Source organism: Choloepus didactylus, chromosome 10 (assembly GCF_015220235.1).
Source record: "Choloepus didactylus isolate mChoDid1 chromosome 10, mChoDid1.pri, whole genome shotgun sequence".
In the NCBI taxonomy this organism is placed as follows: Eukaryota; Metazoa; Chordata; class Mammalia; order Pilosa; family Megalonychidae; genus Choloepus; species Choloepus didactylus.
The window spans coordinates 8,291,385-8,435,563 of record NC_051316.1 but is presented as its reverse complement, the minus strand read 5'-3'; the positions used below and the strand labels follow the sequence as shown (position 1 = coordinate 8,435,563).

The 144,179-nt window shown below is 38.4% G+C and overlaps 1 protein-coding gene across 1 annotated transcript; it reads right to left on the bottom strand.

Annotated features, from left to right (window-relative positions):
* Positions 1-26,537: 26,537 nt before the first annotated feature.
* Positions 26,538-143,044, bottom strand: LOC119505210 (zinc finger protein 596-like). The gene is made up of 5 exons (XM_037797863.1): positions 142,392-143,044; positions 64,951-65,043; positions 60,228-60,274; positions 29,457-29,539; positions 26,538-29,023 (listed from the first exon to the last, which is right to left on the bottom strand). The coding sequence occupies exons 1-5, from the start codon at positions 143,042-143,044 to the stop codon at positions 27,908-27,910; spliced, it is 1,992 nt and encodes a 663-aa protein (XP_037653791.1). The 3' UTR covers positions 26,538-27,907.
* Between the last annotated feature and the right edge of the window lie 1,135 nt (positions 143,045-144,179).

The window sequence follows — 144,179 nt, the reverse complement described above, 5'->3', positions numbered from 1 at the left end:
TTCCCACATTTCTTTCTCCCATAGGGGGTGACTAACTACCATCCATTGCTCTTGCTTCCATGTTGCCATTCATACCATCAGGCCTTGGTATACAGCTTAATTATATGTGCAAACAGTTAAAACATCTGGCTGATGGACAATTACCATCCATACAGCCCACAGCTTGGCCCACTGGCTGCTTTGCAGAGACCCAGTCTCCTACCAGATGGTGTCAGTATTAGGCTGGATGGTCACCACCATCCAGGTAGTGGGATGCCCATGTGCCAATCCATCAGTATACCAGGTAGAGTCAGGTATACTTCCCTGGCCATCATTGGTGGGAATTGGAGGGGGAGCCACCTCAGAAGGGTGAGAGAGTAGTGGAACAAACTGTTCTTCCACATAGGAGACTGGTCCCAGGATTTCATGCATCACTGCACACACTTTAAGGGATGCTGTTGATGATGCTGCACTGTAAGAGGTAAACTTTCCATTTTGTTAATGTGCTCAGCTGAGAAATTCCTGATTGGGGTTTGTTTATGGTGTCATGGATCCAACCCTGTATGGGTATGGCCATTGGTAAAGTCACCAGATACTTTGGGAGGTAGCTCTTCTACCTGTAATAGGGCATTATAATCTGCACACAATTGTTTTCCTAGAAGGCTATATTGAAGTTCTGATTCTTTCCATAACTGTGACCAAATCACAGTTCCATAAACCCCACCAGAAGCCAAGTGGTACTGGCCACACCTAAGTCACAGGGTATATGAGGTCCAAGCCCCTTAGAGCTTGCACTTGTGCCACAGTACATTTAGATCTTTCAAAGGTAGCCTGTTGGGGGACATCCCACTCCCATGTCTCCCTTTCATACCAGTAAAATCAAAAGTTTTAGGATTTGTGCCAAATGGGATATGAGAGGTCTCTAATAACCCAACAAACTTAGGTAGGCCATTAGTTGCTTGGGGTACATGAGGTAGGGTAATTTTCCACTTTACCAATAATAGCAGAAGGAATAATTCTTGTCTTACTGGACCAGACAACACTCAAATATTTGAGAAAACATCCAGGCCCTTATAATTTGCATCAATTTATCACCCCTCCCCAACATTCAAGGTTGGTCACCACTGTTTTAGCTACCTCTTCTATGTCTGGAAGAAAATGACTGGTTAGCATAATGTCACAAAAACAGTGAAACACAATGACAGTATCCAGTGGCATCAATTTCATCAGGCCCTATGCCACTAAGCCAAAACAAATAGTAGAACTATGAATGCACAGTTGTGGCAGCACAGTAAAAGTCTATTGCCACCCTTCCCACATGAAAGAAAGCACAGGTTAACTAGAACTCTGAAGGGAGTACTAAAGAAAGCATTAGCAAGATCTAGAACAAAATGAAACAGACCTAATCATATGATGATGTCCTATAACAACATAGCAATATTTTACAGAGCTGCAAACAAGGAAGGAGTTAATTTATTCAGTTCTCTATAGTCAATGGTCATTCTCCAAGATCCATCAGACTTTTTAACTGGCCAAACTGGTCTGTTAAAAGGGCTATGAGTAGGGAGGATGATACTCAATTTTTCCAACTCCTTTATAGTAACAATATTTTCTTGGTGGCCCCCAGGTAGTTTATACTGGTGTATAACTACTGTATGCTGAAGGGGAGGCATTTTCACTGGTGACCACTTGACATGTCCTCTCAGGATGACTTTTACTACTTGAAACCAGAAACAGAATTCCTCTATGGTGGTTTGCAGGGTGATATTCAGTAGAATATCAATCCCCAGTATATATTCCAAAATAGAGGATATATAGCTTTGGGGAGGTAGCCAACCAAGTTGCATTAAATCCAGATTTTGTGTTACCTTAAACCTTTGGCCCCCATAGCCAGCAATGGCTAGTGTGGGGTCTCTGATTTGTGGCTTCCTCCCATACATTAAGATGCATTTGATTTCAGGGTCCACCAGCACCAAAACCCAATGTTCAGGGGGTGGGGCAAGATGGTGGCATAGAAAGGAGAGGAATTTAGTTAGTCCTCTAGAGAAACTAGCATATAAACTAGTAAACAGTTTGGAGAAACTGTTGAGGGACATCTGTGACTGGATATATACCATACACCAGCCAGGAGTGGGTGGGACAGCTGAGATCACAGCATATAACTGTAAATAAATCTCCCCAAACTTCAGAGCTTGGTGCCCCTCTCCCACCAGCATGGCAGGCTGAGCTGAGACACTTCCCTGTAGAAAAAGTTTACCTGTAGAAAAGGGAAGTAACTCAACTAAGCTCAAATTGCAGTTTTGATTAACAAATTCAGAGGCTGATTACAATCTACAAGCACCGATAAACCCAGAGCAAGCAGGAAAGAAACATGAGGTTCTTCCCAACAGAGAGGAGGCAGGGCTGAAGGAAAATATACATAAATAAATAAAAAAACAAATAGTCTTGGAGATGGCTGAGCTCAGAATACTGGAAAATGGCTGTGTCCCAAGAAGTGGGGCTCAGAGAACCAGGTAAAAACACTAGTTGAACAACAAAACTAGTAGACTGGGGACTGGCTCTGAAAAGGGGTTTTCTCTTCTTTTCCTTTTTTTCTCCTATTCCAAGCAGCTCATTAGAGACAGTCTCAGGCATTTCCAATTATCAGGACTGATCCAGGCAAGGGTGGGTTTAACAGAGTCAGAGAGACAAAGAAGGAATTCAAATGTAGAAGATAACTCCTTAAAGGGTGTATCTTCCCTAAGAAAAGGGGGAAGGGCCCAGCTCAAGTAGCTACCCTCCCTCAGATAATTCAGACCCAGGGCCTTTGGAGGGCAGAAATGAATTAAGTTTGGCTTCTGACAACCTCATATCCTGAACAGGGCAGGGTCCACTGAGAATTAATGGGACCTCACTCTTTACAACAGTGGGGAGCTGCAGGCTGACAAATGTCACATCTGGGCAGGATAGGAAAAGTTCAGAGTCTAGCAGCCTCTTAGGCAAGGCTTTCAATCTTCTTAATCTCACCCTCAGGGAAACTTGATACTGAATCAGCCTCCTCCTGAGACCTGGGCCTGTCGGGTTTGAAAAAGCTGATTGGGGTAATGAAGGAAACCAGATGCCAAGACATTAAAAAATTATAAATCACAATAGGAAAAATGAAGACAGGACTCAGTCAAAGGAAAAAATGTACAGTTCAAGTGAGATACAGTAGAAACAACTAATTGTTAAACAATTCTCCTAAACAAATTCAAAAATCAATTCAATTGGTTGAGGGAAGATATGGCAAAAGAGATAAAGGATATAAAGAAGACATTGGGTGAACATAAGGAAGAATTGAAAGTTCAAAAAAACAATTGGCAGAACTTATGGGAATGAAAGACACAATACAAGAGATTGAAAACACAATGGAGAAATACACAGCAGATTTGAAGAGGCAGAAGAAAAGATTCATGAACTGGAAAATGGGAGATATGGAATCCTACACATAAAAGAACAAATAGGGAAAAGAATAGAAAACTATAAGCAGCATCTCAGGGAACTGAATGGCAACACAAAGTGTATGAATGTATGTGTCATAGGTGTCCCAGAAGAAGAGAAGGGAAGAGGGGCTGTGCTAGTTTGTAGGTATTATGTCCCCCAAAACACCATGCTCTTTAACACAATCTTGTGGGGACAGATGTATTAGTGTTGATTAGGTTAGAATCTTTGGATAAGATTATTTCCATGGAGATGTGACCAATCCAACCATGGGAATATCCTTCATTAGGTTATTTCCATGGAGGTATGGCCCCACCCATTTAGGGTGGGTCTTGATGTATTTCCTGGAGTACTTCAAAAAGAGCCATGCTGGCCCAGGTGCTAGTTGCTGCCAAGAGACACCTTTTGAAGATGGCCATTGAAAGTAGACTTTTGCTACTCCAGAGTTTGCCTTTAAGAAACTAAGAGAATACCCCCAGACACCTAGAGAGAAACATCCCGGGAGAAAGCCCTTTTGAAACACAACATGGGAGCAAAGGAAGAATAATGCCAGCCATATGACTTCCCAGACAACAAAGGTGTTCCAGACAACATTGACCATTGTTCTGTGAAGTTACCCCATTATTGATGCCTTACCTAGGACACTTTATGTCCTTAAGACTGTAACTTTGTAATCAAATAAACCCCCTTTATAAAATCCAATACATTTCTGGTATTTTGCATAATGGGCAGCATTAGCAAACCAGAACAGGAGCAGAAAGAATAGTGGATGAAATAATCTAAAAATTTCCCATCTCTTATGAAAGATAATAAAATTATAAGTCCAAGTAGTGCAGTTTACCACAAACAGAATAGATCTGAATAGACCTCTGCCAAGACACTTAATAACCAGATTATCAAATATCAAAGACAAAGAGAGAATTCTGAAAGTGGCAAGAGGAAATTGATCAATCACATAGAAGCTCGATCAGTAGAAACCAAGGAGATGAGGGAGCAGTGGTATGATATATTTAAGCTACTGAATGAGAAAAACTGTCAACAAAGAATTCTTTATCTTGCAAATTATCCTTGAAAAATGAGAGAGCATATAAAATATTCTCAGAAAAACAGACACTGAGATAGTTTACAAACAAGATATCTGCTCTACAGGAATTACTAAAAGGAGCACTACAGACATAGAAAAAGACAGAAGAGAGAGTTCTGGGGCACAATTTTGGCTGATGGTAGCACAATAATGTATATGAAACAAAGAAAACTGAATACAGTTGAAAGAGAAAGTTTATGGGCATATAGGACACAGAAGGAAAGTTAGAAGATAAAGACTGGAACTTTATAACTTAGAGAAACTCAGAGAGGTCAATGACTATGAATAAATGTACAAATGTGTTTTTACATAAGAGGAAATGAATGTCAACTTTGCAAGGTTTTAACATAGGATGGTATTAGGGACAAGACAATCAATGCAAACTGGAGTGTATACTTAACAGTAATGCTGTAATATGGTTACATTAATTCTAACAAAGGGAACACACCTAACCAAAATGTTTATAAGAGGGAAAATATAAGGGAGGGCTATGAGATTCCTGGTAATGTTTTTGTTGTCTGACTTTTTTATTGTATTTTATTTTAATTTTATTTTTTCTTTTGCTTTTTAGTTGTCATTTTTTCTTTCTTTTTCATTTTTCTTTTAATTTTTTCTACTCTTCCTCTTACTTTGTGAAAGAAATGGAAATGTTCTTATACAGATAGCAGTGGTGAATTCACAGCTATGTGATTATACAGGGAACCATTGATTGTTTACTTTGGATGGAATGCATGGTGTGTGAAAAAACTATCTAAAAATAAACAGAGGATGTGAATAAAATGATATAAAAATAAACAGAAGGATACAACTGGTGAAGAAAATGTAAAGAATGGGACATACCTAATCTTTGTTGGGGAAGAGGGGTGCAACCCATTTGAAAGGTAGTGTGGTGGTTCCACAAGAAGCTAGCCATTGGGTTGCCATATTGTCCTGCAAATTGGTTACTGGGTATAAACTTTTGTTCTAGTTTGCTAGTGCTGCTGGAATGCAAAACACCAGAAATGGATTGGTTTTTCTAAAAGGGGGGTTATTTAGTTACACAGTGTTCTAGTTTGCTAATGCTGCAGAATGCAAAACACCAGAGATGGATTGGCTTTTATAAAAAGGGGGTTTATTTGGCTACACAGTTACAGTCTTAAGGCCATAAGGCATCCAAGGTAACACATCACTAATTGGGTACCTTCACTGGAGGATGGCCAATGACATCTGGAAAACCTCTGTTAGCTGGGAAGGCACGTGGCTGGCTTCTGCTCCAAAGTTCTGGTTTCAAAATGGCTTTCTCCTCTCTAGCAAGCTTGCTCCTCTTCAAAACGTCACTCACAGCTGCACTGAGTTCCTTCTCTTTGAGTCAGCTCATTTATATGGCTCCACTGATCAAGTCCCACCCTGAATGGGTGGGGCCATGCCTCCATGGGAATATCTTATCAGAGTCATCACCCACAGCTGGGTGGGGCACATTCCAAGCAAATCTAATCAGCACCAAAACATCTACACCACAAGACTACATCAAAGATAATGACATTTGGGGGACACAATGCATTCAAACTGACACACACAGCTACAGTCTTAAGGCCATAAAGTGTCCAAGGTAATGAATCTACAATTGAGTATCTTCACTGGAGGATGGCCAATGGTGTCTGGAAAACCTCTGTTAGCTGGGAAGTCTTGTGGCTGACGTCTGCTCCAGAGTTCTGGTTATAAAATGGCTTTCTTCCAGGACATTCCTCTCTAGGCTACAGTTCTTCAAAAATATTACTCTTAGTTGCTCTTTGGGTGTTTGTCCTCCCTTAGCTTCTCTGGAGTAAGAGACTGCTTTCAACAGCTATCTTCAAACTGTCTCTCATCTACAGCTCCTCTCTTCTCAGCTCCTGTACATTCTTCAAAGTGTCCCTCTTGGCTGTAGCAAGCTTGCTTCTCTCTGAGTTTATGTAGTGCTTCAGTGAACTAATTCAGACCCACCCTGAATGAGTGGAGTCACACTTTGATGGAAATTATCCAATCAGGATGATCACCCACAGTTGGGTTGGTGACATCTCCATGGAAACAAAGAATTACAATCTAATCAACACTGATACATCTGCCCACACAAGATTACATCAAAGGTAATGGTGTTTGAGGGGACATAATACATTCAAACCAGCACATTCCACACCCTGGGCCCCAAAATGACATGATCTTTCCATATACAAAATACATTAATCACATCACAGTATCACAGAAACTTAAATCATTTTAGAAACAATAGGTAAGTACAAGATCCCATCAAAATCAGTTACAAGCATGGTCTGTCTAAAAGCAAAATTCCCCTCTGGTGGTGGATCTGAGAAACTTAGAACAAGTTATCCGCTTCCAATATGCAAAGGAGGGACATTCATAGGATAAACATTCCCATTGCCATAAGGAGAAACTGAAAGGAAAACAGGGTTTAAGGGACCAAAACAATTCCTAAAATCTGCAGGGCAAACTTCATTAAACTTCAAAGTCTGTGAGTTATTCACAGAACAACGTTGTATACTTGGGGCTTAAGAGAGCAGGAGTCCAACCCTTTCCAAAGGCTTTCATGGAAGCCCATTTCTCTCCAAATGCTGGGATGAGGGTTCCAACATGTCCACACATTGGGGAGACCACTTTTTTGGCCCCACCTGAAGTGGGGTCCCTTTTCCCTTAATCCTAGAGCATCTGCAAAGCAACAGTGTTGTGTAAACGGCATTAGACCATGAGGAAGGGCGAGTGAGACTGTGCCCATACTAGTTAAAGGAAGAAAAACTTTACCATTTAGGGGAGGCAAAGCAGCGGTTGCACGCATCAGCCAAGCATAACCCTTTTAACAATAACTGCTCGAGGTCCAAGTGAAACTTTTTGTAACCCTTTAATAATCAATAGCTGCTCCAGTTCCAAGTGAAACTCTTTGTAAAATTGTTTTTGTGAAATTGTTTTTGTGATCAAGAGCTAACTGCCAACTCTGCTTCTGTTAGAATAGCTTGCTTGCTTGCGTTTCTAGGATATGGTTTCTGTCTATATAAGGCACCAGCTCACACAGGTGGGGGCTGCTTACTGAACTCCCTGCACAGAGTGACAGGCAGCAGCCGCTGGCTGGCTGGCTAATAAAGGCTCTTTTAAATTCTGTTTGGCTGTCTCATACTTTAACTCGAGGGCACCATAACACCACCCTCCTCAAACATCAGGGCATCACTCAGATTCTCTTCTATCTCTGGGGCACATGCTGAAACCCTTCAGAATAGTGGGGTGGTGGTCAGGCTCTCCCCAATCTCCTGGGAATGGGCTCTACCCTCCTTGGGGCCTGAGATGGCAGAACTCTTCCTGAGCATCAAGGTGGAAGGCCCTCCCTCGACCACTGGGGCAAACTCACCCTTTCCATACATGTGGGCATCTCCACTCTCCCAGCCTGAGACCTCTTGAATCCAGACCTCAACCTCCATGTCTCTGTCTTTGAAGACATTTTTCCTTCAATTTTTTCCTCCAGTCCAGACTGGTAGCAGCTCCATCTATAAAGATCTCACAAAAATTCTGTAGGCTTGTCATGAAGCTTGCAGGGGTCAAAGCCATCAGACAATAAGACTTTCCACAAATCATTTCTGGATAACTCCATCTCTAATCCTGGCTTGTACTGAAATGGCTGTTGGGTTCCATGTTTGGTTAAATCCTCACATTGGGCTGTAGCTTCTGGGGTTCCACCCACTGGAGACCCAGAGGTTTTCAGGCCATCAATTTCTGGTTTCTTTGAAACCAAGAGTTCAGTTCTCAGCTTATCTTTCACTCACACTTTACTATAAGCTGCAAGGAGAAGCCATGCTCTCTGTACAACTTTTAGTTTCAAAATCTCATTAGCCAAGTATCCCAGTTCTTTGCTTTCAAATTTTTCCTTCCATCCAACACCAGGAATCAATTTTGCCAAATTCTCTGCCACATAAATAAAAAGGATCACCTTTCTTCTGGTTCACAACAACACATTCATCATTTCTGCTCAAGGTCTCATCAGAAGTATTTTTAGAGTCCATATTTCCACAGTCTCCAAAGAAGGTTAGGCCTTTTCTATCAAGGTCCTCACAATTCTTCCACAATCTTCCCCTTATCCATTTAAAAAGCTGTTACAACATGTTTGGTATTTGCAAACACAGCAGCACTAGCACCCCACTTCCAGTACCAAAATCTGTTCTAGTTTGCTAAAGCTGCTGAAATGCAAAATGCCAGAAATGGATTGGCTTTTATAAAAGGGGTTTATTTAGTTACATGGTTACAGTCTTAAGCCCATAAAGTGTCCAAGGAAATGCATTAACAATTGAGTACCTTCACAGGCAAGATAATGCATCAACAATCTAATACCTTCACTGGAGGATGGCCAATGGTGTTTGGAAAACCTCTGTTAGCTGGGAAGACACATTGCTGTCATCTACTCCAGAGTTCTGGTTATAAAATGGATTTCTCCCAGGATGTTCCTCTCTAGGCTACAGTTCCTCAAAAATGTCATTCTTAGTTGCTCTTGGGGTGTTTGTCCTCTCTTAGCTTCTCCAGAGCCAGAGTCTGCTTTCAATGGCCATATTCAAACTTTCTCTCATCTGCAGCTCCTCTCTTCTCAGCTCCTGTGCATTCTTCAAACTGTCCCTCTTGTCTGTAGCAAGCTCACTCATTCTGTCTGAGCTCATGTAATGTTTCAGTGAACAAAGTCATACTCACCCTGAATGAGTGGGTTTACACCTCCTTGGAAATTATCTAATCAGGTTGATCACCCACAGTTGGGTTGGTGACATCTCCATGGAATCACTCATAGAATTACATCTAATCAACACTGATACATCTGCCTACACAAGATTACATCAAAGATAATGGTGTTTTGGGGGACATAATATATTCAAACCAGCACAACTTGGAAGAACTGAAAACAGGGACATGAATGGACACTTACACAGTGGGGTTTATGGTGTCAGTATTCATCAATTACAGTGGAAGCAGGTGGCCTTAGGATACCCAAACTGATGAGTGGAATGGTGAACTGTGGTGCATACATACAATGGAGTAGTGAGCTGCTACAAGAAGGAATGAAGTTGTGAGGTGAATGGACATTGAGTATAGTGTGTTGAGTGAAATAAACCAGAAATGTAAAGAAAAAACTTTATAATGCTTGACTAATATGGATTAACTATAATTTGTAAACTCTGAGAATTGAGTCTGAGAGCATATGTTATCAGGGAAGGCTTATTGTAAAGTTTCCCATATTGTAAGCTCTTACAGAAGTTACATCTTTTCCTGAGTTCTAATGGTTTTTGTACAGTCTGAGATACTGTTGCAGTTTGCTGATGCTGCCTTTATGCAAAATACCAGAAATGGATTGGCTTTTAAAAGGGGGGGTTACTTGGTTAGAAAGTTACAGTCTTAAGGCCATAAAGCATCCAAAATAAAGTGTCAACAATTGGGTACCTTCACTGGAAGATGGCCAATGATGTCTGGAAAACCTGTTAACTGGGAAGGCATGTGGCTGGCATCTGCTCCAGAGTTCTGGTTTCAAAATGGCTTTCTCCAAAGAATGTTCCTTTCTAGGCTGCAGTTCCTCAAAAATGTCACTCTTAGCTGCTTTGGGGGTGTTTGTCCTCTCTAACCTGCTCAGGAGCAAAAGTCTGCCTTCAAAGCCCATCAGGAAAACATCTCTGTAAGACTCAGCTCCTCTCTCAGCTCCAGTGCAATCTTCAAAGAGTCCCTCTTGGTTGTAGCAAGCTTGCTCCTTCTGCCAGAGAGCTTATATAGTGCTCTAGTAAACTAATCAAGGACCCACTGGATGGGCAAGGCCACACCACTATGGAAGTTATCTAATCAGAGTTATCAACTACAGTTCGGTGAGTTGTATCTCCATGGAAGCACTCAAAGAATTACAATCTAATCAACACTAATAGATCTGCCCACACAAGAGTGGATCAAAGGTAATGGCATTTGGAGGACATAATACATCCAAATCAGCACATTCCATCCCCTGGACCACAAAATGACATGATCTTTCCACATACAAAATATGTTCATCCCATCACAATATTCCAAAAACTTAAATCATTTCAGTAACAATAGATAAGTACAAGACCTCATTAAAATCAGTTACAGGCATGGTCTGTCCTAAGGCAAAATTCCCCTTTGGCTCTGGACATGTGAAACTGAGGACCAGTTATTTGCTTCCAATATACAAAGGAGGGGCAGTCACAGGATAAACATTCCCATTGCCATAAGGAGAAACTGAAAGGAAAACAGGGTTGAAGGGACCAAAACAGTTCCTAATACCTGCAGGTCAAACTCCATTAGATTTCAAAGGCTGAGAGTCATTTATAGAACAATGTTATATCCTTGAGGCTTGAGACAGAGCGAGTCTCATACTTTCCAAAGGCTTTGGAGACCTTTTCTATCCAAATGCTGGGGTGACTGCTCCAACATGTCCACACATTGAGGAGACCACTTTATTCTCAGCTCCACTCTCCTCAACATCAGGGTGCCACCCAGACTCTGCCTCTCTGAGGCAAAGTTGTCCCCTCTCTGAACAGTGACATCCAGGATCTCCCCAATCCCCATGGAATGTGCTCCACACTCCCTTGGGCCTTGGGTGGCAGCACTCTTCCTGAGCATCGAGGTATAAGGCCTACACTCTGCCTCTGGGGCAACCTCACCCTTTCCACATGTGTATGCTGCTACATTCTCCCTGTCTGAAACCTCTTGACTCCTAACCTCAATCTCCATGGCTCTGTCTCTGAAGAAACTTTTCCTTCCATTTGTTCCTTCTCCATCTCATCCAGTCCAGATGGGTAGTGGCTCCATTTAAACAGATTTTGCCAAAATCTCATTGGCTTGACATGAAGTTTTCAGTGGTCAAAACCTTCAGACAATAGGACTTTCCACAAATCCTTTCTGGATAACTCCATCTCCAATCTTGGCTTGTTCTAAAATGGCAGTTAGGTTCCATATTTGGTTAAATACTCAGGTGGGGCTGTAGCTTCTGAAGTTTCACTTTCTGGAAGCCCATAATTTTCCAAACTATCAGTTACTGGTTTCTTTTTACCAAAGAATTCATTTCTCAGCTTATCCCTTTCCACTCCCATTTTACTATAAGCTAAAAGGAGAAGTCAGGCTTGTTTTGAAATCTCCTCAGCCAAGAATCCCAGCTCATCGTTCTCAAATGCTTCCTTCCATCCACCACCCAGGACTCAATTTTGCCAAATTCCTGGCTACTTTAAAACAATGATCACCTTTCTTCCAGTTTGCAATGACACATTCATTGTTTCTGTTTAAGTCCTCAGAAGCATCTTTAGAGTGGATATATCCACAGTCTCTTCAAAGCAGTTTAGGACTTTTCTATGAAGCTCATCACACTTTTTCCAGAATTTCCCCCTTATTCATTTAAAAAGCCATTCCAACATATTTGATATTTGCAAATGCAGCAGCACCCCACTCCTGGTACCAAAATCTGTTCCAGTTTGCTGATGCTGCCATTAAGCAAAACACCAGAAATGGATCAGCTTTTATAAAGGGGATTTATTTGGTTACAAAATTAGTCTTAAGGCCATAAAGCAGATAAAGCATCAACAATTGGTTACTTTCACTGGAGTATGGCCAATGGTGTCCAGAAAACCTTTGTTAGCTGGGAAGGCACATGGCTAGTGTCTGCTCCAGAGTTCTGGTTTCAAAATGGCTTTCTCCCAGGACATTCCCCTTTAGTCTACAGTTCCTCAAAAATGTCACTCTTAGTTGCTATTGTGTCATTTGTCCTCTCTCAGCTTCTCTGGAGCAAAAGTCTGCTTTCAAAGGTCATCTCCATAATGTCTGTGTAAGCAGCAGCTCCTCTCTCAGCTCCTGTGCATTCTTCAAAGTGTCCCTCTTGGCTGTAGCAAGCTTTCTCCTTCTGTCTGAGCTTATATAGTGCTTTAGTAAACTAATCAAAGTCAATTCTGAATGGGCATGGCCACATCTCTATGGAAATTATCTAATAAGAGTTATTACCTACAGTTAGGTGGGTTACATCTCCATGGAAACACTCAATCCAAGAATTACAATCTAATCAACACTAATATGTCTGCCCACACAAGATTTCATCCAAGAAAATGGCATTTTGGGGGACATAATACATCCAAACCAGCACAGATGCTGAGCTCTTTGTGTGTAACCTTGTTGATCTCTGGAACTTTGGATATCTGTGTGACACCTGAAACTCATATCCAGATTCTGGAAGCTATGATATCTGTGTGACACCTGAAACTCATATCCAGATTCTGGAAGCTATGAAACTCATATCCAGATTCTGGAAGCACTACCCCTTACAGCAAATGTTAAGGGGTCTGAAAAAGAGATGAGACTTCAATTTGAGATAACAACAAATTGACCATGGTTAGGATTAAGGTAAATCAGACTAAAAGGACAATATTGGCGGTGTTTTTAAGACTTCAACTTCAGTGTGAGACCAAAGGAAGATATATTTATTAGGTGCAAAACCTATATTTTTTTGTAACACATTATATAATTTAACTTGTATGGTCAGTTTATTCAAACAACATAACTGTATTGAACATTGAATAGGGAATGAAATCTGGTTGGTTTGTACAGGTTACTGTGAAGCCCTGATACAGCCCAGAGTAATTTGGGCAAAGAATAAAAATGTATTTGCAAAGCCCCCTTAAGGGACTGGGGGAAAATGTGGAAACATTAAGTTTCTCCACCTTGGGAATTACTGATTTTCTTGCAAGCATTGGGGGCTACCAATTTAGAAGGCTGAGCCCTTGATCTTGGGATTTGCCCTTATGAAGTTTGTTACTGCAAAAGAGAGTCTATGCCTGCTTAAAATTGTGCCTGAGTGTTACCCACAGAGAACCTCTTTTGTTGCTCAGATGTGGTCTCTCTCTCTAAGCCAACTCTGCAGGTAAACTCAATGCCCTCCCCTCTGTGTGGGACATAACTTCCATTGATGTAAATCTCCCTGGAAATGTGGGACATGACTCATGTGGATGAGCTTGGCCTTGGCATTTTGGGTTTGAGAAAGCATTCTTGGACCCAATCAGGGAAGAGAAATGAAACAAAATATAGTTTCAGTGGCTGAGAGGTTTCAAATAGTGTTGAGAGGTCATTCTGGAGGTTATTCTCATGCATTATAGATATCCCTTTTTCATTTTTAGTGTATTGGAATAGCTATAAGAAAATACCTGAAACTGTTGAAGTGCAGCCCTGTAGCCTTTATTCTTGAAGAAGATTGTATAGCTATATAGCTTACACATTGTGGCTGTTCAAATGTGAAAACTTTGTACTTCCCACTCCATTTATCCAGTATATAGACAGATGAATAGAAAAATGAGGACAAAAGGTTAATGAATAATAGGGAGAGGTGGGGGTATGGGATGATTTGGGTATTCATTTTTACTTTAACTGGTACTCTTATTCTTTTTTTGTGTCATAATGAAAATGTTAAAGAATTGATTGTGGTGATAAGTGCACAACTATATAATGGCACTGTGAACAACTGATTGTACACCATGGATGACTGTATAGTATGTGAATATATCTCTATAAAATTGAATTAAAATTACCTATGTTCATTAGTTGGGGACCATAAAAGAGTTAATTCAGTGTGTGGCTTCTGAACTCCAGCATCCCCATAAATTGCTCTTCTTTGGGGATCTTGGCCCCATCCCTAGTCCCATGGAAATGAGGCCTCCCAGACTTCTACTGTCGATGGGGCAGAAAGCTCCTTGCATGAATTGTGCACTAGATAGCCTGCTGCTTTATCTCTTTCTAACACCCTAATTCCTAGTTGTGATGGTTATGTTCATGTGTCAACTTGGCCAGTTGATAGTGCCCAGCTGTCTAGTCAAGCAAGCACTGGCCTAATAATTGCCGTGAAGGTATCTGTGGTTGGTTAATAAACCAACACTCTGGTTTATTACATTATCAGTCAGTTGGCTGCAGCTGTGACTGATGACTCACTGAAGGGCATGTCTTCCACAATGAGAGAATGCAGTTGGCTAGATTTAATCCAATTACTCAGTTGAAGACTTTTAAGTAAGACAAATAGAGGACCTTCACTTCTTCTTTGGCTGACCAGCAAATTTTTCCTGAGGAGTTTGTTGAAATTGCCAGTTCATTTCCTGAGGAGTTCATTGAACACATTCATCAAAGATCCCAGTTCATTTCCTGAGGGGTTCATCAAAGTTGTTAGTTTGTTTCCTGAGGAGTTCATCAGACATCTTCATTGGAGTTGACAGTTTGCTGACTGCCCTATGGAATTTGGACTTATGCATGCCCATAGTTGCAAGGGTCACTTTTATAAATATTATATTCATAGATGCCTCTCATTAATTCTGTTTTGCCAGAGAACACTAATACTACTTGGTACTGGGAAAAGTTCTTGAGAAACAGAATCTTAAATGGGCTTTTACAATTTGTTTTCTACTCTGACTAGATTCAAAGGCACTAATGACTCTATTTACATTAATCAGGAGGACACTAACAGTCTATGGCATGAGTTGGCAAAGGAGATATGCAAAATAGCACCGTTTGATTCTCCTAATACTCTTGTATGAAGCAAGGCTCTGGGTGAAAGTGTTTTTGACACCTTCACAGAGTTTTGCAGAATTAAGAGGTATAATGATGTTGGCTAGCTGTTCTTAGATACACTGGATAAAGTTGTAAGGAAAGGGATGGGCTAAAGGCTTCAAATTTAAAACTTAAACATCATATGACAGATGTAAATGTTTCTATGTGTTCCCTGAAAGAAAATCTTAATTCTTGTGCCTGCATACTTGAGATTTCTGAAAGCCAGATGCAGACTCTTATTGTGTGAGTAGCAGATTTACAACATAAACTAAAATCTCAACCTCTCAGGGTGTCTGCTGTTAAAGTAAAGTCATTGATTGGAAAAGAATGGGATCCTGAAATTTGGGATGGGGACATATGAATTGATAATAATGGCAGTGAGAACATTGGAACCCTGGATTCTGCTGAGTCATTGTTAGATTTACCTGTAGAGGGCTGTCCTGAGGAAACATCTCCAGTCTGCCTGAAGGAGCTTGCCATCCAACCTTCACCTAATGAGATTAACCCTTCTGTTCCTGCTAATCCTGTAATCACCTCCCCTGAGGAAGCAGCCCTCATTCCTCTGTCTGGAGAGATTAATCCTGTTTAAGAGATGAAAATGCAACAGAATGTCCTGAGGTAAATGGCTTGAGGGATAATTCTAAGTCTTGTTATGACCCATCCCCACCACCAGTCTTTGCTTCAAGACCTATAACTAGGCTAAAGTCCCAACAGGCCCCAAAAGGTGAGGTATAAAGTGTGACCCATGAAGATGTATGCTATATTCCCAAAGAACTGTATAAGTTTTCCAACTTATATAGACATAAAGCAGGGGAATATGTGTGGGAATGGATATTAAGGGTGTGGGTTAATGGTGGGAGGAATATAAGGTTGGATCAGGCTGAATTTACTGATATGGGCCCACTAAGAGATTCTGCATTCAATGTTGTAGCTTGAGGGGATAGAAAAGGCATTAACAGTCTGGGTGTTTGGGTGAAACATGGATCAAAAGGTGGCTGGCATTACCAGAGTTTGAAATGCCAAAACTGTCCTGGTACAATGTGGAGGAGGGGATTCAAAGGCATAGAGAGATTGGAATGTTAGAGCAGATTTATCATGGAAGACCTGCTCACACAACCCTGGAAAGTCCAGGGGACATACCTTTTACCAGGAATGTGAGGATTAAATTTGTGAGACTAGCTCCGTCATCCCTGAAGGTCAGATATTACTGTAGGAACTGACTGCAGTTAATCACCACAGGCAAGGTGGGCATGTCTACCATAGTGGAAAACAGGCTCAAAGCAGCAATCAAAATAATATGACTCACAGAGACTTATGGCGTTGGCTAGTGGATCATGGAGTACCAAGTAGTAAAATAGATGGGAAATTGACTAAATTCTTGTTTGAACTATATAGGCAGAAGAGTTCTAGGTCATGTGAACAAAAGTCTCCTTTGAATTACAAAAACAGAAAGTCACAGCCCCTTAATCAATTCCCAGACTTGAGACAGTTTACAGATCCAGAGCCTCTTAAATGAAGGCCAGGTACCATTGGGGAAGGACTCTGTTACACTGCCAAAAATTTATACTCTTAATCTTCCTCCCAGCCTTCCCCAGGGGGACCTACAGACTTTTACCAGTGTAACTATGCATTGGGGAAAAGGAAATGATCAGATATTTTGTGGATTATTAGACACTGGTTCAGAAGTGACATTAATTCCAGGAGACCCAAAATATCACTCTGGTCCACCAGTCAGAGTTGGGGCTTATGGAAGTCAGGTGATTGATGGAGTTATAGCTCAGGTCTGTCTTACAGTGGGTCCACTGTGTCCCCAGACCCATTCTGTGGTTATTTCCCCAGTGCCGGAATGCATAATTGGAATAGACATAATCAGCAACTGGCAGAATCCTCACATTGGTTCCCCGACTCATGGAGTGAGGGCTATTATGGTGAGTAAGGCCAAATGGAAGCCACTAGAACTGCCCCTGCCTAGCAAAATAGTAAACCAGAAGCAATACCAGATTTCTGGAGGGATTGCAGAGATTAATGCCACTCTTAAGGACTTGAAGGATGCAGGGGAGGTGATTCCCACCACATCCCCATTCAACTCTCTTATTTGGCCTGTGCAGAAAACAGATGGGTCTTGGAGAATGACACTGGATTACCATATGTTTAACCAGGTGGTGACTCCAATTGCAGCTGCTGTTCCACATGTGGTATCATTGCTTGAGCAAATCAACACATCCCCTGGTACCTGGTATGCAGCAATTGGTCTGACAAATGTTTCTTCTCAATTGCTGTCATTAAAGACCACCAGAAACAATTTACATTCAGCTGGCAAGGCCAGCAGTTTACATTCACTGTGCTACCTCCGGGTTATATCAACTCTCCAGTCCTATGTCATAATATTGTCTGCAGGGATCTTGATCATTTCTCCCTCTCATGAGACACCACACTGGTCCATTATATTGATGATATCATGTTGATTGGACCTAGTGAGCAAGAAGTAACAACTACTCTAGATTTGTTGGTAAGCTGCTTGCATGGCAGAGGATACAAGATAAATCCAACAAAAATACAAGGGCCTTCCACCTCAGTAAAATTTCTAGGTGTCCAGTGGTGTGGGGACTCTCAAGATATTCCTTCTAAGGTGACAGATAAGCTATTGCATCTGACCCCACCTAAACAAAAAAAGAGGCACAATGCTTAGTTGGCCTCTTTGGATTTGGAAGACAACATATTCCTCATTTGAGTGAGCTATTCTGGCCCATTTATTGAGTGATCAGAAAAACTTCTAGTTTTGTGTGGGGACCAGAACAAGATGAGTCTCTGTGACAGGTACAGGCTGCTCTGCAAGCCGCTCTGCCACTTGGACCATATGATCTAGATCACCCAATGGTACTGCAAGTGTCAGTGGCTAATAGAGATGCTGTTTGGAGACTTTGGCAGGCTCCTATAGGAGAATCACAATGCAGACCCTTAGGATTTTGGAGTAAAGTTTTACCATCCTCTGCAGATAACAACTCTCCATTTGAGAAACAGTTGTTGGCTACAACCAGGCCTTAGTAGAGACAGAATGCTTAACCATGGGCCACCAAGTTACCATGAGACCTGAGTTATCTATCATGAGCTGGGTATTGTCTGACCCACCAAGCCATAAAGTTGGGCTTGCAAAGTAGCACTCCATCATAAACTGGAAATGGTACATATGTGATAGATCTTGAGTGGGTCCTGAAGGTACAAGTAAGTTACATGAGAAAGTGGCCCAAATGCCCATGGTCACCACTTCTTCACCTTACCTTCTCTTTCCCAGCCCATAGCTATGGTATCTTGGGGAGTTCCTTAACAATCAGTTGACTGAGGAAGAGAAAACTTGGGCCTGGTTTAGAGATGGTGCTGCATGATATGCAGGCAACACCCAAAAGTAGACAGCTGGAGCACTACAGCCCCTTTCTGGGATTTCCCTGAAGGACAGTGGTGAGGGGAAATCCTCCCAGTGGGCAGAAGTTCTAGCAGTGCACCTGGTTGTTCACTTTGCTTGGAAGGAGAACTTGCCAGAGGTGCATTTGTATACTGACTCATGGGCTGTTGCTAGTGGTTTGGCTGGAAAGTCAGGAACTTGGAAGGAACATGATTGGAAGATGGGTGACAAAGAAGTCTGGGGAAAGGGTATGTGGTTAGACCTTTCTGACAAATCAGCCTTTTGCCCAGTAACTCCTTTCATTGCTCAATGGGCTCATGAAGAAAGTGGTCATGGTGGTAGGGATAGAGGTTATGCATGGACTCAGCAATATGGATTTACTCTCACCAAGGCTGACCTGGCCACAGCCACAGCTGAGTGCCCAATCTACCAGCAGCAGAGACCCACATACAGTTCCCAATATGGCACCATTCCCCAAGGTGATCAGCCTGCTACCTGGTGACAGGTTGATTACATTGGACCGCTTCCATCATGGAAGGGGCAGTGATTTGTTCTTACCAGATTAGAAACACACTCCAGATATGGGTTTGCCTTCCCTGCATGACATGGGTCTGCCAAAACTACCATCCATGGACTTACAGAATGCCTTGTCCACTGTCATGATATTCCACAAAGCATTGCTTCTGACCAAGGAACCCACTTCACAGCAAATGAAGTGAGGGAATGGGCACATGCTCATGGAATTCTCTGGTCTTACCATGTTCCCTATCCTCCAGAAGCAGCTGGGTGGATAGAAGAGTGGAATGGCCTGTTGAATACTCAATTATGGCACCAACTAAGTAGCAATACATTGCAAGATTGGGGCAGTGTTCTCCAGGAGGCTGTGTATGCTCTGAATCAATGTCCACTCTATGGTGCTGTTCCTCCCATAGCGAAGATTCATGGGTCCATTAATCAAGGGGTGGAAACAGGAGTGGCACCACTCACTATCATTCCTAGTGATCCACTAGGAAATTTTTTGCTTCCTGTCCCTGAAAGCTTAAGCTCTGCTGGTCTACAAGTCTTTGTTCCAAAAGGAGGACTGCTTCCACAAGGGAACACAGCAATAATCCCATTGAACTGGAAGTTAAGACTGCCACCTGGCCACTTTGGGTTTTGTATGCCTCTGAATCAACAGGCAAGGAAGGGAATTACTGTACTGGCTGGGTGATTGATCCTGACTGCCAAGGGGAAATAGCACTGCAACTACATAATGGAAGTAAAGAAGAATTTTCCTGGAATATAGGAGATCCCCTAGGGTGTCTCTAAATACTATCATGCCCTGTGATTAATTCAATGGAAAAATGCAACAACCCAATCCAGGTAGGACTATCAGTGGCCAAGAAACTTCAGGAATGAAGGTCTGGGTCACCCCACCAGGCAAGGAACAACAGCCAGTTGAAGTGCTTGCTGAGGATAAAGGGAACATGGAATGGGTAGGGGAAGAATGTAGTGATAAATATGAACTATGTCCACATGACTAGTTATAGAAATGAGGACTATGATGGCATTAATATTTCCTCATTTTTTATGTTTACATTTGTCTGTAAAGCAAATATCTTTGCCTTCTTCACTGTCTTATCCCCTTATCAAATGACATAAGCTGTACTGCTCTTTTTGCTGTATTTAAGCTAAAGGAAATCAATTTTAAGAGCTAATGTCACCCAAAGACTTGCACCCTATTCTGGAGAGATTTAGTGTTTCCAGTTGTATGCTGCACAGCAGAGTATTTTTAGGCTATATAGATATATATATATATCTGTTATTGTTCTCTACATAGAGATAAAGTATGGTTTTAGGTGATGTGTATTGCTGCCAAGTTGACAAGGGGTGGAGAGTGATGGTTAGGTTCATGTGTCAACTTGGCCAGGTGATAGTGCCCAGCTGTCTGGTCAAGCAAGCACTGGCCCAACAATTACTGTGAGGATGTTTGTGGCTGGTTAATAAACCAAAAGGCTGGTTTATTAAATCATCAGTCAATTGGCTGCAGCCATGACTGATGACTCACTGAAGGGCATGTCTTCCACAATGAGAGAATGCAGTTGGCTGGGTTTAATCCAATTAATCATTTGAAGACTTTTAAGCAAGACAGAGAGAGAACTTTCATTTCTTCTTCAGCTGACCAGCAAAGCATTTCCTGAAGAGTTCACTGAAGTTGCCAGTTCATTTCCTCAGGAGTTCATCAGATATCTTCATTGGAGTTGACAGTTTGCTGACTGTCATATGAAATTTGGACTCATGCATACCTGCAGTTGCATGAGCCACTTTTATAAATCTTATATTCATAGACACCTCTCATTGATTCTGTTTCCCTAGAGAACCCTAACTAATAGAGTAGCTTTGTAAACCTTTGCTCCTTGGGCAATTTGCTCCATAAGTTAACCAATACTGCATTTTCCTGCCCATCAATTCTTTACACTTTTGTTCCAGGTGCCACTAGGTCTGCCCACATCTGCTACTGTGACACCCTGTTTGGTCCATAATGCTCTTTGGAGATACACCCTGAAGCTGTAACTCTGGCTTTATTTTGCTGCAAGCAATCTATTTCTCCCAGCTTAGCAATTTCCTGAGCTACCTCAACTAGAGGACTTCCCATTAGTTGCTTGAAGTTTGGCATTTATGTCCCATACCATTGGTTAAGGGCTGTGTGTAAAATTATTTCACACAGTCCCAAAGTAAAGGTTACATCTATGTCTGACCCCACAATATTAACTGCATAAATGGAATATCTCATATGTAACCCCCAAAGTACATTTTGGAGTTCACCTATACTGTTCTACTGTGAAGGCAGATGGGGCAAATCCTCATCCTCAGTCCATGCTTCTTTACACCATTAGACCAGTCTGTCAAAAAGTGACTGTTTCTTCTGGTTGGACCCAAGAGAATACAGGTGCTGGTACAGAGAGGGATAGTGGAAAGCAAGGCCAGTTTACTCATTTCATGTCCAATGAATAATGTACCATTGGCACTGCTGCCCCACAGCTACAGCAACCAATTTGCTAAAGTCTCCCTAAACTTCTGTTGGTATTGATTTCCAATATCATGAAATTCAGCTTCATGAAATTCCTGCAATGAGTTGAGCAACTTTGGCACAGCAGGTGCAGCTAGGGCTAACTCCACACCACCTCTCTCTCTGCCAATGGGAACTACATGTTCTGACTTGATTTTTCTTTAGACTAGGAGACAGACAAGCTTACAGTCCTCCTCCATGTTGCAATCTGACTGTGACTCCTAATCTGAAGAGAAATCCACTGGATCCCATACCTCAGGATCCCAACCAGGCAAAATTAGAATTTGCCTGTCTCACATCTTATGCAGCTTGTGCCTTTACTCTAGCATACTGGCATGCAAACATCTCTAAATATCTACTTGCTTCAGTCTCTCATTTACAACATCCTTTAGTTCTGCCTGTGCCAGCCTCATATTCCTTTCTGACTTCAATTCATCCTCTAGGTGGTGCACAGCCACCTTAGCCACTAAAGCCTCTCCAGTTGTAGCAAGTACATCCTCTAACAACAGCAATCTGGCAACTCTTCATCTCTTTCTAAATCCCCAAGACTTTTGTGGCCTGCTGCAGGATGGCTATTAATCCTGCTGGAGAGGAGTAAGAACTTCCATACTTCCTCAGCAGACCTAATTTATCCAGGAAGCTAGCCACTCCTCCCCACATAGGAGTCCCAGGTCACCCTGGTATCCCTCCCAGGGTATCTCCCTTCTCAGGTTTCATATCTCCAGAAAAGGGGTTTCTTTGGTCTTCTGGCTGGTTCACCAATTGTCCATACCCATGGAGGCTTTTCCAGTCAAAAGGCAAGGAAGATACAGGGCATTGTCTGAGACAGAAACCTTTACTGGAAGTTACTTATAGGAGTGCAAAAAGAAACAGCAGAAATCAAGAAGCTTTCTCTCATCAGGCAGGTACAGCATACAGCAGGGAAGCAGAGTGTGCAACTAAGGGGACTGGTCAAGCCAGTTTTAAGGGCTACAGATAAACATATTCCTAAGGGTCTAAGAATGGGTATCAGGTCTTGTGACTTAATGGATGACTGAATATGTTTCTGCAGGAAAGCAGGGAGAATTTTATGTTCCTTTATAGATAACAAGAGTGATAGCATCTTAGCTCAGAAAGGAGGTAAGTTATAGATCAACATCTGAAACAGGAGACCTAGTTTCTACACTTCCATAGTCCAGTTGCACATTCCTGCTGATTCACAAAAAGGGTAGATTAAACATTAATTGACCCAGGTCTTGCAGGCAACTGTGCACCAATCTCCACAGGCTCTTTAACCTATACCAGGGACTCATACATTAGTTAAATTCTCCAGTCTTCTTTAAATTTAAAGAATAAAGACATGGAACCTGACATTAAGGAAGTACTCTATTCCATCTATTCCCCTTGTCTGTATGTAATTAGGTCAGTTTCAAGTTGCTACACTTTATCTAAGTGATTGCTCATAAAGCTTTTGCCTGCCATGTTTAATAAAGGCACATAAACTCTTATTAAGTAATTGTTCCCCAGGACAAATCATGAAGGCTTACTAGGAAAGACATTGAAGAAAGACAGCTGGTGAGGTATACAAATAACAAACAGAGGTAGATATAGGGAGTCTAACTACTTTAAAACTTTTGAAGAGCCCTTTGACAAACAGTTTCTAAGGAGGACATAACCAGCAAAAGTGCATTCCAATTTCAAAAAACCTTTCTTGACACTATGGCCCTTTCAACGTCTTCCTCTTTTCAGTCATCAACATGATTTGCTTAAAACTAGTCTCCAAAAATTAAATAAGAAAAAAAAAATATATATATATATACATATATATCTTGGAGTCCCAAAGAAAAAAGGAAAAAAAAAAATGCTCTCTTTACAGCAGAGTTCAAAGCTTTAGTTCTGTAATTACTGTGAACAAACCTGGATATTAAAAGTAAACCACCCCTGGAATTTCCCTAAGGCAGCAAAAGGCTGCCTGTGCCAGTTTGAATGTATTATGTCCCCCCAAACACCATGATCTTTGATGTAACCTTCTGTGGGCAGAGGTTATCAGTGTTGATTAGACTGTAATTCTTTAAGTGTTTCTTTGGAATGCATCCCACCCAGCTGTGGGTGATGACTCTGATAGGATAATTTCCATGGAGTTGTTGCTCTGCCCATTTGGGATGCGTCTAAGTTGAGTCACTGCAGCTGTGTAAATGAGCTGATGGGCAGAGGGAACTCAGTGCAGCTGTGAGTGACATTTTGAAGAGGAGCTACAGCCAAGAGAGACACTTTGAAGAAAGCACAGGAGCTGCAGGTGAGAGACATTTTGAAGATGGTCACTGAAAGCAGACTCTTGCTCTGGAGAAGCTAAGAGAGGACAAATACCCCAAGTGCAACTAAGAGTGATGTTTTTGAGGAACTGCAGCCTAGAGAGGAACATCCTGGGAGAAAGCCATTTTAAAACCAGAACTTTGTAGCAGACACTGGCCATGTGCCTTCTGAGCTAACAGAGGTTTTCTGGACACCATTTGCCATCCTCCAGTGAAGGTACCCAATTGCTGATGTGTTACCTTGGACACTTTATGGCCTTAAGATTGTAACTGTGTAACCAAATAAACCCCCTTTTGTAAAAGCCAATTCATTTCTGGTGTTTTGCATTCCAGCAGCATTAGCAAACTATAACAGATTTTGGTACCAGAGAAGTGGGGTGTTTTTGCTGCTGAGTTTGCAAATACCAAACATGTTGGAATAGCTTTTTAAATGGATAAGGGGAAGATTCTGGAAGAACTGTGAGGAGCTTGATAGAAAAGGCCTAAACTGCTTTGAATAGACTGTTTGTGGAAATATGAACTCTAAAGATACTTCTGACGAGGTCTTGAACAGAAACGATCAATGTGTTGTTGCAAACTGGAAGAAAGGTGATCCCTGTTTTAAAGTGGCAGAGAAATTCTAAAAGCCTTAGTACATAAATTAACCAAGATCTAAAAACCTTAGAAGAGAGTGTTACTAAATTTAAAATTTCCTTAAGCTCTTTAGCAAAAGTAATGCTCCAGAATCAGAGGGGACTCAACCTTGTATTCTTAAAACAGGGAGGGCTTTGTCTAGCCTTAGGCAAAGCATGCTGTTTTTCTACTAACCATTCAGGTGTAATTTAAAAAAAAAGTTTAAGCCAACTCCAAAAAAGACTACAGGATAGAGAAGAGCAAAAGAAAAAGGAGACAAAATGGTTTAAAAGTAATATCAGCAATTGCTGGACCCCTGGCTCTTCTCATGTTAGCCTTAATCATAGGCCCCTGTGTTTTAATAAACAGTTTAGTTAAATTTGTCCAAAGGCATATTCAAAGCGTAAAACTCTTGGTTTGCAGTCTCAATATCAACACTTACCCTCAAAAAAAAAAAAAAAAATGATTTGATTCTCCCTAAAAACCAGTGGGGAATGAAGTGGGCTCCCTCCCCTTAATTTGTAACAGGAGGGTCCCCTCCCCCTCAACTGGCAACGACTGCAAAGTAAAAAATGTTGTGTAAGCATCAAGCCTTGAGAAGAAGGAACTGAAACTGTACCATTTTAGGGAGTGAAACTTGGAGTTGTACGCATCAGCCAAGCATAACTGTTATAACAATCAACAATTGCACCATTTCCAAGTGAAACTTTTTGTAACCAAGTGAAACTTTTTGTAAGATTTCTAAATGCCAACCTTGTTAAATTGTCTTTTGTAACCAATAGCTAACTGCCAACTCTGCTTCTGTTAAAATAGTTTGCTTGTGTTTCCAGGACGTGGTTTCTGTCTATATAAGGCACCAGCAAACACAGGTCAGGGCTGCTTACTGAACTCCCTGCATGGAGTGACAGTGAGCAGTCACTGGCCGGCTAATAAAGGCTCTTTAAATTCTGTTTGGCTGTCTCATACTTTAACTCACCTAACAAGGCACTGGAACACATGACAGGAAATATTGGACTTTGAGGGAGTGCAGGACCAGGGAACTCTCTATTTAGGCCACAAGTTCAAAATTCCAATCTCAATACACCTGTTCTATTTTCTCACTGGAATGCACTCTCCATGGGTAGGCTGCAGTGGTATTAGCAGAAAGGCACCCTGATTCTAAATTGGATGTGATGCAGATATCTCCCTCAAGAAAATTAGATCCTCTGATTATTGGCATTCTGTAAATTGAACACTCCCTATGACTACGAAATACATTCTGTTCTTGTTTGGTGTGATCTCTGTGTTGTTGGCAAAAGCCTTTCTGCAATAAAATACTAATGTATGGAATGACACTGGCAAGTTTTGAACTTGGAATTTTCTGGCCAATGAAACCACAAGTCCCCATGACATGTTTTGTGTTATTTAAAAAGTTTTGTTTTTAATTTCTTACAAAATTATGAAAACATTAAGTATTTTAAAAGAGGAGTATTTACATATCATAAAACCCTATGTTCTGGTTTGCTAAATCCAATGTCATGCAAAAGAACAGAAATGGATTAGCTTTCATAAGGGGGATTTATTACAAGTTTAGAGTTCTAAGGCCATAAAAGTGTCCAAACTAAGACATCAACAAGAGGATACTATCACTGAAGAAAGGCCTGGGAAATGGAACATCTCTGTCAGCTGGATAGGCATTTTTTGCTGGTCATTTGCTTTGTGGTTCTGGTTTCAAAGTGGATTTCTCCAAAATGTCTCTGGGCTTGTCTCTCTTAATTCTCTCTCTCAGCTCCTCTGTGTCCATGCTTATTCTCTCTGGGCATTTCTAAGTGTCTGGGGGTCTTCTTAGCTTCTTCAGGGCAAACTCTAGGCTTCATCTCTTAGCTTAGCATCTCCAAAAGGCTTTCTGTCTGCATCTCCAAGTGTCTGACATCTACAGCTGCCTCTTAGGTCTCTTAAGGAATCCAGTAAACTAATCAAGACCCACCTTGAATGGGCAGGGTCACCACTCAAAGGAAAAATCCTAATCAAAAGTTCCTACCCACAAGTCTGCCCCAAGATTGCATTACAAACATGGCTTTTTATGGGGTGCATAAGAGACTCAAAGCAGCACACTCGAGTTGTAAACTGTTTTTATTTATCAATGTTTGCATTCATCCTTGCCATGAACATATATATTGTAATACCAAGACAATAGTAAAGAGTAATAATGCTGTGTTCCAGATTTTTGAGTTATCATTCCAAGTTACTTTCTGAGTGATTCAAATCTTTGTGATTGGAACTGCTTAAAAAGAAAATTAGAATATGGCAAACATCAGATTTTCAGCAACAATATTTGTTGCATATATATATATATATATATGAACTGATCAATGAATTAACCTCACTTCACAATACTTTTTACAAATTCAAAACTCAGTATACCCATTTCACTTCACAATTTGTACTGTTATCCTACATAATATCAACAGTAAGTCTTGTTCAAAACCTTGAGTTTCTGCTCAATTTTGTTCTAATGGGCAACTTAAAGTATTTCATTTTCCACTATGAATTATCTGATGTGAAATCAAGTTGCAGATGTTTCCAAATGGATTTTAGGATTTTTCTTTCCTCTGCATATGAAAATTAATACTAAAGTAATGAGCAATCACTGATTTCATGCCTGCATTCATGACACTGATAAGAGATTTATAAAGTGTGAATTCTCAATTGCCCTACAAGTGTGGGTATACAATTAAAGAATTTTGTGATTTTTCATGAATAACATCTCCAGCATGAAGTGCCTGGAAATTCCTCAAGAAGCTCCTTCATTTGGTAAAGATTTGTCTATCAACAGGAGCAGAGGATGAAGACTCTTGAACTTTCATTAAATGTATAACATGAGTTCTCTAAAATTGTATATCATCAGACCTTACTAAATTCTTTGCCATGAAGGTGACATGATGTTGATTCTTTCCAATATGAACTGGCTTACACTGATGTAGAAAGAATTATTTAAAACTCTATCAGATTGATTACAAATGGTGTTTCCTCAGTGTATGAGTTGTCTTGTATGTTTAAAGGATAACTGAAGGGCTGAAGTCCCTTCAATATTCAAATCATTTATGGTATGTGTTCTCTCACATAATCTAATAAATGAACATTGGCTGAAGCCTTTCATATATAAAACTCATAAGGTTTCACTCAATTCAAATTCTCTCATGCTGTCTAAGTTTACAAAACTAAACTAAGTTTCCCATGTAGATAATATTCTTATGGTATCTTTCCCCTGGACATTTTGTCATGTTTTCTAAAACCAGAAGTGTGGGTGAAGGCTTTCCAACATTGATGAGATTCATAAGGTTTCTCTTTAGTGTCAGTTCTCTCATGTTGTCTCAGATGAACATATTGTGACAGCTTTCCCATACAGAAGACATTCATAGTGTTTCTCTTACATGTGAGTGTTATCATGTACTCTAAGTCTAGAATAACAGGTGAAGGCCTTCTCACATAGATGACATACATAAGGTTTCTCTCCAGTGGGTTCGTTCATGTTTTCTAAGGGAAGAACAGTGAGTGAAGACTTTCCCACATAGATGGCATTCATATGGTTTCTCTCCAGTGTGAGTTCTCTCATGTCGTCTCAGGTAACTATATAGAGTGAAGGCTTTCCCACATTGAGGACATCCATATGGTTTCTCACCAGTGTGAGTTCTCTCATGTCGTTTCAGGGAAGAGAGATAAGTAAAGTCTTTCCCACACAGAAGACAATCATGTTTTTCTCCAGTGTGAATTCTCTCATGAGCTCTAAGGTAACAACACTGAGAGAAGGCTTTCCCACAAAGATGGCATTTATATGGTTTCTTTCCAGTGTGAGATGTCTCATGTTTTCTCAAGCTAGAGAAACGATTGAAGGCTTTCCCACATAGATGACATTCATAAGGTTTCTCTCCAGTGTGAATTCTCTCATGAGCTCTAAGGTAACAACACTGAGAGAAGGCTTTCTCACATAGATGGCATTTATATGGTTTCTTTCCAGTGTGTATTCTCTCATGCCGTCTCAAGTTAGATAAATGACTGAAAGCTTTCTCACATACATGGCATTCATAAGGCTTCTCTCCAGTGTGAGTTCTCTCATGATCTCTAAGGGCAGAACATCGAGTGAAGACTTTCCCACAGAGATGACATTCATAGGGTTTCTTTCCAATGTGAGTTCTCTCATGTTGTCTCAAGGTAGAGAAATGAGTTAAGGCTTTTTCATGTAGGTGACATTCATAAGGATTCTCTCCAGTATTAGGTCTCTCATGTACTCTGATGCCAGAATTATGAGAGGAGGCTTTCTCACACAGATGATATTCACAGGGTTTCTCTCCAATGTAACTTTCATTGTAATGTGTAAGGACAGAGCTTTCAACAAAGGATTTACCAATTAGAAGACATTCATATGATTTACTTCTACTGTGAAAATGCTTTTGTTGATTAAAAGATAACTGATCATTGAGGGGTTTTCCAAATAGATTGCTGAAGTAGGATTTCTTTCTCTTGTGATTTAATACAGGTTGAGTAAAGTCTTCTGGCAATTCACTACACATTCCATTCTCTTGAGTATTAAAATTTGGCTTCTGGGAAGTAGATGAGAGACTATAAAAGGTTTGTTCATAAAAACCAATTTATACACTTATGAATTCTACAATAATCATTCAGTGCCAGTCTCCAATTAATATCTTTACTATATTAGTTACATACCATGTTATTCTCCTGCATGCAGAGATCTTCTCTTTTGTATCATCTAAACTGCACTCTTCATCAGTTTTGAAGACATTATAATGTTTCAAATATTTGGTATATGAGCCATGATTATACAATTATATTTTTATTAAAATGCAGGTTATCCTTTTTTATTGAAATTAATTTTCCCTAAATTCAAACTATCACAGACTTTTTCTGGATTAGCACTTAAACCAACCTACAGTTAAGTGATTGCATTGAATTACTAATTTATTCCACTTCCAGGTACACATTTAGAAGACCAGGGCTCACCACCATGATGCTTACCAATGCTGTGATTGTAAATGTGTCTTTCCTGCAGACATGTTGCATGGAGAGCATTCCTTGTTTTTTAAAGCCAACTTCACTGCCTGAAACAATTGAAAAGAGAATTAAATGCTAGACTAGCATTAGGGAAATAAAAATGCAGAAAAGACCCACATGACCCTATAATTATTTCAAATATGACACATTATTGTAGGGGGTAAAAAACTTCATGTGAAATTGACAATTAGAAGACATGTTCAAGATAGAAGCACAAGAAAAATTACTTTTAAAATAGTATGATGGAAAGCTAAAGGAAGGAAAAAATACTGAAGAGGAGTACCAGGAAAAGGGCCATTAAGTGAAAGTTTTAAATTCAACAGTACATAAACATCCATTTCCCCAAAGTCACAGACACTTGAATAAAGATTATTAAAGAAGCCAAAAAACTGACTACACCTGTGGAAAATTTCCCCTATATTTCAGAATATGTAGTTTACTTAAGGAAATCTGCAGGTGATATTTCAAGAACCTACTCAGTCACTGACAAGGCTCTACCTTGTCATGAATGACAGGTTCCTAGAGCTCACCTGAATTCTGGCTTTGGAAAAATCCAATTCCTTCTTTTATCAGTTTCTCTACTTGATTGCACTTGGAGGCTACATCAGATTTGCAGATCTGATTTCCTGGTTTTGGGACAGAATTCTGAGTTCTGTGCATTTAGTGTATTATCATCAAGTCCAGGAAAGATGTTTGCTGTAGTTTCCTATGCTGCTCAAGCAAATACCATGAAAGTTGTTAAACAATGGAAATTTATTAGCTTATGGTTTTGAGGTCAAGAAAATGTCCAAATCAAGGCATAATTGAGGCAATGTTATCTCCACAGCACTGCAGCATTCTGGGCTGGGAGCTGGTGACCATGGTTCCTTAGCCTGCCACATGGGATGGCACATGGCAGCATCTCCTGGTCTCTTGCTTCCCTTCTGGGTTTCATTGATTTCAGCGTCTTACTTCTGATGGGTTTCTGTGTTTCTGAAATTTATTCTCTTATAAAGGACAACAGTAATTGGATTAAAACCCATCCTGATTTAGGTGGGACACAGCTTAACCCAAGGATCCTTATCCCAAGGTCATACATAGAGTCAGTATACAAAGGAATGGATTAGAGTTAAGAAAATGTTTTTCAGAGGTACATACAACCCCAAACCATACTCCAACCTCTGGTCCCCTAAAAGACTCATTCTTTCTATAGGCAAAATGCATTCATTCCATCATAATATCCCAAAAGACTTAAGTCATTTCAGAAGCAAAGCTTAGTACAAAGACTAAAATCAGTTATGGGAGTGGTCTGTCCTGGAGCACAATTTTCCTCTGTGGATCTGTGAAATCTAAAGAAGTTATCTGCTTCCAATGTCCAATGGAGGAACAGGTATTGAATAAACATTTCCATTCCAATAGGGAGAAATTGACAGGAAAACAAAGTTCATGGTTCCAAACCCTGCAAGGCATATTCCATTAAATTTGGAGGTCTGTCACATATGGAATATCTTGACCTCTGAATCTGATGAAATGGCAGCCTGTTCTGGTTTGCTAATACTATTTTCCAAACACCAGAAATGAGCTGGCTTTAATAAAGGGGGTTTATTTGGTTACAAAGTTATAGAATTAAGTCCATAAAAGCATCCAAGTTAAGGCATCAACAGGGTACCTTCCCATAATGGCCAATGGCATTTGGAACACCCTGTTGTCTGGGAAGGCTCATGGTTGGCATCTTCTTCCTTTGTTCCCAGTTTGTTTTTTCAAAAGGCTTTCTTCTAGGACATTTCTCTCTAGGCATCTGGGGGTATTCTCTTTGTTTCTCCCAGGCAAACTGGAGAAGCTGCTTTCAATGGCAATCTCCAAAATGTCTATTTTGGCTACAGCAGCACTGAGTTCCTTCTGTTTGTCAGCCCTTTTATATAGCTCCAGTGATTTAATTAAGACACATTCTGAATGGATGGGGTAACATCTCCATGGAAATTATACAAAGTCTTGCCCACAGTTGATTCAGTCACATCTCCATGGAAACAATCAATAGGTTCCAACCTAATCAACACATACACTACCCCCAACAGATTGCATGAAAGAACATGATTTTTTTCTGAGGGACCTAATATATCCAAACTGGCACACAGTCCTACCACTTCCAAGTTCTTGTGCAGGATTCATGCTCTCTATAAATAGGGTGAAGCCTCCATCCTATTAGAACAGTAGGGTGGCAGCCAGAGATTCTGCACCCACACAGGTACATATTCTACCCTCTGAATACAGTGGTGTCACAGCAATCTTCCTCACAATAGGTGGAGACGCCAAACAACCCAAAGCCCTAGAGCAGACATACCCTTTGCACTCACAAGGGTGGGACCACCTTCTTGCCTGAGAAGACATCTTCAGTCCAGGCCTCAGCTTTCCATGGTTCTGCCCCTTTTCCCACAATCTGCCCCCTTCTCTATCTCTTTTAATCCAGACTGGCAATGGTTCCATTCATGCTGATCTTGCAAAATAGAGGTCAAAACCATCTGACAGAGGAATGTGCCACAGACTACTTCTGGATACCACCTCCAATCCTGGTTTGAACAGAAATTGCTGACTGTTTCCATGTTTAATTAAACACTCACATGGACTTGCTTTCCAGAAGCTCAGAATTTTCCTAACCATCAATTTCAGGTTTCTTTATGCCCAGGATTTCTGTTCTCAGCTTATTCCAGTTCTCTTGCATTTTACTATGAGCTGCAGGGAGAAATTAGTCTGCACATTCCACACTTACCTTGGAAACTGCCTCAAATATTGAAGTCCATCTCTGAAGTTCTGCCTTTCATACAGCATAAGGATTCAATTTTGCCTAGTTTTCTGCCATGTATAAAACAAGGATTGCCTTTCCTCCTGTTTCCAATAATACATCATTTTCTCCTAAGGCTTTACTTGAAGTACCTTTAAAATCCATATTTCTACAGCTTCTTCAAAGCAATCTAGGCCTTTCTTATAAAGCACCTCACAATTCTTCCAGCTTCAACTAAATTACCCCATTCCAAGGCCATTTCCACATTTTTGATATAAGCAACAGAAGAACTCCACTCACCTGGGTCCAAATTCATTTTAGTTTCTGAGACTGCTTAACAAATGTCATGAAATAGGTTGGTAGAAACAATGGAAATTTATTAGCTTATGGTTTTTTTTTTTTTTTTGAGGGAGAGAACATTATTGAATCAAAATCAATAATTTCTTTTTAATATCTACAAGCCAATACTGAACTTACTTTACTCAAAAAATGAACACAATGTACAAAAAAAGCATGCTTATATTATAAAAATATGTCAATTTTTCTTCCAGGCACTGAGCAAAGATCATTTTAAAAAAATCAAGGCAAACTTGCTCTCTATGATGACACTTCTATAATTTAATAACAAAAGTGAAAGCTAATATACTCACAAAGTATTTTTAAAAGCCCACTGGTAATGCTGCTTTACACTCATTGGCAACACTTCACACTTGCATCATGGCAAAGTACCTCTTTTATAGAATATATATCACTGTTTTAACAGAATACATGTGATTAGTTAAATCTTTACATTTTCTGACTTAACAGCTGTTAACATGTATTTCAGCAAAGTATTAAAAGCTTAATGAATTTTGAGTAGGATAATCCTTTTTATATTAGCTTTCATTTAAAAACAAGTTATATTGCTTTGGTGAAAAATGACCTCCTAAGATTTACAATACAATTTATGAATGGGGGAAAGCTGCATCACCCTCTACCATTTCACACTCAAATATCCTCAATCCTCCCTAAAAATGTATGTCCAAGTTTATATTGTCTCTTTTTTGTTGTCATTTTCTTCTTTCTTGCATTGATTGGCACTTTCCCAGGAGCCCTTAACAGGTGCTCTTCTATAGAGTGTGGCTTCTGTGCCTGTACAGTTAGTGGCAGCTGCAGAACAGTTACAGGCTGAAGAGTCCAGCTTTGGCTTAGCATGGAGATAACACTCCAAAGCTCATGGGAATATTTGGTCCTTGGATAAACAGAAAAGACAGCAGAATGGACATAATAAAACCATGAGCTGGGAAAAACAGGCCATAGCACCTTCACTATTGCTCCAGGATTTATGTGACAAGTTCAAAACATTGTACTAATTTTAAAAATCAAAATAGAAATAAACTAAATAGCATCAGAACTGACAGTGCCAACAAAATGTAACCTGTCCTTTTAAGATCATATACACAGCACTGTCACTGGCAGGAAATGATTCTGGCTCAGCAGAATGACCTGAGTACTCAGAGAAATCCCAGAGTACAATGGTCACACAGTGAATTAGTGACAACAAATGAATCCAATTTTATGAGTTACTGAACAAACTACAAAATACCTATTTTGATTAAGTATGTTACTCCTAAGATCCAAAACTTTTTTCTAGGCCAATTCTTTCTGTGCTTGGTTTTCACACCTCTGAAGGGTTAAAATTGTAGAAATACAAGGAAAGAGTAATCTGGAGCCCTGCTATACTGGGTAAGTTGATTTCAAAAGAACTGGGGGAGAAATACTTCATGTTTTGCCTACATAAAAACTAATATTTGTTCAGTTATCTGTTTCACAATATTCTGGGACTAAGGTGAGAAGAATAGGATAAAAGAAAACAGAAGGGAAAATGATTGCTGTTTCTTTAGTCAATTACCTAATTCCTTACAGCTTTCTAAGTTCTCAACTAAGCCCACTTTGCACATGAAATTAATCCTGTCAAATGTAGTTAGATATGGCTGAATTACACATATGATCTAAGCCAACTTAAGCATTTTAATGAGAACACAATCACTGGCTGTGGTTATAGGGAAGGAGGAACACTTACATAAATATTTGGACTGGTGTAATATTAAAAGAAACATTTGTGAAAGGATGAACATATTTTGGAACCTGAGCAAAGGCTTACCAATATTTAAAAAGTGACCATCCAGGTTGTTTACAGTGGCAATGATTCAGCCAGATCAGTGTGTTGTTCTTGGAAACTTCCATGGCCCCCAAAATATTCAGGACACAGAAAGTCCAACACCTCTGGAGGTCTACAGTTAGTAACAGAGGCCTGAAGTTCAACACTGCCACTGCAAACAACTGGATACCATAATATTAAATAAAAATAAAAATAAAAAGAATGAGTACACAAAGAAATTAAACAGCTAATAAGATGATGCTATTCAGAATCAGACTGGATGAGAGGATTACCACACCTGTTCACAATCACAGGTCCTTGCTCTCAAAATAAATATAAAGAACATTTACAGCAGAATGAAGCTTTATGAATGCAAGTTTTTATTTTATTGCAATTGTAATCAAACAGCCCAAAAGTCATACTTCTAAAATAAACTAGTTATCCTTTTCTGTAAAACTAATGTGACTTGGTAACACAGGTAAACTTTCTCTAATAGCAGCAGTATCATCAGCCCATGGCAGCAAAGAAATTTTAATTTCTAGCCCCCCATGGGCTCCCATACAAAGTAACTTCATAAAGCATGCAGATATCTACTCTGCTGAAGTTTCAAATGAAAAAAAGATCATTGAGCTTGTGGGTCTCATAACTTACAAAATATACATAAATGGTGACAAGTTAACAAATAGTAGACCCTTGCTTACCAATAAAATCATATAAGATGGAGGGTGGGTGGTGGAGAGAGAAATGTTTAAAATGAAAAAAATATTTTAAATGATGCTAGCCTTCAAAAATAAGTCATGCTAAGATCAGATCCATATCGACTCAAAAACTGAAAATTAAGCCATAATCCAAAGAACTCTGTCCATGAGTTCAAATGCATACATGCCAGCTGAAGAAAATGCAGTATTCATCTGACAATAGCTTCTTCAGAGCAGAACAGTAACATCTCACTGGAGTAATCACAAGAGGATGAATAAGACACCATCACACTTCTTTTTTGTCATTTAAAAAAAGGGAAGAAAAGAAAAAATCACAAGACAAAAAAATTAAAAAGAAAATTCACAATAACTGGAGAAGGCTATCCTGCCTTAGTGTCCATCAGCTGTATCTCCACATTAGCAGACATCCCACCTCCATAGCCTCCTTTGGACTGCATTTGGTTCTGAATGGAGCTAACTGAATTCATTCCACTGAACAGGTCTCCTGATCCTAGGTGAGCTGTGTGTACTAAGTTTGTTAGCTCTCCAATCATACTTTGGTCAATCCACCATTGCCTTTTCACTCCATGTCAACACAGCAACCCATTCAGCTATCCCTGGGCTGAGAACATTCCATATTATGCATACAGATGACTCTGCAGATTCACTGTTGTAGAAATTGTTCCTTGAAGATTTCTTTTCATTTGGGTTGGAGATTTCACTCAAAAATCCACACTCATAACTGGTGCTATTGTTGCTTTTGTCTCTGCCACCTGCTCTAGCTGCAGCTGCTCTCAGTACCTGCTCAATGGCTCTTGCCACCCCCACCCCCACAGCTGTGCTCCCCAATGTGCACACTGCTTCCTGGACCCCTCCTTCCCTGCACAGGCTCATGCTCAGGTGGCACAAGAGCTAGCTTATGGTTTTGAGGCTGGGAAAAGGTCCAAATGTAGGAATCATAAAGACAACACTTTCTTCCCAAGACTGTGGCATTTGGGGGCTTGGAGCTCACAACCTTGCTCCTTAGCTTGCCATATAGCAAGGCACATAATGGTGTCTCCTGGTCTCTTCTCTTCCAGGTTTCACTGATTTCAGCTTATTGCTTTTGGCTTTCACTTTCTCTCTTCCCTTAATTTTATTCTTTAAAAAGTACTCCCATACTAGGATGAAGCCCCATCCTGATTGATGTGGGACACACCAAAACTGAAGTAACCACATTAAAATTTCCAATGTAAAATGGTTTAACATGTGCAGGAATAAATTAGATTTAAGAACATGTTTATTCTGCTGTATATATAGCTTCAAACCACTATAGTGATCAAAGAAGAATAAAGTATATACATTGAAGATCAGTCAATGAAAAAGTACCTGGAACACAGAATAGTAACATTTTTTTCAACATCAAAGAGTCATGTTGACCTTGGGCCCAAATACAGTGAAAGCCTTTGGTTTCTGATGTCCAAGTTCAAAGACAGACTGCAGAACCCTCTGTATTTCCACACAAAAAGAAATTATATTTCCACAATAATTCATTATCTTGAAAAGAATGCAATACCAAGGTTGTCCAGAACAGTCTAAGTTTATAAGCCTATAAGCCTATTATTTTTATGACTATAGTTTATAAGCAGTCTTAAGTTTATAAACCTATTGTTTTTATGAATATAGTCTGAATCTACAACCAATGTCCATGGTGCAATAACTATTTAGGACACATTTAATCCATTATTTATCCTTTGAGAAAATACTCATTGGATTCCCAGAACTGCTTTTTGTGCTAGACATTAAGTAAAATAAGAACAAAATTTGTGTTCATGAAGATTACATTCTAGTGGGGTGAAAAACTAGATGTAAGTAGTAAGTACAGAAAGAAATTTCTTTTAGGTAGATTTTCATGTTATGTAATAAAATATGTATATAAGGTATAAAAATAAAATATCAAACAATATAGATAAGTTGTTCTAGACACTTCTTGAGAGGATTAGATAGGTAAGTTTGGGAGACTCACCCACTAAAAGCAGATGACTGATATTCTCCACCATCACATCTCTGAAGAGTGTTTTCTGGGATGCATCCAGCAGAGCCCACTCTTCCTGGGTGAAGTCTATAACTACATCTTTCAAGTTCACTAACTCCTAAAAACATGAGAGACATTCATGTTCAGAAAGGACCTTCTGCCAATGTCCAACATAGAATGTTTGACAGAACAGCACTGAGAGTGGTGATTATTGCCAGAAAGCTCAAATTGCATTTGACTTTTAAGTCAGATGATTCTCAATGCTGAACAGTCATCTGCCTTTCACACAAATGGATATATACACATGCATGCACTGATTATTTAAGACTCTATTATGAAAGAATCTCAAAAGACATGAGGTATAATGTAACCTGGACATTTCCTAACAAACTGATCATTATGACTTACAGATGGTGGGGTACAATTTATAATTAAGCATTCATAACTGTAACACCCCTTTCCACCAATTTAAAGTAAATTAACAGACTCATGACAGGACAATGAATATCCAGGATTTGCCACTTTTATATAATAGCTATAGTAAGATTACTGTCCCAGGTGACTTTGGTTTCCTCTCATCTATGATATCACTTCACAAGTTGTTACAAAAGTTGAAAGATATAATGAGATTATGTGTTAAGTACTTCCTATCTGAACATAATGTATAGGTATATTACTCATTAGAATGGCAGAGAATCTTGCAGCAAAATATAGCATTCTGCAGAACTAAACAGAGATCATGGATAACTTGGATCACTACATGCTTCCTGGCTCAACTCTCCATAACTCTGGTGTTCATCATAACATACAAGTACAGAGAGTTCACAAGCATACACAACAGATCCCTGAGACTGCTGTACTGAAGGATGATCCTGGCTGGCCATCCCAGGGATAGGAGATCTTCCAACTTCAACTTTCCTTGGGACATGCAAAACTGTGTTCATCATCTCTCTTCTATTTTCACCTCTTCTGTATGTTCAAAAGCATAAGTCTCTTGATCCATTCTGGTCTCTCCAATTGTTCAAACATTTTTACAAGCCATAAATTTTACTCTATCCACTACACTCCATCTCCTGAAGGCACAATAAAATTAAACACTTCTTTTCATTACTAACATTTATAAAATTTGAATAAAGATTATTAATAACAAGGAAAAATGGGCAATAAGGACAAAAGGAGAGAAAGAAATTTAGTATCTTTTAAAAATTTTTTAAAATGTACCAATATAAAATATTGATATTTTAAGAAATTAGGGAAGATGGCAGTTAGGAGATGCAGGGCAAAAAAAAAAAAAAATACCTCTGTGAAAAATGCTAGATAAAAGACAAAAAGTGACCCAGAACACCATTTCCAGTGACGCACCAGCTGGACAACGTCTGCTGAATCCACAGGGACCATGCACTTGGTGAAACTGGGAATCTGTGTTCTGAAATAAGTGAGTGAGCCCACTAGATAGCTGGCAGCCATGTGGTGGTCTGCAGAAAATGAGGTTTGGTGTTTGAAGACGGACTAGTTTTAAAAACCAAAAGAGGCTGCAAGAACCACAGAGTGAAGTGTGGTGGGAACTGCATCCCCACAACCTGTGGGCATGCCTCAATATCTGGCATGGATGACAGCCTTTCATGCACCTGCTACTAACTATCTCAAAGCTAGAAAGGCAGATGTTAGCAAAAAGGTGAAAATTATGGAGCCTCATACAATCGTCTTCCTGGTGGGCTGGAAACACTCCTGCCTGGCACTGGCACCACAGCCCAAAGCTGTGCCAAACAACCTGGCATAATGGGAAGTGTTTCCAACAACAAGTGCACATGCCACAATATCTGGCATGGATGATAGCCTTTCACACACATGTGCTAACTGTCCCAGAGCTAGGAAGGCAGAGGTGTGCAAAAAGGGGGAAATTAACATGCCCTATGCAGCCATTCTTTCAGCAGTCTGGGAAAACCCCTACACTGCCCTGTGGCCCAAAGAGAATCACTTGGAAGAGGGACATACTTGGAAGTCCCAGGCACCATATGCCAATACAAAGGACTTGTAGGTCAGTGGCCGAGACAAACTGTGGTGAGACTGAACTGAAGGTATAGACTCTGGCAACAGCTTTAAAACTCCAGGAACACCTGGGGGTTATTAAAGCTGCCTTCCATCCCTAACCACTAAGACACATGCCCCACATTCAGGGGAGGAAGCATGAACTAAACATGCAAACATGGTGCACCAATTGGACTCCCACAGGATTCAGATCCACACTCACCACAAACACAAAGCTGGGGAGAACTGGCTTGAGAGGAATAGGCGGCTCATGGATGTCACATGCTGGAAAGAGAAAGGGTATGCCACCAAGCTGTAGATCTGACAAATTAGATGTAAGTGTTTGAATCAGCCTACACATCCTAAAAGAACCCTATCAAGTTAAGCAAATGCCAAGAGTCCAAAAACAACAGAAAATTTTAAAGCATATGAAGAAACCAGAGGATATGGATAATCCATACCCTAACATTCAAATCAAAACATTAGAGGAGACACAGTACTTGGAGCAAATAATCAAAGAAAAAAAGACAAACAACAAGAGCATGGCACATGATATAAAGGACATGAAGAAGATCCTAGGAGAGCACAGAGAAGAAACTGCAAGAGTAAATAAAAAAAGAGATGATCTTATGGAAAGTAGAAGAAAAGAAATAACAAGGATTAAATCAGAAATAAATGACATAGAGAACAAAACACAATAGAATAAATAACACCAAAAGTTGGTTCTTTGAGAAGATCAACAAGATTGGCAAGCCCCTACCTAGACTGACAAAATCAAAAAGAGGGAAGACCCATATAAACAAAATAATGAATGAGAAAGGTGACATTACTGTGGATCCTGAAGAAATTTAAAAATTTCTAAGAGGATACTATGAACAACTGTATGCCAACAACCAGGATAACGTAGAGGAAATGGACAATTTCTTGGAAAAATATGAACAAATTAGACTGACCAGAGAAGAAATAGAAGACCACAAACAACCAATCACAAGAAAAGAGATCCAATCTGTCATCAAAAAACTTTCCACAAATAAATGCCCAGGGTCAGATGGCTTCAGAGGTGAATTCTACCAAACTTTCCAAAAAGAACTGACATCAATCTTACTTAAATTCAAAACCCTGAAGAAAATTGTACACTACCTAACACATTTTATGAAGCAAACATCAATCTAACACCAAAACCAGGCAAAGAGGTTACAAAAAAGGAAAACTACAGGCCAGTCACCCTTATAAATACAGATGCAAAAATTATCAACAAAATACTTGCAAGTTGAATCCAAAGTTTTTTTTTAAGACTAATATGTTACAAAAACACACCATGACAAAGTGGGTTTCATTCCAGGCATGCAAGGATGGTTCAACATAAGAAAATCAAAAAACATATTACAACACATTAACAAATCAAAAGAGAAAAATCAATCATCTCAATAGATGCTGAAAAAGCATTCAACAAAACCCAACATCCGTTTTTGATAAAAACACTTCAAAAGGCAGGAATTGTAGAAAACTTCCTCAATATGATAAAGAGCATATATGAAAACCCCACAGCCAGAATAGTACTCTGATTGAAAGCCTTCCTCTAAGATCAGAAATGAGACAAGGATGTCTGCCATTACCTCTGTTATTCAACATTGTGCTAAAAGTGCTATCCAGGGCAATCTGGCAAGACAAGAAAAATAAAAGGCATCAAAATTGGAAAGGAAGAAGTAAAACTGCCATTATTTGCAGATAATATGATCTTATATCTGGAAAACCCTGAGAAATTGATGAAACAGTTAGTAGAGCTAATAAACAAATTTAGTAAAGTAGCAGGATACAAGATTAATGCACATAAATCAGTAATGTTTCTATACACTAGAAATGAATGAAGTGAAGAGACATTCAAGAAAAAGATACCATTTTCAATAGCAACAAAAACAACCAAGTACCTGGGAATAAATTTAACCAAAGATGTAAAAGATCTATACAAAGAAAACTACATAACACTACTAAAAGAAATAGAAAGGAACCTTAAAAGATGGAAAAAATATTCCATGTTCATGGATAGGAAGGCTAAATGTCATTATGATGTCAATTCTACCCAAACTCATCTACAGATTCAATGAAATCCCAATTAAAATTTCAACCTACTTTGCAGACTTGGAAAAACTAGTTACCAAATTTATTCAAAGGGAAGATGCCTCAAATTGCTAAAAACACTCTAAAAAAAGTAAAAGTGGTCGGACTTTCACTCCATGACTTTGAAGCTTATTCCAAAGCCACAGTAGTCAAAACAGCATGGTACTGGCACAAAGATAGATATATTGATCAATGGAATTTAATTGAGAATTCAGAGATAGATCCCCAGATCTATGGCAGACTGATCTTTGATAAGGCCCCCAAAGCCACTGAACTGGAACATAATAGTCTTTTTAATAAATGGGGCTGGAAGAGTTGGATATCTGTATCTGAAAGAATTAAAGAGGACCCCTACCTCACACTCTACACAAAAATTAACTCAAAATGTATCAAAGACCTCAATATAAAAGACAGTACTCTAAAAGTCCTAGAAGAAAATGTAGGGAAACATCTTCAAGGCCTTGTATTAGGCAGCTCACTTCCTAGACCTTTCATCCAAAGCACACGCAGCAAAAGCAAAACTAGATAAATTGGAACTTCTCAAACTTAGAAGTTTCTGTACCTCAAAGGAATTTGTCAAGAAGGTGAAGAGGCAGCCAACTCAATGAGAAAATTTTTTGGAAACCATGTACCTGACAAAAGACTAATATCTTACATATATAAAAAATCCTACAACTCAATGACAATAGTACAGACAGCCTGATTATAAAATGGGCAAAAGATATGAAAAGTCAGTTCTCTGAAGAGGAAAAACCAATGGCCAAAAAACACATGAAAAAATGTTCAGCTTCACTAGCTATTAGACAGGTACAAATTAAGATCACAAGATACCATCTCACACCAATTACAATGGCTGCCATTAAACAAACAGGATATGGAGATATTGAAACTCTTATCCATTATTGGTGGGACTATATAATGGTTCAGACACTCTGGAGGACAGTCTGGCAGTTCCTCAGAAAACTAGATATATATTTACCCTTTCATCCAGCAATGGAACTTCTTGGTATATACCCTGAAGATGTGAAAGCAGTGACATGAACAGATATCTGCATGCCAGTGTTCACAGCAGCAATATTCACAATTTCCAAGAGACAGAAACAACTCAAATGTCCTTCAACAGATGTGAGGATAAATAAAATGTGGTATATATACATGACGGACTACTATACAGCAGTAAGAAGGAATGATGTCATGAAACATATGACAACATGGATGAACCCTGAAGACATAATACTGAGCAAAAAAAGACAGGCACAAAAAGAGAAATACTATATGCTACCACTAATGTGAATATTGAAAAATGTAAAATAAATTGTTTATAATGTAGAATGTTGGGGACCGAATGATACAGAGCAATGAGTGAAGGGGTAATGATAACATAATAAGAACAGATAAGCTATCATGGGTGAATTTAGTGTTCTGGGAATGCCCAGGAATGACTATGGTTTGTTAATTTCTGGTGAGTATGGTAGGAAGAAGTTCACAGAAATGTTGCTATATTAGGTTATTTTCTTTGGGTAGAGTAGGAACATGTTGGAGTAAAGTAGTTATTTTAGGTTCGCTGTTTTTTTCTTATCCCCTTGTTTTGTTTGAAAAGTTTTTTATTGTATTTTTTAAAAAAACTGTGATATAGTTAATCATTACTTTAATAAACAAACAATGAAAAAATATGCAGAACCCCTTTGAGGAGCTGGGGGAGAAAGCAGGGGTGTTCAAATATAGTCCCAAAAATCCCTACAACAAAAAGTATCAGAAGTGCATGAGTGATAATGCCTCACAATCCCCATAGGTTCAGGAGGCTCATATAATGTAGATGAAACAATTTGGAAGAAAACCCATTTTGTCAATCTGATATTTTAGTAAAGTGGCAGCTGAAATCTTAGCTTATATTAATCCTTTTCAGCTATAGCATCCTTTCATTTAATAAATTATTTATGTGGAAGGTCTTCTGTATTCTAAATTCTCCTCTATAACATTGTTTAAAATTACATAATAATTTCCTGGACAAATGATATTGTCAGAAGTCACATTAATTTACCCATTTGAACCTCAGTCCACATAAACAATGTATTAAATATGCTTGGAGACTGACATTTATTTAATCCTCAAATTAACCTAACTTATTAAGGCTAATTTATCAATTAAAAACTGAAATGAACAGAGGTGCAGAAATCTTTAGTAACCTTAGAAAATCACATGTGTAGAAAAGAAAGCCAGAGTTTGGATTTTTCCTCCCTGCCTTCCCAGTTAAATTTCCTTAAGCTTTACACTTAAGTTTTGCCCGGAATGTCACTTCTCATTTCAATAATCAGAATTGGCACCTTATTGTGAAAATCTCCTTTTCATATGGTTTGTTCAAACAATTATGCCCCTTGCCCAGGTTCTCCTACCACATGAGAACCTTCATAGAATTGAATCCTCTACTCAAATATCAACCTCTGTCTCATCTGATGTTTAATGTACAGCATAAGCCACACTTACTTATGTCACCAAATACTTACTGAGAACAATATTTCTCTTGCTCTGCCTGCTCCATGACTCCACAGAGAACATGACTAAGATGTTGAGCCAGGTCTAAACACATATTTCCTTTCCTCAGGTCACTCATAAATTTTTTTTTATTATACATTTGTTTGTGCTCCCTACTGGTCTAACTGCATAAAACATTCTTTCAATGATTTTAGGCAAGTTTCCCTGTGAAAAGTACTAATGAATTAGTTTGGTAGAGCTAACAGAGGTTTTCCAGATGCCATTGGCCATCCTCCAGTGAAGGTACCCAATTGTTGATGACTTACCTTGAACACTTTATTGCCTTAAGACTGTAACTTTCTAACCAAATAACCCCCCTTCATAAAAGCCAATCCATTTCTGGTGTTTTGCATTCCACCAGTATTAGCAAACTGGAAAAGGTTTTTGTACCAGAGAAGTGGGGTGCTGGTGTTGCTCTGTTTACAAAAACCAAACATGTTGGAATGGCTTCTTAAATGGATAAGGGGAAGATTAATGAAGAATTGTGAGGAGCTTGATAGAAAAGGCCTAAACTGCTTTGAAGAGACTGTGGATATATGGACTCTAAAGATACTTCTGATGACGCTTGAGCAGAAATGATGAATATGTTGCCAACTGAAGAAAGGTGATCCTTGTTTTATAGTGGCACAGAATATGGTAAAATTGAATCCTGGTATTGGATGGAAGGAAGAATTTGAAAGTGATGAGCTGGGATATTTGAGTGATGAGATTTTGAAACTAAAATTTGTGGATACAGCATGGCTTCTCCTTGCATTTATAGTAAATAGTAAAATGTGAGCAGAGGGAGATAAACTTAGAACTGAACTCTTGGGTTCAAAGAAACCAGAAACTGGTGATTTGAAAAATTCTGGGCTTCCAGTGGGTGGAGCCCCAGAAGCTATAGCCCAATGTGAGGATTTAACCAAACATGGAACCCAGCCACCATTTCAGTACAAGACAGGATTGGAAATGGAGTTATCCAGAAAGGATTTGTGGAAACTCCTGCTGTCTAATGGCTTTGATCCCTGTGTGCTTCATGCAAACCAACAGAATTTTTGTGAGATCTTTATAGATGGAGCTGCTGCCAGTCTGGACTGGAGGAAACAGACAAGGAACAATTTGAAGGAAAAATTTCTTCAAAGACAGCCATGGAGGTTGAGGTCTGGAGTCAAGAGGTCTTGGGCTGGGAGAGTGAGGTGTCCCACATGCATGGAAAGGGTGAATTTGCCCTGGAGGTCAAGGGTGAGCCTTCTGCCTCAGTGCTTTGGAAGAGTTTTGCCACCAAAGGCCCCAAAGAGGGTGGAGCACATTTGCAGGAGACTGGGGAGAGCTTGGCTGCCACCCTACCATTCTGAAGGGTTTGAGCATGTGCCCTGGAGATGGATGAGAATGTGGGTACTGCCCCAATGTATGAGGAGGATGGAGACAAGAAGGTGGTCTCCCCAATGTGTGGATATGTTGAAGCACTCACCCCAGTGTTTGGAGAGGAAAGGGCTGCTGCAAAGGCCCCTAGAAATGGTTAGACTCCCACTCTCTCATGCCCCATGGATGCAATGTCATTCTGTGAATGACATTCAGACTTTGAAATCTAATGGAGTTTGCCCTGTGGGTTTTAGTAACTGTTTTGCTCCCCTAAACCCTGTTTTCCTTTCAATTTCTCCTTATGGTAATGGGAATGTTTACCCTTTGACTGTTCCTCCTTTGAGTATTGGAAGCAGGTAAGCTGTTCTAAGTTTCACAGGTACAGAGCCAGAGGGGAATTCTAATTTTGTACAGACCATGCTTATAACTAATTCTGATGGGATCTTGTACTTAACTATTGCTACTGAAATGATGTAAGTTTTTGTGATATTGAGATGGGATAACGTAATTTTGTATATGGAAAGAACATGTTATTTTTGGGGTCCAGGAGGTGGTATGTGCTGGTTTGGATGTATTATATCACCCAAAATGCCATTATCTTTGATGTAGTCTTGTGTCAGCAGGAAACATATTGGCATTGATTGGGTTGGAGGCTTTTGATTGGATGTTTCTGTGGAGATGTGATCACTCAATTGTGGGCAAGATCTTTCATTGGATAATTTCCATGGTTGTGTGGCCCCACATATTCAGCATGGGCCTGGATTAGTTCACTGGTGCACAACATAAACTCAGACAGGAGCAAGCTTGCTACAGCCAATAGGGACACTTTGAAGAATGCACAGAAGCTGAGAGTAGCTGCATTTGAGAGACAGTTTGAAGGTGGCCACTGAAAGCAGACTCAATCCAGAGAAGCTAAGAGAGGACAACCATCCCAAGAGCAACTAATAGTGATATTTTTGAGGAACTGCAGCCTAGAGATGAATGTCCTGGGAGAAAGCAATTTTGAAGCCAGAACTTTGGAGCAGACATGTGACTTCCCAGCTAACAGAGGTTTTCCAGACACCAGTGGCCATCCTCTAGTGAAGGGATCTGATTGTTGATGACTTACCTTGGTCAATTTATGGCCTTAAGACTGTAACTTTGTAACCAAATAAAACCCTTTTATAAAAGGTGATCCATCTCTGGTGCTCTGCATCCCAGCAGCATTAGCAAACAAGAACAATGATGTTTGTAGCAGCATTGTTCACAATTACCAAGAGATGGAAACAATCCAAATGTCCTTCAACAGATGAGTGGATTAAAAAATGTGGTATATACACATGATGGAATGCTATGCAGCAGTAAGAAGGAATGAGGTCATGAAACAGGACAACATGGATGAAACTTGAAGACTTAATGCTGAGTGAAATAATACACAAAAAGAGATTGTATATTACCACTGTTGTGAACTGTGTGAAAAATGTAAAATAAGTGTACCATAGAATATAGGGGACCTAGAGATAAACAACAACTAGTGAAGGGGGAGTGATAATGTAATAAGAACAGGTAAGATATTGAGGGTAATCTTAATGATATGGGAATGCTCAGGAATGATTATAGTTTGTTAATTTTCTTGGGGTTGAGAAGAAACATTGGAAGCAATGTAGTTATTTTATTTTTTTTGTTTTTCTTATTCTTTTGTTTGAATTTTTAAAATTTTTTCATAAATGAAGTTTAAGAGAAAGAATCAAGGCTCAATCAATAATCAAGGGTTGCAGTTCAAGAGTTTCAGGTATTTCCTTCCAATTATTTCAATACACTACAAAATACAAAGGGATATCTATATAGCACATAAAATAGCCTCCAGAATGACCTCTCGACTCCATTTGAAATCTCAGCCACGGAAGCTATATTTTGGTTCATTTCTCTTCCCTCTTTTGGTCAAGAAAGTTTTCTCAATCACATGATCAGGCTCCTTTTTAAGGAAGCCAATTATGGTAGCTTCTCTCAGCTCTGATTCCATGATTCCTTGAGTGGACCTAATTTTTACTGGCCAGGAGAAGCAGAAAAAAACATGTTTCCTCTGACACCCATCCATGACCACAATGTTTTATTCTGCCTGAGGGAGGAATCACAGAATCTTCACTGCTGCCTAACATGGATATCAGCTACAGTGAATGACATACAGTAACTGTGAATAGTCAGGACCCAGGAGAAGCTCTTGGCCATGAAAGAGCTTCTTGCCACAGTTTTAGTATCAATGTTGTTTAGCATTAATTCATATATTCAAATATGTTTGGGGAGATTCTGAAGGATGGAAGCCCCAGGGTAGATATCCAGAGATTACGTGGCACAAACTCATTAGCCTTAATGAGTTTCAAATAACAGAGCAGATTTTCTTTCTATGGTTTCTAGGAGATAATATGATGCATAACTCAACCAGGAGACATCACGGAAAGGAGGGTCTTCCAGTTCTCTAAAGTTGCCATTATGTAAAATACCAGAAAGGAATTGGCTTTTATAAAAGGCATTTACTTCTTTGCACATTTACAGTTCTATGCCATAAAAGCATCCAACAATGTGCCTTCCCAGCTGACAGAGGTGTTCTGGACACGACTGGCCTCTCTTCAGTTGGCATCTGCTGGTTCTTTGCTCCCAGGTTGAACTTCAAAATGGCTTTCCGCAAAATGTCTCTGGGCTTCTGTCTCTGTTACCTTCTCTCAGCTCCCTGCTTGGTTCTCCTGGGGCATTTTTCTCTAAGCATCTGGGAGTCTTCTCTTAGCTTCTCCAGGGCAAACTCTGGGCTTCATCTCTTAGTTTAGCATCTCCAAACATCCTTCTGTCTGCATCTCCCAGCATCTCCAAGCATCTCTGTCAACTAGTTTCCATCTCTCTTCCTGAGTCTCTTAAAGGACTCCAGTGATCTAATTAAGACACACCTTGAATGGACAAGGCCACACCTCCATGGAAATAGTCTAATCAAAAGGTCTTACCCACAGTTGGGTGGGTCACATCTCCATGGAAATAACCTAATCAAAAAGTTCCATCCATTCAAAAGACTAGTAAGTCTTATTAATACACATTACCAAATCAAAGGTGAAAATACACATGCTTATATTGACACAGGAAAAGCAGTTGACAAAATCCAGCATCCTTAAAAGAAACACATCCAAATATAGGAATAGAAAGAAACATCGTCAAAATGATAAAAGGGATATATGATAAACCTATGGCTAACATCATACCCTGGTGAAAGACTGAAAGCTTTCCCTGTAAGATTTGGAAAAAGGCAAGGATGGCCACATTCACCACTGTTATTCATCATCATGCCAGAAGTTCTACTTAGAGGAATTAGGAAATAAAAAGTATCCAAATTGGAAGAGGAGAAGTCAAATGTTCACTATTTGAAGATGATATGATCCTATATATATAGAACATTCCCAAAAATCAACAAAGGTAATAGAGCTAATAAACAAGTTTAGCAATACAGGGGGATAAAAGATCACCACACAAAAATCAGTAGTGTTTCTATGCAGTAGTAATGAGCAATCTGAGGGGGAATCAAGAAGAAAAATGTAACTGAAACAATCAAATATCTAGGAATAAATTTAACCAAATATATGAAGGACCTGTATACAGACAACTACAAACATTACTAAAGGAAATCAAAGAAGATCCAAATAAATTGAAGGACATTCCATGTTTATGGATAGTAAGACTAAATATCATCAAGATGTCACTCTACCCAAATTGATTTACACAATCAATGCAATCATGATCAAAATACAGTTTACTTTGAAGAAATGGAAAAGGAAATTACCAAATTTATTTGAATGGTATGAGACCCCAAATAGCCAAAAATATCTTGAAAAAGAAGAAAGAAGTTGGAGGAATCACACTTCCTGACTTTACAGCACATTACAAATCTACAGAGGTCAAAACAGCCTGGAACAAACATAAAGATAAACATACTGATCAATGGTAACCACAAAGAAAATATGCAAAAAATCTACAAAAGAAATGAGAATTGATTCTAACTGGTCCACTAAAAATGATCAACTAAATACAAAAGGAGGCAGTAGTGAAAGAATTCAGTAACAAAAATGTGTAAAACTTACAGAAACCAAATAGCAAAATGGCAGAAGTCCTGAATTATCAGAAACTATTTAAAGGTAAATATCTTAAACTTCCCAAATAGCATAAATTTGCAGAATGTATAAAAAAGCATGACCCAATTATACAATTATACCTTCCACATCATGACTTTCTCTAATGCAGTTTTGATATATCACCATCAGCATAAGAAATTAAATTGGAATTCTGGGGTAGTTTTGTGGAAGCTACAGATGAAACATGAAGGCCACCAGAAAACAAAGACAATGCTTAGAAACTCAGAAATGTATAAGATATGTGCATAGAATTCTATATCAATATGTTTTATCTTTTAATATCAATAAGTTTCTGTAAACATAAAAGAAAAAAATTCAGACTCCTTCTCTAGTATGAAGGGAGGGCCAAAAAATTTTATGTGGGTTTCCAGATTGTGGGGACACCACACCCCCAACCCTGTGATATGGAACAGATAACTGTATTCTGCCTACAAGAGACACAAGTAGGTTAAAAGTGGAAGGATGATGCAGATGGAAGAAGATGGTGGCACACAGAAAAGTGGAAGTTAGTCCCCCTGGAGCAACTAATAAACAACCAGGAACAACTCATGAATGATCTGGAATAACTGCCTGGGGACAACCATGACTGTCCACACACTGTGCACCAACCTGGGTTGGGAGGAATGCCTGAGATCACAGCATGAAATCTGTGAGTAGAAACTGTGAACCCCAGCTGGGAGCCTCCTCCCCCATGGCAGCCAAAACTGCAAAGCCTTGCTGTGATAGACAGCAGCACTGTCTGAACAAGGGAATATACCTCAGTTCAGCTCCAACTGGGGTTTTAATTGGCAAAGGTTGACTGCCCAATGCAAGCTGCAACTCCCCAAAAGCAGACAGAGGCTTTTAGTGATGACTGACCTTGAAGAGCCAGGGGACCTCCCTTTCCCTGGAGGGGGAGGCCAGAAGACCAGGTGCTATCTCTGACTTATGGGTGTAACTGGGGGCCATGGACTGACCTTGAAATGGGGCTCTCTGTCCCCTTTTCTCTCCACCTGAGTGGCTCAGCAGAGAAAGCCTCAGCCATTTTCAGTATGCAGTGCTTTGCAGTGGAGAAAACCTCAGCCATTTTCAGTATGCAATACTTGGCAGTGGAGAAAGCCTCACCCATTTTCAGTTCCCAGCACTCAGAACCAGAAAAGGGTGGAGAAAGCATACTCAGAGAGACAAATAACCTATTTAAATACAAATGAAAACTCCATGGGGTTGTATCTCTGAAAGAGGTGGTGCCCAGCTCTACTACCAGTCTTCTACTCAGAACCAGACCCCAGGGCCTTGGGGAAAACAATCAAACCAGAAACAACTTAAGCTGAGAAATAAGTGGGGCACACCTCCTTATACCAGTTGGGAGTGACAGGGTGATAGGTGCTAGCTGCTAGGCAGGTTAGGAAAATCACAGCAACTTGAGGGATCACAAGGTGTGTCAACCATCTAAGACACACTTCAGGGAAATCTGGTGCTGAATACTTCCTCCTCTGGGACCTGAGCCAGTTCTGGTTTGGGATAACTTGATTAGGGTAACCAAGGAAACCAGATGCCTGGACAACAGAAAACTGCAACACATACTAAGAAAAATGAGGTTATGGCCCAATCAAAGGAACAAACTTCCACTTCAGCTAAGATACAGGAATTGAAATAATCAATGCTAGATCAAAAACTTTAAGGAAGTTATGGCAAAAGAGATGAAGCATATAATGAAAACACAGGGCATACATAAGGTAGAAATCAAAAGTTCAAAAAAACAACAGGCAGGATCTATGGAAATGAAAGGCACAACACAAGAAATGAAGGAAATGATGTAGATGTACAACATCAGATCTAAAGAGGCTGAAGAAAACACTCAGGAACTGGAGAACAAGACACCTGAAATCCTACACAGAAAAGAGCAGATAGGGAAAAGAATGGAAAAATATGAGCAATGTCTCAAGGAACTGAATGACAAAATGAAAAGTCTGAATGTACATGTCATGGGTGTCCCAGAAGAAAAGAAGGGAAAAGGGGCAGAAGTAATAGAGGAAATAATCAATGAAAATTTCCCATCTCTTATGAAAGACATAAAATTATAGATCCAAGAAGTGCAGTGTACCCCAAACAGAAGGGATCTGAATAAGCCTACACCAAGACACTTAATAATCAGATTACCAAATGTCAAAGATAAAGAGAGAATCCTGAAAGCAGCAAGAGAAAAGAGATCCATCACATATGAACAAGCTTGATAAGGTTATGTGTGGATTTCTCAGCAGAAAGCATGGAGGCAAGAAGGACATGATGTGATATATTTAAGATACTGAAAGAGAAAAACTGCCAACCAAGAATCCTGTATCTGGCAAAACTGTCCTTCAATTATAATGGAGAGTTTAAAATATTCTCTGACAAACAGACAATGACAGTTTGTGAACAAGATACTTGCTCTATAGGAAATACTAAAGGGAGCACTACAGACAGATAAGAAAAGACAGGAATGAGAGGTTTGGAATGCAAATTTGGGTGATAGTAGCACAGCAATGTAAGTACACTGAACAAAGATGACTATGAATATGGTTGAAAGAGGAAAGTTAGGAGCATGTGGGACACCAGAAGGAAAGAGGAAAGATAAAGACTTAGACTGTATACCTCAGTGAAAACTAGAGAGCTCAACAATTGTGATAAAATGTACAAATAGTTTTTTTCATGAGGGAGAACAAATGAATGTCAACCTTGCAAAGTATTAAAAATAGGGAGGTACTGGGGGAAATACAATAAATGCAAACTAGAGACTATAATTAACAAAAAACAGTGTATTATGCTTCCTTTAATGTAACAAAGGCAATGTACCAAAGATAAATGCATATAATAGAGGGACATAAGGCAGGGGTATGGGACTCTTGGCATTGGTAATGTCTCTTTATTCGACTTTAGTTTAATGTTATCTTTCCTTTTGTTGCTTCCCAGCTGTCATTTTTTTCTTTCTTTTTTCTTTTTCTTTTGTCTACCTTCTTTGACTCTTCCTCTAGCTTTGTGGAAATGGAGATGTCCTTATATAGACAGTGGTAATGGTGGTGAATACATAAATATGTGACTATAGAGCGAAACATCAATTGTTTACTTAGGGATGTATGGTGTGTGAACAAAACTGTCTTAAAAAACGGGTTGATGAAGAAACCTTGAGGGCACTATATCAAGTGATGAAGAAACCTTGAGGGCACTATATCAAGTGAAATAAGTCAGACACATAAGGAAAAATATTGTATGGTCTCACTGATACGAATTATAATATGTAAACTCATAGACACAAAATATAACTCACCAGACTAAAGAATGGGGAGCTGTTGCTTATTATGAGCAGAATGTTCAACTAGGTTGAACTTAAATGTTTAGAAATGGACAGAGATGATGGTAGCACATTGTTAGAATAAGAGTGCTGAATGGTGTGCAAATGTGTTGGAAAGAGTAAGCTAGAGTCACATATGTCACCAGAAAGAAAGTTGGATGTTTAAAGATGGGAATGTATAAAACAGTGAACTTTGTGGTGGTCAATGATCATGATTAACTTCACAAATACTAGAAATCTCTTTCATGAACCAAACAAATGTATAACACTATAACTAGAAGTTAATAATAGAGAGGCATATAGGGAAAAATTTACCTACTGCAATATGCTACAGTATTTTAATGTTCTTTTATCAATAGTGACAAATGTACCATATCAATACTATGAGTCAACAATGGAGGGGGGATGGTTAGGATGGGAAGATTTGAGTTTCCTTTTATTGTCTTTATTTCTTTTCTGGAGTAATGAAAATGTTCTAAAAACTGGAAAAAATTGTGATGGATGTACAGCTGTATGATGGTACCGTGAGCAACTGATTGTACACTTTGGATCCTTGGATAATTGTGTGGTATGTGAACAACCTCAATAAATATAATAATAATATATACAAAGTGGAAGGATGGAAAAATATTCCATGAATACAATAAACAAAAGAGTGGTGAAGACTAAATTATCAGCAGACAAAAGAGACTTAAAGTCAAATATCCCTAGGCATAAAGGGGTAATTACAAAATCTAAATAGAATAGTAAACTCAGAGTGTTAAAATGTGGAATAAAGAGTACCTAGAGATAGAGGGAAGCTAGAGGAGGGGGAGCAGTATCTAATATGTACAGAATTTTTAATGAGCTTGAACTTAAATGTTTGGAAGTAGAGGTGAGGGTAGCTTGTTACTGGGATTATACATAATTGTGCTGTATTGTAGGTCAATTTGGTTGAAAGGGATTGTTTAGAATCACATAATTCACTGATTAACACTACAAATATAAACAAATTCTTGCATGAACTAGTACAAATGTATGACATACAAAGATAAATAATAGAGTGGCTTATGGGGAAAAATTACTGATTGAAAGCCACAGACTATAGTTAACAGTAATACTTTAATACTCCTTCATCAACAGTAACAGGTATACCAAATCAATACTAGGGGACAATAATGAGGGGGGATGAGTATAAGGGATATGGGATGTTTGAGGTTTTCTTTTTTTATATCTATCTGATATTTTTTTCCTTTTGGAGCATTGAAAATAGTCTAAAATTGAGTGTGATGATTGCACAACTAGGTGATGATATTGTAGCATTCACAGATTTTTGGGAGAAATAGATGGCTCTATATTAATAGAAGTCTTCAGTATACCACTTTCAATGTTGGCTAGCACATTAATACTGAAGGCTAACAAGAAAGAGAGGATGTGAATAATACTATGTACCAACTAGATGCAGAAGACATTATATATATATATATATATTATATATAACATATATAGAGTGTGAGAAATATGTAACATAAATCTGTTTGAAAATGACAGAGAAAATACACCTCTTAAGTGCACAAGGATCATTCTCCATGATAGACTATATGTTATATCATGAAATAAGGCTCAATAAATTTTAAAACATTGAAATCATATAAAGTATTTTAACTGATCACAATGAAATACTACTAAAAGTCAATAAGAGAGAACTTGAAGTTTCACAAATATGTGGAAATTAAACAATACACTCTTAAGGAACAAATGGGTTAAAGAAGAAATCACCAGAACATTCAGAAATATCTGGAGATTAATGAAATGAAAATACAAAATACCAAACTATGACAAAGAAACAAAAAGAGAGGATACAAATAACAAAAATCATTTGTACTTAAAGGGGGAATATTACTGCTGACTTTACAGAAAGAAAAGGGACTGTAAGAGAATATTAAGAAATACTGTACACTAACAAATTTGATAACTTAGATGAAATGGACAAATTTCCAGAAACACACAGATTGAGTAAACTGACTCAAGAAGAAATAGATCTCAAAAGACCAAGAACAATTAAGTATTATATCAGTTATCAAAAATTTCCTGATGAAGCAAAGTCTAGGACAATATGGCTTCATTCGTGATTTAAGTAGAATTTCTCCAAAGAAAATACTAATAGCCAACAGCACATGAAGAAAATATTCAACATTATTGGTTATCAGAGAAATTCAAATCAAAACCACAATGAAATACCACTTCACATCCACTAGATGGCTATTACTAACCAAGTGAAAAACAGTAAGTGATGAAGATACAGAGAAAAAGTAATTCTGATATTATTGCTAGTGGCATTGTAAAATGGTACAGACACTGTGTAAACCAGCTTGGCAGTTCCATAGAAAGTTGAAAATAGAAGTCCCATATGACCCTGCAATCCCACTTCTTGGTATATACTCAAAAGAATTGAAAGCAGGGACTCAGATAGATATTTTACACCAATGTTTACAGCAGCATTGTTCAAAGTAGACAAAAATTAGAAGCAACCCAAGTGTCCATTGTTACAGTTTGCTAATGTTGCCATTGTGCAAAATACCAGAAATGGATTGGCTTTTATAAAGGGCATTCATTTGGTTACAAATTTACAGTCTGAAGGCCATGAAAATTTCCAAATTAAGACATCAATGTGAGTATACCTTCACCAAAGGAAGGCCAATGACATCTGGAAAACCTCTTATAGCTGGCAAGGCACATGGCTAGAATCTGCTGATCTGGGTTTTGTTCCAGCTCCTCTCTCAGCTCCTGTGCATTCTTCAAAATGATGCTCTTGGGGCATTTTGTCCTCTCTTAGCTTCTCTGGAGCAAACACTGGGCTAATATCTCCAAAGTGTCAGTGAAAGTCTGCTTTCAGTGGCCATCTTCAAAATGTCTCTCTCAGCTGGTCTACAGTCTTCTGTTTGTTGGCTTTTTTATAGGTCTCCAGTGACTGACTCAAGACCCATCCTGAAAGGATGGGGCCCATTTCTCCATGGAAATAATTTAATCAAATGTTTCACCTATAGTTGATTGTGTCACATCTCCATGGAAAAACTCAATCAGAGGTTTCCAACCTAACAACAGTAAGTTTACCCCACAGGATCAGATTAAAGAACATGGCTTTTTCTGGGGGACATAATATATCCAAACTGACACATCCATTAACAGATGAATGAGTAAACAAAAAGTGATACACACACAATGGAATATTATTCATCCAAAAAGTAAATGAAGTTCTGAGACATACCACAACATGGATGAACCATGAAGAAAACATGTCATGTAAAATAAGCTGGACACAAAATGACAAATATTGTATGAACTTTTTTATATGAAATAACTAAACAAAGGAAATTTCATAAAGAAAAAAGGCTGTTATGTTACCAAATTATGTATGTTAACAAAGGCTAGATGGGAGAAGAAGGAGAAGGAGTTATCATTTAATGGGTACAGAGTTTCTGCTGGATGTGATGAAAATTTGGGCTAATGGATATTGGTGATGGTAGCACAATATCATGAATGTAATTGATCAAATTGAAATGTCCACTTGAACGTGGTTAAATGGGAAATTTTGAGAAGAGTAAACAATAACATAAGAACAATTCTTTTTAAAACTCAGTAACATATAGCACCTCACACTCATGTGAATGGCTACTATTTAAAAGAAACAATAAATATTGGGAAAGGTGCAGAGAAGTGGAAACCCTTGTACACTGTTGGGAACATACAACGATACAACCACTACGGAAAACATTTTGGAGGTTCCTCAAAAAGTTAATCATAGAACTATCATATGAGCTGGCATTCTATTTCCCAAAAGAATGGAAGAGCAGGAACTTGAACAGATAGTTGTACAGAGTAGTATCCATAGCAATGTTTTCATAATAGTAAAAAGATGGAAGAAACCCAAGTATCCATCAACTGAGAAGTAGATAAAAAATGTGGTAATACATGCAATGGATTATTATTCAGCCGTAAAAGAATGAGGTCCTGGCACATGCTACAACATGGATGAACTACAAGACATTACATTGAAGGAAATGTCAGGCACATAGACATACTGCATGATTTCACTCATTTGAAATGTCTGGAATAAGCAAGTTCACAGACAGTAGAATACAGCTTACCTGGTGTAGGATAGAGGGGCAATGGGGAGTTAATGAATGATGGGTACAAGTTTTCTGTTTAGGATGATGGGAAAGTTCTGGTAATAGATGGTGGTGAGCATAGCCCAAACTTGTCAATGTAATTAATCCCAGTGAATGGTATTCTTCTTAGTGGTTGAGATGGTAATGTATGTGTTGTATATATGTTTCTACAATTTAAAAAAAGAGCAACAAAATAATCAATATTTAAATGCATTACATGAAACTAGATGGGATCAAATAATGGAGAAAAGACTCAAAAGTCCTTATTGGGACATAAGAAAAATTGGAATACAGAATATGCCTCATAATATTAAATGTGTTTATCTGGTTGACTGTACATAAGGCAGTTACATAAGTGAATATCCTCATTCCTAGGACATGCACATGCAAGAATTGTGTTCAAGGAGTGTGGTATATCCAACCTATTCTCAAATATTTAGGAGGAAGGGAGGAAGAAAGGAAGAAAGAATGAATTCCAAATGTAAAAAATGGTGGCTCAGGATATGAGAGGCAGGGGCATATGTTAGTATTCTTTATTTGTGCAATTCTCCCATAAGTTGTAACTTTCAATAATGTTAAAGAAAAAAGTGAAATGAGAAGGGAATTAAAATGGTACACTACAAAATATCAATTAAAACATTAATGGATGAAATTACCAAATACATATATAGAAAACAAACAGAATGGAAGTATAAAGTCTTTCATTATATGTAATTTTTTCCATTATGCCAAGCTCTCCTCTAGTTATTTATTTTAGTACTTTTATACTTTTTCATTTAAAGTAATTACTTTGTAGAACAGAGCTTCACATAATGGATAAAACATGATGCCAAATTTATTACCCATAAGAGACCCACTTCAGATTCAAAGGCCCTGAGAGATTGAAAGTGAAAGAATGGAAAACAACACTGAGATACTACATGCAAATCATAACCAAAAAATAAGTTAGGCTTGCTAGAGTAATAGATAAAATTAAAACAGACATAGTTACAAAAGATAAAGATCTATATTATATATATATATAAAAGGATCAATCTACCAAGAACAAATAAAAATTATAAACATATGTAAGGAACAACAAAGCACCAAAATATACGGAGGAAAAAAATGACAGATTTGAAGGGAGAAATAGTTCTACCATAATACTAGGAGAGTTCAATTTACCACTTTCACAAATGAATAGAAAAACAAGACCTATTATTAATAAGGGAATAAAGGACTTGAACATCACTATAAACCTACTAGTTCCAGTAGAATATTCATTCTTCTCAAGTGCATGTGGAACATTCCCAGAATAGACCATATGTTACCCATATCTAAAAACACTGAATTCATAAGTATCTTTTTTGACCAAAGTAGAATAAAACTAGAAATTAATAACAGAAGGGAAATTGGAAAGTTCCACAAATATGTGGAAATTGAACTATACATTCAATCAACCAAAGGGTCACAGATGAAATCATGAGGGAAATTAGAAAACACTTTGAGGTATACAGAAATGAAAACATAACTTATAGAATTCATGGAAAACATTGCTTACAGAGAAATTTATAGCCATAATCACCTAATTAAAAAAGAATAACCATTCCAAATCAATAATAGAACTTTATCTTAAGGAAAAACAAAAAGAAGACCAAAATAAACTCAAAGCTGGTAAAAGAAACTAAAAAGAGTTTAGAGCAAAGATGAATTAGAGAATAGAAAAGCAACAGACTCAATACAACTGAAAGTTGGTCTTTTGAAAAGATCAACAAAATTAAGCTAGACTGCTTAAGAATAAGGAAAGAAGAATCAATTCACTAAAGTTAGTAATGGAAATGGTGACATTTCTAACAACCTTACAAACATAAAATGTGTTTTAAGAGAACACTATAAGCAATTGTGCCTCAACACATTAGGTATCTTTGACAAGATGGACCAATTCCTACAAACATACCTTGCCTTTTTATAAACTTTACTCTTAAAAATTCACTGTTCTGAAAAAAAAACTTTCAGTGCACATTTTTTAAAAGCAGGTATTTTAGGTAATCATGCATTCTATTTTTTATGTTACTCATACTTTAATGTTACTCTTTGTCTTTCTTGTCTAGCCACTATGCAACATTCTTAAGGGAAGTCATGATCAAAGTCAAGGCTATGTCAGGGAACATAATTACACATGTAAACAAAACAATCAATTGTCTGCCCTGTTGTTTTACATTTAGATTCGAAGAGATAATTTAAAGTAAAAATGACAATGTCAACTTGTCTACATAATATCAAAGGACTTCTTTTGCTGAGGTGGGAAAAACCTCTTGGAAAGAAGAGGTATCTTAGCTAAAACCTTAAGATCTAGCTGGGAAAAATCTAAGAAAATATGCTTGGGAAACAAATTGATTTAATGGAAAAATGTACAAAATCCCAGCAACAACCAACTGCTCTTTGCAGAAACTGAGAGAGGAATGGGCTACAGGCAATTGGGTTGAAATGGAGTGCAGAGAGTGGCAGAAAGAAGCTGTTCTAGTTTGCTAATTCTGTCAGAATGCAAAACACCAGAGAGGGATTGGCTTTCCTAAAAAGGGGTTTATTTGGTTACACAGCTACAGTCTTAAGGCCATAAAGTGTCCAAAGTAACACATCAGCAATCAGCACCTTCACTGGAGGATGGCCAATGGTGTCTGGAAAACCTCTGTTAGCTGGGAAGGCTCATGGCTAACATCTGCTCCAAGCTTTTGGTTTCAAAATGGCTTTCTCCCAGGTTGTTCTTCTCTAGGCTGCAGTTCCTCAAGAATGCCACTCTTAGTTGTACTTGGGATATTTGTCCTCTCTTAGCTTCTCCAAAGCAAGAGTCTGCTTTCAATGGTCATCTTCAAAATGACTTTCATCTGCAGCTCCTGTGCTTTCTTCAAAATGTCCCTCTTGGCTGTAGCTCCTCTTCAAAATGTCACTTACAGCTGCTCTGCACTGAGTTCCCTCTGCCCATCAGCTCATTTAGATGGCTCCACTTATCAAGGCCCACCCTGAATGGGTGGGGCCATGCCTCCATGGAAATATCTCATCAGAGTTATCACCTACAGTTGGGTGGGGTGCATTTCCATGCAAATCTAATCAGCACCAAAACGTCTGCCCCACAAGACTACATCAAAGAATATGGCTTTTTCTGGGGGACATAATACATTCAAACCAGCACAGAAGCATTCAGGGCCTGAAAACCATTGTAAGCCCTACACTTCTTGTTCTAAGGACAGTTTGAACCTATCAACAAAATTAAAGGAAAATGTCACAAAGAGATATCTGTGTCCAAGAGAGCCCTTTAGATTTCAGATGCATTGATGTAAGGACTAGAAAGTTACATCATGAAAAAATTTAGGAAGGTATTGGGGAATGTTAAATATTCAAAGATGGTTACCCACAAGAATTGAAAGAAATGAGACCTGTGGCATAGATGTAATTAGAAAATGAAGTTAAGAATAATCTAATCCTTTCTCCTTAAATCCCATGTAGATCAAGTACAGATGACTTACTTGGTGCTGGATTTGAATCATGTTGCAGGGGATCCCACCAGTGCAATCTGGAAGAAGTTGACCATTAAAATAAAGAATAACAGATGAAAACACATTGAATAAAATTAATACATGCTATAACATAAACAGAGAGCAAGCAGGCCCTTTGAAAGGCAGAAAGGCAAATAAAATATATGAGCAGTGTTGGAAATGGAAAAAATAACCATTTGGCAACCATTAGAGTATTGGTTGATTCAGGAGAGAGGAAGGCAGGTGGAGGATGGATGGAGACCACCATATTGATATATTCTCAGATTGTCTTCATAAAATGTCATTCATTACAAAGTGAAAGCATATTTTTGCATGTGGAGTGATCTGACAGAAATTTCTTCAGGTTATCAACTTCACATCACCAGTGGGTGAGGGCAGTGGATATCCTATCTCTCCTATTGGGCTGCACTGCAAAAAGCACAGCTTCAAGCTGGGTTCCTACTGGGAAGGTAGGGTCTAAATCTCAAAAGGAAACACTGGGGCAGATCAAGGGTCATTTATGCTCTTAAATTTGTCAAAGATATGAAAATGAAAGGACTTATCAGGAGGTGCACCATATTGAAGTTGACTCAAAAATGGATATTTTTGAGACAGTCTGTGAAGAGTGGAACAATGGGAAAAAGTTGAAGGGGACTGTGAGTGGGATTACAGCATTGAAGTAAAGTTGACTTTCTGATTTGGAGTTTTCTAAGAAGTCTCCTTGTTCTATAGATAAATTCACTGCATTACTTTTATGAAATGTTTGTTAGTGGCCAAATTTGGTAAAATTAACAATTGAAGAATTTTAGTGAAGAGATCAGGAATTCTTTGTACCAACTCTTGCAATTTTTATAGGTTTGCTATTATTTCAAAATAAATTAGTTTTAAAAAGGCCCATGTTACTACCATGCCACTAAAGTATTCAGAGTTCAAATTTACTTAAATGCAATTTCCAAAATTTTGAAAGCAATTGACCTTTTAAGTGTCTGGATGTTATTAAGGAGGAAATGTGTCATTATCATATTAATAGTACTATGTTTTTGGTGGCCTGAATGATTTGGGCTGTTTGTGGAAACAGTGAGGTGTTTGTATTTCACTTCCTAATAGAAACTCCTTCCTCTGCTGCATGTTTTTTATACTGACTGCCCTTTACTCTAGGTTGAGAGCCATGGAGAAGGGCATGTATTATATAACTCCCTTCTCCAAGCCAGGAGCATAGTACTCCAGAATTTCTTGTGCTCACTATGGCTTCAAGAGCTGGCTCAGACCTTAGTTCAGATTTTTTGTACTTGGTTTTCTTTTGTCTGTCTGTGCACGTGTGTTTCAGAAGTAATTTATCTTTTCCCTTCAGGAATCTTTTGGGAGATATTAGTTAATATTAGAAATTAGCAAATATTATAAATTAATATTGGAAATATTAGTAATTAGTGACATTAGTGAATATCAAGTTTCCTGCTAAAAATAGATTACATTAAAAACATGTGACTTATTAGTGAGATAATATACTAAACCAAGAGAAAGTAGTTAATAAATATCAACAAAAAATCCTCGCAATATATAAAGGTGGATGGTTATTAGGTCTTGCTCCCTGCTTCAGTGCGTTTCATTAATGCAAAATTTAACTAGACATATGAATACATTTTCAAATTAGAAAATAAGAGAAAAGCAAGGAAAGTGAAAATGGTTCATCATCATCTGAAATATTGTTACAGGAATAGGCATATACAAAATGATGAAATTGTAGACCTACTTATTTCACCTTCCCATGGAAATATACAAAATTAAACAAGGTGCTGTCAGAGTTTGAATATTCTGTGGGAGAAATTTATTTTCAATGAATACATCTGATTTAAAAAAAACAGCCTCTATACAGCTCCTCAATAAACTGATAATTTAAGTCCTGCACAAATTTCATCTTAAGTAGTTTTAAGCAGTATGCAATACTAGTTATTGAAAATCACAATCCTGATTTGAACATCAAAACTGACTTCTGTCCATGCATGATTTTACTTGGTGCAAACTTATCTTAACTTGGAGGTAGCATATCTTGTAATATTCACATAGCAAACAACTAACCCATTTCAAGTGTACAATTAAGGGGCATTTATGACATTCTCATGCTGTGCAAGTTTCATCTCTTTTGATCAACCTATCTACATAAGTAATATAGTATCAGCCACAATAAAACAAAAGATATTTCAGCAAGCTAAACTTAAAAGTAATTTAAGAAATTGCACGTGACAATTTTTTCATTTGAAAACAAGAAAAATTTTAAAAGTATATTTCAAAAACTACTCAAAAGTTTGCTTTTATTAAAACCAGGAAAAGTAAAATTATTATAAATGTTGGAATTTGGGGTAAATAACATTTAAAACTAATGTAGGGAGTTCTATTACCCATACTTGTAAACTTCAACATTTTTTTCAACTATGTAAGTGGTCCAGAAAAAATGAACCAATAAAATACATAATAAAGGCGTATACTTTTAAGAGCACCATTTACCTTTTTACCTCAGGCTCTGATATGGCTCAGCCAGGACTGGCCTGCCCCACAACTGCACCACTGGAAGACTGAAATATTTTGCATATCCCTTTCAGTATTGTAGATGCTTTCCCCCTCTCTCGGAATCTCTACCTGGATTGTCTCCAATAACAATTCTGATTCCTTGAAAAGTAGCACAGCATGCCAGATTTCAACTTGGCAAAGCCCTCAATGAGCAGATACTTTGGTAAAACACCTCCCACTAAAATATTACCTGGAAGTAGAGAATGAACTACATGGGAACAGGGCAGAAAATGAAGGTTCCGTGCTCGCTATTTAGGGAAAAAAACAAAAACAAAAACAAACTACAAACACTTGGAAGAACTGCAACAAATTTCCCTCCTCAGCGTCAAGCTCAGATAGGGAGCTATTTACTCACGTGGACGTGGCTCGAGTACACCCAGAGCCCTAGGGTCCTCCTCCGTGGGTTCTACACCAGTGTAGTGCTTGCCCCGCCTGCCAAGGCGGCAGCATGAAAATGAACAAGGAGGCGTTTCCGGCCCATGTTAGTCAGCAAATGCGGTTTCGCGCGCCCTCTGCTGGCAGGCGGTCCACAGCTCAGGAAGCTTCTGACGCTGCTTGGTAGAAAAAATGCGCCCCCTCCCCCAATGACTGAATCACTGAGATTGTGTTCAGACTGTTCAGTGTCAGTATACTGAGCATGGTATTTGCTTGAGCAGTGAAAGAAATCAAAATGCTCCTCAAGTAATATTATTGAAACATTTTGATGATCAATACTATACTCTCTTCTCTCTTCATTCCATCACTGTACTATGATCTGACAAATTTTTCAGATTTATGACATTTCTTTCATTTCTGTCCCTAATGACAGTGGACATACTATCATCTGGATTTTATTTCTGAGATTTTACATTTATATACTTGTGTGTTACGTAAGGACAAATACAAATTTTAAAATGAGAAAGCCTTTATACTTTCTGTTGAATTTAAGGGAAGAGACTGCCTTCTCCTTCCCAGCTCTCTGAGAATTTACTTTAGAAAATTCATAGTTGTAAGTTATACCACTTTATTTGTCCTTTTGAAATGCATGTACTTTTGTGATGTGTGTAAAAGTTTAAATAAGCCTCTTGAAAATTTTTCCATACAAGTTCTACACAAGAAAGGAAGCCATGTTTTTGAAATATAATCAAAGAAAATTTATCCTAATTTCTGATATGGGATGAGAATAACATCTGGGATTTAAGGGTGGGGTTGGGGGTTGGGGTTCTGGCTCCAAATTGTAAACCTATCTCTGGTTCTGAAGGTATGAGAAATAAGTTGAGAATATGTAAGAACTGAGTTGTATCTGCTTAGTCCCATAAAAAGCATCAGCTATCTTTCAGTCTTTGAATCTCTTTGTGGATTGCCTGTGATGTATCACATTCTCCTTTAATGCTTATTCAATACTAAGATTGTTTTTCTTTCTCTTCTCACTTTGAAGAGAGGTTTGGGGTGTTGGGAAATGATTTTGTTTTTATTTATCTTTCCCCAACTGTTACCTTTCCCCCTAAATTAAAATATATCTCAAATTGAAGACATTACCCTCCACTAAACAAGTGAAAGTTATGTCTCCTCTCATTCCAAATCTTAGTTAATGGCTCCATTATGCATCCAGGAATTAATTCCTGAAAACCCCTTTCAGCACCACAGGAAGAAAATAGAAAACATTTTCTCTGCACCGAGCACTTTGTCATCCTTTGTCCCCTTCCAACCCAAAACACACATATTCCCTCTCCTTATTCATTTTCTGTCATTGCAAGTTTAAGTGTCAATCCCTCTGAATTCCTCCCCTTTCTGAACACTTACCCATGTTAGCCTTTCCCTCATCTTGCCAAGTTCTCTTGAAAAGAACATTACTTCATCTTCAAGCAAAGCCTGAATTTTGTCACTATATGATTATTTACTTGTTCATTTCTTTGTCTCCCATCACCTTCATGGGACTAATTGCAGAAAAATAGACCCAGAATCTTAAAATAAGGCATGTTCCTCTCTGACCATTATTTATGAATTACATCCCAGAGGAATTCCTTCTCAACAGGAACCAAACTTAACCTGAGATAGCATGCCACTAAATGTCTGCAGTTAAGATCACACAATTATCTTCATTATTACAATTCATTTACAAAATGAAGGAGACCCATTTCTCCTGGGGAAAATTCTCTCCAGTACTCACCTGAACTGAAAAAGATGAAAAATCCAGGGGATACTGGTCATTATTGAGGATGCTGTCACCACATTCCAGAGCTCAATGTCTCTTTTTATTGCTCTAGAAAAAATCAGTTTTGACTGTGCCTGTTATGTTGTTAATAACTTCATCAGCTGTGTATGAAAGGATACACTCTGTTTAACTTGAAAGCCAAAGAAGAGAAATCTCATCAAAGTATGATAAGGAAAATCTTTCACTCTAATTGTATAAATCATATATACACTGATAATGAAAATAGATTATATGTTGTCATTCTGTAATTCTTCTAAAATATACCAAAGCAAATTTCATGCCTTTCCACAGAGGACTCACTCTTCTGTGGGTTCTGGTTTTGGGGAGCAGTACTGTGGAGAACTTTCAGAAAGAGGATCAGTCCTGCCGAAGTCTGTAAAACTATTAACATTCTCTCAGGTTGGGAGCATTAATGTTGCTTTGTAGAAGTACAAATAGGCTGCCAATATGTATTTAATAGAGCTGTTTTTATGCATCAAGTATGCACATATTTTATGCCAAAGAAGAAAAATATCCTAGAACATATGTCTCTTCAATTCAGACTTGCGTGATGTTAAATCCTACAAGCCTTAAATATTAGGCATTCAAAGGTATGCATTGTCCCATTTCATTACTGGTATGATTTTGAATATGATGTGTTTCAACTATTGTTTTTCCTTTTTTATATTCATTTTATTGAGATATATTCACATACCATGCAGTCATACAAAACAAATCGTACATTCGATTGTTCAAAGTACCATTACACAGTTGTACATTCATCACTAAAATCAATCCCTGACACCCTCATTACCACACACACAAAAATAACCAGAATAATAATTAAAGTCAAAAAGAGCAACTAAACTAAAAAAGAACACTGGGCACCCTTGTCTGTTTCCTTCCCCCACCTTTCCACTCATCCATCCACAAACTAGACAAAGGGGAGTGTGATCCCCATGGCCACCCCCACTCCCACTGTCCCACCTCATAAGCCAAATTTTTATACAATTGTCTTCAAGATTCATGGGTTCTGGGTTGTAGTTTGATAGTTTCAAGTATCCACCACCAGCTATCCCAATTCATTAGACGTAAAAAGGGTTGTCTATGTTGTGCATAAGAGTGCCCACCAGAGTGACCTCTAGGCTCCTTTTGGAATCTCTCTGCCACTGAAGCTTACTTCATTTCCTTTCACATCTCCCTTTTGGTAAAGAAGATGTTCTCTATCCCACGATGCTGGGCCTACATTCCTCCTTGGGAGTCATATTCCACATTACCAGGGAGATTCACTCCCCTGGGTGTCTGATCCCACATAGGGGGGCGGGCAGTGATTTCACCTTTCAAGTTGGCTTAGCTAGAGAGAGAGGGCCACATCTGAGCAACAAAGAGGCATTTGGGAGGAGGCTCTTAGGCACAATTATAGGGAAGCCTAGCCTCTTCTTTGCAGCAACAGTCTTCCCAAGGGCAAATCCTGTGGTAGAGGGCTCAATCCATCAAACCACCAGTCCCCTATGTCTGTGGGCATGTTAGCAACCATTGAGGAAGGGCAGGCCGATACCCCTGCATTCTCCACCAGCTCCTCAATGGGGCGCTGCATATTTTTTTCCTTGTGTTTTTTTAACTGTTTTTTTTCCTAAATAAACTCTATGAAAAATAAAAAAATAAAAAAAAATGCCATAAAAGAACATTTCAAAGAGACCATAACAAGGGGCTAAGAAAAAGTCAACTAACCTAAGATAACTACTTTACTTCCAACATGTTCCTACTCTACCCCGAGAAAGTAACCTAATACAGCAACATTTCTGTGAACTTGTTCCTACTATACCCATCAGAAATTAACAAACCATAGTTATTCCTGGACATTCCCAGAACATTAAATTTACCCATGATAGCTTATATGTTCTTCTTGGATTATTGTTCCCCCTTCCTTAATTGCTCTCTATTGCTAGTTCCCCTACATTCTACAGTAAAAACCATTTGTTTTACATTTTTCAAAGTTCACGTTAGTGGTAGCATATAATATTTCTCTTTTCGTGCCTGGCTTATTTTGCTCAGCATTATGTCTTCAAGGTTCATCCATGTTGTCACATGTTTCACGAGATCGTTCCTTCTTACTGCTGTGTAGTATTCCATCATGTGTATATATCACATTTTATTTATCCACTCATCTGTTGAAGGACATTTGGGTTGTTTCCATCTCTTGGCAATTGTGAATAATGCTGCTATGAACATTGGCATGCAGATATCTGTTCGTGTCACTGCTTTCCAATCTTCTGGGTATATACCAAGAAGTGCAATTGCTGGATCGAAGGGTATCTCTATATCAAGTTTTCTAAGGAATGGCCAGACTGAATTCCAAAGTGGCTGAACCATTATACAATCCCACCAACAATGAATAAGAGTTCTAATTTCAACACATCCTCTCCAGCATTTGTAGTTTCCTGTTTGTTTAATGGCAGCCATTCTAATTGGTGTGAGATGAAATCTCATGTGGTATGAATTTGCATCTCTCGAATAGCTAGTGAAGCTGAACATTTTTTCATGTGTTTCTTGGCCATTTGTATTTCCTCTTCAGAGAACTGTCTTTTCATATCTTTCACCCATTTTACAATTGGGCTGCCTGTACTATTGTCATTGAGTTGTAGGATTTCTTTATATATGCAAGATATCAGTCTTTTGTCAGATACATGGTTTCCAAAAATTTTTTCCCATTGAGTTGGCTGCCTCTTTACCTTTTTGAGAAATTCCTTTGAGGTGCAGAAACTTCTAAGCTTGAGGAGTTCCCATTTATCTATTTTTCCTTTTGTTGTTTGTTCTTTGGGTGTAAAGTCTAGGAAGTGGCCGCCTAATACAAGGTCTTGAAGATGTTTTCCTACATTATCTTCTAGGAGTTTTATGGTACTTTCTTTTCTATTGAGATCTTTGGTCCATTTTGAGTTAATTTTTGTGTAGGGTGTGAGGTAGGGGTCCTCTTTCATTCTTTTGGATATGGATATCCAACTCTCCCAGCCCTATTTGTTGAAAAGACTGTTATTTCCCAGTTCAGTGGCTTTGAGGGCCATATCAAAGATCAGTCAGCCACAGATCTGGGAATGTATCTCTGAATTGTCAATTTGACTCCATTGATCAATATGTCTATCTTTGTGCCAGTACCATGCTGTTTTGACAACTGTGGCTTTATAATAAGTTTCAAAGTCAGGGAGTGTAAGTTCTCCCACTTCGTTTTTCTTTTTCAGAATGTCTTTAGCAATTCAAGGCATCTTCCCTTTCCAAATAAATTTGATAACTAGCTTTTCCAAGTCTGCAAAGTAGGTTGTTGGAATTTTGATTGGGATTGCATTGAATCCATAGAAGAGTTTGGGTAGAATTGACATCTTGATGACATTTAGCCTTCCTATCCATGAACATGGAATATTTTTCAATCTTTTAAGGTCCCTTCTATTTCTTTTAATAGAGTTACGTAGTTTTCTTTGTATAGGTCTTTTACAATTTTGGTTAAGTTTATTCCTAGGTACTTGATTTTTTAGTAGCTATTGAAAATGGTACCTTTTTCTTGAGTGTTCAGTTTGTTCATTTCTAGCATATAGAAACATTACTGACTTATGTGCATTAATCTTGTATCCCGCAACTTTGCTGAATTTGTTTGTTAGCTCTAGTAGCTGTATCGTCAATTTCTCAGGGTTTTCCAGATATAAGACCATATCATCTGCAAACAATGACAGTTTTACTTCTTCCTTTCCAATTTGGATGCCTTTTAAGTCTTTGTCTTGCTGGATTGCCCTGGCTAGCACTTCCAGCACAATGTTGAATAACAGTGGTGACAGCGGGCATCCTTGTCTTGTTCCTGATCTTAGAGGGAAGGCTTTCAGTCTCTCACCATTGACTACTATGCTGGCTGTGGGTTTTTCATATATTCTGTTTAACATATTGAGGAAGTTTCCTTCAATTCCTACCTTTTGAAGTGTTTTTATCAAAAAGGGATGTTGGATTTTGTTGAATGCTTTTTCAGCATCTATTGTGATGATCATTTGATTTTTCCCTTTTGATTTGTTAATGTGTTGTAATACATTGATTGATTTTTTTATGTTGAACCATCATTGCATGCCTGGAATGAACCCCACTTGGTCATGGTGTATGATTTTTTTAATGTGTCTTTGGATTCAATTTGCAAGTATTTTGTTGAGAATTTTTGCATCTATATTCATTAGGGAGATTGGCAAGTAGTTTTCCTTTTTTGTAACATCTTTGCCTGGTTTTGGTATGACATTGATGTTAGCTTCATAAAATGAGTTAGGTAGTGTTCTATTTTCTTCGATGTTTTGCAAGAGTTTAAGTAAGATTGGTGTCAGTTCTTTTAGGAAAGTTTGGTAGAATTCCCCTGTGAAGTTATGTGGCCCTGGGCATTTATTTGTGGGAAGCTTTTTGATGACTTATTGGATCTCTTTGCTTGTGATTGGTTGGTTGAGGTCTTCTGTTTCTTCTCTGGTCAGTCTAGGTTGTTCATGTTTCCAGGAAATTGTCCATTTCCTCTACATTATCCAGTTTGTTGGCACACAGTTGTTCATAATATCCTAATTTTTTATTTTCCTCAGGATCTGCAGTAATGTCACCTTTCTCATTCATTACATTGTTTATATGTGTCTTCCCTCCTTTTGATTTTGTCAGTCTAGCTAGGGGCTTGTCAATCTTGTTGATCTTCTCAAAGAACCAACTTCTGGTGTTATTTATCCTCTCTATTGTTTTTTTGTTCTCTATGTCATTTATTTCTGCTTTAATCCTTGTTATTTCTTTTCTTCTACTTGGTTTAGGATTGGTTTGCTATTCATTTTCTAGCTTCTTCAGTTGATCCATTAGTTCTTTGATTTGGGCTCTTTCTTCCTTTTTAATATATGCATTTAGTGCTATAAATTTCCACTTCAGTACCACTTTGCTGCATCCCATAGGTTTTAGTATGTTGTGTTCTCATTTTCATTCATCTCTATATATTTAGCACTTTCTCTTGCTACTTCTTCTTTAACCCACTGATTGTTTAGGAGTGTGTTGTTTAACCTCCAGGTAATTGTGAATTTTCTAAGTCTCTTAGGGTTATTGACTTCTAATTGTATTCCATTGTCATCAGAGAATGTGCTTTGAATAATTTCAATCTTTTTAAATTTATTGGGCCTTGTTTTATGTCCCAGCATATGATCTAATCTGGAGAAAGTTCTGTGAGCACTAGAGAAGTATGTGTATCCTGGTGATTTGGGATGTAATGTTCTATATATGTCTGTTAAATCCAATTCATTTATCAGATGGTTTAGGTTTTCAATTTCCTTATTGGTCTTCTGTCTGGTTGATCTATCTATAGGAGAGAGTGATGTGTTGAAGTCTCCCACAATTATTGTGGAAACAATTGCTTCCTTTAGTTTTGCCAGTGTTTCTCTCATGTATTTTGTGGCACCTTGATTGGGTGCATACACATTTATGACTGTTATTTCTTCTTGTTGAATTGCCCCTTTTATTAGTATGTAGTGACCTTTTTTGTCTCTCAAAACATCCCTGCGTTTAAAGTCTATTTTATCTGAGATTAATATTGCTAAACCTGTTTTCTTTTGGCTGTAGCTTGCATGAAATATTTTTTTCTATCCTTTCACTTCCAATTTCTTTGTGTCCCTGTGTCTAAGATGCATCTCTTGTATGCAGCATATTGATGGTTCATTTTTTTGATCCATTCTGTCAATCTATATCTTTTAATTGGTGAATTTAATCCATTTACATTCAACATTATAACCATAAGGCATTTCTTGAATCAGCCATCTTATCCTTTAGTTTATTTTTGTCATATATATTTTCCCCTCTATTAATATCCTTTAATGTACCCATACTGAATCTCTTTAGTACTGAACCTTTCTCCATGTCTCTCTCTCCTTTCTTTGTTTCTCTGTTGGTAGGGCTCCCTTTAGTATCTCAAGTAGCGCAGGTCTCTTGTTAGCAAATTCTCTCAGCATTTGTTTGTCTGTGAAAAATTTAAGCTCTCCCTCAAATTTGAAGGAGAGGTTTTGTGGATAAAGTATTCTTGATTGGAAATTTTTCTCACTCAGAATTTTAAATATGTCATGCCACTGCCTTCTTGACTCCATGGTGGCTGCTGAGTAGTCACTACTTAGTCTTATGCTGTTTCCTTTGTATGTAGTGAATTTCTTTTCTCTTCCTGCTTTCAGAACTTGCTCCTTCTCTTCTATATTTGACACTGTGATCAGAATATGTCTCGGAGTGGGTTTATTTGGATTTATTCTATTTGGAGTTCACTGGGCATTTATGATTTGTGTATTTATGGTGTTTAGAACATTTGGGAAATTTTCCCCAACAATTTCTTTGAATACTCTTCCTAGATCTTTACCCTTTTTTTCTCCTTCTGGAACACCAATGAGTCTTATATTTGGACATTTTATATTATCTATCATATCCCTGAGGTCCATTTTGATTTTTTTGATTTTTTTCCCCATTCTATCTTTTGAGCTTTCATTTTCCATTCTGTCATCTTCTAGGTCACTGATTTGTTGTTCAACTTCCTCTAGTCTTGTACTGTGAGTATCCAGAATCTTTATAATTTGGTCAACAGTTTCTTTAATTTCCATAAGATCATTTAGTTTTTTATTTAGTCTTGCAATGTCTTCTTTATGCTCTTCTAGGGTCCTCTTGATGTCCTTTATATCCTGTGCAATGCTCTTCTTGATGTCCTTTATATCCTGTGCCATGGTCTTGTCATTCACCTTTAGTTCTTTGATTAATTGCTCCAGGTAATGTGTCTCTTCTAATCTTATGATTTGGGTGCTTGGGCTTGGGTTATCCATAACATCTGGTTTTTTCATAGGCTTTAAAATTTTCTGTTTTTTTTTGGCCCCTTGGCATTTGCTTAACTTGATAGGGCTCTTTTAGGATTTGTAGACCAATTGAAATCCTTATCTCTAATTTGTCAGATCTACAGCTTCATGGAGTACACTTCCTCTAACCAGCAGGTGGTGTCCATGACCCACCTGTTCCCCTCAAGCCAGTTCTCCCCTGCTTTGCCTCTGTGGTGAGTGGGGGAGTAAGTCTTGTGGGGTCCAATTGGTGTACCAAGCTTGCGTGTTTAGTTGGTGTTGCCCACCCTGTATAAGGGGCATGTGTCTGGGCTGTCAGGGAGGCAGGGTGGCTATAACAATCAAATCTCCCTTGTGTTCCTGGAGTTTGAAAGCCGTTGCAATGGTCTAATCCTTCAGTTCAGTCCTGCCACAGTTTGTCTCTGCCACTGACCCACAAGTCCTTGGTATTGGTGTGTGGTCCCTGAGACTTGCTAGTGGGTCCCTCTTCCAGGACTTGCACCCCCTGGTCCTCTGTTGAGGGATGACTGTGCTATGTCACAGGTGAGTGCCATCCCCCCAGGGTGGTTCTGAGCTGCCAGTCTGTGTAGGGAGTCTCCCAGACTGCTGAAATTATGTCTGAATGGAGCTTGTTAATTCACACTGCTCCACCTTCCCAACTCTGGGACAACCAGCTGAGGGTGCATAGAAGGCTAATGTCCATGCCCAATTTTGTGGTGTATGCATGTTATTGGAAGCACTTCCATCACCCTCGGTTGTCTGGGGCAGCTCTGGGCTATGGGGCCAGTGATGCACAGGAGTGTTTCCTGTCCACCAGGATGATGGCTGTGAGTGGATGCCCCACTTTCCTTAGGGAAATTGTGGTGTTTAGTGAATTTTCTCAGCCACTGGATTATTGCCTTTTGTCTCAGAGCTCTCTTAGTTCTGCTTTTGTCTTGATCTGCCCAAACTGCAAGTCTTTGAGGCTTTCCCTATTGGGCTTCTTAGAGTAATTGTTTTAGAAAAAGAAAAAATGATTTAAAAAAAAGGGCCCTCCTGGCAAATCTAATGGGTTATTGAAATGCTAAGAGACAAAGCAATTAGGGCTATTAAGGAAAGATCCAGGGGGCAGAGAGATCAATTTTTCTTCAGGATTTGCAAATGAGCCTCAGGGCCTTAGCTCTGCCCTTCCCCTTTCTATGTTCACCAGAACTCCAAAAAGCCTCTGCTTTTATTTTTGAGTTTTTCTTGCTGTTTTTTGCCATGTCTATCTCCTCTCTGCTGGGCTGGCTGCTCTCAGATTCTCTGGCATCTGGTCTCAGTCTATCTATGGTTGGAGTTTGGATCACTAGAATGAGTTTCTGATAAAAGCCACTACTGCAGTTCTCCCTTCTGCTTCCGAGAACTGATGGCCCCTCCTCCCACAGGACTGAGACTGGCAGGGAGGGGTGCGGGTCCCCTGGCCACAAAAACTTACAGATTTTGCTGATCTCAGCAGTTCCACATTTTCATGAGTGTTGTATGAAGTATGCCCAAAGTCAAATTGCTCTGCAGTGTCCAGTCCATGCAGTTCCTGGCTTTCTACCTACTTCCCTGGAGAAGTAAATAAAACATACACCTCACCAAACTGCTATCTTGCCCCATCCCCCTTAACTATTTTTAAAATAAAATTAAAAGTTTGAAAGTCATGGGACAGCTGAGAGAAGTCAAAATAATTTGTAAAGAGAAACCAAGCAACATATTGAAATTTTGGGTAGAGACATTTGTTTCCAAAGGAAATATTTTCTTTTAACTTTTTAAAAGTTTTCTGAATTTTAGAGAAATTGTATTCTGTATTATTTCATCAGCATATTCACTAATGAAGCTCAATTTTAACATTCTCTTATATTTTCCTATGTCTTCATATATAAAAGTAAATATGCCTTTACATACAATTGGAATGTTTAAAATTATTTCTCAGATGCTTTTGAGCACTGAAGTACTGATAGGCATTTTCCTAGTGGCTGGGTATGCAATTGTTGGAAAAATACATGTGATTCCCTTCCTGACTTAATATCTAAATATCCAAACAATCATTTAATTACACAGTGTGTTAGCATTTGGAAAAAAAGTGTAGGATGTTAGCAGAGAGCTAAACTTTCACAAAGGAACTGTGGTCTTATCTGAAGGCTTGGCTTAGTGAGGATCCATTTCCAAGCTCATTCATCTGATGTTTGGCAGCACTTACTTCCTCTTAAACTAACTGTTGATCTCAGAACCTTAGTCCATGGAAGTTGGCTGGAAGTTGTTCTCATTTCCTTTCCACCTTGGCACTCTACATGGAAGTTTGTATTATTCAAGCTTACAAATTGAGAAGGTGCTAGGGACTGCTAGGAAATTGGAATTCATAGTCTTTGGAATCCCAGGTTAGGAAGTGATTGCCCATCCCTTTTGCAGTATTCTCTTCTATTCACCTAGGTCCAGCTCTCAATCAAGGGGAAGTGATTACATTAAGTATGAATTCCAGGTGGCAGAGACCATTGGGGGTTCTACCACAGGTCTGCATACCTTCCTGTCACAAGCTCTGCTTCACATGGGATCAGCCAGAAACCAGATTTCCTTCATACCTTTGCTGAACCAAATATCAGATTTTGGCTCTTGTCTGTCTTATCTTTAGATTCACAGTCCTTTAACTTATTCAAAATTTCAATCATTCCATAAGTTTTTATTGAGTGTCTTGCATTGAGCTAAGGGCAAAATATTGAGCAGTAATCAGTATGTGATCCCAGGTTCTTTCGTCTTTTGAGGGGGAGTATGGTTCTCCTACCCACAACAACTGACTCTGGTGTCCCTGACAGCTTTTGGATTCTCATAAAATTCCCATCTAAGGATTTCAGAAAAATTAAATTTTCATTATTCCAAGTGTCTCTTTGTCCAGTTTTAAATTATACTGTTTGGCAGACAAAACTTTAACCTTTGTTGTACCTCCAGTTTAGTTTCTTTTCTTATTTATTACTCAGGTACTGTATAAACCCTTCCTCTGGAATGTTTGGGGATGGTGAGAAGATTGAACAACGCCTCCTCTGAGAATTCTATTTTGATGTTTTAGTTTTGCTCATTGCAGGGTGGAAAGGGAGATAAATGATGAGAGCTTCTTCAGCTAAATGCTTATGTGACCTCAATCCCTTTTTCCAACCCCAGGAAATCACTACAGTCTGTTGTCCTAACTCTGCAAGCATCCTTACGACCTATGTTTCCCTCAAAAAGTGTTGCTTCGTTTACAAAATGCATAAGGTAGGAAAAATGGAGGGCTAGAGAAGAACAGAGGAAAATTAGAATGTGACTGACAGAGTGAGGAACATGCAGATAAATGAAAAGAGAAATGAAGATTTCTGAAAAGTTCCCAAGTCCAAGGCCATTGAGCAGATATGTCTGTCCTCCCTCATTCAGCCCATCCACCACTTTCCCTTCTGGCATAGTCTGGATGCCCCTGCTTTCTCCAGGAATTGGTTCTGGGTCAACAGCTCAATATGGTGAGAATACCACAGCTCTCCTTCCCCTAGCCCCTGCCATCCTCCTGGCCCCATTAAAATCCTTTGCCAAACACTCAAAGAGTTCTTGTTCTTTGCCCAGCTGCTATGCATGTTATTTGGTCAGAATGATGGATTTGGGAAGGACACCCCAATGCCTAAGCACTGGTGTGGCCCAGGGTCCATGAGATGTCAGTATGAGAGTCTGGGTAGGGGAAGAAGGGAAAGAGTGTCTGTTGGATATTTCACATCCCAAACATCTCAATCTGCACAAGGAAGTATGCTCTTTCTCTTCAATCTATTCCTTAGATGGAGGCATCCTACCTCCCAACCAGCAATCAATCCTGCTAGAAACCTAGATGGGGAAAATCCAGGCCTGCATCCTGGTAGCTTCTGATATCAGCCAAAAAACTGCACAAGGGGATTTGGAACTGATTAACATTCAAACAACCCCCAATCCCTTCCATCAGATGCTCCAATATTTCTGAGGTGAAACATACTTTACTTCAACCAAGACACTGGTCAAAGGAGAATGTTTAGACTCTTAAATATTCACAACCAAGAGGTGGCTTCTAGAAAGCATTCATGCCTATCACTATGACCAAGTTCCCCATAAACACATAATCTGAGTAAGAGCAGTTTGGCTAAACTGTAAACATAGCTTCATGACTGACAAACTCACTGCACCCAAGGTATACTGCCACAATGTGGTCCCTTCTCTTCCAAAGACACCTCCTCTTTCATGCTTCACTAATGAGCCATTGCTAAGGTATAGGGGGCACCAAGAGTCAGAGGAAGCCCATTTTCCCTTCAGAAAGATCTGGCATCAAGCCCCTTTTTCTTTTAACTTACTCTTCAGATTTCAGGGGAATAGGAACTCAAAAGGAGCTCAGTTTCTCAGTGAGAAAATGGGCTGAGCTGAGCTGACTTGGCAAGAACACAAATTGGGGGCCAGTTTCCACTTGCAGGTATCATTTCTCAGGATATCCTTCTATGTATTAGGAGCTGAAATCAGACCTCTGCATGAAGTAGTCCCATTTTTTTCCTTAGGCCTTGTCTCTGTATCATTGTATTTGTAAAGTAGTAGGATCCTTTGCTAAGGCCCTCAAATATGCTCCCTCTTTCCTTCTATCTGGCCACAGTGGCTGAAGGTGGAGTCTCAATACCTACAAACTGAGCACTGGGTTTAATTGGTTCACTGGATTTCCACTCAGAGAAGTGGCTGCATTTGCTTGGGAATTCTGTATTATGGGGAGGATGTTGAAGCCAAATAATTTGTACAAATTCTCCTGTCTAGTGAGATACAGCTATAGGATGTGGATCCAGATTCTGATTCCAGAATCTGAACTCTTAATGGCTATGGAGTGTGCATCACTCAGGATGAGCCAGAAAATGGAGATGATAGGAGTTACTGACTTAGAAGATGTTGTCTGGCAATTAAAATGTGATGATAATTCCATGATACACATGTGAGATACAATTAAAACTAAAGAAGCCACAACACAATGGAGAGATTGACCCATTAGTAGTACCCAACCTCTGTGGCTTCTAACACCAGCCACAATTCTCACATTTTAGGAATCACCTAGAGAATGCAGAAATGAGAATACTCACCAAGTGATACATCCTTTCTGCTTTGGTTGGATACTAGAAGTCTGCATTTGTTTCAAGTACTTCAGAGATCCTGATGTGGGGCAGAAATGAACTTTGTAAAAGAGTGGTGTGCAAGATAAAGACCAATTATGATGGTCTCCCATCTCCATCAGTAAAGGCAGAATGGTCACTCCAGTGGTACTTACTCCTACCTTCTTTTATTTCCAAACTATGAGTTCTGAGGCATCCAATATGGTTACCATGCCCTTCACAGGAAGGTATTGTCCTTGTCCATTTATTAACATAATTGAGGAGGGAGTATCAAAAGGTATCCAAATAAATCATGTGGTTGCCAACATACTCATCCTACCCTCTATTGTTGAAAAACACTCTTCCTTCCTCCTGATCCTGATGATCAGGGTCAATTAATCTAGCTAAATTCTGCCTCCTCTTCTTGCCTGCCAGATACTGAACACAAGGATCCATACTGCCCCAGAGGAAAAAAGTTTCCATTTGGCAGCCAGAGTTTGTATTTCATTGCCACTGGTTTTGGGCTTCTCTCTTGCGAATAAATTTCAGAACAAGGTTTTGTTATTCCTCAAAAAAGCTGATGAGAATTTTGAGATGATTTAACTGTATCATTTTTAATTGAAATGTTAACAATGTTGAATCATATTATCTGTGAACTTGGATCTATGTGAATTGATAAAATTATTGTTCCTTTATAGGATATGAGGGGAACAATAAATGACACATCTCTATACCACATTGGAGGCAGTAAAATGATGAAAAATTAAGAAAGCAAGATGATCAGAATCTCTGGTTCTCAGTGATTAAAGGCATGTGGAAGATGGGGTTTGGGTATTCCTCATGTCACAGCAGTCACCTCTCCCCACAAATCTAAGGCCAGAAGGCACAAGAGATGCCCCCTCCCATTCTCCTATGCTCTCAAGGTTTACCTTGTTCTGCACTTAGGTTTGTTAATGAGCAAGGGATTGCAGCCTGACACAAACAGAAGTCAATGCCAGGACATTGGGATTTTGAGAAAACAGATTTAGTGAGGTCAAACAGCATGGAGACAGGAGACCCCCACTCAAATCTGCCTTCCTGAGTCTAAAGATCTTAGGCTTTACCTGGAATTCAAAGAAAGGAAGGTGGATAGAGTGACATTATTTAAGATGGCACATATTGATCAGTATGTAAGTGTGGGCCCAAGAAGCCCTTGAAAACCAGCAAAAGCCAGCTAGGGTAACAGAAAGTGGTGATAAAGAAAGGACTGTAAATGAGGGCATATGGTTACAACAGTGTTTTAGCTCACTTAGTTAAGATAAGATAACAAGTAAAGGAATGCTAATAAGCTAAAATAACCTTTACAGTTACAAGTAAAACCACTGTATTCAGCAGTTACAGATGTGCCCTACTACCCCCCTTCCCCTTATCATACACAGGCTATCCATTCTTGGCCAGGCTGGCACCTGCACTGCTTAAACCAGGAAAATGAGATGTCAGGTGGTATAAATTATCCTCAGAGGTTATTTATATGTGTGGGTTACTCTGTGCATGGAGAGGAATAAGTGACAATAAGCAGTTTAGAGCTTTTTCCCTAACATGAGCAAAAACACTCCATTTTCTGATTGCTGCACAGATGCACAAAGATTTGGGATGTGTTGGACCTGTTGGTGATCCAGATGATATGAACTTCTCTGCTTTTCTTTCCTCAATATCTCAGTGCTAAAATTTCAGGGCACAGAGAATCACAGGAGGCAGTTAATCCTGGATGGGACCAGAGAGGAACCAGGTACAGGAGGGTCCTGGAAATGGACCCTAATCATTCAAATTCTATGCAACCCACACCTTTCTCTGGATATCAGAAGAATCAGGCACTTTTCTTGAATTTGAACTTCTGTCTGCTGTCCTAAAATTCAGCTCACAGAGTGGATCAAGAGTCCAGCCAATGAGCACTTCTGTTTGCCCATGAAGTGGTTCTGGATTATGTAAATTAACAAGGAGCCTCCTCACTGGATTGGGGCATTCTTGTCTCCATGGCAACATGGTCTGTTATCTAGTCTCTGCTTCTGTGGAGTGAGGTCCCTGGACTGGATTCCCAGATAAGGGAATTTAAGCTGGGTTTTCCTGAAAGGGGACAGGGTGAGAGGGACCCTTGAGGAATGCTCCCGAACTTTCCTGCCACAGGGGCTAGCGCCCAGCAGGGAGGGCCTGTCTCAGCAATGCCTTGTAGTCAGAATCACCTGGTTTACATGGAGCTTTGGCAACCTCTACACCTCTCTGGTTCTTCAAACTATACTCCTTGATCTGCCCCTCCTCTGCCCCTTTCCCTTGTCTATATTGCCTACCCTCCCTTCTTACTGGCTCTGCCTTTCTCTCATGTTTCCACTAGTGAATAAATGGATTGGAAATCATTATTAACCTGTCCCCTATCTAGCTTATGTGGATGCAGCCTGAGCTGATGATAGGCCCTAAGGCCCTGGAGCCCCAGGACAGTGACCTGTCAGGAAAAGCAGAAAATACTTTTGAGATGTATGAAAATGAAGGCACATATTACAAGATGTGTTGGATGCATCTGAAGCAGTCCTTAGAGGGACAATTATAACTGTATATGCCTATATAAAGATAGAATAATGTTCTCAAATAAATAACCAAATCTTCTACCTTAAGATGCTGGAATGATAGAGCAAACCTAATACAAGCAGAAAGAAGGAGATGACAATGGTTTGAGCAAAACTTAATTAAATATATAATAGAAAATTAATATAGAAAATCAATGAAATGGAAAGCTGATTATTTGAAAGGATCAAGAAAACTGGCAAACCTTTTAGCTAGACTGACCATTATTGAAAGAGAGAACACTTAATTAGAAATGAAAAAGTATACATTAATCTTTAGAGAAATAAAAAGATTATATAATTTTAAAACATTATTGCAAAAAAATGGAAGAACATAGCTGAAATGGACAAATTTGCATAAAGACAGAGGCTACCAAAACTAATTGAAGAGGAAATGGTCTGAATGAATTTATAACAAGTGAAAAGGTTGATTTAGTAATCATTAACTACCCTATAAAAATTGCCCATGTCAAATGGTTTCATCAAGGAATTCTGCAAACTTTTTAAAGAATAATATGAAATCCTCACAACTCTTCCAAAAAAATAGAAGAGGGGGGTGCATTTCTCAACTCATTTCATGAAGCCAATAACACCTGATAACAAAAGACAAAACCATCAAGGGAAAAAGAAAACTACAGGCCAGTAGTTCTTATGAACATGGATGCAAAAATTTACAATAAAATGCCAGAAAGCTGAATCTAGCAACATATAAAAAGAATTATAGGTCATGACAAACAGAATTTATCCCATAAATACAAGGTTGGTTAAACATGGATGAAAAACTAGATGCTTTCCCTCTAAGATTATGTGCAAAAGAAAAAAATATCCCTTCTAGCCATTTCTGTTAAGCTTTGTACTGGAGGTTCTCCCCATGCAAATAGGCAAGAAAAAGAAATAAAAGCCATTCTTCTTTCTTTGCTATTTTTTCCAATTTTGAAATATTTACTGATATATTCAATTTGGAAATAATATTTTAAATATTTTTCAATTAATTCAAGTTTTTAATGTATAGAGTAATAACATTTACATTGAAGACATCTATTTGGGATATTTCTGCCATTGATTCCTAAATATTTGTGAGTCATATTTTCCCTGAAGAATCAGATAGATGCTATGGACCCCCTCACTGCTTATGCAAATATGCAAGCAAAAACAGTTGTGTTACAACAAACCTAAGTTGCTTTGTTTCCCCCTTAAATTCCATACCTCAACCTATTATCACTTCTAGGACTTCAGGTTTATAATGAGTTTTGGGGGCAGGAAAGGAAAAGTAATTTTTCTGGGGAGGGTCAAGAACCTATCTGGCATCTCCTGCCCTTTCACTAGCCAGCCCTCAAGAAAGTTTAATTTATGACATGGACATTCTCCCTAGGGATCACTTTCTTTCTCCCAGGCTTTTGTATATTAGTACCATTTAATCCAGACAAAGAGTGAGGATTTGGAGGGAACTCATACAAAATGCATCACCAAAGATCAGTGCCATGTGAATACATGAATTAATGTACACGCACCCTGCCTAAGTCATGTTGAAAATTGGGCCCTTCTCACATATGCAATGATCTTCCACCTCCCCTTCACTTGAGATATCAGGGTGACAAAAGCCATGTGGCACACATTTTTTAATGTAGGAAATGATCCACTCCCTGACTTAGGAGTGTGAGAATTTTTCTTCCCCAGGTATCCTCAATACTCCAAGATTGACAAATTTCTTTTTCTTTTAAGATTTAAATTAATTTAAATTCCATTTCAAGTTAAGAGAACATTGCCATTTTAAAAGGAAATTTTGTGAACCAGCTGAAATTACTCCCATGATATCTGTTTGTCTATCTTCCATTCATCATCACTATGTTCATATATTATAACAGTATATGATAATGGCACTCATCTTGTGTGGTACAGTTTTCAGATATTCTACTTCAGACAGGATCATTCTTACCAATTACCAGGGTATGAAAATTAAGAGGAAAATTTAGGAAGGTAGGGGCTTTGTCTATTGGAAGCTCAAACTCTGTTTTGATTTCCAGTCAGATCATTCTCAGTGCTGATGCTTCATTCCTCTTTCAAATACATTTACAGAGACATGCACACTCAGCATACATAAAAATCCATTATAAGGCAATATCACATGAGTTGTGGTGTGATATCTGAAAATTTCCCAAGAAACTGGTAATTATGACTTCCAGATGGTGATTATAAAATTTGCTCCTGAGTATTCTTAGCTAAAACTCTTTTCTCCACCAATTCCAGGTAAACCTACAGATTCACAAGGCAAAAAAATACATGATCTGCCACTTTAAAACCATGACTATGGTTCAATTATTCCCTTCAATTACTTCTGTTTCTACATGTATGAAATGATTTAAAAAATCATGGTTTTAAAATATCCAGTGAGCTAATGGATAAAGTGCTTCTGATCTAATCAACAATTATTAAGTATAAGTGACAGGTCTACTATACATAAAAATAGCAGAAAAAAATTGAAGCAATGAACAGCCTTCTGCAGAACTGAACAGGCTTCACAGACAACTTGGAATCAATAGACTATTTCTCTGTCAACTTTACAAAACTCTGGTGCACATAAGAAAATAAAAGTGTAGACAGTTCACTAGCACAAGCCAGAGGCCCCTGAGACTTCTATAGTGATATGAGGTCATAAGTTTATTCTTTCTGTGATAGCATGCCTCCATACTCAATTTTCACCTGGAACCCCAGCCCCAGTTTACATTGTCTCTCTTATATCTTCAGGTTGATTCCCTGTTGAAGAATAAAATTAATTCTTTATTGGTTCTGGTCTCTTCAGCTCTTCAAAAATATTCAGAGGGCCTAAAATTTTACTCCAATTACTATATTCCTTCTGTATTCACAGCCTAAATCAAGGAAAAATACTTTCTATTCAGTGCTTCTTTCATCAAATTTGAACAAAGTTCATTTACAAACAGATCAGAGATGGTTGGTGTCAAGAAGGTAATGAGAATTTCAAGCATCTTTTCAAAATATACTAATATATTCTGTCAAGACACTAAGAACAAAATGAATTACTTCTCATTGTCTTTCACGGTCTCTTTCTTGTATTCTCCTGAAGAGTGTATGCCTCATATCAGGTGATTCTACTCTCCTGATGAACTGTCTGTGTCACTACTTGATTTCTGTGCCTATTCATCTCTATCTCTAGTTATTCATCCTAATCCTAAAAACATTACAATCAAAAACATGTGAAATGAATGGATTACTTCCCCAACTAAGACCATGACCTGCATGGGAAAAATAAAACATCACATCTTACATAGCATTAATGGAGGCTGGAATTAATTAGCATAAGTTGTGAAAAGATTATTCCTTAGTCCTAAAGCACCATAATCATCAAGAGCCAAGTAGAAACTTAAGTGAATCTCAGATCCCTGAATGTCTCCTGTATGCATTTAGAATAACCAGGCCAATACAAGAAAGTTGAATATTCTGGAAATAGGGGTGTAAATTCAGTGGAAACACATTTACTACTCACCTGTGGTTGTGTTATCAATATCTTGGTCATCAACTCTCTTCTGTGGCTTTTCACTCACAGACTGTCCAAGCACTAAGCAGGCGATGATGAGGAGGGAGAAAGAATCCAGGCTCAAGACTTGTTCACTATTTACAGACTCAACTGTCATGTGTACTGAAAACATCAGTTGGAAGCAACCCCACAGCCCAACCAACAGAAACATGTAGTATGCAATCAGAGAAACAGAGGGAGGACTGTCATCTCCCAGACTCAAATGCAAGAAGGTAATGGATGTTGTTTCTAGTAATGAAAATATGAGTACAGATATCTTACAGATAACATGAAAATCATGGAGTTTCATATCTTAATTATGCTATGGTGTACAGTGTTTTTCAGTCCCCTACTTGATATAATTCATATCACATGTGGATCTCAGTCTCTGCATCTGAGTATTGTGGAATTTCTCTGATTTAAGTATTCTTGGTTTATATGCTGGCTCTCCAACATTCATCCCAGCCCTCTGGTCCTTCACTCCCTTCCAGCTTTACCTTGCCCCTTCCCTCCTGTATGCACTTGCCCTAAATCATCTTTGTTCAACCCCATGTGATTTAAATTAAGATCACTCTCTCAATACTGACTTTTTAGAACATTTCCCAGTAGATTTGGATATCAATCAGGCAACTTAAAAATTATTTCTTGATGGGTTTCATCAATGCAAAGCTAATTCATTTTGAGGGATCAGTGATGCCCATCCTCCAAATCAAGGCTTGTAACCCCTGTATAGGAAAGTAGCAGGAGAGCCCTCTACCATGGGACTTGCCCTTGGGAAGACTGATGCTGCAAAAGAGAGGCAAGGCCTGCCTACAATTTTGCCTGAGTCTCCTCCTGAATGTCTCTTTGTTGCTCAGATGTGGCCCACTCTCTCTAGTTAAGCCAACTTGTCAGGTGAAATCACTGCCCTCCCCCCTACATGGGATATAACACCCATGGGAGTAAATCTCCCTTGCAATGTGGAATATGACTCCCAGGGAGGAATCTAGACCTGCTGTCATGGGATGGAGTACATCTTCTTGACCAAAAAGGGGATGTGAAAGGAAATGAAATAAACTTCTGTGGCAGAGAGTTTCCAAAAGGAGCTGAGAGGTCACTCTGGTGGGCACTCTTATGCACAATATAGACAACCACTTTTAGGTTCTAATGAATTGGAATAGCTAGCAGTAAATACTTGAAAATATCAAACTACAACCCAGAACCCTTGAATCTTGAAGACAATTGCATAAAATGTGGCTTATGAGGGTTGACACTGTGATTAGGAAAGCCATATGGACCACACTCCTGTTTGTCCAGTGTATGTATGGATGAGTAGAAAAATGGCAACCAAAGAAAAAGGCACCCAGTATTCTTTTCCACTTTAATTGTTCTTTTTCACTTTAATTTTTGTTCTTATTATTTTTGTGTGTGTGGTAACAAAAATGTTCAAAAATTAATTTTGGTGATGAATACACAACTATATAATAGTTCTGTGAAGAACTGAATGTATGTTTTGTATGACTGCATGGTATGTGAATATACCTCAATAAAATTGAATTAAAAAAAGAAAGTAGCAGGAATACATGGGTCATAAGTTTTCTGTCATATACTGTGGTCTTCATAAGGCAAGGAGGCTCAGAAAATATAGAATGAAATGGTTTAGGAAGATATCTAGCTGTTCCATCAGCTTATTTAGTAAAGTGGCTGCAGAAATCTTGTCCTATAATATTCATTAGTGGGAATATTCCTGCATTTCATTTTCTCTCTCTCTCTGTATATGTGTGTGTTGTTTGTGTGCAAGCATTAATCATTTATATCTTGTAAATTATCCCCCAAAACACCATTAATAATTAAATGAATTTCATGGACAAATGATGATAATTTGTCATAACTAGAAGTGGATTAACTCACCAATTTATACCTCAGGTCCAGAAAGAAGAAAAACAAATTGTGCTAAGTATGACTGTATGCTTCATGATTGACTTATATTTGGTTACTTAATCCTTACAATAATCCTACCATCTATTGCTTATTTACCAATTTAACAATGACATTATCACAGGTTCAGCAGTCTTTAGTAACATGACAACATTACATGAGTGGACAATGACATAGCTAAATTTTGCTTTGCCTGTCTGCCAAGCTCAAATTCTTTGAAAATCACATATCTCTCCTCCATTTTACCTGTAATGCCCCTTTCACATCAATCATCAGAGGTTCTACCCTGTGACCACAATTTCCTCTCCTTCAGTTTGTTCACACAAATACTCTCCATGCCCAGATTACCATACAAAATGGGGACCCTCTTGTCAAACATCAGCCTTTCTAGCTCCTCATTATACTTCCCATGTTAGTCTACATTTACTTATTTCAGTATATACCAAGACAAACAGTATGTCCCTCTGACTATTTACCATATCTACTGATCAAAATATCAAATCAGTCACTCCAAATACCTGCATTTACCCATATAGGTTGTGTCTGTAGCTGATAAAACAGATTACTAGTCCACAAACATTGGTCTTAAGACAGTCACAACTCCTACTGATTTTCAAATATACCTGATGACCCTACTATGCCTTGATAATTAAATCATTACTGCATACTCCAGAAATACTACAAATCATCTCCAAACTGTTTGAATCTCATGCATTTTCCCTCATTTGAACAGATGGAATTGTTCTTGATGAAGCACAAGGATTATGTAACTTGCCATTTTAAACCATAATACCATAATATCTTCAAATGTTTCACTCATAAATTACTCCTCGCCTATTAAATTGAAAAGTCATGTTATCTCTCTTAAGTCTAATTTCTCCAACTGAACCCTATTTCATGATTTGTTGTGAATTCTAGAATTGATTATAAATTAAACATCCTTTACCAGAAACCTCTCCCTGTCTTTACAATACATCTCATCATTTAAGCTCATTTTGTCTCCACTATCTTGAAAAGAAATTTCCTCAGAATATATTTTCCCTCACGTTCCTGCTGTCCAGATCCTCCCCTGACAACCAAATTGAATGTGCAGTTACCATTTCATCACACTCATTTCACCTTTTGACTCACAAAGACCAACACTGTTTACCTCATAAATAAAACTTGTTAGCATCATCAATGTTATCCCCATAAATAAATCTTTATTTGTATCCAAAGAATTGAGCTGTGACCTCCTTTTTTGGGACTTCCTTTTTCCTTGCTTCCCTGACATCTCAGTCTCCTGATTGTCTTCAAACCACTCTCATCAATCCTTCTCCATGTTCTCTGCAAGGAAGTCTTCAAACAACACTACTAGCACATCTTGAAACTAAATCAGAGCCCCTCTTCTCTTCTTCTATTATGCACTGTCTTAATCTGTTCACACATTTATTTAATTGCTTTAATTTCTTTCATTACTGTCTCCAAATTGAAAGAAAAAAACATTTTTCTGCATTCCTTTTCTGGGCTACCTTAGCTACATCTTAATTATATGCACATGGAATGAAACACATCTCAGGACATTACCTTTCCTTGATCTATTCACAATATAAACATTACTCCTCCTCCAGTCTCCAATCATAGTTAATGGCTCCACCAGTCATCTGTGATCTTTTACATGCTTATTTGGAAACTTTAAGTACAAACACTGCTATTATCACTACACTGAGCCCTATTTTCATTATTCATTTACACCCCAATCTACTAACATAAGTCCCTACCCCATACTCATTTTCTATCAGTCTCAGTCTGTATGCCAATTCCTCATAGATCCCTTCACTGATCTCCAACCAAAGTTAGCCTTTCCATTGCTTTCCCCTTCACTTGATTGCTATCCTTTTACTTCATCTAATTTGTCATTATAAACATAGAGCGTGTATCCCTTTCACATATGTGTGTGTGTGTGTGTGTGTGTGTGTATATATACACACACACACACACACACACACACACATATATATATATCCATATATCTATTTTTGGTTTGTCTCCCATAGGGTTTAAATGCAGAAAAATCAACTTCTTAATGCTAATATCAGAAATGTTTTCCTTTGACTATAACCTCTGTATTTTAAATCCAGAGAAATATATTTGCAACCTAACTCACCCAAAAACATTTGTCCCCAAATGCCCACATTTAGACTACACAATTATGATTAAAAATAAGTTTTTATAAAAAGGAGCTCTGTCTCTTCTGCAGAAAATTCTCTCCAATACACACTAGAACCCAAATACACAGATTGAAAAAGACAATGAAACCAATTCTTTATTAAGGATGCTGTTACCATACTCTGGAATTCAGAGTTTCTTTCTCTTGAAGCAACAAACAGTGTTTGGAAGGTGAACTCTTTTTTATGCCATCAGTAACATCAGGGGACATGTAATTTGAGTACAGCACTTTGATTAACTTGAAGGTCAAGCAAGATAAGTCTAATCAAGTTATGCCACTTTTACAAAATATTTACCCTCTTATTAGGTGAATCATGTAAATGCAATCAAGAAAGACAGATTATGTTCCTTAATCCTGTCATCCTTCTTAAAGTGCTTAAAACAAACTTCTGACTTTGTCTCAAGATTTTTGGTGGATTTGGTTTGACCTGGGCAGTAAGGGAGACAATTTGAAGAGGATTCTTAATGCTCTATTTCTTAAAGGACCTGTGATCTGACTACATTTTCTCAGGATGTTGTCATCAGTGTGACTTTATATAAAAAGAACTTTGTGTGCTTAAAATTTATATTCAAGGAAAATTATGATTCATAGTTATAAAATGTGTATATTTTATTACTATGAAAGAGAAAGATCATCCTTTTTAGGTCTCTTCAAATCAGATTTAGCTGATATCCTAAGGGCTGCAAATCCCTATAATCTTCAAAATATTTGGGATTCATGGAATAAAGGATGAAGTTTCATTGATGACTTACCTATAAATAAGAAAACTTTGAACACATTTTAAAAGAAAATTAAATAATTAAAAAGATTAGGGAAACTACCTATAATGAATTTCTTAAGAAAATTCAAGCAATATATTTTCATTTTTGCCACAAGCATTTGATCCCATAAGCTGTGAGGTCCCATTGAAGCTTGAGTTCTCCCTTTGCTCATATTGCTTCCTCCCCCTCTCCACATACAATGATCCAAAGGACATTCCATAAAATATGGACTGCTCTCTAAATTCCATCTCAGGGTCTCCTATCTTGAGAAATTAATCAGTAAGTATAGTTAAATGAGTCTAGGGAAAAGAAGGCTTATAAGCAAACAATAAAAACACTGTTGAGTTTGAAAATATATTGAAGATTTATAACATCTCATAGGGATATTTTATTTAGTGGACTACTGATATTGTCAGCAAGAATGATGTCTGTGGATTAGTGGGAGTAAAACCCGTCTGGAGTGGAGTGAGGATGGAGAGAAACAAGGGGAAATGTGCTAATGAAATTGACTCTACCCTCAACCTGAACTGTAAAGAAGATGAGATGGTAATGGCTGAAAATAAAAGAATAAAAAGTTTTACGTAAACTTCAGAATGACAGATATTGGAATATTTCTAAATGCTAAAAGGATGGACATATTGAGGTGTAATTCAAGATTAATTGTGTACCTTGAAAGATAGTACCCAAAAAAGACTATGGTTGGGAATAAATATAATTCACTACTCATTAGGGGAGTGATAAAATAACCAACTGATTCTAGCTCAGCAATATTTTAAAATTTACTGGAGGGAAGTAACTTCCTTCAAATGTTTCTGTTTTACTTCGGGAATCAGTTTCAATATGCCAAATATGAAAGGAAAGACAGGACTATGTGAATTGCAAAGGTCATGACAAAGATTTGAAACATTATTTATCAAGCTGAGAAATGGAATTGACCTGTAAAATATAAGATAGTCCTGAATTTTTGATAAATGTTCCATATGGTGTGATGTTATATAATTTTAGGTGCAGTGATAACTTTATGTCCACTGGCAGAAGAATCTCTTCTCCGGAACCAAGAGTTTTAGCCCCAAATGACCTATCACTACAGGCCCAAAAAAGCATGCATTTTCCTGATATCTGTTTATGCAGTTCTTATCCTGGACATTTCCAGCTTGGAAACATTCTATGACACATGGGAAGCCTCATCAATAGGGGTCTGAAGATTAGGTGCAATGTAGCAGTTGCAAGGAAGAGAAGAACACCTAGTACTAAGATGTACCAGAAATAGGCACATTTCAAGTGACCAAATGGATTACAAACTGAGTGTGCCTGGAGTCAGGGTTTGAACATAAAGACCCATCTGCCCAAATGCATCTGATGTTCCTAGATTTCCAGGATAAGTCCAAACAATATCAAGTATTATCTATGTAAACTCCATGACACAAGAAGCCAAAAGTAGCTGAAAAGCCAGGATGGGCAGTAATTTTTCTCTAACCATCCAAATTCTGATCTTGTGTCACTGTTCATGATTTCAGCCCTTATTTCCTGGGGCATTCATCCACCCTTCTGTAATGAATTTACTCATTGTTAACTAAAAGGCCTAACATGCAGGACTTGAAGCTATGGTCATATAAGAAAATCAGGAAATCTTCTCTCCAAAATATAACTATTAATGGGGCAGAATTGACCAAAGCAACCAATTCAGCACTCTTCAAAGAGTTCAAAGGCATACATCAGTCTTCATAGCATTTATGCATGTCAGAAGACTGGAAGTCTGTGGCATCTGATATGGGGTTGCTCCATTCCCCTACTCACCCCAGCTTGGTCAATGTGGAGGTTCTGCCAGGGCAGAGCAGGCCATGATGACCAGAAGCACTTCTCCTACAGTGCAACAGGGCTCATTATATATGGGGTGGAGTGCATTTCCATTCCTAGCAGCATAATCAATGGAAGTGACCATCTCAGAGACTAGAAGTTGGGGAGGGTAAAGGACTCCACAAACCTGAGGATGTGTTGTAGGGCAAGCACATACCCAGCTGGTGCTGCATGCAGGAGCAGTGGAAGCCAGATTGGGCCTGTGACATTTTGGATGTACTATGTCACCCAAAACACCACTATCTTTGATGTAATCTTGTGGGGCAGGCATATTGGTGTTGATTAGGTTGAAACCTATTGGTTCAGTGTTTCCATGGAGATGCAAGTCAATCAACTGTGGGTGAGAACTTTCACTGGATTATTTTCATGGAGGTGTTGCCCCACCCATTAAGGGTAGGTCTTTATTACATCACTGGAGTACTTTCAAAATGGCCACACAGGCCCAGGTGCAGTGCAGCTAAGTTTGACATTTTGGAGAGCTGCTCAGAGTGACATTTTGAAGAGGAGCTGCAGGTAAGAGAGGACAAAATGCCCCAAGAACATTTTGGAGAACACTTTGAAGCACAACCTGGGAGAAAGTGGACACCAGGTACATGCCTTCCCAGTGAACAGAGGTTTTCTGGATGCCAATGGTGTTTCTCCAGTGAATGTACCCTATTGCTGATGCCTTACACTGGACAGTTTATGGCCTTAAGACTGTAACCTTGTAACCAAATAAACCCCCTTTATAAAAGCCAATCCATTTCTAGTATTTTGCATTCTGGCAGCATTAGCAAACTGGAACAGATTTTGGTACTAAATAAGTGAGTTGCTGTGCTGAGATAGCAAATACCAAGTATGTTGGAATGGCTTTTCAAATGGATAAGGGGAAGATTCTGGAAGAACTGTGAGAAGCTTGATAGAAAAGGCCTGGTCAGCTTTGAAGAGACTGTTGGTAGAAATATTCAGGGCTAGTGTTGGATGGGGCAAAGACATATTCACAGAAGGTTAAATTCAGATACTGAACTTATCTCCAAGTGAGTCTGTATATTTCTAAATTGTCTGTGTTAAAAGATCATTTAAAAAGTGTAATAAGACCTTAAAGTATGCCATGTTACCCTGCTTTTGACACTTTTTATTTTTAAAGTTAAATAAGTACTCCCCCTCCCCAGTGCAGTTCCTCCAACAAGGATCAGGGAGTGAAAGGGTTATTTGGTGGGAAGGGGCTTGCAAAGCAGGGATTTCAGAGCCAGCTCCCAGGTCTTGGTGATTCAGATCATGTTCTATGCACCGAGGGAGAGACCCCACTGTTGTCTGAGTTCAGCAATCACTGCACAGACCTGACACCAGGCTACCAAGATTTTACAGAACTACAGGCAGAATGGAGTGGAGCCTGGAAGGGGTGCTGATCCCAGGAAGGAGAGTCTGGAAAACAAGGGCTCTCTCATGAGGGGTGGGGTGTTGGGCCCTGAGGGAGCTCAGAGCTGGAAAGATGACCATGGTCAACACACCTATGCAGGGCAGTGTGGGCCGGTGGCTTCCCAGCTGCCTACCTCAGGCCTTCCAATACCTTGAGTGCTCTGTGAGAAGGGCTGTGTATGCATATGCTTTTCATTTACTTTTTCCTCCTTTTGTATGCTGCATCCCAAAAAGCAGTAGGTGCAAGGGCAGACAAACCTAAAAGACACCCACTCTGCTGGCAGCAAATTTAAGGCCACTGGGGAACCCATTATACCATGGACCTCCCATTAAAGAATCACAATGTATGCCTATACGGACAAAGCTCAGAAACATACTGTTACCATTTACATTTTCAATGTTGGTAATTTTGGGGAAAGAATACTCCAATAGCCAGAGGAAATTGCAGTGGGGGAGTCACAATTCTTACTGTAGAATCACCTTTTCCTCAATTCCTCTGGCCCAGAATTTGACAGTTCCTTCCTTGGATTAGCCCACCTTGAGCTCTGGATGCCTGTATTGAACAGCCTCAATGCTGAGCCACTTTCTCCCACAACAAACATCCTCCATTCTAATTTTTGGGTGTTACATCCACATCCATGACTGTCTTGGCCACCATGCACAGTCCAGCTGCTCAATGCAGCCTGGATACAGCTGGGATGAAGAGGAAGGAGACCACTTCCTTCTGCTAGGGTTTGGGTCCTGTGTTTCTAGCCTTTGCAACACACTTCTTCAGAGATCTCCTGGACTTAATGGAATTGTGGCAGATGCCACATAATGGCTGAGCAGCAAGGTGGATGCCTGTGCTGTTTCTGCACCTATCATTCCCTGCAATGCTGTAGAACTATAGGACTTACAGCCTTTCAGAAGAGCCTGCCTTGCTGCAGTCTTTGAAAACACCTAGCCTTGCACCTCCAGTGAATGAATTTCTAGGTGGATTAAAAACAGTCTAAATTATCAGTATATATTTTGGAAAAAAGACACTTGTGGTAGTGCCCTTTGTAAAGAAGGAAAGTTTTTACCTGAACTTGAAGTCTTTCACATTAAACAATGATCTTTTTTTTGGTGGTCTGCTATTGGTGACAGGTCACTGAACTAGGCATCCCTCCTCCTCCACTGACCTGACCTGGGAATGTGACTCATCTGCTGTAAAGCTTAGATTTCTTCATTGTGAAATTGAGGAATAACAATGTTAGAGTTTCTTGTGGGCTTTTGTTTTGAATTAACCAGAATCAAAATAGTATAAAATCCCTTAGAGGAAGGTCATCACCTGCCTTTCCCATTGATGTAATCCCACTTCTTAGAGGAGTGCCTGGCACATGGGGACCCTCAAAGTATAGTGAATGAAGGAAAAAAGCATTATAAAGGGAAACTGAAAAAGGTTTAGAATAACAGTTACTAAAGATTCATTGTTTATACCTAAAGAATATCAAATTTAGTTTACAGGTAGATTTAAGTAATTCACATACCTGTGGGTGGATTTTCACATGGATACGGTGTGAAATATTTTGTTAAACTTTCATATTTTCAATGAAGATTTGCAGTGAAGTGTCTTCTGAGTATCAAACTGTACAGCAAAAAATTAGTCAAGAATCTGAAGTAGCACAGCTATATAGTGGCAAGATTTTCAGGTCTTTCCAATTCTATACACAGATGTGCTTGGATGACATTATTCTAAAGCCTTTTGCACAGATGTTTCACCACACTCTTTCTTTCTCATTATTGTTAGAAATGGTCTGCTTTTTCCTAAGGCATGCAGCCAACTTTCCCCACAGTGGTTTGTTTTCCACAATAATCTAGTATTCTGCATACCTTATCTCCTCAGGAAGAAAATAATTTGCTCAGAATACCAGCCTCCCTTAAAGAGCCAATGTAGGTGCTTAGGGAAGTGTCAGGGACATGAAAGGGTTGTGTTTCCTGTGGGAGCAACATCTCACAATGTTTTCTGAGAGAAGTCAAAGAAGACTTGTACTGTGATCTTTTTCATATCTATGGTGGTAAATTTTCAGGTGTATTTTTTTCAATGAAACCTCATAGTTGAAGCAAGCATGAAGATATATTCACAAGTAATGTTTCAACCATTCTGCATATTTTGAGGTGTGGGAAATACAACTAGCTGTTTGTTTGCTTTTTTTTTCTGTTGAATTTTGGATTTTCTTTATGTTTTTTGTTTGTTTTCCTGAAAATGAGTTAACATTTAAACATCAAGGAAATCATAAACAAAATGACTGTTATATTTTTCAATTAAAATATAATAGTTACAGGTATGTTTTAGTTACTCCTCCAGGAAAGTAGGTGGAAAGCCAGGAACTGCGTGGACTGGACACCACAGAGCAATCTGACTTTGGGCAGACTTCATACAACACTCATGAAAACGTGGAACTGCTGAGATCAGCGAAATCTGTAAGTTTTTGTGGCCAGGGGACCCGCACCCCTCCCTGCCAGGCTCAATCCCGTGGGAGGAGGGGCTGTCAGCTCCTGGAAGGAGAAGGGAGAACTGCAGTGGCAGCCCTTATCAGAAACTCATGCTACTGATCCAAACTCCAACTGTAGATAGACTGAGACTAGACACCAGAGAATCTGAGAGCAGCCAGCCCAGCAGAGAGGAGACAGGCATAGAAAAAAAACAACAGGAAAAACTCCAAAATAAAAGCGGAGGATTTTGGAGTTCTGGTGAACATAGAAAGGGGAAGGGCAGAGCTCACGCCCTGAGGCTCATATGCAAATCCCGAAGAAAAGCTGATCTCTCTGCCCTGTGGACCTTTCCTTAATGGCCCTGGTTGCTTTCTCTCTTAGCATTTCAATAACCCATTAGATCTCTGAGGAGGGCCCTTTTTTTTTTTTTTTTAATCCCTTTTTCTTTTTCTAAAACAATTACTCGAAGAAGCCCAATACAGAAAGCTTCAAAGACTTGCAATTTGGGCAGGTCAAGACAAGAGCAGAACTAAGAGAGCTCTGAGACAAAAGGCAATAATCCAGTGGCTGAGAAAATTCACTAAACACCACAACTTCCCAAGAAAAGGGGGGTGTCTGCTCACAGCCATCATCCTGGTGGACAGGAAACACTCCTGCCCTTCGCCAGCCCCATAGCCCAGAGCTGCCCCAGACAACCCAGTGTGATGGAAGGGCTTCAAATAACAGGCACACACCACAAAACTCGGTGTGGACATTAGCCTTCCCTGCAACCTCAGCTGATTGTCCCAGAGTTGGGAAGGTGGAGCAGTGTGAATTAACAAAGCCCCATTCAGCCATCATTTCAGCAGACTGGGAGCCTCCTACACAGCCCAGAAGCCCAGAACTGCTCTGGGGGGACGGCACTCACCTGTGACATAGCACAGTCATCCCTCAACAGAGGACCCGGGGTGCACATCCTGGAAGAGGGGCCCACTTGCAAGTCTCAGGAGCCATACGCCAATACCAAGGACTTGTGGGTCAGTGGCAGAGACAAACTGTGCCAGGACTGAACTGAAGGATTAGACTATTGCAGCAGCTTTAAAACTCCAGGATCACCAGGGAGATTTGATTGTTAGAGCCACCCGCCCTCCCTGACTGCCCAGAAACACTCCCCATATACAGGGCAGGCAACACCAACTACACACGCAAGCTTGGTACACCAATTGGACCCTACAAGACTCACTCCCCCACTCACCAAAAAGGCTAAGCAGGGGAGAACTGGCTTGTGGAGAACAGGTGGCACGTGGACACCACCTGCTGGTTAGTTAGAGAAAGTGTACTCCAAGAAGCTGTAGATCTGATAAATTAGAGATAAGGACTTCAATTGGTCTACAGATCCTAAAAGAATCCTATCAAGTTCAGCAAATGCCAAGAGGCCAAAAACAACAGAAGATTATAAAGCATATGAAAAAACCAGACGATATGGATAACCCAAGCCCAAGCACCCAAATCAAAAGAACAGAAGAGACACAGCACCCAGAGCAGCTACTCAAAGAACTAAAGATGAACAATGAGACCATAGTACGGGATACAAAGTAGATCAAGAAGACCCTAGAAGAGCATAAAGAAAACATTGCAAGACTAAATAAAAAAATGGATGATCTTATGGAAATTAAAGAAACTGTTGACCAAATTAAAAAGATTCTGGACACTCATAGTACAAGACTAGAGGAAGTTGAACAATGAACCAGTGACCTCGAAGATGACAGAATGGAAAATGAAAGCATAAAAGAAAGAATGGGGAAAAAAATGAAAAAATCGAAACGGACCTCAGGGATATGATAGATAATATGAAACGTCTGAATATAAGACTCATTGGTGTTCCAGAAGGGGAAGAAAAGGGTAAAGGTCTAGGAAGAGTATTCAAAGAAATTGTTGGGGAAAACTTCCCAAATCTTCTAAACAACATAAATACACAAATCATAAATGCTCAGCGAACTCCAAATAGAATAAATCCAAATAAACCCACTCCGAGACATATTCTGATCACACTGTCAAACACGGAAGAGAAGGAGCAAGTTCTGAAAGCAGCAAGAGAAAAGCAATTCACCACATACAAAGGAAACAGCATAAGACTAAGTAGTGACTACTCAGCAGCCACCATGGAGGCAAGAAGGCAGTGGCACGATATATTTAAAATTCTGAGTGAGAAAAATTTCCAGCCAAGAATACTTTATCCAGCAAAGCTCTCCTTCAAATTTGAGGGAGAACTTAAATTTTTCACAGACAAACAAATGCTGAGAGAATTTGCTAACAAGAGACCTGCCCTACTGGAGATACTCAAGGGAGCCCTACAGACAGAGAAACAAAGAAAGGACAGAGAGACATGGAGAAAGGTTCAGTACTAAAGAGATTTGGTATGGGTACAATAAAGGATATTAATAGAGAGAGGGGAAAAATATGACAAACATAAACCAAAGGATAAGATGGCTGATTCAAGAAATGCCTTCACGGTTATAACGTTGAATGTAAATGGATTAAACTCCCCAATTAAAAGATATAGATTCGCAGAATGGATCAAAAAAAATGAACCATCAATATGTTGCATACAAGAGACTCATCTTAGACACAGGGACACAAAGAAACTGAAAGTGAAAGGATGGAAAAAAATATTTCATGCAAGCTACAGCCAAAAGAAAGCAGGTGTAGCAATATTAATCTCAGATAAAATAGACTTTAAATGCAGGGATATTTTGAGAGATAAAGAAGGCCACTACATACTAATAAAAGGGGCAATTCAACAAGAAGAAATAACAATCGTAAATGTCTATGCACCCAATCAAGGTGCCACAAAATACATGAGAGAAACACTGGCAAAAGTAATGGAAGAACAAATAATTGTGGGAGACTTCAACACATCACTCTCTCCTATAGATAGATCAACAAGACAGAAGACCAATAAGGAAACTGAAAACCTAAACAATCTGATAAATGAATTAGATTTAACAGACATATACAGGACATTACATCCCAAATCACCAGGATACACATACTTTTCTAGTGCTCACGGAACTTTCTCCAGAATAGATCATATGCTGGGACATAAAACAAGCCTCAATAAATTTAAAAAGATTGAAATTATTCAAAGCACATTCTCTGACCACAATGGAATACAATTAGAAGTCAATAACCATCAGAGACTTAGAAAATTCACAAATACCTGGAGGTTAAACAACACACTCCTAAACAATCAGTGGGTTAAAGAAGAAATAGCAAGAGAAATTGCTAAATATATAGAGACGAATGAAAATGAGAACACAACATACCAAAACCTATGGGATGCAGCAAAAGCAGTGCTAAGGGGGAAATTTATAGCACTAAACGCATATATTAAAAGGGAAGAAAGAGCCAAAATCAAAGAACTAATGGATCAACTGAAGAAGCTAGAAAATGAACAGCAAACCAATCCTAAACCAAGTAGAAGAAAAGAAATAACAAGGATTAAAGCAGAAATAAATGACATAGAGAACAAAAAAACAATAAAGAGGATAAATATCACCAAAAGTTCGTTCTTTGAGAAGATCAACAAGATTGACAAGCCCCTAGCTAGATTGACAAAATCAAAGAGAAGACCCATATAAACAAAATAATGAATGAAAAAGGTGACATAACTGCAGATCCTGAAGAAATTTAAAAAATTATAAGACGATAATATGAACAACTGTATGACAACAAACTGGATAATGTAGAGGAAATGGACAATTTCCTGGAAACATATGAACATCCTAGACTGACCAGAGAAGAAACAGAAGACCTCAACCAACCCATCACAAGCAAAGAGATCCAATCAGTCATCAAAAATCTTCCCACAAATAAATGCCCAGGGCCAGATGGCTTCACAGGGGAATTCTACCAAACTTTTCAGAAAGAACTGACACCAATCTTACTCAAACTCTTTCAAAACATTGAAGAAAATGGAACACTACCTAACTCATTTTATGAAGCTAACATCAATCTAATACCAAAACCAGGCAAAGATGCTACAAAAAAGGAAAACTACCGGCCAATCTCCCTAATGAATATAGATGCAAAAATCCTCAACAAAATACTTGCAAATCGAATCCAAAGACACATTAAAAAAAGCATACACCATGACCAAGTGGGGTTCATTCCAGGCATGCAAGGATGGTTCAACATAAGAAAAACAATCAATGTATTACAACACATTAACAAGTCAAAAGGGAAAAATCAATTGATCATCTCAATAGATGCTGAAAAATCATTTGACAAAATCCAACATCCATTTTTGATAAAAACACTTCAAAAGGTAGGAAATGAAGGAAACTTCCTCAACATGATAAAGAGCATATATGAAAAACCCACAGCCAGCATAGTACTCAATGGTGAGAGACTGAAAGCCTTCCCTCTAAGATGAGGAACAAGACAAGGATGCCCGCTGTCACCACTGTTATTCAACATTGTGCTGGAAGTGCTAGCCAGGACAATCCGGCAAGACAAAGACATAAAAGGCATCCAAATTGGAAAAGAAGAAGTAAAACTGTCATTGTTTGCAGATGATATGATCTTATATCTAGAAAACCCTGAGAAATCGACGATACAGCTACTAGAGCTAATAAACAAATTTAGCAAAGTAGTGGGATACAAGATTAATGCACATAAGTCAGTAATGTTTCTATATGCTAGAAATGAACAAACTGAAGAGACACTCAAGAAAAAGATACCATTTTCAATAGCAACTAAAAAAATCAAGTACCTAGGAATAAACTTAACCAAAGATGTAAAAGACCTATACAAAGAAAACTACATAACTCTATTAAAAGAAATAGAAGGGGACCTTAAAAGATGGAAAAATATTCCATGTTCATGGATAGGAAGACTAAATGTCATTAAGATGTCAATTCTACCCAAACTCATCTACAGATTCAATGCAATCCCAATCAAAATTCCAACAACCTACTTTGCAGACTTGGAAAAGCTAGTTATCAAATTTATTTGGAAAGGGAAGATGCCTCGAATTGCTAAAGACACTCTAAAAAAGAAAAACGAAGTGGGAGGACTTACACTCCCTGACTTTGAAGCTTATTATAAAGCCACAGTTGTCAAAACAGCATGGTACTGGCACAAAGATAGACATATTGATCAATGGAGTCAAACTGAGAATTCAGAGATACATTCCCAGATCTGTGGCTGACTGATCTTTGATATGGCCCTCAAAGCCACTGAACTGGGAAATAACAGTCTTTTCAACAAATAGGGCTGGGAGAGTTGGATATCCATATCCAAAAGAATGAAAGAGGACCCCTACCTCACACCCTACACAAAAATTAACTCAAAATGGACCAAAGATCTCAATATAAAAGAAAGTACCATAAAACTCCTAGAAGATAATGTAGGAAAACATCTTCAAGACCTTGTATTAGGCGGCCACTTCCTAGACTTTACACCCAAAGAACAAACAACAAAAGGAAAAATAGATAAATGGGAACTCTTCAAGCTTAGAAGTTTCTGCACCTCAAAGGATTTTCTCAAAAAGGTAAAGAGGCAGCCAACTCAATGGGAAAAACATTTTTGGAAACCATGTATCTGACAAAAGACTGATATCTTGCATATATAAAGAAATCCTACAACTCAATGACAATAGTACAGGCAGCCCAATTGTAAAATGGGTGAAAGATATGAAAAGACAGTTCTCTGAAGAGGAAATACAAATGGCCAAGAAACACATGAAAAAATGTTCAGCTTCACTAGCTATTAGAGAGATGCAAATTAAGACCACAATGAGATACCATCTAACACCGATTAGAATGGCTGCCATTAAACAAACAGGAAACTACAAATGCTGGAGGGGATGTGGAGAAATTGGAACTCTTATTCATTGTTGGTGGGACTGTATAATGGTTCAGCCACTCTGGAAGTCAGTCTGGCAGTTCCTTAGAAAACTAGATATAGAGTTAACATTCGATCCAGTGATTGCACTTCTCGGTATATACCCGGAAGGTCGGAAAGCAGTGACACGAACAGATATCTGCACTCCAATGTTCATAGCAGCATTATTCACAATTGCCAAGAGATGGAAACAACCCAAATGTCCTTCAACAGATGAGTGGATAAATAAAATGTGGTATATACACACGATGGAATACTACACGGCAGTAAGAAGGAACGATCTCGTGAAACATATGACAACATGGATGAACCTTGAAGACATAATGCTGAGCGAAATAAGCCAGGCACAAAAAGAGAAATATTATATGCTACCATTAATGTGAACTTTGAAAAATGTAAAACAAATGGTCTATAATGTAGAATGTAGGGGAAGTAGCAGTAGAGAGCAATTAAGGAAGGGGGAACAATAATCCAAGAAAAACAGATAAGCTATTTAACGTTCTGGGGATGCCCAGGAATGACTATGGTCTGTTAATTTCTGATGGATATAGTAGGAACAAGTTCACAGAAATGTTGCTATATTAGGTAACTTTCTTGGGGTAAAGTAGGAACATGTTGGAAGTTAAGCAGTTATCTTAGGTTTGTTGTCTTTTTTCTTACTCCCTTGTTATGGTCTCTTTGAAATGTTCTTTTATTGTATGTTTGGTTTCTTTTTAACTTTTTTTTCATACAGTTGATTTAAAAAAGAAGGGAAAGTTAAAAAAAAAAAAAAAAGAAAAACAAGGAAAAAAAGATGTAGTGCCCCCTTGAGGAGCCTGTGGAGAATGCAGGGGTATTTGCCTGCCCCACCTCGATGGTTGCTGACATGACCACGGATATAGGGGACTGGTGGTTTGATGGCTTGAGCCCTCTAACGTGGGTTTTGCCCTTGGGGGGACGGCTGCTGCGGGGGGGAGGCTAGGCCTCCCTGTGGTTGTGCCTGGGAGCCTCCTCCCGAGTGCCTCTTTGTTGCTCGGATGTGGCCCTCTCTCTCTGGCTAAGCCAACTTGAGGGGTGAGGTCACTGCCCTCCCCCCTGCGTGGGATCGGACACCCAGGGGAGTGGGTCTCCCTGGCAGCGTGGAGTGTGACTCCCGGGGAGGAATGTGGACCTGGCATCGTGGGACGGAGAACATCTTCTTGACCAAAAGGGGGATGTGAAAGGAAGTGAGGTGGGCTTCGGTAGCAGAGAGATTCCAAAAGGAGCCGAGAGGTCACTCTGGTGGGCACTCTTACGCACACTTTAGACAACCCTTTTTAGGTTCTAAAGAATTGGGGTAGCTGGTGGTGGATGCCTGAAACTATCAAACTACAACCCAGAACCCACAAATCTTGAAGACAGTTGTATAAAAATGTAGCTTATGAGGGGTGATAATGGGATTGGGAAAGCCATAAGGACCACACTGCACTTTGTCTAGTTTATGGATGGATGAGCAGAAAAATAGGGGAAGGAAACAAACAGACAAAGGTACCCAGTATTCTTTTTTACTTCAGTTGCTCTTTTTCACTCTAATTATTATTCTTGTTATTTTTGTGTGTGTGCTGATGAAGGTGTCAGGTACTGATTTAGGTGATGAATGTACAACTATGTGATGGTACTGTGAACAATCGAAGGTTTGATTTGTTTTGTATGACTGCGTGGTATGTGAATATATCTCAATTAAAAAAAAAACAAAACAAAAACAAAACAAAACAAAACAAAAATATAATAGTTACAATATCTAATTCTAGAGGGTCCAATGAAATGGAATTACTCAGAACAGCTATATTATTCAAATATATATTTGTACAATAATCTCCTAGAAATTATAGTAATATTGAAGTTCAAATGAATATCTATTGTTGCATTAATTGACAGCAGTTAAACTAAAATTAGATAAATCAATATGACATTTAAAGAGTGAAAACCACAGCATATGTCTTGTAGTTGAGGATGATCAAGGTTCATCAACTGTGAAAACTGAATCACACCTTAAATCTCCTGAAGGTTGTAGTTGGAACATCCAGGGCAAAAGAGAAAAACTCTACTTCTACCAATATTTCCCTGATGTAATTCATTTTCCTTTCTTACCTTGTTGAGCCTTCTCACAGGGGATAGTTTCCAGCCTCCTTTCTTAGGCTTTCTTCTCATGGTATATAATCTTGTTGTAATAGAAGGAAATCGTTCTTACCAATTCTTTGTCCAAGACTTTAGCCATCTTCTTGTAAATGTTGCAATTCTGATATATGTAGTCTATGTTTCTATATACTTCACAAAGTTTCTTCTCCATTTCTGAGTAGATGGATTGTTCCTCAAATGAATATCTCTCGACTTGCAGCACATGCTTTTGGTGGACCTCAGGAACGATTTGAAGTTTCATCTGAAAGTTTCCACTCTCATTATCCAGCTGTAGATTTTCACATTGCCAAGACACTTGCTCATCCTGGAGACTTGTTTATTTGCCCTGCAATCTCTTCAATAATTTGACTTTCTTCACACTCTTTCTTAACTATATCTTGTTTTTTCTCCTTCCAGCATTTTGGAGAAAACATTTAAGTTCACTGCATCAATGAGTTTGTTCAGATCAATGGCTTCCTGTTAGAGTAAGTGATCTCCAATTTCTGATTCCCTCATTTTGTCTAATTACATGTTGTCTTCACCCACATAAGCTTCCCTAAAGTGATCAGGCAAATATATGATCTTCAGCTTGGTTTCAGTGGGAGATTTTATCTGTCTCATTTAATCCTCCACAACCACTTTCATTCTTGTGTTACAGTGTTCCATTTTACCTGTTTCTTTGATTCTTGTACTGTTTACTTCCTTCCCACAGTTTCTTGGGCAGTCACTTCTAGATTTTCCTGAAGATGAGTGTTTTCCTTTATGGCATCTGCTATTTTCTTCTGAAGCTGTTCTTCATTCAACTGAGGTGCGTTTAAGGTCTTGTTTGCATCACCCATGTGGGATTGGAGGAAATCTGCTGCCTTGTGAGTGACTGAGTCTGTTCTTGAAAGTAAGCCATTGTCACTCCATGAGTTAAAGTTTAGGGGCACACTCTTCTGTTATTTTTAAAGAAGGTCTACTGTATCCTCAAGTGAAGAGCTGCTCAGATTTGTATTGAGTGCTGTCAAACACAGTCCATAATGTCAGAAGACAAGCATCCACCATGGAGTACTCAAGGGCTTCACTGGCTGGTGTAAAATGGGAAATATTCTCAAAGACTTGATGGTGCTCTTCAACACAGGCAGATATATTTTGGGCTAACTCTTTTTGCCTTCTTACTGTATGTCAGCACTTTACTATAAGCTGAACTCTTCCAGTTTGCTAAAGATGCCATTATGCAAAATACCAGAAATGGATTGACTTTTTATAAAGGGGGTTTATTTTTTACAAATTTACAATCTGAAGGCCATGAAACTGTCCAAATTAAGGCTTCTACACAAGTATACCTTCACCAAAGAAGGCCAATGGCATCCAGTAAACTTGTTAGCTGCAAAGGTATGTAAGTGGTATCTGCTGATCCCAGCTTGTGTTCCAGCTTCTCTCTCAGCTCCTGTGCATTCTCCAAAAATGTTGCTCTTGGGGCATTTTGTCCTCTCATCTTCTCCAGAGCAAACACTGGGCTAACATCTCCAAAGTATCAGCAAAGGTCTGCTTTCAATGGCCATCTCCAAAATGTCTCTCTAAGCTGTAGCAGGGAGCTCCTCTGTCTGAACTCTTATATAGGACTGCAATGATTAAATTAAGGCCCACACTGAATGGGTGGGGACACACCTCTATGGAAATAATTCAATCAGAGTTATTATCCACAGTTGGGTGGGTCACATCTCCAGGGAAACAACTTAATCCAAAGATTCCAACCTAATCAACACTAATATGTCTACCCACAAAAGATTGAACTAAAGAACATGGCACTTTGGGGGACATAATACATCCAAACTGGCATTACAACCATAGCAGTGCATATCAGGATTTCCCAGGGAAACCCAAAGACACCTGAGAGATGTTTCAGGCTTTCAGACATCATCAACAGAGCACCACAAAGGTGCTCCAGAACTACCTGTAGAGATACTTTTGTGACCATCAACAGGCCCTGCATGGCTCCAGATATCACCACTCTGCCAGGTTCCTGTTAGAAACAACTGACTCTGGAATTCTGTGGAGGGTGCTATCTCCAGTGCAAACAAGTGCCTGGTATACTGTTAGTTGGGCAGGGGGAGGGGTTCTGCAAGGTTCTATAAAACAAATTTTGCTCCACTCTCAGTACAAAGGGGTACTAATTGTACTGTGAACTAAGAAAAGAGGAAATGGCTGATGGCAGCTAGGGGAGACCAGTCCATGAACTGTGACTTCTCTGTGCCCCACCTGGGCTTGAAGCAAACCTAGAGGATTTTTAGCAGTGTCATGACATCACTGTTTTGCTGCACAGGAGCATGGCAGGGCCTAATGGTGGGATGCACAGCTGTAGAGAACTCCTGTGCCATCATCCCTGGGTAGGATTACTCCACTGACATGAGTTTCCTTCTGCCCTTAGGAAGCATGACACTGTCTGAAACTTTCATATTTTTCCATTCTTTTCCCTATCTGTTCCTTTGTGTGTAGGAGTTAAGATGCCTCTTAGTGTTTGGATTAGGAAAGTGTGGGGAGAGGACTGCAATGTGCCACCAGAAGTTTTAACTTACAAACCTGGATCTCAATCATAAGATCTCAGGTGAAATATTTTGGAATTGTAGATCTTAAAATTTCATGGATATTTTTGTGGCACCACTCGGCCTCTCTTCTATCAAAGTCTTCCTGATATCTCCTTCTGGGGTTGACTGAGTCACCCAGGATCCCTTTGGCCTTGATGTCTTTAGCACATGCTTCCAAAGGTTGCTTCAGAAAGGACTGTTAGAGTTGGACTCATATTTTGCAGTTGAATTTGTCATTTGCATTTCACTAAAAATCATCATGCTTCCCTAGGATTTCTCTGGAAGACTCACACTTAGTGCCTTTTAACCCAGCACCTGGGACCCTCCAAAAATGGCCCATCCCTGTACCTTTATATGTGATGAAATAAGAGAACCTTGAAGTGAGATCAGTGAGTGAGTATTGATTGGAACCAGGGATCAGGGGGCACAGGGCCCCCTTGGTTGTGGAGAGCACAAGCTCTGAGCAGTCTTGGTGGTGAGGGGTTGGAGGTGGCAAATGCTTGAAGAGATCAAGGTTTCTTTATTCCAAGTTATTTATTAATCAAAATTGAATTGTTATTTAAAAGCTTTTTATCTTTTTCTGAAAGTAAAGATTTCAGGTCTGGTCAAAAGATAAAGAAAATTGTGCTCAAGAGGATTGTAGACAGGACTGGTTAGTTAAAGATGGCAGGAAGACATACAGAATTGACTCACACAAAATCAGGGAGCTCAGTTTGGGATAAGGGGTATCCACAGAAGTGAAGTGCTGCAGGCAGAAGAGCTGGCTGGGGATTCTGTCTGTCTGTGTCCCATCTGTGAGTTAGAAAAGTCCTCTAGGTATCTGTGGACAGTTTTCATCTTCTTAAGCTGGCACCTGTAGTCTAGACTTTTAAAATAAGGTTTAAAAAAGAAGCTTTGTGTTCTATATGGCTGGCCTCAAAGGATATTATTTTGTAACCTACCTATCATCTTTTCCCATTTACAAAATTCCTATCACTAATTCAATGAAATGATGATTGACTTATTATAAAAGCACTTCTAAAAATAAAAAAGCTGATAAAACTCAACTGATATATTTCTCTTTATTAAAAAGTTTTATTCCCATATACACAGTCCACCCTAAGTGTACAATCAATGGCTCTTGGAATAATCACATGGTTATGCATTCACCACCACAGTCAATATGAGAACATTCTCATTTCTTTTGAAAAATGAACAAAAATCCCATACCCCATATATCCTCCAATTATTAACATTTAGATTTTGTATACTGCCTTTGTTACAATTAATGAAAGAATATTGCAATGTTACTGTTAACTGTAGTCCTTAATTTGCATTAATTGTCTTTTCTCATATACCACCCTACTACTAACACCTTGAATTAGTAAAATACATTTGTTCTAGTTCACGTAGGAACTTTCTTATATTTGTACAATTAACTACCATCATCATCCACACTAATATTCATGAAGTTATACAGTCCCAGTTTTTATCCTCTAGCTTTCCTTCTGGTGACATACATGACCCTATCCTTCTTCTTCCAACTATACTCACACTCAGCTTGGTTACTTACTCTTACAATATTGTGCTACTATCACACAGTATTGTGCTATCCCATTTCTGAACCTTTACAATCTACTTTATTGAGAATTCTGTAATCCTTAAAAGAAACAATAGCGCACTCAATTTCTACCTTTCTATCTCCTGATAACCAGTGCTCTTGAATATAACCTGAGTTTGCTCATTATAATTACTTCATATTAGTGTGACTATATAATATTTTCCCCCTTGTTTCTGGCTTATTTCACTCAACATAATGTCCTAAAAGTTCATCCATGTTGTTGCATGCATCACCAATTTCATTCCTTCCTACAACTGCACAATTTTCTATGGTGTGTATACACCACATCAACTAATATTTTATGTTTATAATGTGTCCCACAAATTTTCTGATTGATTTTGTAAGAACTAATAGTTTCCTTTGGACGTTTTGGGATTTTCTATATAATGGATGATGTCATCTGTCAAGAAAGCTAGTTTTACTTATTCCTTTTAAATGGATGAATTTTATTTCTTTCTCTGATTTCTTTGGCTTGAACTTCTTGTACATATTTGATTAGAGGCAAAAACAGGCTTTCTTGTCTTGTACCCAATACTATGGGAAAACACTTCTTTTTCAGAGATGGAAGCAGCAAGATACTCCATCTGCTTTAAATTGGAGCAAGATAAAAGTCCTGATATTGACTTATGAAGTTGTAAATTTTACTCCATTCCTGGATAACATTGGATTTAGTTGGTGTGTGCTTAAAGCTGGCAGCTTATCTTCAGTTTTGACCAGTGTCTAAGTGGAAACAAGATGACAGTCCAGAGAACTTTCCCTTTCCACCCCTCATTTTTGAGCTCTACTTTAAGATCAGTGTCCTGGTTAGAGGAGTCCCACAGCAGGATCTGACAACGTCAGTTTTACATCACTGAGTATGATGTTATCTACAGGTTTTTCAGAACTGCCCTTAAACATTTTGAGTAAGTTCCTTTCTAATCTTATTTTTTGCACATCTTTATCATGAAAAGGTCTTAGATTTTATTTCAAATGCCTTTTCTGTGTCAATTGAGATGACCTTGTGCTTTTTCTCCATCATTCCATTACTGTAATATTTTACATTGATTGGTTTTCTTATGTTGTGTCACCAGTTATTCCTGGGATAAATCCTATCTTGCTGTGGTGAATAATCATTTTAATTTTGCTTCTGAATTTTGTTTTCCAGTATTTTGTTGAAGACGTTTGTGTTGGTATTCATAAATAAAATTGGTCTCAGTTTCTTTCCCCATGCTGTCTTTTTCTGACTTTGGTATCAGAGTAAAGCTAGCTTTATGGAATATGTTGAGGAATGTTATCTCCTTTTCAAATTTTGGAAGAATTTTGGTAGGGTCATTGGTAATTCTTTGAATGTTTGGTGGAATTCACCATCTTGGACGTTTGATTTTGTTAACTGATTCAATCTGTTTTCTTCTTACAGGTCTTTTGAGGTTTTCTATTTTTCATAAGACACTTTGAGGTATTTCTGTGTTTCTAGAAATTTTTCTGTTTCACTTAGGTTTTATGATTTGTTGGTGTAATATTATTTTATAATTCTTTTTATGTAATATCAGTAATACTCCCAATTTGACTTTTAATTTTAGTCATATGTTTCAGAGGCTAAAAACACGAAGCTTATTTTCCAGAATATCCTCCATGACAAGTCCAGAATGGTTTCTAGTATCTCATCTCCTTATTTCTTCTCAATACAGTTTCAGCATATTCCCATTAAATACACAGGTATATTCCCAAATGAGGTCCATAATTGAGTACATTCATTCATTTATTCATGAATTCAACTCAAGTTGTTGAGTATCTGCCATAGTGCAGGCATTGTGCTTGACATAGAGGATACGATGATTAGCAAAACAGTAATGATCTTGATAAAGACTGTTTCTTTCTCTGGACTAAACCACCAGTCTTACTCTTATCCTACCACAACCTGCTCCTTCCCCACTCCTGACTACCTTGAAACCAGTCTTGCATCCGTGGGACTGTAGAAGAAAGCAACCCAGACAGCAGGGAAAGAAAAAAGGAAAAAAAAAGACACTTCAGATCCTAAACATTCTAAATATAAAACTCTCTCCCACCCTCCCACTCCTTTCTTCCTCTCACCCTAGTTACCCAGGCACTTACAGACTCCTGAATTAGTAACTCCTCATCTCCATCCTCTTTCCTGGCCCTTATGTACTAGGGCTGTTTGTTTTCTTCCAATAAACCAGTTGTTTGAATACACTCAACAATGACCTTTAATATATTCCATGATATCTGAATTCTGTCCCTGGTTTATAGTGAACATCTGTTTAGAGAGTGACCACAGGACTCAGCTAAACCAGAACAACATCAAAAAGCCCCAATCAAAGTATAATGTATTTATACATTTATACATAGTGTAATGTATAAATAAATAATTGTACATTTATGCATTGATACTCAAATATAAAATATGTATTTTAGAGTTTTAACTGATATTATATAGCATCAGATTATTTTGTTATAAATACTATTTTAAGAAAACAATAGGACTAGTTAACAGAAAGAACTAATAGTAACTAACAGTATGAATGCTTAAACCAAAGGTATGTGTTAGGACAAATATAACAATGTGTTATATTTTTATCTTAGAATATTTTCAGGTTTACAGAAAAAAAAATGAAAGTGCAGAGATTTATCATGTAAAAAATTCCAGTTTCCTGTCTTATCATTCTATATCATCATGGTACATATTTTACAATTAATAAGCTGTTCCAGTTTGCTAGAAGTTGCTGGAATGCAATATACCAGAAATGGATTGGGTTTTATAAAGGGGATTTATTAGGTTACAAATTTACAGTTCTAAGGTGATAAAACTGTCCAAACTAAGGCATCATCAAGAGGATACCTTCAATGAAGAAAGGCTGAGGGCATCTGGAACACATCTGTCAGCTGGAAAGGCATGTGGTTGGTGTCTTCTGGTACTTTGCTTGAGGGCTACATTGCTTTCAGCTTCAGATTTCTGTGGCTTTCTCTTTATGCATCTTTTGCATTCTCACTTAGCTTCTCTGGGGCCAACTCTGGGCTTCGACTCATAGCTTAGCATCTCCAAGTGTCATTCTGTCTGTATCTAAGTGTCAGGGCCTGTGTCAGCTCAGGCTCTCTATCTCTCCCTGATCTCTCTTGAGGACTCCTGTAAACTGAGACCCAATTTGAATGGGTGAGGTCATATCTCCATGGGAATAATCTACTAAAATAGTCCCACCCACAAATTGTTGGTAACATCTTCATGAAAACAACTTAATCAAAAGATCCCAACCTCAATAGTTCTGCCCCCACCCAAGTGGATTAAAAGAATATAGTGTTTTATGGGGTACATTAATTCAAACCAGCTCATAAACCAATACACATTCATTATTATTAACTACAGTCCATTCCTTCTTGAGATTTCCTTAGTTTTATCTTTGTCTTTTCTACACCCCATCCTGGGATACCACATTGCCTTTAGTCTCCATGTCCACATAGGCTCACCTTGGCTGTGAGATTTTCTCAGACATTCTTTGTTCATAATTACCTTGAAAATGTCCAGAAGTTCTAGTCAGCACTTTTTTGGAAAGTGCTCCAGTAGATATTTATTTGATGTTTTTTCTCAAGATTAAGCTGTGATCTTTTGGGGGAGGAAGACCACATGGTAAAGTGCCTTCCTCCTCACTCCATATCAAATGTACATACTCTCAAAAGGACTTATCATTGTTGATGTTTATCTTTTTCATCACCTGGATTAAGTGTTACTTTTAGGTTTCTCCACTGTAAAGTTACTCTTTTCCCTCTGTTCAAAATACATGTACTTTTTGGAAGGAAATCACTATACAGAGCCCATCCTTAAGGAGTGAGGAATTATGATTCACCTGCTTGTGGATAAGTATCTATATCAATAAACTGAAATTTATTTGGAGGGGATAATTCTATTCTTCCCCATTTATTCATCAATTTAGTCATTTATATCATACTAGTTGTGTTAGAGTACTCTAGGGAAACAGAATCAATAGGAGATATCTGTAATGAGTATGAGATTTTTTAAGTGTCTTAAAGCTGGGGTGATGCATGAGTCCAAATTTTGTAGGGCAGGCTGCAAGCTGGCAATTGCAATGAAGGTGTTCAATGAATTCCCCAGGAGAAGCCAGCTGGAAAAATTAGAGATGAAAGCTCTCCCTATTGAACAGTGCTGGTTTAGGCCAATAATGCTTTACTCAGATCATAGAGGCAGGTATGCTTGCCAGTGCAAAACTTGGGTTCTGAAAGTACAGAAAAGTTGATAAAGGCACAATCTACCCCATCAGGCCCATAGGATTTCTGGACATAAAAATTTAAATGTGTACTTACAGTTTCTTGCCTGAGAATTTTCCATGCATATAATACCTGCAGTTGCAGCCCCTGTCATGGGGCCACTGCATTAGGTAGAAAATAATAATTTTGAGCAGATATGCATAAAAAAGAAAAAAGTATAGTTCTACCACAAATTTCCTCCCATGAGAACTGTACAATCATACCAGCATCTTCCCTCAACCCCTCTAGCCCAGATCCCTGAGAAAACAAGAATCTATCTAGTGGTACCCTCCCATGGCCCCTCTCATGCAGTCTGAGCATAGTCTCATTAAGATGTCTAAACCAATCATCCTGGCCACCCAGGTGAAGGAATAGCTTTTGTAAATTCAAACAGTACCCAGGTCACTGGTTCTCAATCTTGACAGCACACTAGAATCATCTGGGTAGATTTTTTTAGAATAACTATGGCTGGCCCTTTCTGATTAATTGATCTGGAATGGGAACTTGGCACACAGATGATTCTAGTGTGCAGGTAAGATTAAGAACCACTAGCCTACATGAAGAATGGCTTCTGCCTGAACTTCCACCAACACCTATTACTTTTTTAGGGTCTTCATCTGAACCAAAGGTTGTATGGCTCACTCTCTTCAGCCCAAGGGCTATTTTTTTTTTTAATGTTTACAAATTATTCATGTGAAAATAAAATTATCCTTTTCACTAAAAAAAAAAAAAAAAAAAAAAAAAAAAAAAAAAAAGATGTCTAAACCAGCCCTTCATTTCTTTATCAAATGTTTCAAATACCTATTTCAATTCATGATCAAAACACTGATGATGAAAGTGTGTTCTTTGGCCAGAAGAAATGTGACATTGAGGTCCAAATATTTACAGTATTTTTTGTTCTGGTCCTTTTAGTGCATTTGGAGTGTTTGTATATACCACCAGGTAAACCAAGCACAGTTCAGAGTAAGCGTGTTTTCCTTTGAGGATCCATTTTTAGCCTGCAAGTTCTACTGACATCATTCTGAATTGCCCGGAGTGCCTTCCCCATAGGGAATCTGCAATACAGCCATCCACCATCTCTTTCTTTTTGACAGACCAAACAGTTCTTACTGGAATGTATAAACAGGAGACCTCCAATATGGGAAATACCAGAGGTAGTGCTACAGACAGACAGGAAAAGACAGGAGAGAGTGGTTTGGAGAAAAGTGCAGAAATGAAGATATCAGGAGATAGAAAGAGGGTAGAGATTGGAAATTTGATGTTGAAGGAGGATAGAAATTCTAGAGGATTAATTGTGTAGATCTAGAAAAGGGTATCACAACACAGTGTGATGGTAGCACAATATTGTAACTACACTGAAAAAAGATGACTCTGAATACAGTTGAAAGAGGAAGGTTAGGGGTCTGTATAACACCAGAAGGAAAGACTGGGACTGTATAACTTAATGAAATTTAGAGTTGTCAACATGTGTCATTAAACCTACAGATATAAGAATGTTTTGCATGAGGGAGCAGCAAGAAAGAATGAAGTTATGAGGTATGCAATGAAGTGAATGGACCATGAGGACAGTAGGTTGATGAAATAAACCAGAAATTAAAGGACAAACATTATAATGCCTCACTAATGTAGTATAATAACAATGTGTAAACTCTGAGAATTGAATCTGGGCACATAGGCTATAAGGGGAAGACTTATGTAGAGGTTCCTAGACTGTAAGCTCCTATAGCATTCACATTTATTCATGAGTTGTAACAGTTAACTTCTACATTTTTTGAGATTCTGAAATGTTTGTGTGTGATGTTGTTGGCCTCTGGAGCTTTGGGTGTCTGTGTGGCACCCGAGACTCAGAGCCAGATTTCAGAAGCTTGAGTGTTGGTATTGCCCCATGAGTGAACTGTTAAAAAGGCTGAAAAGGGGATCAGATTTCAATTAGAGACATAAACAAAATGGACTTGATTGAGGTTGGGGTAGATCTAACTAAAAGATTTATGATATTACTAGCTATGTTTTAAAACTTTGACTTCTGTATGGAACCAAAGGAAAAGATAGTTATATGTTGCAAAATCTATATTTTCTGTAGCACACTATATAACTTAACTTGTGTGGCCAGTTTACTCAAATGCCATAATTACATGGAACATTGACTGGGGAGTGATTCCTTGTTTGTATAGGTTAGCATGAAGCCTTGAAACAACCCAGAATAATATGGGCAGAGAATAAAAAGTATTTACAATCCCCCCTGAGGGACTGTGGAAAACTGTGGAAATATTAAACTTCCCCAGCTGGGGAATTCCTGATATTCTTGCAAGCATTGGGGTCCAACAGCTTAGGCCAAGGCCTCGATCTTGGGGCTTTCACTTACAAAGCTTGATACTGCAAAGGGCAGGCTAATCCCACTCATCACTGTACCTGGGAGTCACCACCAGAGAGCCTCATTTATTGCTCAGGTGTGACCACTCTCTTTAACCTAACTCAGCATGTATACCCACCACCCTCTCCCCTACATGGGGCAGGATTCCCAGGGGTATATAGCTCCTTGGCAATGTGGAACATGATTCCTGGGAATAAGCCTGGACCCTGCATGTGATTAAGAAAGACTTTTGGACCAAAAGGGGGAGGAGAATTGAAACAAAGTTTCAATGACTGAGAGATGTCAAGAGGTCATTCTGGAAGACATTATGGAAAGTGAAAGAACAAAAGAATGGGGAAAAATTGAAAAAAATCAAAATAGATTTCAGAAATATGACGGATAACATAAAGTGCATGACATAAGAATCACTGGTGTTTCAGAAGAGGAAGAGAAGGGTAAAGGTCTAGGAACAGTATTCAAAGAAATTGTAGGGGAAAACTTCAAAAACCTTCTAAACATAAATAAAATCATAGATGCCCAATGAACTCCGAACAGAATAAATCCAAATAAACCCACTCTGAGACATATTCTGATCAGATTGTCAAATGCTGAAGAGAAGGAGCAAGTCCTGAAAACAGCAAGAGATAAGCAATTCACCACATACAAGGGAAATAGCATAAAACTAAGCAGTGACTACTCAGTGGCCACCATGGAGGTGAAAAGGTAGTGGAATGGCATATTTAAATTTCTGAGAGAGAAAAATTGCCAACCAAGAATTCTTTATCCAGCAAAGCTCACCTTCAAATTTGAGGAAGAGCTTAAATTTTTCACAGACAAATGCTGAGAGAATTTGCTAAGAAGAGACCTACCCTACTTGAGATACTAAAGGGAGCCCTACCAACAGAGAAACAAAAAAAAAGGAGAGAGAGATGGAGAAAGTTTCAGAATTAAAGAGACTCAGTAAGGGTACATTAAAGGACATTAAGAGAGAGAGGGAAAAATATTTCTGACAAACATAAAGCAAAGGATAGGATGCTGATTCAAGAAATGTCTTCACAGTAATAACACTGAATGCAAGTGGATTAAACACCACAATTAAAGATATAGATTGGCAGAATGGATTACAAAATATGAACCATCAATATGTTGCTTACAAGAGACCCATCTTAAACACAGGGACACAAAGAAATTGAAAGTGAAAGGATGGAAAAAATATTTCAAGCAAGCTACAGCCAAAAGAAAGCAGGAATAGCAATATTAATCACAGAAAAAAAATCGACTTTAAATGCAAGGATGTTAGAGAGATAAAAAAGACCACTACATACTAATAAAAGGGAAACTTCAACAAGAACAAATAAACATAAATGCTTATGCACCCAGTCAAGGTGCCCCAAAATACATGAGACAAATATCAGCAAAACCAGAGGAAGCAATAGATGTTCCACAACTATGGGAGACTTCAATACATCACTCTGTCCTATAGACAGATCAACCAGACAGAAGACCAATAAGGAAACCAAAAACCTAAACAATCTGATAAATGAATTTGAATTAAAAGACATATATAGAACACTACATCCCAAATCACCAGGATGCAAATTCTTCTCTAATCCTCATGGAATTTGCTCCAGAATAGTTCATATGCTGGGCCATAAAACAGGCCTCAATAAATTTTAAAAAAATGAAATTATTCAAAGCACATTCTCTGATCACAATGGAATACAGTTAGAAGTCAATAATCATTAGACACTTAGAAAATTCAAAAATACCTGGAGAATAAACAACACACTCCTAAACAATCAGTGGGTTAAAGAAGAAATAGCAAGAGAGATTGCTAAATATATAGAGATGAATGAAAATGAGAACACAACATATCAAAACCTATGGGATGCAGCAAAAGCATTACTGAGGGGGAAATTCATAGCTCTAAATTCATACATTAAAAAGGAAGAAAGAACTAAAATTGAAGAACTAATGGAGCAATGGTAGAAGCTAGAAAATGAACAGCAAACTAATCCTAAACCATGTAGAAAAAAAGAAATAACAAGGATTAAAGCAGAAATGTAACATAGAGAACAAAATTAGAGAATACTTATCACCATAAGTCCGTTCTTTGAGAAGATCAACAAGATTGACAAGCCCCAAGCTAGCCTGACAAAATTAAAAAGAGGGAAGGAGAGGAACATGGCAGCATAGAGAGGAGTGGAAGCTAGTTAGTCCCCCTGGAACAACTAATAAACAACCAGGAACAACTAGTAAATAATCTGGAATAACTGGGGGGGGGGGGGACAAATGTGATGGTCCACTCATCATACACCCAACTGAATTAGGAATGCCTGAGATCACAGCATAAAACCTGTAAGGAAAATCTGTGTACCCAAGCCCTGAGCCCCCACCCCACCATGGCCCAACCTGCAAAACCTCACTGTGCTAGAGAGCAGCACTCTCCACAAGTGGATATAGTTCAGCTGAGCTCCCATTGGGGTTTTAATTAACAAATATTGACTGCTCAACACAATCTATGAATCCCCAAAAAGTAGACAGAGGCTTTAGGTGATGACTGACCTTGGAGAGCCAGAGGACCTCTCTGGGAGGGAGGGAGAACACAGAGGAGTGGGTGCTGTCTCTGGCCAACAGGTGAAACTAAGGGTGGGCATGAACTGGCCCTGGGGGAAGAATTTCTGTCCCTTTTTGAGCTCAGTGGAGAAAGCCTCAGCCATTTTCAGTTACCAGCACTCTGACCCAGACAAGGGTAGAGATAGCACAGGCAGAGAGACTATTCAAATGCTAATGACCTCTCCCTAGGGGGTTTATCTTCCCTAAGAGGAAAGAGGTGGCCCAGCCAAAGGAACAAACTTATACTTCAACTGAGATACAGGAATTTAAAAAACTAATCCTAAATCAATTCAAAAAGTTAACAGAAGATATGGCAAAAGAGATGAAGCATATAATGAAAACACTGGACATACATAAGGGGGAAATCAAAAGCTCAAAGAAACAACTGGCAGAATCTATGGAAATGAAAGGCACAACATAAGAGATGAAAGACAAAATGTACATATACAACAGCACATCTCAAGAGGCAGAAGAAAACAATCAGGAACTGGAGAACAAGGCACCTGAAAGATAGAGAAAAGAACAGATAGAGAAAAAAACAGATAGAGAAAAGAATGAAAAAAACATGAGCAATGTCTCTGGGAATTAAATGACAATATAAAATGCAGAAATGTATGTGGGGGTGTCCCAGAAGAAGAGAAGGGAAAGGGGGCAGAAGCAATAATAGAGGAAATAATCAATGAAAAATTCCCATCTCTTATGAAAGACATAAAATTACAGATCCAAGAAGTGCAGCATACCCCAAACAGAATAGATCTGAATAGGCCTATGCCAAGACACTTAATAATCAGATTATCAAATTTCAAAGATAAAGAGAATCCTGAAAGCAGCAAGAGAAAAGTGATCCATCATATAAAAAGGAAACTTGATAACAGTATGTGCAGATTTCTCAGCAGAAACTATGGAGGCAAGAAGAAAGTGGTGTGATATACTTAAGATAATAAAAGAGAAAAACCACCAACCAAGTATCCTATATCCAGCAAAGCTGTCCTTCAAATATGAGGGAGAGATTAAAATATTCTCTGACAGACAATGACAGAGATTGTGAACAAGATACTGGCTCTACCGGAAACACTAAAGGGAGCACTACATATAGAAAGCAAAAGACAGGAGTGAGGTTTGGAACACAATTTTGGGAGATAGTAGCACAGCAATGTAAGTACACTGAATAAAGATGACTGTGAGTATATTTGAAAGAGGAGGGTTATGAGCATGTGGGACACCAGAGGGAAAGAGAAAAGATAAAGACTGGGACTCTATACCTCAATGAAACCTAGGGTGTTCAACAATTGTGATAAAAGGAGCAAATATGTTGTTACATGAGTTAGAACAAATGAATGTCAACATTACAAGGTGTCAAAAATAGGGAGGGATTGGGGGAAATATAATCAACACAAACTAGAAACTATAATTAACAGAAACATTGTATTATGCTTCCTTTAATATAACAAAGGCAATATACCAAAGCTAAATGCTTCTGGGGGGGGGGCCATAGTGGAAGGATATGTGACTCAGCATTGATGATGTTTCTTTATTCTACTTTAGCTTAATACTATCTTTCATTTTGTTGTTTCCTAGTTGCCATGATTTATGTTTTTTTTTTCTTTTTCTTCTCTCTTTCTTTTTTCTTTTTCCTTTGTCTCTACTTTCTTTGACTATTCCTCTTTCTTTGTGGAAGAAATGGAGATATTCTTATACAGATAGTGGTGAGGGTGATGAATACATAAATACATGAATATTCTGGGAACCATTGATTGTTTACTTTGGATGGAATGTATGGTGTGTGAACAAAACCATCTTTAAAAATGGGTTGATGAAGAAAACTTGAGGGCAGTATATTGAGTGAAATAAGACAGACACATGAAGATAAATATTGCAGGGCCTCACTAATATGAACTAATTATAACATGTAAACTCATAGACATGAAATATAAGTTAACAGGATATAGAACAATACTAAAGAATGGGAAACAGTTGCTTATTATGAGCAGAATGTTCAACTAGGGTGAACTTAAATGTTTGGAAATGGACAGAGGTGATGGTTAGCAGGTTGTGAGAATGACTAAGTGCTGAATGGTCAATGACTGGCAGAAAGGGGAAACTCAGAGTCACATATGTCACCAGAAGGAAAGTTTCAGGTTAAAAGATGGGAATGTATAAAACAGTGAATCTTGTGGTGGACAATGTCTGTGATTAACTTTACAAATATTAGAACAAATCTGACACTACAGCTAGAAGGAGCACTGTATAAGGGACATATAGGAAAAAGTATACCTATTGCAAACTATATATTACAGTTAGTAGAATTTAAACATTCTTTCCTCAAGAGTAACAAATGTACTATGCCAAAACTATGAAACAGTCATGGAAGAGGTTGGATAGGAGCATAGGAAGATTTGAGTTTCCCTTTTTATTTTTTTTTTGTCTTCACTGTTTTCCTGGTGTAATGAAAATGTTCTAAAAATTGAAAAAATTTATTGTGATGGATGCACAGCTATAGGATGGTACTGTGGGCAATTCATTGGACACTTTGGATATTTGGATAATTTTCTGGTATGTGAAAAATCTCAATAACAAAATAAAAAAGATCCCCATAGATTAGTAAGGCATGCTTTACTTCATAGAAACTTAGCTGTCTCTTTCCTAATAAACATTTGTTTATATGATCTTTGATTCTAGATTTCCGTCATCTTTAACCCTTCTCTATTAATTCACTTCATCAAAACCTAGGTGTTCTAGTTTGCTAATGCTGCCAGAATGAAAAACACCAGAAATGGATTGGCTTTCATAAAAGGGGATTTATTTGGTTACACAGTTACAGTCTTAAGGCCATAAAGTGTCCAAGGTAATGCATCAACAATCAGGTACCTTCACTGGAGGATGGCCAGTGGTGTCCAGAAAACCTGTTAACTGGGAAGGCACATGGTTGACATCTGCTCCAAAGTTCTGGTTTCAAAATGGCTTTCTCCCAGGACATTCCTCTCTAGGCTGCAGTTCCTCAAAAATGTCACTCAATTGCTCTTGGGGTGTTTTTCCTCTCTTAGCTTCTCTGGAGTAAAAGTCTGCTTTCAACTGCCATCTTCAAGCTGTCTCTCATCTGCAGCTACTCTCTCAGCTTCTGTGCATTCTTCAAAGTGTCCCTCTTGGCTGTAGCAAGCTCACTCCTTCTGTTTGAGCTTATACAGTGTTCCAGTAAATTAATCAAGGCCCATGCTGAATGGGTGGGGCCACACCTCCATGGAAATTATCCAGTGTAAGATCTCACCCACAGTTGAGTGATCACATCTCCATGGAAACATTCAATCAAAAGTCTCCAACCTAATCAACACCAATATATTTCCTGCCCACATAAGACTGCATCAAAGATAATGGCATTTGGGGGGACATAATACATTCAAACCAGCACCTTAGGTAAAAAATTGGATGGAAAGATTTTCAAGATATGTTAAGTGAGATAAAAAAAGAAAACTGCAGGAAAATATTTAACAGCATAAACCCATTTATGTTAAAAAGATTTACTGAGTATATAGTATCTATGTGCACAGTTAAAAAATAAAGCCTGATGGGATATACCAACTATTCACAATTATTAGGGGGAAGGAGTGGAATTTGGAGTTTGAGAAACTTCCATTTAAATCTAGATTCTTCTTCAGTATTTTTAAAATTGTGAAATTGCATTAATATTTTCAAAGATTATTAAGCATGTTTCATAAAATATTTGTATTATCAGTACCTTAACAACACTTCTAGTAATACTTGGCATTGTGCTTGACACAAGGGGTACTCAATAAATATTTCTGAATGAGAAAAATCAAGGTAATTGTTCTTCAACAAGAAATATTTAAAGCTGCTTTTTCTAATATAAAAGCATGCTTAAATAGTAAACATCAAAATATTTATTAAATACCTACGTGCCAATTACTGTGTTAGGTACTAGGGATTCAAAGCAAGCAAATTTAAAATATAAGCTTTAAAGACCAAAAAAGAGGTTAGACCCAAATAAAATACTGACTTAGAGAAGTGACATTATTGTGGATCCCAAATAAATTAAAAAATTATGAACAATTGTATGCCAACAAACTAGATAATATAGAAGAAATGGACAATTTCCTGGGAACACATGAACAACCCAGACTGACAAAAGAAGAGATATAAGACCTCAACCAACCAATCACAAGTAAAGAGATCCAATCAGTCATCAAAAAGCTTCCCATAAATAAATGCCCAGGGCCAGATGGCTTCACAGGGGAATTCTACCAAACTTTCCAACAAGTGACACCATCCTTATTTAAACTCTTTCAAAATACTGATGAAAATGGAACACAACCTAACTCATTTTATGAAGCTAACATCACTCTAATTCCAAAACCAGGTAATGATGCTACAAGAGAGGAAAACTACAGGTCAATCTCCTCATGAATATAGATGCAAAATTCTCAACAAAATACTTGCAAAAAAATCCAAAGACACATTAAAAATGATACACATGACCAAGTGAGTTTCATTCCAGGCATGCAAGGATGGTTCACATAAGAAAATTGATGTAGTACAACCCATGAACAAATCAAAAAGGAAAAATCAAACAATAATCTCAATAGATGCTGAAAAGCATGCAACAAAATCCAACATCCCTTCTTGATAAAAACACTGAAAAAGGTAGGAATTGAAGGAAACTTCTCAATATGATAAAGAGCATATATGAAAAAACCACAGCCAGCATAATACTCAATGTTGAGATTGAAAGCCTTCACTCTAGGATCAGGAATCAGACAAGCATACTCACTGTCCCCACTGTTATTCAACATTGTGCTAGAAGTTCTAGCCAGGATAATCCAGCAAGACAAAGAAATAAAAGGCATCCAAAGAAGTAAAACTGTCATTATTTGCAGATGATATGATCCTATACCTGGAAAACCCTGAGAAATCAATGACACAGCTACTAGAGCTAATGAACAAATTTAGCAAAGTGGAAAGATACAGGATTAATGCACAGAAGTCAGTGATGTTCCTATACACTAGAAATGACTGAACTGAAGAGACACTCAAGAAAAAGACACCATTTTCAATAGCAACTAAAACAATCAAGTACCTAGGAATGAAATTAACCAAGGATGTAAAAGACCTATATATAGAAAATTACATGATTTACTAAAAGAAATACAAGGGGACATAAAAAATTGAAAAATATTCCATGCTTATGGAAAGGAAGGCAACACATTGTTAAGATGTCAGTTCTACCCAAACTCATCTACAGATGCAATCCCAATCAAAATTCCAACAACCTGTTTCACAGACTTGGAAAAGCTAGTTATCAAATTTATTTGGAAAGAGATGTCTTGAATTGCTAAAAACTTTCTAAAAAAGAAAAAAAAAGTGGGAGAACTTACACTCTCTGACTTTGAAGCTTATTATAAAGCCACAGTAGTCAAAACACCATGGTACTGGTACAAAGATACACATATTTATCAATGGAATCAAATTCAGAATTCAGAGATAGGCCTCCAAATCTATGGTTGACTGATCTTTAATAAGGCCCCCAAAGCCACTGAACTGGGAATTACTCTTTTCAACAAATGGGGCTGGGAGAGTTGGATATCCATATCCAAAAGAATGAAAGAGGACCCCTACCTCACACCCTAAACAAAAACTAACCAGAAATGGGTTAAAGTCCTCAACATGAGACAGTACCATAAAACTCCTATAAGATAACCTAAGGAAACATCTTAAAGAGATTACATTAGGTGGTTACTTTCTAGACCTTACACCAAAAACACAAATAAGAAAAGAAAAAACAGACAAATGTGAAATCTTCAAACTTAGAAGATACTGTACCTCAAAGGAATTTGTCAAAAAGGTGAAGAGGCAGCCAACTCAATGGGAAAAAATATTTGCAAACCATGTATCTGACAAAAGACTGATATCTTGCATATACAAAGAAATCCTACAACTCAATGAAAATAGTACAGACAGCCTAATTATAAAATGGGCAAAAGATATGAAAAAACAGTTCTCTGAAGAGGAAATACAAATGACAAAGAAACACATGAAAAAATATTCAGCTTCACTAGCTATTAGAGAGATGTAAATTAAGACCACAATGAGATATCATCTCACACCAATAGAATGGCTGCCATTAAACAGGTAACCATAAATGCTGGAAAGGATGTGCAGAAATTGGAACTCTTATTCATTGTTGGTAGGACTGTATAATGGTACAAATACTCTGGAAGTCAGTCTGGCAGTTCCTTAGAAAACTAGATATACAGTTAGCCTTTTATCCAACAATTGCACTTCTTGGTATATACCAAGAAGATATGAAAGCAGTGACACAAAAAGATATCTGCATGCCAATGTTCATAGCAGCAACATTCACAATTTCCAAGAGATGGAATCAACCCAAATGTCCTTCAACAGATGAGTGGATAAATAAAATGTGGTATATACACATGATGTAATACTACATGACAGTAAGAAGGAATGACATTGTGAAACACATGAAAACACGGATGATCCTAGAAGACATAATGCTGAGCAAAATAAGCCAGGCACAAAAAGAGAAATATTATATGTTACCATTAATGTGAATGCTGAAAAATGTAAAATAAATGGTTTATAGTATAGAATGTAGGGGACCCAGTGACAGACAGCAATTAGTGAAGGGGGAATGATAACCTAATAAGAACAGATAAGTTACTGTGGGTAAATTTAGCATTCTGGGAATGCTCAGGAATGACTATGGTTTGTTAATTTATGGTAGGAATGGTAGGAACAAGTTCAAAGAAATATAGTTATCTTAGGTTATCTGTTTTTCTTTTCCCTTACCTGGGTTAAAATCTGTATATTTTCATGTGGTAGAGTTGGAACACGTTGGAAGTAATGTAGTTATTTTAGGTTATTTGTTTTTTCTTATTCCTTTGTTTTGGTTTTGTTTGAAATGTTCTTTATTGTTTTTCTTTTACAATTTTTTGATAAAGTTAATAAAAAAAGCAATAAAAAATGTGGTACATTGATCAACACAGTGACATAAAGAGCTGCTAAAAACTCCCCAGATATTCAGCCAAAAATGGGTATAATCCTGACTTGTTTGGAAACCTAGAAACAGGCCAGGAGAACAACCCTACAGATGCCAAATTAAAGAAGAGAGGTTTCAGAAATGAAAGTATCTGCATATAGATTGTAGTGGTGAATGCATAACTATGTGATTATACCAGGAAACACTGATTGTTTAATTAGAATTGAGTATTTAAAAAGTAAAGAAAGGGATACAAGTGCTGGAGAAAATGTGGAGACAGGGATGTTCCTAATCACTGCTGATAGGGAAGTAGAATGGTACTGCCCATCTGGTAAGCTGTGTGCTGGTTCCATGGGAAGCTAAATATGGGGTTATTGTATGGTCCTGCAACCCCACTATCAGGTATATACTTGGAAGAACTAAGAGGAGTAATGCAAATTTAAATTTGCCCACTGCTGTTTATGGCAGTATTTACAATTTGCAATGGATGGATGTGGCCTAAGGGTACATTAACAGATGAATGGAATGGTGATCTGTGGTATATACATACAATGGAATATTGAGTGGCTGCTAGAAGAAATGAAGTTGTGAGGTACGCAACTAGGTAAGTGGAACTTGAGGTCAGTATATTGCATGATACAAGGTCAATTGATGAACATAATGGAGAACTGTTATGTATACATAGAATGGAATATTGAGTGGCTGCAAGAAATGAATTTGTGAGATATGCAACTAGGTAAATGGACCTAGTTAGACATTAGAATACCTCACTAATATGGACTACCTATAAGGTGCAAATTATGAGAATTCATCTGTCAATATTGGTTATCAGGGGAAGGCTTATTGTAGTAGCTGCTAGATTGTAAGCTCTAACAGCAGTTATGTCTGTACCTGAGTTATAATGGTTATTTCAAAATTCTGTGATGCTCTTGCATATAACCTGGTTGGTCCCTGGAACTTTGGATAACTATGCGACTCATCAGACTCTGAGTTAGAGTCCAATAGCTATGAATGTAAACATTACCCCATAAAGCAAATGTTAATAAAGCCGAAAATGAGATCAGACTTCAATTGGAGATATGAACAAATGGCCTTCATTAGGAATAAGGTAAATCAGACTAAAAAGTAAAGGATGATATTGGCTGTATTTCAAAACTTCAACTTTTGTGTGAAACCAAAGGAAGAGTTGTTTATTTTGCGGAAAATCTTTATTTCCTGTAGCATGATATATTTTAACTTGTACAGTCAGTTTATACAAACACCATAATTACATGGAACCTTAAAGAGGGAGTGAGATCTGTTTTGTACAGGTTAGTGTGATACCCTGATACATCCCATAGTAACTTTGGCAAAGGATAAAAATGTATTTCAAAGCACCCTTGAGGGACAAGGGAAAAATATGGAAATAAATTTCCCCACCTGGGGAATTCCTTACATTCTCAGAAACATTGGGGACTACCAATTTAGTAGGCTGAGCCCTTGATCTTGATGTTTGCTCTTATGAACCCTGTTACTTCAAAGAACAGGCTAAGCCTACTTATAATTGTGCCTAAAAGTCACACCAAGAGAACTTCTTTAGCTGCTTAGATGTGGCCTCTCTAAGCCCACTAGACTGCCCCCTACACATGACTCCCAGGGTTGTAAATCTCCCTGGTAGCATGGGACATGACCCCTGAGGATGATCCTGGACCCAGCATCATGGGATTGAGAAATCTTCTCCACCAAAAGGGGGAAGAGAGATGAAAAAGTAAAGTTTCAGGGGATGAAGTATTTCAAATGAAGTCAAGACATCATTCTGGAGGTTATTCTTATGCATTATACAGATGTCGCTTCTTAGTTTTAGTGTATTAGAATGCCTAGAAGGAAATACCTGAAGCTGTTGAACAGCAACCCAGCAGACTTGATTCTTGAAGAGAAGTGTATACATATATAGCTTATACAATGTGACTAAGTGGCTGTGAAATCCTTGTAGCTCACATTCCCTTCATTCAGGTTATGGGAAGATGAGTATATAAATGGAGAAAAAAGTAAATAAATAATAAAAAGGATGGGGGACAGGTTGTTTTGGGTGTACTTTCTTTTATTTTTATTACTTTTTTTGGAAGTAATGAAAATGTTCAAAAATTGTGATGAATCTGCAACTATATGATGGTACTATGAACAACTAATAGTACACCTTGGATGACTGTATGGTATGTGACTATATCTCAGTACAATTGCAAGAAAAAAAGGTTATTCTGCGCTGCACAGCCAGACTCAGCTGGGTTCCAACAGAGTAATCAGCCCCACCCAGTCATTCTCAGTTGTGCTCCAAGAATTAATTCAGCCTCACCTGGTCAGACACAGCCTTACATTCTGAGGACAATTAGCTCACCAAACAGCACAATATGCTGGGCAGATTGGAAACAGCAAGGGAATTTTAGGACTTTTCACAACCTTTCCAGACTTTATCCGTGGCCCAGTGGAGCTGGTCTATACCCCCTGCATGGGAAACTGGCAGTTTATATTGAGAAATAAGCATGACACAACAATTAACGCAGTGCTCTAAAATAAACCCAGGGCTAGCTGGCTACTGAGCAACAGAACACCACTTGGAGACAGTCTTGTTTTACTAACACACAGAACTTGCTGTGGTGCCCAGTGCCTGCACAAAAAGGCAGGTTGCTGTGGGCACCTAGTTATATGGGGAGATGGGGTGCAGAGCTAAAGTGACAACTGGCTGGCAAGAGAGACATATAGGCAGGTCAAAAACCAGAAGAACAAGAGCTAAAAATTCTGATCAGTTCAATAGAAGCTATGTTATAGATCTAGAATAAGTTGAACTGAACACCAAAGAACATATAGAGAACAAAGCCATCTAACAAGAAAATCCAAAGTAAAAGAGTGAAAATGATCTCTAGAATAAACTAATCAAGGAACCCAGATGCCTAGACACAAACAAAAGATTATGAGTCACACTAGGGAAAACAAAGATATGGCCCAGTCAAATGAACAAACTAAGACTTCAAATGTTAAAACAATTAATTAAAGATGTCCAAACATGCTAAATAACTTCCAAAATAAATCAATGAGTTGAGGGAAGATGTAGCAAAAGAGATGAAGGATATAAAGAAGATATTGGGAGAATATAAGGAAGAACTTTAAAGTTTGAAAAAACAAATGGTAGAACTTATGGGAATGAGAGACACAACAGAAAAGATGAAAAATACAAGGAAGAATTACAAAAGCAGATTTGAAGAGGCAGAAGAAAGGTGTCTGAAACCCCACACATAAAGAAAAAGATAGGGAAAAGAATGGAAAAAGATGGACAGGGTCTCAGGGTACTGAAAGACAACATGAAGCACACAAATATACAGGCCATGGGTGTCCCAGAAGAAGAAAAGGGAAAAGGGGCAGAAAGTATAACAAGGAAATAATCACTGAAAACTTTCCATATCCTATGAAAAACAGAAAAATATAGATCCAAGAAGCACAGTGTACCACAAATAGAATAGACCAGAATACCCATACTCCAAGGCATTTGCTAATAAGATTGTCAAATGTCAAAAATAAGAAGGGAATTCTGAAAGCAGCAAGAGAAAAAAGATCCATCACATAGAATGAAAACTCAATAAGATTATGTGTGGATTTCTCAGTAGAGATGAGAAGGTGGTGGTGTGATATATTTAAGATACTGAAAGAGCAGAACTACCAACAAACAATTCTATATCTGGCAAAACTGTCCTTCAAAAATGAGGAAGAACTTTAAATATTTTCAGACAGACAGACACAGAGAGAGTTTGTGAACAGATATGCTTTACAAGTAATACTAAATGAATTGCAACAGGTTGATAGGAAAAGACAAGAGAGGTATGGAGAAGAGTGCAGAAATGAAGACTATCATGATGGATAAAAGAAAAGAGAGAAAAAAAATAAGATATTGTGTATCAAATCCAAAAGACAAAATGGTAAAGAAATGACTGCCCTTGTGGTAATAACATTAAATATTAATGGATTAAAGCCCATAATAAAGACATAGACTGGCAGAATGGATTAAAAAAAGAGAACACACCCATCTATATGTTGTCCACAAGAGACTCACTTTAGACACAAGGACAAAAATAGGTTGAAAATGCAAGGTTGGAAAAAGATATTTCATACAAACAACAACCAGAAAAGAGTGGGGGAACCTACACTAATATCATCCAAATTAGACTACAAATGTAAATCAATTAAAAGAGACAAAGAACTCTAAATATTATTAAAAGGGAAATTCACCAAGAAGACATGACAATCATAAATATTTATGCACCAAGACAGAGCACTCCAAAATATATGAGACACACACTGACAACACTGAAGGGACAAGTAGACAGAGACTTCAATACACCAGTCTTATCAATAGATAGGACATCTAGACAGAGAATCAACAAGGAAACAAGAGATACTGAATAGTATGATTAATGAATTAGACTTATCATACATTTATAGAACACTAGATGCTAAATAAACAGGATATACCTTTTTCTCATATGGACATAGAATATTTTCCAGGATAGAGCACATGTTAGGTCACAAAGCAATTCTCAATAAATATTAAAATATTAATATTATACAAAACACTTTTTCAGATCATACTGGAATGAAGTTGGAAATCAACAGACGAAAGGCCAGAAAATTAAAAAAATATATGGAGGCTGAGCAACATACTCTTAACCAATGGGTCAAGGAAGAAATTGTAAGAGAAATTAGTAAATATCTCAAGCAAAATGACAACAAAAACACAATATATCAAAATGTATCAGATGCCATAAAGGGGGTGCTGAGAGGGAAATTTGTTGCCCTAAATGTGTATATTAAAAAAGAAGAAAGAGCAAAAATCAAGTAATTAAATGTTTACCTAGAGGAACTAGAGAAGGAACAGCACCTCTTCAACAAATGGTGCCTGGAGAACTGGATATGATATAGAAAAGAATGGAACAGGACCTGTTTCTCACATAGTATAAAAAAATTAACTGAAAATGGATCAAAGATGTAAACAGTAGAACACAGACTATAAAAGTATTAGAAGAAAATGTAGGGAAATATCTTAAACATCTTGTGATAGGTAGTGGTTATCTAGACCTTACAACCAAAGCATGATTAATAAAAGAAAGAGAGAAAAGGAATTTCCTCAAGATTGAACAATTTTTGCACAAAGGACTTTATCAGGAAAATAAAAAGGCAGCCCATGCAATGGGAAACAATATTTAGAAACCACATATCAGATCAGGATTTAATATCCAGAATATATAGAGATCCTACAACTCAACAACAGAAAAACAAAGGACCCAATTAAAAATGGATAAAAGACATGGACTAACACTTTAGCAAAGAGGAAATGCAAATGTCTCTAAAATATATGAAAAGATACTCAACTTCATTAGCTATTAGGGAAATGAAATTCAAATCCACCGGGAGATAGCATCTCATGCCTACTGGAATGGCCACTAAAACAAAACAAAACAAGATAAAACAAAACAAATAAACAGAAAATTGAAAGGTCTAGAGAGGATTTGGAGAAAGAGGTATACTTATTCACTGTTGGTTGAAATATAGATTGATGCAACTGCTCTGGAAAGCAATTTGGTGGGTCATCAGGAACCTAAGAATAGAATTGTATAATCCAGCAATCCCATTACTAGGTATATACTCAGAGAAACTGAAGGCTAGGACATGAGTGGACATTTGTACACCAATGTTCATAGTGGCATTATTCATGATTGCCAAGAAATGGAAACAGTCCAATGTCCATCAATGGATGAGTGCATAAACAAACTGTGATATATGCATATGACAATATGACACAGCTGTAAAACAGAATAAAATCATGATGTGTACAACATGGATCAACCCTGAGGACATTGTGTTCAGGAAAATTAGCCAGAAACAAAGGGAAAAATCTTGCACAATCTTATTAATGTGATCAAACTATAATGAGCAAAGTCTGAAAGTTCACATTAAGAATACAGGGTATCAGGAGGTAGAAAGAGGGTGGAGATTGGGCATTTGATGCTGAAGGAGTACTGGATGTTCAAGAGGATTGATTGTAAAGATCTAGAAATGGATAGCATAATACTATCTGATGGTAGTGAACTACTGTAATTATAATGAACAAAACTGAGTATGAGTATAGTTGAAAGAGGAAGGCAATAGGCTTATATGACACCAGAATGATAGGCAGAGGGTAAAAACTGGGACTGTATTATTACCTAGCAAAACAGAGTGTACAATGACAGTGATTAAAGTACAAATATAAGAAAGTTTTTACATGAGAGACAACAGATGAATGTCACCATTGCACAGTGTTGAAAATGGGATGGGATATGGGAAATATGCAATCAATGTAAAATAGAGTCTATAGTTAACAGTAAGTTTGTAATATTCTCCCATTAGTTGTAACAAAGGCAATAAACCAAAGCTAAATGTCAATAAAGTTGGAGATAAAGGACAATTGTGGGACTCTTGTTGCTGAATTGACTAAATCTTGTGTCTGGTTATTAGCAGATTCAGAGGGACAACATATACAATGGACAGAGAAAGAAGGGATGGCATTACAAGAAATAATTTAGGAAACAGGGATATTCAGAAACCCTTAATTACACTTGATAGCTCACCAACAGCAGGATATATTTGAATGTATAATAAAGGAGGTAAAAAACCTATTGAATGTTAATTTTATATTTACCCATGCTGAAATAAAGTTTAAGCCTACTGAAGTTTCAAAAAAGCATAAAGCAGTAAGGGTCTACTCTTGTCATAGCATTCACAAGTACATATTTACTCACCTTTAGCCTCACCCAAACATATTAAGAAACACTTTTCACAGAGAGAATAGGTTTGCATTCCCAATGGATTACTTGGATGACACATTTTAAAAACCCTCAACTAATATTTCATCATGATCCTACACTTCCAGACATTCAGAATTTAACACAGCCTTTGTCAGAAGATAGTATGCAGATACTCCCAAAATATGATTTAACTTCTCAAAACCCACTGCACCAGTGAGGTTCAGGTATTTTAGTATACCGTGTGTGCCACATCTACACAAATATTTTGCTGGTTCTTTTTTTGGCTAATAATTATTGTACTTATCCTAGGGTGTATTCTATCAGATTTTAGACTGCAATGGAAAAATGCTATCCATCTTCCTAGTCCAATAATATCTTGGAATTTAACTGGTGTAACACCAATGACTGATATTCCTGTCACTCTCCCACAATATCATGGAAATGAACCATTCACCCCTAACCTAGGAATGTTCATTTAGAAATATGTGGTCTCCAACAAGGTATGTTTTGGAAACAATTCCCTAAGACTATTATACACAAGAAATGAACTCTGGATATCTCACAAATCCATCTGTAGTTTGGCACAATATAATCAGATATATCACTCAAGGACATTAATTAATAATGAATTTGCCCAATTGCAAGAAATTATCTTGCCTTTTACTTTACCTCTAGATGAGCCATACACTCAGGAACAAAAGCAACAAAAGGGGTGTTTTCAAGAATTTGGTCACTGCTATTTAGTAAAATATAATTCAGAAAGAATTTGGCCAACTTCTAAAATTATTCAGGATCATGGTCTTATAAGTCCATGTAGTGGCATCTCTGATACCACCAGAATGAATGCCTGGAAGTATTAATTCAACCACAAATAATGAAACAAAATTGGACTACTGCTGATCAAAATTATGCATGTATTTGTGCATATAGTAAGCCTTGGGTAATGCTACATAAAACAGGCTATCTTTAGTTCCATTAATATGTATAACAGTTGATGGCAGGTTGCTAGAATTATGATTGAATAAGAACAAATTCTAAATAAGAAATTATTTCCAATCATTGAAATTAATATAACTGGCCTATTGAAGGATTGTGCCCTGCCTTCAGAGTGGAAACAGAATAATATTTCCAATAGAGAACTTTTAGATAGTTTATCTGAATCTCCCACTATTACTCAATTTTGTAATCATCCAGAGTTAATTTACTTCCTAAATACCACATATACTACTTCTTCCTTATGGGAAGGAGATTGTGGATATTTTCAAAAGAATGTAAGCAGCATATTATCTGAATGTGTTAACTTTATTAAAGCTAAGAATATTCATCCTTATACATGTCAATTTTGGAGACAATTCCCTGACCCAAACAATATAAAAAAAGAAGTTAAATGTCAACATGAATCATTTCTCCAGGTGAATTCTGCCTTTATTATGCAAAATGGATTCTCTCTGAAATTAAAAGGGATTGGAGACAATTAGCATACTCTAAAATGTTCCCTGCACCAATAGGTAAACAGGAAAGGAAATTGTGGTGCTTAAACATAAGGTAAAATCACTATATCAGAAATGCATAGCAAAAGCTAAAAACCATCAGGTAGAGAGTATAGGTAGCTCATTAAATGAACTTTTTATAACCTAAATAGTAATACTTCCAACTGAAAATAAGGTATGGAGATTAGTAATGAAGTCAATATGTCTAATATACAAATTAAGAGTAAACAAAAGGAAGTAAATTCTTGTCCCTTAAAATGAGTATGAAAAAGCCTAACACTCAAAGACTTGAGAAAGTAAGCCTTATGATGGCTAATTCAATACCCACAGTATCTAAACTTTCTGACTTAAATGAACATGTTAGCTGATGGATTACATATATTAAAAGACCATATGGTGACTCTCATGAAAGCCAACATCAAGGACACTCAGCATATAGATGAAATTAACTACAGCCTTGTTGATACTATCTTACATACAAAATTTCAGAATACCCTCCACAGAAGGGAGAATTCACTGGAGAATATTAAATGGAACATGGATTAATGAAGGTCTTAATATTACTCCACATGGTATGCAAATAGTTAAGTGAACAGCATGCATCAATATATATGATATAAAGAACTATTACACATCCCCAATTAAAAGTATCTGGGAAATATGCATTTATTATCAAATAATTCTACCTAAAAAAGTATTCTATATGAACTGGCAAGTACTAAACATTGGACATTTAGTAAAAACAGGAACTCAGCCTACTTTAATAAAGATACATCAACCTTATACACATATTAGTCAAGAATGTTCTGAATTATATTATTTAGAGCCTAGAGGGTGTGAAGAAAGAGATTATCTTACTTGTGAAGAAATTAATCTACATCAAGCTTGTAGCAATAAAACCAGAAGTAAATGTCCAGTAACTGGAAAAGCAGTTTCGGCTCCTTGTTTAGAATTTGTTCCTTTAAAGAATGGCCATTATGTAGCTATGTCAGATAGTGTAGACCATAATATACCTCCATATTAATCCTCAATTGTCACTATCAATGATACAGAAACATGCTTTGAAAAAAATGTTAAAGAAACATTTGTCTAAAGAGCAAAGTGTTGTTTTGGGTAAAATTCATATACCAAAAATACTATTGAGGTTACCACACCTGGTTGGAATCTTAGCTAAGCTGAAGAACATTGAAGTCAAGGTCACTGATACATGGACTAACATTGAAGAGCAGGTAGAAGATACAAAGCCTGAACTTCTTGGACTGGGTTTACATGAAGAGGACAGTCCAGAGTGGATCAAGTAATTTAGGAGAAGCATTAGAGGATGTCTGGCCTGCTGCTGCCTCAGCCACTAAAACAATTGCCAACTTTGTAGGTACTGCTGCCAAAGACATCTTTGGTGGGATAATTGATATATTAATTTATGCTAAGCCCATAGTCATCCTAATAATTATTACCATGTTTATAGCATTGATTTTCAGGATTCTGACATGGCTTCCAAAGAAGGAACAGTAAGTGACCATGGAGAGAGACAAGGCAATACTGCTGTTTTACAGCATCTTCATAAAATCTTACTACAAGGCAATAGTAGTGAAGAATGTAAGTGCAAACTTCAATCTGCTCTATAAACTCTGCATACTCCTCATACTGTTAGGAATGTGATACATAATCTTGACATTATCTTTATCATAACTAAGAATAGCAAACTTAGTCTGAAATATATGTGTAAAATATGTGCAGAAAAGTTTCTGGATAGAAAATACTTGTTTTATGATACTGATCAAAATTCTGACTGCTTCCTTCCAATAAAAACAGAAAATAGCACCCAGATCACTATTCAAAAGTTAAAAAGACATTTAATAATTTGTAATAATGTACACTTTGCCTTGCCATCATCTATTCCTTGTAGTAAGAGCTCTAGAAGATACAAGAACACCCAACTAGGCATAGAGCTCTGCAAATGGGCATGACTGGAAAATATCGAGCACATATATCCCAGCAACAACTTTCTTTCCATTGACAACTAAGGTAACACAACTGCTGAGCATTCTGATCTGCCAGAACACCCATGCAGCCAGGAAGGAGTTCCTGTACCCATCACCATGGAGGAGATCTTCCAGGATGATGATCTCAATAACCTTCAATTCACTGGGACTTGGGGATGTGGTAATGATTTTAACTCCACATGGAACTTTGATTTTTCTTTGCTGTAAAAACACCACTTGATGCGGTGGAAAGTTTAGGTCTAAATGTAATCCTAAACAGTGTTTTGCTGTATACTATAATTAATGGTTTTGGGACTTCCTCAAAGTGGGGAACAAAGTAATTATATGGTATTTGAATTTTAATCACCCTGAAATTGATAAACCAGTAACAGAATATTGTAAATATCCTTTAGATTTTAATCCAAGTATAAGAGTTCTACTGAAAGGACATATGGATAATGAATACGCATATGCATATTTTGAATAATTGGGTGACAGACCTTAATCAAATATATCCTACCCATGGGTATGGCCAATTTCTGAAAGGGCAAGAATTTCAGAGGGCAATCTTGATTAGACCTTATGGAATAAACACAGGAGAACAAAGAGAGCCAGATATTAATGAAATTAATGATGGAAAGAGTTATGTAGAATTTGGAGAGAGAAATCAGCAGGAGAGGGTATAACAGGATAATAACTCTACTAAGAAGTCTGATAATGAGAACATTGATTCCTTATCTCCATGCTGCTCTCATATACCACCTGATGTTTTCTATTCTGATAGTGAAGAACCAGTTATTCCTTCTGATATAGAAGCATATTTAACAGAACTTTTACCTAAAAACACTCAAGTACAATTTCCAAAAGATAAAAAGTGGAAACGCCTTACTATAATAACTGGGAAAGAAGATTCATATCTTTCAAGACCCATATTAGAACTTAAAGGAAAAGCTAAACAGTTTTAAAAAACTGAATATCTTCAAAAAAGTAGAAAGTTCCTCTCAACCTTCTTACATATAGATAACATGTAATCATCTCATCCTCTGTGAAAACTGGATGGAGCTGCAGCTGTTACTTTAACCAAAAATAAGTTGTAAATAATGTATCAAGGTTAAATACAGTCCAAATCAAATGTATGTTTATCAATATGATAAAATGGCTGAATAATCATAGAATGAAATGAAAAACTATATAAATAAGAAACAAGTAATAGTAATCTTTTCCAATTTTTACTCTTTATGCAAATAAAAGTATATTATATTGCTCTTACAGAATTAATAGCTTAATTAGTAAAAATATTATCACTTAAGACTGTAACTGTGTAACCAAATAAACCTCCTTTATAAAAAAAAAAAAATATCAGTAGAGTTTTACAGGCATTCAAGGCTGTCTCTGATAATATGGATACTATCCTTTGATCCTGAACCATTCATAGATTGAGATGCTTCAAATGAGACATTCATATTCATGAAGCATCATTTAATGTAAAAATAGAATATAACTTAAAGTTACTCTAAATCAACATGCTATAAATTTTCTGTAACTCAAACAGGAGGGAGCTCTCTCTAATCTCATATCCAACTGTATCTGGAGGAGTGGGGGCTCCCAGGCTTGGTAATATATCAATTAATTTTTACATTGTAAACTTGTTTATTTTAGGTTAAGTGCTCCTTTAGCAAAAAGGTGTTAAGGTGAATTCTTAATTTCTTAATTCTTAAGTGCTCTATACTTTTAAACTATTGCCTGTCCCTATACTCTTAATTGAGTGGGAAGTAACTTGAAGCTCAAACCTATTTAATCAGGACCTCATTAGGCTCAGACCTTTTCTAATGAAGGTCATAGGTATGAGGTGTAAAGAAATGAACCTGTGACATTAGACAGAGACACAGATGACTGAGCAGGAGAATTAGAAGCCAGAGATAGAGACAGAGCAGGATAGACTGCCATGTGACATGGCTCAGGGGCTGAGTTATGCCTGTAAGTCACCACCAGGACCCTACAGACTTCAGAGAAGGCAGGGCCTGCCAACACCTTGGTTTTGGACTGCTAGCCTCCCAAACTGCCAACAATAAATTGTTGTTGAAGCCAACCAGTCTGTGGTATTTGTTATAGCAGGTCTGGCAAGCTAAGACAGTGTTTATTACTCTGTATGGTAGCATTTTTATATAAACTCAACTCCTTCAATGGATTAATGAGTTTAGGAACCTTTGTATGTTGAACAGTGAGGCATCATCCTCAAAATATAAGGTATAAAGAAGAGCACTGTACAGTGAATATAATAGGCAAGAAATACTTCTGAATAATGTCTGAAATTTAAACATAAGATGCTTTCTAAAATAGTGGTAGATAGGGAATTAGTGAGATTTTAGATGCATTAATGTCCTGGTATCAAATTTTTACCTGAGCTGCTTCTCCCACTGGAAACCCCTTCTTTACATGTCAGGAATTCCAAAGGTGTAGACATCTATTTTCTAGAGTCCAGCATATTTATTATGTGGTTATTGCACATCAGTATCACACTTATAGGAATAACAACAAAGCTAGCTCAGCCTAAATGACAGAAGAAAGTGTGAGACATTACATCCTTATAATTTTTTTTCTTATTTCCAGTTATTCCCCAAATCTTGAAACACGGAATCCACAATCATGCCTATTCTCCCATCTTCAGCCAATCCTGGTTGGAATACAACTGCATTGGCTTCTTCCTTACATTTAAGCAAATTTATGAACTTCCTTAAACATTAACTTCCTCATCTATCAATTAAGATTATTATAAAGACTAAATTATATTTTCTGTGTAAATACAGCACAGTGCCTGGAATATAAACAGAATCCAAGGAATGTAAACTAAACCACAAAATAGGACCACTTAGCTGTGGATACACAGTAATTATTTTCTCCTATTTATTCTTTAAATCTTCCCCTTAAATCTTTTTCCTCCTTTTTTTATCTGAATCCTATTACTTTTTCCATTTCTTTTAATTAGAGAAATAATAGGCTTTCAGGAAAAATCAGGCATAAAGTACAGTTGTTCCCACATACCATCTTATTATTAAAACTATACATTAAAGTGGAATATAAATTGAAATTCATGAAAGAACATTTTATATTTGTACTATTAACTATATCCTATCATTTGCATTAGGGTTCACTGTGTTGTACTGCCCTGTTTTTCTTTTTAAGTTTTTGTTCTAGTAACACATATAGACATAAAAAACCCCTTTTAACCACAATCAACTACAGAATTCATTGCTATTGATTGTATTCAAAATGTTGTGCTATGACATTACTAAACCTTTACATCAACCCAGAGACAAGTTCTAATAAGACACCTCCTCTCTTTTCTCCCAATCTCTCAATCTCTCTCTCTCTCCTCCCTCCCTCCCCTCTTTTAATAAATACACTTGCCTGCTTTACTCTGAAGCTTAATTTTCATAAACTTTGGGAAAATGGCTGAAGGTTGGGAGGAACCTGGGATCTACTTCTACAAAAACAGAACTGGTGATGCTTTAGTACTTGGAACTTCATAAAACTTTTAAATGCTATAAATATTCTAGCTTGTGCTTATCTGTTAAATGAACAAATAAATGAAAATTAAAAATCAACTTTCATAATATTTATAATGGCATTTAGAAACCACAAAATCAAGACCCTATTTTCCCAAATCTAACTTAAAGCTCAAAAATTATAAAAACAAGAGGGAAAAGCACAGTTTAGGCACACATGGAAAAATATTTAAAGATTGAATTGAAGATAAAATATTGAAAGAACTAGATAGAGGTTTGCAGCACATGTGGAGGAAAAGATAGTAAAATAAGAAAAACTGAGAAAACAATAGCAAGGAAATAATGAGACCATGATATTAAGATACTGTTTAGAAACTTGACATATAATTGATAAATCTAATGTAATATTCTTTAAATAGAACAAAGATGTAGATCCATTTAATTTCTTTAAATACACCAATGTCCACCAATGTACATCAAGAGAGAAAGAGAAGAAATAAATACAGATATAGTACATTTTGAATCATGCATAACCTTAGATTCAGAAGAGATTTTAAAAAGTACAATGAATGTGAGGTTAATGAACTAAAAGGATGCTTGAACTACTACAAGAAAACAGGCAATTTGTAAGCAAAACCTCTGGTGAGACAACAGGCTAATGCTGCTACTTCTTTTTTTGGTTAACTGTTCTTTTTTCTATTTTATTATTCTACAATGAGTAAATTTTGATTGAATAACAAAAGATAAGACAAAACATTCTAATTGAGTAGAAAACCTTGATACTATCAGAGTTTTGTAAATGCACATCTATGAAAACTTCATCCAAACATATATGAAGATAGTCATCTCCTTGGAGGGAGTTTATGGTATTTGCATGAACTGAAAAAAGCTCATGTATAGTAGACTGGCCTATTTGGATTTAATAAAATTATAATGATGAAATCATTTGCATATTCAAGATTAAATTAGATTTTCTATATGTATGTATGGATGTATATATATGTGTGTAGTATGTCTATTTATAAATACTTTTATTTACATAAAACTATGTTTTTTTATCTATATTAAACCACCCAGATATATCTGTGAAATTATAAATCCCCATGAAGGTGACACTTATGCATATATGGAATGATAAAATTTAAGATAGCTATCTTGCTTATGCTCCATAGTCATCACTGCATTGTATGATGTTTACTTCTATTATAGTGTCTGTGCTAGATGATCATATGGAATAGGATAGCTATAATAAATTTGAATGTTTGGGGCACAATCAAGATTACATCCCTAAAATTTGGAGTTCAAAGTTTAATTAGATCATATTGTAGCCAGCAAAGAATGTTACAAAAGAACATTTTAGAACAAAGATATTTTTTTCTTAATTTTCCAACATAGATTCAAATTCTCTATAAATATTTTGGAATGACTTGATATTATGAATACAGGGCCTTTATGCTTAAACAAGAAATGTGCTTATAACAATTTTAATTGCAAGGCTAATTATTTTTTTTCATGTCAGGAATATTTTTAAAGTAGTTTTCTTTCCAACAGTATGGTTTGTTTATATTTTGAGTACTAATTGAAATATGGTGCATTCTGGAAAATTGCTAAAATATTTTTCTCAGCTCAATAAATGACAGCAATGCCAGTCTTTGCATACAATGCTTCAAAAGGTCATTTCAGAGTAGAGAGTAGGGAAATCAGGGTCAAGGCCTTCAAGAGTTGTTCAGGGCCTAGGGCTTCTCAAGCTGGAGAGAAGAATTTAAAGTGGTCATCAGCATTCCAGGGACTAAGCCAAGGTGTAGGCTCCATTTCCAGCAAAGAAATGAGAGCAAAGCAGGAAATTATGGCTATCATCTGCCATGAACCTCAAGAGATGTCTTTTCACAATCCCTTTTACAGATGATACTTGATTTGCATCATGTTTTTAATCTGTATTTTCTTTTCTCTGATTAAGCATACTATTTTTGTATGTTCTGAAGTACACTGAATTTATCAATGTTTCTAAGCAATGTTTCCAATAAGCATTTCCAGGATGCTCTTAAAAGAGCATAATGTACCTCAAATAAATATTTTTAAATGTATAAGTATATATTTTGTCTCATCTTAATATTATTTTCCTTATTAAAATCAATCTTTCACAACAATTATAAGTAAGAGGATGCTTCCTGGTTAAAACATTAAAAACTACAAAATTTGAGAAAGAATTTTCAAATAAGGATACCAAAACCTTTTAAAATGCATATCACTCTTTGTATGCCTACTTATTCAAAGTATACTGATTACTGACCTCTAAAAAATTATTTTGAGTTTAGAATGAAGCCTCTAAAAAATTAGTTTGAGTTTAGAATGAAACCTCCTGGAAAAAGGATTTGCAATTGTTACTACCTTCAGGAAGATTCCAGACCCTCTTTGTAGGGCTTTTATGGATTAACTCTGGTTAACCCAGTGCAATCTCACTTCTGAGTAAAGCAAAATTCCTGATCTGGGACCTTAATTCTACCTGCAAAATTACTTCATCTTTGCCATATTCTGTGGGCTACAAGTACATCACAGGTCCCACCCACACTCTAGGGGAGGGAATAAAAAGGTCATGAACAGCATCAGGAGGGAATCATTCCAGCCTCCTGCAGTCTGTCCACCATACTAGCTCACCCAGTCTCTTCATATCCACAGTGTAAATCTGCACAGAACACATATGCCTGGGTTCTCAATAGTAGCCTATTTTTTTTTCTTTTTCTCCCTTCTGCTGTTCTCACAGACAAAGCAGCTTTTACTCAAGTCTACTAGTGTTGAGGTGAGGGGAGATGGCCTTACTAAATGACTGATGAATCATATAGATATTTCTTTTTAGCTTCTAGTGTATTAGAACAGCCAGAAGTAAATACCTGAAATTGTGGAAATGTAACTCATACTATACTTTGAAATTTGCTCTATAACTACCAGTTAAACTACATTTTGAAATTTATCACTTTTCTTGTATATATATATTTCACAATAAAAAGTATTTAAAAACAAGATTTGAGGAAGGAATACAAGGCATACACCATATAACCTGCACCACCCCAGCATCACCTGGGCCACCATTCCTTAGTGACCCCCAAAATAATTTATGTCACAAATCACCAGATAAGTGGGTAAATAGAGACACTCAATAGCACACACCAGCACAGGTCAAGTTTGCTGCTAAATGAAGACAGGGCCTTGGAACCCCGGATGAGCTACCTAGACATATTGTGGACACTTTGGCCTGTAGTCAGGGCAGCCCTGCTTCCCTCTGCCCACCCCCATCCACCCCAGGCTGACCTCCAGGAGCCTGCAGGCACCTGGGGCTGCTCCTGCCAGGCCAGCATGTATGTGCACACTGGCAAAATGTCCTCATTGTGTCCACAAGGTACAGGAAGGTTTGGCTCTCCAGTAGAGCCTCCACCTAGGGTTCTGCCTTGACCAGCTCATCCAGGAAGTCCCAGCCCAACCTTCCCACAAGGGCCACAAGCTCCAGGGCTGGTGTGCATGCATCCCTGCTCTCCCACAGCAGTGCCAGGAAGATCTGCATCACATTTCAGCCAGGGGCCCATGCTGCCAACATGGAGAACAGTCTCAACAGCACCAGCCTGGTCACCATGCAATGCACATGGCACCAGCCACAGACTCCCTATCCTCAGACCATCTCTACATGGTGCCTCAGAGTCAAAGGAGTCCACCTGAGAAAAGGCAGGGGTGAGGGTTGTCAGGTGCCCTGGAGAAATTCCTCCCAATTCCCTAAAAATGCTCTCCTCTAGGAACAGTTTCTGAGCACCACACAGGTACCTGGGCCACCCTCCACAGCTCACCTCAGTTGCTGAACCTCTCCTCTGCCCCATTAGTCACACTGACCCTGGCAGCTGAGGGGCCCATCCTGGGCACCCCAACCAGACAGCTCCACCTGGACACTCTGCACTTCATGCCCCCACACTCATCCTACAATTGGGTTTCTCTCTGACTCCTTCTCTGGGCTCTCAGCTCAATGGGGGCTGCTGTTTGCCCCACTAGGATTTTCCCAGCTTCTGCCACAGAAGTCACATGCCTTTCCATGTACTTAGAAAGCACCTTGGCTAGAGGTGGCAATGCCATTTCCATTTCAGCAAAGAAACAACTAAAGCTGCAGGACTACTGTCACCATCTGCTTTAAGCATCTTGTTTTTGGAAAAAAGAACAACAAAATTTTACTTGACTAATTCTGGAAAACATGAAGAAGTAAAAGCTGTCCTCATCAAACCAACAACATAGGATAATAAAGGAAAGCCCCAGTTAGTGGTGCTGCTTGTGGATCCTGGCAAGGACAGGTCCTGCATGGGAGCTTTGACTCAACTTCCTTCACAGGAGCATGTGAGATGTCTCCTAGAGCTTTCCCCCTTTGCCGGTGAGGACATCCAGCTCAGAGAGTCATGGAAACATCCAAAGGTTGCAAGGTGGTGACCCCAGAAGGCTGGCCCCTGTGCCTAAGCATAGACCTCATCTAAACCCAGAAGGTTACTCTTCCACCTGGGAGTCAAGTGTTCTCCCCCATGGGCCCTCTAACTGACATCTTCACAGCTAAGCCCTGGCCAGTTGGATTCCAAGGATTTCTGAATTTTTTCCTCAGTTTATACAAATCTAACTATGTACACACACATACACCCATTTTAACCTCAGAGACAGGCCCATGCCTGACAATCACACACAAGTCTTTGCCCATAAACACAGTCCCACCATGTGTTCCATCAATGGAGGACTAGAGGTGGTTGAAGTGGGTTCCCCCCACCATGGACACACATGGTATCCTGGTGCCTGCCTTTTCAAACAGAACACCTCTGTTCACAACTGTAGAACTGAAATTAAAGTGGAGAATTAACTAAATTAATATGGACATTAAAAGTTTTCACTGATAATGCCAAACTGCACTCCAAAGGCAGCAAGAACCTACATGTCCAAAGAGGGCAGGTGGCAGGCCCTGTATGTTCTGCTGCCACAGGTGGTCTGCTCTTTCTCATTCTCTCCAACCTGGCTGTCCCTGCACACTGCCCTTGGAATTCCTAGGCTGATTCTTGTGAGGCCCAGGTGCTTCTCCTCCTTCCCTCTCCACCTCACCCCAACCAGGGAGACTTGCTCTAGTCTCCAGATCCCCCACTTCCCAGACTTTAGTGGCTCACCAGTTCCCAGACCCTGACTCAGGGCTTTCAGCAGCTTCCTTTGGATGGCCATGCTGGTCTACTCATTGTTACCGAGAAGTTAGTATTTAAGGACTGATTATGATTATTGAATCGTTATATAGATACTGCTTTTTTACTTTCAGGTACATTAGAGTAGACAGAGGGAAAACCTGAAACCTGAATTGTAATCCAGCTGCATTGATTTCTGATAATGATTGTACAGCCTTTATCATGTGCCCTTGTGATTGTAAAAACCTTGTGACTAACCTTCACTTGTACCTATTTACCCAGTTTTTTGACTTCCAAGCCTTATGACCACTAAAACAGCCCCTAATGTTTATTAATGAAGGGTCTTGGGTCAGCCCAGAACTAACCCACCTGAAGTCCAAAGTGATCTTGATAACCAAAGCTGGATCTAACCAAAAAGGGCCCACCTGACATGTGTAGTAGCTTAGACTTTAACCTACAAGTCACCTATACCTCATTATAATACTAAAAATCACACACACCATCATATTAAAGCTGCCATTTTCTTACAAATGTTCTGTGACTAAGCATGTAATCAATCTGTGCAAGCTAAATAATTAGATCACCTCTAATTGCATAATCTGGGGGGGCACTGTACTCATTATCCTAAAACCTGCCCATCTTTTGATGCTTTAAAACGATCAGAATTACTGCACTTTGGGAAGACAGATTTTGGACCAACAGGTCATCTGTTCTCCTGTTTCCCACCTAGCAATAGAAGTCTTTCTCTCTTTGAAGCCCCAGTGTCTCAGGAATTGGTCATTTGAAAAGTGCATAGTGTAACAGAATCCACTGCCTTGGTCTGGTAACAGCGTCCCACTCTGACTGCAGGAGGCTCTGGACTTCAGTTAAGGAGCCAAAGACCCCAGGTCCCCTCCTCAAAGGAGCAAAGCTTCCAGGGCCTTCCAATGCAGGGAGGGCTCCTCAGGACTATTTCCTTCAGCACTGACTCCTCCCCACCAGACATTTGGGAGCAGCTAGAGGGGGGATGCAGAGACAAAGCTGGAAGCCAGGCCTACACTGCACCTGACAGTCTGACTAGGAACCGGAATTTAAGATCAGAAATGAATTCATCTGGGGGTCTCTGTGGTTTCGACTTGGGTAATCATGAAGGGGATAGAGTAGAGGAAATTTGCAGGGCCTGTGTGCAGAGAGGACCCCCACCCGCCCGGCACCCCAATACTTGCTAGGGCATGCCCGCGGCTCAGAAGGCCCGTGAACTCCCTGCTGTATCCGGCCTGGGGGCTCCTGCCTCCGGATGCTGTGTCCGCTGCCCGCCGCCCCCCCAACACACACACACACACACACAGCTGCGGGTCTCCGGACTCACCGGGGTCTCCAGGGCTTGGCTACTCCCCGCCGCCATTTCCGCAGCCTAGGGGCCTTGGGCTGCGCCGTCGGTGGAGGGCTGGGCGCCAAGGTGGTGCCACGGGCGGGGCCGCGGGGTCTCGGGGTCGCAGTCGCCACCGTGTGGGCCGCGCCTGCGTGCCAATCCCGCGGGAGAGGGCCGGCCCCGCCCCTGGTCTCGGGTCCCAGGGCTTCCGGTGCTGGGAGGGGCGGGGGCGCGGGGGATGCACTTGGCAGTTTGCGGAGCTGGTGGAGTTGGGTTTCGGTCTGGAAGGGGTCGGCCGCTTCCCACTGGAGCCCCTGGATACTGCGCCCTCTCTGCGCCGCTACCCTGGGAACCCCTGAGTCCTCCAAGGTCAGGATCCTGCGGGTGGAAGCTGTATCCTTAGCTCCCTGAGTTGAACAGAACTGCCCACATCCTAGCTGCGGTACGGAGAGCGGGAAGGGCCAGAATCCCCATCCCAGCAGCCCGTGAGTGGAGGAAGTGAAGAACCTTGAACAGTCCCCACTCCCTTGGCCCCAAGTTACTCTGGGAGCCAAGGCTGGCTCTGGAGACACTAGTTGCAGAGAGGCTTGGAGTAGGGAATCCTCTGACCTTAGCCGTTGGCACTCAGTGCTCTCTGCTCTGGCTCCCATCTCTGGCGTCCAAGGCCTGGTTGGGAGCGGGGGTCAACACCTCTGCAAACCCAGACCCCAAGGATGGGGAGGGACGGGGCTGAGAAGAGGCCCTTCTGGGGATGCTTGTTCTTCTACCTCAAGGGTCCCTGATCAGGGAGTTCGAGGGCACCAGGAGGCAGCGACTTCCTGATTCGGGGAACTGTAGGGTGGTCCTTAGTGCTTTTGAACTTTACCCTGACCCCCTGGGGGCCCGACCTCACCGTGACTCTGGGCATTTATGAACAGTTGCACAGTGGAGAGAAAGGGAGTGAGGCTTGAAGATCCTGTGGGTGCGTTCCTGGTTCTCCATGACCAGGGTTAAATAATGGTTGGGCAATTACCAAACTGCTCAAATCCTGGGTTGAGACATCTAGTGAATATGTGAATGGTGAGCCTTGTAGTGAATAGCAACCTCTCCTCTTGTGGAGCATGCAGTTTTGGGGAGCAAATCAAAGGCTGGTTGTTAACCACAGGGAAGAAGTGCTCAAGGTGAGAGATGGAGTTTTTTGCATTGACTTCTACAGGGTGGGCAAGGGCAACCTGGAAAGAAAGAATTCTGACTTCATGGTTTAATGTATTCCAAAGAATTAGGTAGGAAGATAAACATTGCATCATTAGTTCAAGGAAAATCTGGAAACACTCAGTGGGACTGGCAGAAGATTTGCCAAATAAACCAGGACTGTGGGATGGTTGGATCAGATGCACATTCACAGGCCTGAAGGATGTCCCTGATACATTGCATAATAAAAAGGGCATGCTGCAATACACTTTCCAAGATAGGAGCCATCCTGGAATGCTAGAGGTAAAATGATAGATGCCTTATTACTCAACCCTGGTTGCTCCTGGAGTGATAGATAAATTAATAAGGCATATTAATTTTCTTCTTTTTGTTTATCCATATTTTCTAATTTTTCTTAAGTGATAGTCTCAAGGTTTTCTATTTTTAAAGAGTGGAAAGACAAAACAGAGGTGTTGATAGGGTTGGGTTAGTGTGATGGTGACCAAGTCTACTGAGGCTGGAGTGATTGGATGAGGAGGGAAATGAATGGAAATTAGAGAATTTAAGTCTGCATTTGAGCATCTCTTTGCTGCAAAAAATTTTAATGTACAGTGA

Coding starts and splice junctions, on each gene's coding strand:
- LOC119505210 (XM_037797863.1), bottom strand. CDS start 143,044: ATGGGAGCCAGAGCAGAGAGCACTGAGTGCCAACGGCTAAGGTCAGAG. Junction 65,044..142,391: donor GCCAAGCCCTGGAGACCCCG/GTGAGTCCGGAG, acceptor GATTTTTTCTAG/AGCAATAAAAAGAGACATTG. Junction 29,540..60,227: donor TGATTCAAATCCAGCACCAA/GTAAGTCATCTG, acceptor CAATTGTTTCAG/GCAGTGAAGTTGGCTTTAAA.